The 144,179-nt window shown below is 42.3% G+C and overlaps 2 protein-coding genes across 5 annotated transcripts; one reads left to right on the top strand and one right to left on the bottom strand.

The window, feature by feature from the left end:
• The first annotated feature begins 10,626 nt into the window (after positions 1-10,626).
• On the top strand, positions 10,627-62,677 carry VAPA (VAMP associated protein A). 4 transcript variants are annotated; one of them, XM_075142096.1, is made up of 6 exons: positions 10,627-10,805; positions 31,961-32,113; positions 37,653-37,756; positions 39,780-39,860; positions 42,763-42,939; positions 43,902-46,536. In XM_075142096.1, the coding sequence occupies exons 1-6, from the start codon at positions 10,730-10,732 to the stop codon at positions 44,058-44,060; spliced, it is 750 nt and encodes a 249-aa protein (XP_074998197.1). In that variant the 5' UTR covers positions 10,627-10,729; the 3' UTR covers positions 44,061-46,536. The 4 variants fall into 4 exon arrangements, with proteins under 4 accessions (XP_074998197.1, XP_074998200.1, XP_074998198.1 ...); XM_075142099.1 differs by lacking the exon at positions 43,902-46,536 and adding an exon at positions 57,613-62,677 and having other exon boundaries at positions 10,665-10,805; XM_075142097.1 differs by lacking the exon at positions 43,902-46,536 and adding an exon at positions 51,682-51,947 and having other exon boundaries at positions 10,665-10,805.
• APCDD1 (APC down-regulated 1) lies at positions 59,147-87,413 on the bottom strand. Its single transcript, XM_075142101.1, has 5 exons — positions 87,356-87,413; positions 77,931-78,114; positions 76,036-76,567; positions 61,640-61,961; positions 59,147-59,598 (listed from the first exon to the last, which is right to left on the bottom strand). Exons 1-5 carry the CDS (start codon positions 87,411-87,413, stop codon positions 59,147-59,149), a joined length of 1,548 nt encoding a protein of 515 aa, XP_074998202.1.
• Between the last annotated feature and the right edge of the window lie 56,766 nt (positions 87,414-144,179).

A 144,179-nucleotide genomic window follows, 5' to 3' on the forward strand; every position in this document is an offset into this window, starting at 1 on the left:
CCAAGGAGCCTGTTTCGCATCACATCAGTGACAGCGAGGTGAGGATGTCTGGGAGCTACGGGTTTCAAAGCTCTGGGAAAGTTACTTAGCTAATTTGGCAAGATGACTCAGCCCATGTTTCTGGTAGTGCAAGAGAGTCTGAAGTTATGGAGGCTGCCTTCTGACAGGTCTGTTTTTGAAGAAAGCTAGCTTTTTTGGCGAAATGGTGCCAGAATCCCCATGAGAGGTCCCCATTTCCTGAGACGTTTGAGGAAAGATGTTGTGTTCCCTGTGTTTCAACCAGCATTGGAAATTTTCCTTCCACTTAGCGGGAGCTCGAAGGTGTAACTAAATTCCGGATGTTAGATAATTCCAATGTGTATTTTAAACCAGCCAGCCACAGGCAAGAAATTAGAGTTCAGGAACTTGGGATTTTCTTTTGGTATCTTCAGGTCATGCTGGAAATGTAAGCAAGCCGTGTTTCGAAGCTAGGTGGCCTACCTGATTTCATACACAACCATGTCATAGAAAGGTGTGACGAGGTGATGCAAAGATTCTCTGTCAAATTTCACAGTCATCTGCAATTTTAAACGGAACCATTTCTATAACGTCACAGTTGTCATTTACCTAACATCTTTCGTACCCAGAACTGGTCTACGAAGAGTGAGATTTTGACTGATTATGATGGAGTATAAATTGTCTCCCTTCTCCCCCCAGGGTAAATGCCTCCAGTTTAGGCATCCATCCTCTCTTCAGCTGCCATCCTTCTATGAGGCCATTGAACAAGAGCAATTTTGGGTCAGGGCTTTGAGGCCTCGAGGCTTGACGTTGTCTCCGTCTATGTTGAATTACCACACTGTCAGGCCTCCATGGCAACTCCATCACTTTCATCAGAACGAACCTCTGTATTGCCTCACACAAGAGTAGGCTTCAGGAGTGGTTTTGTGCATTTCTAAGTTTTCCTGTGAGGCAACTGCAGATATTTAATTTCCTTCTGATGTCATCTGGTATCTGCTGATGACACAGTGAAGGGAAGCGTTGAGTTTTTTTAGCTACTCAACTCACCCAAAGGCAACAAAGACAGTGAAAACTGAGAATGTGCAAAAGTCTGTTCAAGCTCATCTCTACTCTACCGTTCTAGTTTCTAGAAAACTAGTCAGATAATTGATAGATGTCGCTATGGTCATCCCATCAAGCGAATTACTTCTGCTTGAGTTTAAGAATGAATCCATCTGTGTTATCCAGGCTGAAACAATGGGAAGTCGGGTCAGTCACAATGTGGCCAGAAGCCCTCCCATCCTGTCCAGTCTTTTATAATGAGTTGTTACTGAAATTTGTTAGAATTGAGTCAGTGGCTCAAATGAGTCATTCAGAAACCTCTATCCAGTTCACCCTCTAAGAGACAAACATAAGATTTAAAACCTCATTTCACTTTTCAATAAATATGAAGGAAAAAAAACTGTGAAGAAATGCCATGCGTGATGTCACTGGAATACACAAGCTTTCCCAAATGCATGACAGTTTTTAAGGAAGAGCCTAATTCTCAGATTTGAAATGTGACTTAATAAAAATGCAATAATGCAGTTCCTTGCTTTGCTGTCCATCAAAGCTATCCAGATCAAGCCTCCTAAGATTTGCTGAAGATTACATGCCAGACTTGGAAACTCAACTTAGAATGTGAAAATTGCCTAAAGAGTGATCTTTTTGGCTTAGCCATCCCTAAGACTGAACATCCAGTATTTTAACTTGGTTAAAAGTTTTGTTACTGATGCATAAGCCAAAATACAGCTCAGCTGTTTCTGTCACAATCGTATTGTCTCTGAATAGCTAACAAGAGCGAAAGGCAATGATTTCTTTTTTGCCTTTGACATGAATGAAACTGAATTCACCTGGGGACTAGTTTCTGGATAAGAAAGCACAGTTTTTACTAAGCTACTTTGGAGAGCTGATTTTTTTCCTGTTATAATAATGAAGTGATATGAAATTCTTTCCCTTTCACTGTATGTGTGAGAGAATGTTCATCAGTGAAAGCAAAACACATTTAAATCTTCAGGGTTGAATGCTCCCAAGAGTATGACAAAAGCTGGTGGAGATACTCTTGGAGCCATTCATATTCATTCTGAACAAATATTGGTGCACAGGGGACATTTCAGATGACTGGTAAAAAGTGTACGTGGCACACTGTAAAGAATAAATGTGATGGGTTCGGATAATTACAAGCGTTACATAGACCCTGGGCAAAATACTAATAAAGACAGATATGGGAAACAAATAGAAATTAATTCATAGGTAGTAGCTTATGTAATGTCAATCAATATATTTTTAATGGAAAATAGGTGCATTCAAGCAACAAGACGAGACTAAAATGCAGTTGCTTGAGGTAGATGTATTGACTTAATACACATGGATTACTCTAAGTCATTTGATGTAGCCCTGCATGACAATCTGGTAAAAAACCCTAGTACTATACAAAATCAATTTACCTGTATCAAATGCTCTGCGAACCAATTAGCAGCTACATCAGCATGTTTCTACTCTCTTCTAATGGGTTATTTAATAGCTTCAAAGGAGCCAACACAGTTCAATGTCTTTATCAGTGATCTGGAAGAAAACATACTCTTTGCTGATAACTTTGCAAATGACACTAAAATTGCTGGAAAGGAAAGAACAAAGAGAACAAAACAACATAAGGGTATTTAACATGGTGCTTCAGATCTTAAGCCTTAAGCCAGTATTCAAGAATAGGATGAGTCTCAATGTGGAAGAGATACTATCCCCTGTCTGTCTATGGTGGGACTCTCTGAAGCCTCTGGTGCTGGCCCGGAGAGAGAGGGTGGTGAATGAATAGAAACTATTCTCTTATCCACTATAGATTCCCATTTTCCTCGTTTCTCTTATTTGCCTTACTCGGGGAAGGAAAAAATGCAAGGAATGGCCAGGCACAGGAAAAAATCATGTTCCAGGTTTGCAGTGGCTGACTCTGGTTTTCTATTAAATTGCTATTAATTTCTATTAAATTGCTTTTTCTCCTACTAGGGACAAAGGAGGAGAAAAAACACCTGCCTCATTTGAAGGTGAAAGCAGGAGAGGCTTGCTGGCCTATCTGTCTGCTAGCCAGCGGGAAGAGAGGGACAGGAGCAATGTGGATTAGGAGAGAGGGAAGGGAAAAAAACCCCAGCAAAATAGGACAGAAGTAGTTTTGGGATGATGGAGTGGGAACAGAAGGGTCTCAATGCACTGTAGTATGTTTCTCTCTGAAAAGCAGAATTGAAGCCAGGAAACCTGTGGAATTAAAAGTGATTGCACAGTTAAAGGCTGTATAAAAAGGCATGCTCACAAAATATTTACAAGCATTTAACTTTATGAATTTAAGAGTGAAACATCTATTTATGTATTTCTCTGCAACAGGTATGCAGGCACAGAACCAAAGCAGCAGGTGAGTGGATGCACTCTCCTAACCTTCCCTGTTAGTGCTTGGTGTTAGGGGAGGAAAACGGTGAATATTCATGGTTGTAGGTGGAGAGCCGTGCACAGGGCTGCAGTGTCCACAGCGTAGGTGGGACCTGCTGAAGGGCAGAAGGGACTAGGTTGCCCAAGGGGAAGGGGAGCATCAGGGAATTGTGCACAGCTTGTCAGATCGCTGGCCGATGGGCACACATGGATTGCGAGTGGAAAGGTGCGACACGGGGTAATCCAGGTCAGAGCATCTTTTGCCACATGGGGCTTTCTGCAGACCTTTTTACCCCTTGCAACTTCAAAAATGCTGTCGGGTATTCCAGCTTTGCCTCTGCAAAGTGTTTATACCTGTTTTAAGGTGACCCACCAAAGTACCACAACAAAGTCTGAAAGACATGTCCCTGGTTTTGCGCAGTGTATCAATTGCATATTGCAATCTAACAGGTCTTCATGGGGATCGTTTGTACAATTAAGCTATAAATAATTCAGTATTTGGCAAAGATTCCATCAATAATATTATGCAAACTTTTTTCTTTTTTTCTTCCCCGAATGCAAAGTAAATAAATATTTTATAAATGATCTCTCAGGTAGAGTGTTCAAGCTTGTGTGCAGACACAGAACACGTCTGCAACAAACAAACCGGAGAGGGGAGATGATTCTAGAAACCTTGTGTCTTGACTCCTAGAGATAATGAATTAATCAAGAGCAAAGATCTTTCATGTGTGTATTAGCCCCATATTAGTAACCTTAGCTTCCTGCATCTGTTAGAGGAGCATTTTGAGCACTTGCCTGTTTCCTGCCGCAACACAAGGGTAACAGAGAAAGAATTTCCAGGAGATGCGCACAACCCACGAAAGCAGAGCGGCTGCGGATGCCCACAGCAGCTCTGATTTCGCAAATCTGCAAACTCTTAACTTTATGCATATTAGTATTCCTCCAGATTGCATAAACATGTGCAAATGCAGAGGCAGAGCTTTAGCTGGCCTAAGTGCTTGTGATTTAATTGATCATTCAGAGTGGAGGAAAATCTTTATGTTATTTGGTAACAGACTACGGGGGAATGGATCTTTCCTCGTCAGTCACTATGCAACCGATTGAATCCACTGACAGCCTGAATTTCTCCATGTCTGTCCTTCTTTTGCTCTGCCCCTTTTCAGGCTCTCAGCTAATTTGATCTTTCAGCAGAGACAAACATTTCATTCTCACGTTCATGATACCTATTTATTTTTGAAGTGTTGCTAACATAGTTTTTCTTGTCTCTTTCTGTCTGGCCCTGCTTAATTGATGTAAAAAATAGCTGTCTAAAATATTCTTCCTTGAGAAAAGTTGCTGATTTTTCCCCAGAGAACTCCTTGTGTCTGTCTTCAGTCAATTCTACTCAATTTTGTAAGAAATATCCAACACTCCTTCTTCAGCGTGTGTTTACTTTCTCTTGTAACCATTGCAAACTAACGTGCCCTGGGAAAAGGAGTTGGATTCTTCTCATTTGCAAATACCATTAACAGAATTGTGGACCAAATTCCATATGCAGCTCCAAATTACACACTCAATTAGGGCCTGATCCAATGCTTATTAAAGTCACTGGAAAAATTCCCCCTGATTTTAATGGTCTGTAGCTCAGACCTCAGGGAATGGACATTTCCACTGCAAATGATCAGTTTAATCTTTGAGCACGCTGGAATTTACACAATGATAGACTCATAGGGCTGGAAAGGACTTCAGAGGTCACATCTCAAGGCAGGATCAGCTAAATTTATATCTCCCAACAGATGTCTAACCAGTTCTTAAAGGTCAGTGACTGGGACTCCATGGATTGCGCTTCCAGGCAATCTTTTTCATTAATTATCCTTACTCTTAAAAAGTTCTTCATATCTGGTCTAAATCAGTTCTTGCTCCGATCTACGCCCATTACTTTGTGTCCTATTCAAACTAAGCAAAAGCAGACTATTTTCTTTCTCTTTGCAATAGTTTTTCATGTATTTGAAGACTGTTACCCAACACGTGAGTCAATCTTGTCTTTCTGAAGCTAAACAACCTCAGTTTTTCAGTCTGTTCTCATGTTTCGATCTGTTTGCTGGACCTTAGTCATTACAGGTCCTCTCTTCTGGACTCCTTTCAATTATCCCACATCTTTCTTGAAGGATAGTGCCCAGAACTGGACACAGCACTTCAGTGCGTGTCTTATCATCGCTTAGTAGAGGGAAAGCACTCATGTGTCACGCACAGTCTCAGTTACAACGCTTGTCTTTTGATTCGACATTATTTGCTCCTATTTGCCTTGTGACCCATTAGAACTGAACCTAGGCATAATGTGAAAATATAATCTGAGGGCTTCCTGGGACTGCTCAGGAGATGTTAAGGACAGAATTAGCATTGCAGAGCTGCTATGTGTATTAACAGAGCAAAGGAAAGGGGAAATTTGAATCCCAGTTGCCAGATGAGTTCTCCAAACTGAGTCTGTGAAAGACCATGATGTTTGCAAGAATATCAGATTGGAAAAGACATGCAATGACCACAGGGCACCATCATGCTGTTTCTGCAGAATTACTTCTCAGGTTAAGACTGTTATTTAAGACAGTTTTTCTCTTCTGGAGGTGAGTTTCAACTACGTACTTAAGTTTGGATACTTAGTTATGCATACGTGATTTTTGGCTACTTTTCAGCAAAGCGTTTGTGCATTTTTAGAAATGCAACACCAGCAAACAACAATCAACACATACACATTCCGTATTTTGTGTATTGAATTGTCTCGTTACATCCCTCATGAATGTATATGAACTGTAAGAACCAGTTCTTGCAAGCGGTATTCAAAAATCCATTTCCTTAATAACTTTGTCCTGTATCAAAGGACTAATGGCTTTTAGCACATTTGAAATTGGCTCAAGAATCATTTAGTTCTTTAAATGCTACTTTAAACCACAAAGACAAGACACAATTTTTGTCTTGTTCCTACATAAGCTAATGCTGTAGGGCGTTTCTGTGTTCAGCACAACAGAATCAGGTCCAAAATATGAAAAGTACATAAAATTTTACACTACAGCTATTTATCAGAACGCCATTACGTGTTATTAGCTTCTCTCTACTTGAATGTTCAACAGCATTGTATGTTTTTATAATAATGTCACTAGGTAAAGAAATACACTATAGTTGAACAAACCTGAAGATATTCAACTAAGATTTACTTTTCCAGTCTGTGGCAACATTTGAGTAACGCCATAAATCTTCAACAATAAGTGTGGACTGCAATTTTACCTGGATTTACAAAATAAGTAGGCCTAAAATTATATATGGAACTCAAAAGCAATCAAGTAAATGATGACTAGAGCCTCCTGTATGAATAGTTTTGTATTTCAGAAAATAAACTGCAGCACCAAAAGGCCAGGAATTTCCTTAAAGAGAAATTAAAACATACTCTTACCTTTATGCCTTTGCGTTTTGCAATATTCACTGACTTAGCAGTGTGGGATGCATGAGATACTTCACTGAGTGAGATCTAGAATTTTCCCATTAACACGACAAGTAATGTGGCACTTGGTTGCTTTTTCTGACAGTCTTAGTAACACCAAGAAATTGCAAAGAAGGTCGTGATACTGGTTTATTGCAAGACATTTTCAAGTTCAGAATTGGTGGGACTGAATAAACTACCTGCATACTAAACAGTGGAAAACAGTATTACAAAACTGAGTCTACTCTGCTATTTCTCAGGTATAGAGAGAGCTTACTTAATATTTAATAGCAAACAATTTTGAAAAAAATGTCAAGCCATCTCCAAACTGAGATATTATAACAATGATACTGAATTCACAGTGTGAAAAACATTAAGATCTACAAACACATAGGACAAATGTTGACCTCAGAATAAGCAAATGTTATCCTTTTGCAAGCAGTGATGAATATACTGAAGACACTCCTGGAATGACATCATGATCTCACCAAAAGCAGTGAGAGGATTTCTACTGACTGCAAGAGATCGAAGATTTCATTCCTGAACTGTGCTATGAGGTGTTAAAGTGAAATGAATCAGATGTTGGAGAAGGTTGCCAGATATTGCTGATCAACAGCACAGGTGTTGCTTAATACAAAAAATGACATGAGTCTGGATGAAATAAAAGCATTAGATCAGAAATGATACTAAACGCAACAAAACAGGTTAATGCATTATTAAGGTCCTCAATGTGTTCAAACAACAACAAAGACTACATTAAAAAAACATGTTCATACATAATTACCATTAATCCACCCACTCAATGTTTACGTACCAACTTTGCCATTACTATAACACAAAACGAGCAGATTGAAGCTGGACAGGCGAGCACAGAGCTGGGCTGCCCCGGGGAGATCTGTGAAATCTCTGTCCTCGGAGGTTTTAACGACCCCACAAGACAAAGCCCTGAGTGACCTGGCCTGAATTCAGCTTTGACCCTGCTTTGAGTTGGAAATTGAACTGCGTCCCTCCTGGGGTCCCCTCCAGCCTCAGCGATGCTGTGGTGCTCCTTCTGTGAGTCACAGCGTACTTGCGGCTGTGCCCTGTCTTCATTCACTGCCTCTCGATATGCTGGTGATAAGGATTAACCCAGTCCTTCCCCAACCCATGCACATCCCCTGATGTCAGGTATATCTATCGCGCAACCATGTCTAACAAGGTGTTTGCACTGAAAACCATGCATGGGAAAACCTGTAAGACCTGTTGTCATATTAAGGAAGGATCTTAACTTCTGGTTCACCTTGGATTTTCTTATAAAAGAGATGAATAAAAGAATTAGAAAACAGAGGTATTTCTGTCTTCTAAACCTGCACAGAGGAAGCTTCTTTTGAATTTGTACTCTTTACTGTTATTTTTTAACCCCATTAAAAGCAGAAAAGATAGAACCTTTTGTGGCATTTAGTTGTGGCATTTTGCAGCAGTTCGCTATGTCTTGATTCTTTGCAAGCCAAGACCCAGAAGTTCTTCTGGTACATAATCACTAGGTAATTCTGGAGCTGAATTATTGTTTCTGAGAAGCGTACACCGTGGCTTAATGTTTGGTGGGTTCATGAACAGAAACAGAGAAAGAGTGGAGGTAATAGACTAAGTGTCCATGTTAACAGAAGAAGAAAAAACATACCCTAAGACAGAAAAAAACTATCTTCCAGTTTATCTTCCAGATCCCAAGGGTAAGAATGCATAAACAGAGTGGAATATTGGTTTGGCTAACAAAGCCCAGCAGACCACCAGACAATAACTTTAAATATTGCACTGTAAATAAAGGATGTAATTTAAGATGCTGTTTTATGCGCATCATAAAATAAGTCTGTAGCAGGAAAACGGCAGCCAGAATAGCTGCAGACCTCTAGCAACATTTTCACATATAGGCCACATAACTCCAGCTATTGAAGCCAATTCCAATCAGGTAAAACTGCTCTGAAGTACTTCTCTACAGCACTTCTCATATATTTCTTCTTCAGTCATTGATGGTACTAAAAGTCACATGGGTATTTGCTGTCAGCAAGAGAGGCATGGAGAAAAGTGCTGAAGTAGGCAGGCATGACAGTGGCAGGCCTGGAGGAGAGGCAGGCAGTCAAAATGGAGGGTGAAGCAAGGAGCCAAGGCAGAGCCTGAACCTAAATTACTCAGAGGGTCTCCCCTGCTGAATGGCCTTAAAATTTTCCTTCATGGTTGGGGCTGAGGTAGAGGTATTCACCAAAGAAATTACGTGATCCACAAGTCTTACTATGATGAGCTGATTTTGAAGGTAAAGCATTTAAGTAATTTCAATGTATTTCTTATCAGGATATATTTTTCAAATGGGTTATTATATATGTTCTTAGCATACCTACATCAGATTGCAAGAGAGGAAAAATAAATGTGTTAATCCTTCTGACTTCATTTCCATCACCTGTACTCCAACCTCGCATGAATACAACTTATATCCAGATTCTTCAGAATTAGATTTAGGACATAGGAATCATCAAGTTTCAGACAGATTTGGCCATTTATCTGTTTTTTCTTGTTTGGTTGTCACCCGTGTATTCAAATATCCCAAGATGCACCATCCGCTTGAAAAGGCCTACCGTGAAAACAGTGTGTCTGGCAAGAAGTGCAAGTGAGAAAGATGGCAAATACCCCATGTTCCTGCCTACTACTAAATAATGGCTCTTATTTCTCATTCGGGTTTTGCAAGAGCTCAATCTCTCTCAATATCGACTCGCTGTTAATACTCCTAAGCCTTCACCTAACGACAATTTTCCTACTCGAGGAGAGTTTTTGGCCATTTTCCAGGCCTGTTGAGAGCCACGCCCATCCACTTTGGCGCCCAGGTGCTGCCTGGCAGGGTGACAGAGCTGCCTTTAAGCCGGGCCGAAGCTGCCCCGTCGCGGGTACCCGATAGCAGCCGGGAGCTGGCTCCGACGCCTCAAGCCTCACCCGTGAGCAGCCTGGACCCAAGCCAGAGCCGCCAGCGGCCATGGGGAGTTTGAGAATATTTGCCCAATTTGCCCCTCTCCCTTTCCCAATTGCCCCTCAGGGACCCACCACCCAGGCTCGCCCTTCTTCCTCCACCGTCGAGGGAAGGCCCGGCCGAACCACCCCTGGAGCCTTGAGGGCCGCGCTTCCCCACAGCCCCAGGAGCCCCGAGGGGGGTGAGCCCGCCTCAGCGTCCCCCAAAGACTACAGCTCCCGGCACGCCCCGCGCCTGCCCCGCCCCCGCCTGCCGCGCGGCACGCCGGGAGCGGTAGTTCCCCGAGCGGCACTGCAGCTACTCGAAGCGCCGAGCCAGCGGCGCCCTTCCTCTTCCGGCGATTCGCGGCGCACGCGTGCAGCTTCCGCCGCCTCTGCCCGAGCTGTGCGTGCGGCTGGGGAGGCGGGGGGTGCCGCTTCTCCCTGCTCCGCTCCTGCGCCCCGGCGGCTCCAGCGGCGGGCGGCTGTGAGGGCCGGGCCGGGCCGGGCCGGGCCGGGCCGCGGGGTCTCGCTCCAACCGCCGCGGCGGGAGGGGGGGAAACCGCCAGGCGCGAGCTGCGCGCGGGCGCATGCGCGCAGGGGGCCCCGCCGCCTCCGCCACCCTCGTGCCCGCGGAGGGGTGGCGTTGCCCGCCGGCCGTTGAGCCAGTCGCGCGGGGAGGGCGGCGAGCGCGGCTCGGGGCGGCAGCGCCCGCCCTCGGCCCGCGCCCCGCCGGCAGCGCCCGCAGCCGCGCGGAGCCACCGCCCGCCCGCCGCGAGGGAGCGGCGCCGCCGCCCGGCCTCCGCCTCCCCCGCCCGCCCCTCCTCCTCCTCCTCCTCCCTCCCCTCACTCCTCCTCCCGCCGGAGCGAGCGAGCGAGATGGCGGCCGCCGGGGCTCTGGCAAAGCACGAGCAGATCCTGGTGCTCGATCCGCCCACCGACCTCAAATTCAAAGGTGAGGGGAAGCCGAGCGCGGGGGAGGGGGGCGGCGGGACGGCCCGGCCCGGCCCGGCGGGGTGTCCCGTTTCGCCTCGGCGCTGGGCCGCCTCCAGGGCGCCTGAGTTCCCCCACCCCGGGCCGCGGTGCCGGGTCCTGCCCGCCCGGGTCCGTCGGGGGCTGGGGGGGCGCCGCCGAGCCGGTGAACGGGCTCGGCCGCCGCCATCTTGGGATCCCGCGGGGACTCGAGAGCGTGTCCGCCGCCCCGGCAGCGCCGCGGCCCGGCCCCCGGCGGGTGCCCGCCCGCCTCCCGCTCTGCCGGGCGCGGCGCTCGGCGGCCGGCCGCCCCCCTCCCGCCCCTGCTGGTGCGCCAGTCCGCCCCCTACCCCAGCGTGTGTCCCCACTTGCCGGCGCGGCCGCTGCCGTGTCACCAGTCCTCTCGGGAGGCCCGGCCCTGGAGTAGCGGGGCTCGGGGAGGGGGAGTCGCTCTCCTGTCATTTCTGTGGCCGCGGGGGTCTGCGTGGCCGCCGGTCCCCCTCCGTGAGGTCTCCTTCTGCCTGTAGCGTGTAGCAGAGGCCCCGAAGTGGGCGATTGAAGCCTTGCCGCCGTGCGAGGGAGCGGGGAGGGGAGCAGAGGGGGCAAACTGGCTTCACGAGGCTCCCCTCGCGTCTGGCTTTTTCCCCCTCCCGCGCCCCGGCGGGCCGGCTGCGGGCGGTTGACAGAGCCCAAGCCCTGGCCCCCGCCGGTGTCCCTGCGGGGGCTGGTGCGGTTTTGCACCATCACTCTAGGGGTGTGCGAGTGGGCGATGGGCAGGCACTTGCACCCTCTCCCCGATGCAGCCTGGCCCGGCAAATGACTCCCCGCCCTTCTTCCCTCAAGTTGTCATGTTTCAGGCAGGTTCTCGTTATGTAAACAGGCAGTTCATTCCTTTCTTGGGAATGAAGGAAAGGAATGCGTGCATTTCGGAAGTTTCTGTGTGTCGGGTATTGCGTGCCGACCGCATGACTGTGACCGGCATGACATGCTTCTGTCAAAATAGGTCCGTTAGTGCTGTTATCATGTGGGGGGGGTTTCTCTCCTAATAAATCAGAGAGTTGTGAAAAGGAAGGCTCTTCCAGAGATGAGTGATCCTTGAAAGGTAAGGGCATAAAGAAAAGCGTGATAGAATAATAGTTTTCAGTAGTATCCTGTGATTATATTTTATACCCATAAGGGGCATTGAGCAAAATCTAAGAACGTTTCAGATTTAGAATCGGCAATATTAGATTTTTTTTTTTAAAAGCTGTTAATGCTAGCTGAACTTACATTTTAAATTTTGTGACTAGTGTCAGCACATGTACTTGCCTAATCCTAGAAATGTTTCTGTTTTATTTTCCATTTTTAGTAGACTCATTTTTCATTGTTTTAGAGGGACAGAGTGGAATTTATGATGTTATAAAAATCTTTAAATGGACAACTGGAACAAATTAATGTTTGTATTCAAGAAGAACACTGTATTCCCCTAAAATACCTTTGGCTGGCCTGGCTTTTAGAAATAAAGCTTACGTCTGATTTATCAAAGAGATTTTTACAAACTACACTTGTTTTATTGATCTATCAAATCAATTAAAAACCAAAATCTGTCTGATCACCCATATTAATTTCTTGATAGCTTCAATTTTTAAATTGCACACTCATAGAGTCAAAACCGTAGCGGGAACTTATCTTTTTCACTTCTGTTTTGTGTTGTTAAAGTGCTGCCAGGTCTGGCTGCACTCAGATTTCAACACACTGTATTCTTATTGCAAGAACAGGTTGGAGGAAAATGCATGATTTTTTTTTTTAAAAAAATTAAAAAGCTACTGTGTCTAATTTGAAGCTTTCAAATGTTGAGCTGTCTTCAAGCTGGAAGTAAGCCATGTTTATGTGATATGAAACAAAGTGTTGATACAGGGAATATAGAATAAATACTAGATTAGAAATTCTGTCTGTATGAAGCCATTGTCAGTCACTGATCTCTATTGTGCTGTGTGTTTATGTACTTAGAGCATGAAATGTGTATTCTTTAGGCATAAACTTTGGTTTCAGGCTAATGCATATATTAGGAAAATTTCAGTAGAGCAGACTAAGCAAAAACAAAATCTAAAGCATAATGAGACTGCAGTCTTAATACTCCATGGAAAGCACTCTCTATTACTGTATTATTACAGCAATATACTATAGAGCGAGCTATCTATTGAGAGAGTATTGAGTGCACTTTCAATAAATATTTTCTAACTGCTTATTATTCTGAGGTGTTTAAAAAGGTTTGTGGGCCACAAACTAATTCAGTTCTGAAGTACTGCATTGAAGAAAACAGTATTGGCGGAAGGGAATTCCGAGTGTTATCTTTTTAAAAGTAATTGGTTAGTAAGAGAATGTATGACTCAGAATAAGTGTAACTTAGTGTAGGAAAATCATACAACTTTGTTTAAAAAAGAAGTATATATTTTTTAGTGCAGCTGGTTATTCAAAGTTATTTTATTGGGACAATTATCCATTATTATTATTGACCTAATACTGTTGATGTGTATGTAACAGAGATCCAGTTTATGTCTAAACATCTAATTGTATTCCACACAATTCAGGAAGAGGTCTAAAGAACATGTCCCATGGTCGCTAACACATTGCATATTTCCCTTTCTAATCCAAAAGATTAGAATCCTGCTTTTATAGTACTTTGCATTCCTAGAAATTTCAGTCATTAATAGCGGTTTGGGTCATGGTTAATTCCCTCTGCTTCTATGATAGCTAGGTTTCTTTGGATTCTAGAACCATCAGGAATACCTAAGGAAAACCATGAAACAAATAAGTACTTTTCAGAGTGTTGTGCAAATGTGACACTTACTATACTTAAAAGTGATGAAACTAAGAGGCAGTTGATATGTAATATTGCTTTCAGAGGCTCAGTATGGAGCATTGAGAATTTGTCTCGTGGTTCTTGTATCCAGGTCTTCAGCCATATTACTCCTCTAGGTTAGCTTTCTTCTGTATTTTAGTCTAATGTATTTTGTTTAACTTCTGTAATCTGAAGTTGTTTGGGTTTGTTTAGGACTGGATAGGAAGAATTGAAACGTGAGACACTTAAAAGCAATTAATTTGGAAGGTGGAACATCTTCTGCTTCTTATTGGGGTCTTTTTCATGTGACTCATGCATATAATCACTGTCTGTAGTTCTAGTTCAGTGAAGATTATGGTAATCTGGAATTGGTTCCTTGTAAGTAAATACATTTTTTTAAAATAATTTTTTTAAACAGTTATGTAGCTAAATGGCAGCACTTGAAGTTTTCAGTTCAGAGATTTCTAGCATTTTTGTGTAAACTCGGTCTTTGTTAAGTCAAAGAAGCCAGTTTTGCAATTTTAAGTAGCGTGTATTTAAGTTGGTCTTGGATGATGGTGCTTTTTTAAAAACCTTCGCCAAATCTTTAAATCAGTCATAAGACATGCTTCTGCAACACCTAATTGAAAATCAACACTAGTTGATTTGATGAGCCTTGGAAGATTAGTAGACAGTGTTCAGAATTTGAATTTCATGTGATTCAGAGGTGTCTGACTAGCAATAGTCAGACATTATAAAAATGTCTGAATATTCTAAATTGATATCCTTTATTGAAGTTCTTGCTTCAAGTGTGTGAAATCCATTTATGTTACCTTTGTAAACGTCTCAAAATAATAAGGCATGGTTTTCCCTTTTTTTTTTTTTTTTTTTTTTTTGTTATTACCTTGAGGCTAGAAATAAGTCAGCAAGTAAGCAGACTAAAATCAACTTTTGGGCATGTCTGTGTGCAATAAATTTTCCCTTTGGTGGTTTGAGTTACTGGGAGAGATCAGTTTAACACATGATGCTTAATTTCTGATTATTAATCTGATTCATAATCTAGGATTGTTAGTGTATAAAATCAGCTATCAGCTGGAATCTGTTCAAATGACTCTTTCCAGGTGAGGTAGAGAGCACTTCACTTAAGTATTATGGCTCATTCTGAAATGCAGATTTCGACGACCTTTTAAGTAATACAAAAATATTGCTGTAGATTATTTTGTAATCGTTACACTGCTATTGGTAACATTGAAAGCCACAGACATGCGTTACTGCAAATCGAGAAGGTGGAATTTAAAGGTAAAAATAGCTCAACGTTAAATCCATCCCCTGCCTTCAAGGTCTGTTGCCAGAATTGGCCCAGGATATCTTTTAGTGTAGGCAGGGTTTGAAGTCCTCAAATATGATCTTGCTGCCTTAGTTGTGTGTCTTGATTATGTCAAATTTTATGCCTGTTTTCACTCTATTCAAAGTACCAGCAAATTTGTGATGTCCCAGTTTTCTAAGATAAGTTAAAAAAAAGGCGATTGGGAGGTCAATTTTCTGGTGTCTTCATTCAAGAACATTTTTGAAACTAAACAATGGGAGTGCAGAGGGGAAAAACTGGTTGTAAGTGATTACTAACACAGTCGTGGCTTTTTGATACTTTGAAATGATTCCATTTAAGTTAATATTTTTGCTGGCTAGTATTGTGTAATGACTAAGATTGAACATCCCATAGAATGACTCAGTATTTAATAAGTAGTCTTTGACTTCTTTCTTTTTTTTTTTTTTTTTTTAAAATCCAAGAAGGATTCCTGGAGTTGTTTACTATTCCTATATATCTGTACTTCTATTCATTGTTTCCTGGCTCAAATGTAATATTTGTTAGTTTTTTTTTTTTTTTTTAAATGATAGGTATTAATGAAAATTGAGACACACAATGATTGGTGGGAATGTGTTGAGGAAGGGAAAGGAAGATAATTTTTTTTTAACTGGGTGTTGCATATAAGGGGATATTATGTTAATACATACGTCTTTACCATGGTGTTAGACTGCATTTGAAACTGACTAATAAAAAGGAGTTGTATTGATCTGTGAAGTCAGGCGTATTATAGGTGTTAAATTATATTTTGGCAGATCTAGTTTGCCATTTGTTTTAAGATTCAATAATGGAAGATTTTCCTGTGATGATAGAGGTATACAGCAGTGAAAACTTGGAAGTTTTGTCCTTTACCTGCAATTTGTAGGACTCTGTTTTACTTAATATTGCATCTTCACTAAACAGAGGAACACTATCCAAACCTCAGAGTCTTGTACTTCTAGTGTAGTTATTGGTATAAAAGATTCACCTTTACATTGTAATTAGTATAAAGTGCCTACTCATTCTGCTTGCTGATAGCCTAAGCAAGTGTTGTAGATCACTGTAATACATTATTATTAATATTGTAAAAAATACTGTATTATACATGAACACTGTACCATTGTTCAAGGCCAAGTTGAAAAGTAGAAGCTTATCATGAACAAGAGGAGCTGTTTTATGCATCAGTTAATAGGTCTGAGTATTTAGTGCACCGACTGCCCATTGTGGTGTTATAAATTGTTGCTGTTTCAGCTTGACTGTGGTTTGTGAATGTTTTACTTTCTGACCAACTTTGTCTTTGAGAGATGTTTGTTAACCAGATCTTTGTGACCATCAGTCATTAAAGGGTTATTACATGCTCAGCTTCCAAGCCATAAATTCAAGTTGGAAAAGGCTGCTGGAAAGAACTTGCTGTGTGTAAAGTAGAAAAAAAATCACTGACTAATTAGATAAGTATTACATTTTCCAGAGTGAAAGGTGTCAAATTACAAGGCTTTTATTGTCAGATGAGCCAGATAAGTGTGTATAAGCTACTTTCTTAAAAAAAAATAAAAACAGCAAAATGACCCTACTAAGATAATTTCTCATGTGGTATTGTTGAAAATAAAAATGCAGAAACACAAGTTACAATTTTAGTAACTTTGTTTTCCTTAAGGTAGTAAGACTTTATCTGATGCATTGTGATCTTGGCCTCTTTAGCCAAGAGGCTTCCTAAAGGTAGTAAGACTTTATCTGATGCATAGTGATCTTGGCCTCTTTAGCCAAGAGGCTTCCTAAAAGTAGTAAGACTTTATCTGATGCATAGTGATCTTGGCCTCTTTAGCCAAGAGCCTTCTCTTGCCTTTTAGTGTTTTTTTTTGTATTGTATACAGTTATTTCATTGCATTGTAAATTATTTGGCAGTGTAGATGTCATATTTCATTTTATGGTTTGAAAGTATTTAGAAATACACGGTTATGTAAATTAAAACAAATATTTTCAGTTTATTTCTATATGAACAAGGTCTTGAGAGTTAAGATATTTTGCTAGATATTATCCTGGTGTAGGACTTTAGGCGTTTGGTTTCTAATAACATGAATAAGGAAGAAAAGAAAAAAAAATTGTTTGCCTGAATTTTAAAAAGATAGTCACATCAGAATTTTTCCCTCCTGTGTTTCTCAAAATGTGGTCTCACTTGGAGTAATTCTTAATTTGACACTTCAATGCTTGAATAGGTCTGACCTCGATAGTATGCAAAGCCTTAGAGGAAAGAATAATTAAAGACATGGAGGTAAATGGAACGTGGAATAAAATGCAGTATGAGTGTCCCGGGTAGAATGTGCCAGTCTGATCTGAGATCTCCTTCTCCCTCTATCTGTGTCTCTTTTTTTTCATCTCTTCTTTGTACATCCCCCAAACAAAGTCTGATCTTGCCACTGGATTTACCGGATGTCATTATGTTATTTCACAGAATCATAGGGTGGTTTGGGTTGGAAGGGACCTTTAAAGATTCTCTCCTATGGGCAAGGACGTCTTTCATTAGATCAGGTTGCTCCAAGCCCCATCCAACCTGACCTTGAACGTTTCCAGGGATGGGGCATCCACAGCTTCTCTGGGCAATCTGTCCCAGTGTCTCACCACCCTCATCATAAAAAATTTCTTCCTTATGTCCAATCTAAATTTACCCTCTTTTAGTTTAATTCTGTTACCCCTTGTCCTGTCACTACAGGCCCTGGTAAACAGTCTTCCTCCATCTTTCTTGTAAGCCCCCTTTATATATTGAAAGGCCACAATAAGGTCTCCCTGGAGCCTTCTCTTCTCCAGGCTGAACAACCCCAACTGTCTTAGCCTTTCTTCACAGGAGAGGTGTTCCAGCGCTCTGACCATTTTTGTGGCCCTCCTCTGGACCTCACTCTAACAGTTCCATGTCTTTCTTGTACTGGGGGTCCCAGTACAATACTCCAGGTGGGGTCTTTCATAAGAGTGGAGTGGAGAGGAAGACCTGCTGGCCCCGCTTCTGTTTGTGCAGCCCAGGATACGATTGACTTTCTGGGCTGCGAGCGTACATTGCCGGCTCATGTTCAATTTTTCATCCACCAGTATCCCCAAGTCCTTCTCTACAGGGCTGCTCTCAATCCATTCATCCCCCAGTCTGTACTGATATTGGGGGTTGCCTTGACCCAGGTGCAGGATCTTGGCCTTGTGGAACTTCGAGGTTTGCCTGGGCCCACCCTTCAAGCCTGTCAAGGTCTCTCTGAATGGCGTCCCTTCCCTCAAGCTAATCAACATCACGACTCAGCCTGGTGTCATCTGCAAACTTGCTGAGAGTGCACTCAATCCCACTATGTCATTGATGAAGACATTGGATAGTATTGGTCCCAGTACGGATCCTTGAGAGACACCACTTGTTACTGGTTTCCACTTAGACACTGAGGCATTGACTGTAACTCTTTGGACACGACCACCCAGCCAATTCCTTATCCACCTAGCAGTCCATCTGTCAAACACTTATCTCTCCAATTTAGAGGTAAGAATGTTGGGCAGGACCATATCAAAGGCCTTACAGAAGTCCAGGTAGGTGACATCCATAGCTCTTCCCTTGTCCACTCATGCAGTCACTCCGTCATAGAAGGCCGCTAGATTAGTCAGGCACGATTTGCCAGTGGTGAAGCCATGTTGGCTGTCTCTAATCACTTCCCTGTCTTCCATACGTTTCAATATATCTTCCAGGAGGGTCTGTTCAGTGATCTGAATATAGATTATTTGATACAGAGATATCTGCAAAACTAATAATTAGGTTGCAGGTAAAAGAGCTGAGTGGAAAAACATAAGGTGGAGAAGGGACAAGCTATAAAATAAACTGCAGCTATTGGGCTATTGCCAGCTTGATAAGGATATTTCTAAAGGATGGACCAGTGCTGTGTTTGAACCTAGTTTAGTATCTTCATTAATGACCTTGGTATGGGTGGGACTGTGCTGGTAGAGCTCATTGGTGATGCAAAGTTAGGAGATATGATGAATGCAAAAAAAATTCGTGCATTTGATGTGTGCTAATAATAGAACTGCTCTTTTCTCATTTTAGTTGGAAGTGATGAAGGAGTAGAACTAGAGACTAGTACTTAATCACAGGTTTATTGCGAGTCTGACAAGTCATGAAACAGGGCAAATATGAGACTGTAGTTTTGTAGTGAGGGAAGTATTAATGTCAAGGTTTATGGCATTGATGAAGCTTTATCTGAATGCATCCCTGACAACACCTAGTCAGAGAAAATGAACCCAAATGGGAATGGTGCAAAGAAAAAGTTATTAACGTAAGTGAAGTAGAATAGCTTGGCTTGTTTATCTCAGCAAAATGAAGACTGAAAGGGGATCTGATTGCTATCTATAAATATATCAGAAGAGGTAAGCAGTGGGGAAAAGAAAAGCTATGTAGGCTAAAGGGTAGGATTGGTACAAAAATGAATTGGCATCAAGTGGCTATGAATGTATTTAGATCATTAGAAACTAGTTGAATTTCAAATCTGAATCATGTCAGTCTGAAACAACCTTGCACAAATTATGTGGGCAAAAATAGCTTTAAATTCATCAACCATATTATGAAATGGTTTGTTTCATGTGGACTTTAGAAGGCTTCTCCTAGCTCATGAGGTTACAATGATCTTGAAAGTTTGGTAGGACAATAGTGGTACCTAATTATGTACCTAATCTAGAAGCCAGTATGTTATGTTATATTCCTAGATATTAGAATAGCTTGACTGAGATACGTGTTTTTTGCTTTGTAAGAAGGGATGTTCATAAATTTAAAAATCATATACATAGGGGTAGCTGCTCTGTATGTAATGTAAACTTAACAATTCGTAGGAGTATGATGTTGATTTAACATGTTAACAGTATGATGTTAATATGGCCACTAAGTCTAGTAGACCCAATGAAAGTAAAAACTTTGATTTTTAATTTTGATGTCTACTAGACATCTACTAGACATGTTCCATGTTGCAGCTCAAGTTAGAACTCTAGCTGCTGCTATGGAAGTGAGCTCACTGGTCCTGGGAAGCGTGGCTGCATTAGCTCAGCTCAGTACTGTGATGTGAAGGTAATGAGGGAATGGAGTTTGTGATCCTGTCTGAGTGACAAGACTGTGACGGAATGCAATTTTTATTTAAAGCAGGTGTTTGATTTGCTGAGTGACTGTAGGATATGCTGTACTTGGCTTTCAGAGATTTGGGAGATGGAGACCTGTAGTCTGTGCTTCCAGAGAATGAAAGGTCACCCTGAAACTGAAGTGAGCTGTTCATGTCTTTGGGAGGTAGTCCAGTATTAGCTAGACCTGTCTGTAGGAAATTTTAATGTCTGATATATAAGCCTGTTTAGACCGGACTCTGTCTTATGTGCTGAGGTTGGACACCATCTAACAGTCAAACACCTGAAACTTTGCGGTTTTTTAAAAAGAACTTTCTAGTCTTTCATCCACAGTGGGAGAAATGTGAAATTGATTTATTTTAAAGTTACTTTGTTACACTGTTGGGATACTACTTGCAATGAAACTGGTGAAAACCAGGAAAGCTCTGGTGTTCCATTTGATGTTTGAGTCTGGCTTCTGATAGCCAGTTCTTGGAGCACACTGGGAAAAGAGCTAGGTAACAGCTTTTGGTCAGGTCTTCTGTGGAAAGACTGATTTTTCTTTGTGCTACTACAGCTGTCGTCTGAGATGATTACAAGTATTCTGATTACTGCTGTAGAGTTTGAAGAGTTATCTTGTATGTTGCAATTCAGATCAGAAAGGTGTATCCAATTGGAAATCTTGTTTTTGAGGATGCATACATATTTTAAGCTGCTGAATATTTGAATATTTTAAACAGCAGATCTGGGCTTTTCAGCATCACTGAAACCTTTTGTAAGCTATAGCAGGTTAAAATACAAAGCAAGTTTAAAAGGCAAAAGAAAAGGAAAAGTTACTTGTTTGTTTAGTTCTGTTCAAATCTGCTAGTATTCTTTGAAATCTAAGACCCTCTGTAATTATCAAATTAATTAGTTATAGAATTGTAGAATCATTTAGGTTGGAAAAGAGTTTTAAGATCATCAAGTCCAACTGTTAACGTAGTACTGCCAAGTCCACAACTAAACCATTGTCCCTAAGCACCACATCTACACCTCTTTTAAATACTTCCAGGGATGGTGACTCAACCACTCCCCTGGGCGGCCTGTTCCAGTGCTTGATAACCCTTTCAGTGAAGAAATTTCTCCTAATGTCCAATCTAAACCTCCCTTGGCGCAACTTGAGGCCATTTTCTTTTGTCCTATCGCTAGTTACTTGGGAGAAGAGACCGACACCCATCTCGCGACAATCTCCTTTCAGGTGTTGTAGAGGGCGATAAGGTCTCCCCTGAGCATCCTTTTCTCCAGGCTAAACAGTCTCCCTCAGCTGCTCCTCATAGGACTTTTTCTCTAGACAATTCACCAGCTTCATTGCCCTTCTTTGGACACGCTCCTGAACACAGTATTCGAGGTGTGGCCTCACCAGTGCCGAGTACAGGGGGACAATCACTTCCCTAGTCCTGCTGGCCACACTGTTTCTGATACAAGCCAGGATGCTGTTGGCTTTCTTGGCCACCTGGGCACACTGCTGGCTTATATTCAGCTGGCTGTCGACCAGCACCCCCAGGTCCTTTTCTGCCAGGCAACTTTCCAGCCACTCTTCCCCAAGCCTGTAGCATTGCATGGGATTGTTGTGGCCGAAGTGCAGGATCTGGCACTTGGCCTTGTTGAACCTCATACAGTTGGCCTCAGCCCATCGATCCAGCCTGTCCAGGTCCCTCTGCAGAGCCTTCCTACCCTCCAGCAGATCAACACTCCCGTCCAACTTGGTGTCGTCTGCAAACTTACTGAGGGAGCACTCGATCCCCTCGTCTAGATCATTGATAAAGACTGGCCCCAACACTGAGCCCTGTGGAATACCACTTGTGACCGGCCAACTGGATTTATCTCCATGTACCACAACTCTTTGGGCCCGGCCATCCAGCCAGTTTTTTACCCAGCGAAGAGTGCACCCGTCCAAGCCATGAGCAGCCAGTTATCCTACCTTACGCAAGTAAAGAGAATAGTTGCTCCAGCAGGAAGGGTTTATAACACAGCCCTTACTGAACTAAATTGTTAATATTGCATCTGTACTGAAAGATTGCTTATCTATATTACTTAGTTGTTTCAGGACTTTGGGGATAATTTGCTGGTTTAAATGTTCATGTTTAGCAGTAGTAAAATATTTCTACTGCTCCTGTTATTTCAATGGTGAGAGCACTTTGGGATGAATAATACTTTATCATTAGATTCTTAAGACTTTATCCTAGTAGAATTATGAGCTACCAATTTTAGTATGTCCTCAGTGTGTATTTGGTGAGAATAACAATGTAACCAAATAAAGCTAAATTGCAAGTAAGGAATTGACAATAATGTGGGGGCTAAATTTAAGTAACAAACATGCCTTTGATGTTAGTAATGTGACAGTTCTTTAGTAATGGCACTCTTTCAATAGGAAAAATATCAGGAATAGACATATATGCTTGAATTGGACTCAGACTGCTAGATTCTAAAGCTTAAGCTAAATACAAGCATTAATATTTTTGGATTAAGTTATTCCATGTTATACCATCTTATTAATAGTGGGGTTTTGTTGTTGTTGAGGCTAAAGAAACTGTTGTCAATATTTAACATTAAATGCAGGACAATCTCCTTTTAGACTGTATTTTATCTAATATATAAAGTAGATACTGTTCTCTTTATCAGAATTCATGGTAATGATCTGTGGCTGTATTTTACCCTTGAGATAAATGCTTATTGCATTTTTACAGTGTTTTTTTGGCCACTAACAACATGTCAGTAGCAAGCTGGGGTGAATATGAAATTTTGATGCAGAAAGAAAACGTAAGAAAAAAACCTATTTGTTTTGTCTGCTTCGAAATGCTACTGTATTGTATTCCTGTCTTCTCTGTCAGAATGGCAGGCAAAAGGTTTTAATTCCCATTTCTTTTACACCAGCCCCCAGTAAAGCATGTATGCCAGCATCTGCAGAAGCACTTCTAGTAAGCTGTATAGCCATATATAGGCTCTGCTTGCCCCTTTGACAGAGGAAGATGAGCTCTTTTAGGATTAAAAAATGGGCATTGTCTCAGCATTTTTTAGAAGGAAAAATCTTTGACAGATACATTATCAGCATGGATGCTGACAGCATGTCATTGTGGAGAGCTCAGATAAAATCTGATATTACCCATGGTAAACAGTGCTAGCCTAGAATAAGCCTTCAGGAGCTGTGGACATAGAGGTGTGTCAGCTTTCTTATAAAGCCTTTTTTGCATTCTGACATTTACATGCAGGTTGATAATAAAACTAATAACTATTTCTCAAGTGCCAGGGTAGAATAAGAAGTGAAAGATTCTGTATTACTGCTCTAATGTACGGTGTTGTGGTTCAACCTCAGCTGGCAACTAAGCACCATAGAGCTGCTCACTCACTCCCCCCCAGTGGATGGGGAAGAGAGTTGAGAAAACTCGTGGGTTGAGATAAAGACAGTTTAATAGGGAAAGCAAAAGCCGCGCATGCAAGGAAAGCAAAACAAGGAATTAATTCACTGCTTCCCATCGGCAGGCAGGTGTTCAGCCATCTCCAGGAAAGCAGGGCTCCATCACACATAATGGTTACTTGGGAAGACAAAACACCATCACTCCGAACGTCCTCCCTTCCTTCTTCTTCCCCCAACTTTATATGCAGAGCATGACGTGATATGGTGTGGAATATCCCTTTGGTCAGTTGGGGTTAGCTGTCCCAGCTGTCTCCCCTCCCAACTTCTTGTGTACCCCCAGCCTCCTCGCTGGTGGGGTGGTGTGAGAAGCAGAAAAGGCCTTGACCCTGTGTAAGCACTGCTGAGCAATAACTAAAACATCCTGTGTTATCAATACTGTTTCCAGCACAAATCCAAAACATAGCCCCATACTAGCTATTGTGAAGAAAATGAACTCTGTCCCAGCCAAAACCAGCACATATGGATATCTACCCAAGAGCCATGGTTATTTGTAGGTATTATTAATCTTGCACCTTCATCCACTGATTATTCCTGATCATTCAGACCTATAATGTTGAAGTATTAATTCATGAAACCTAAGCTGTTATGCTTCATAGACTGTGACGAATTTTAACATAGGTGACTTGTTAGAGTCGGAATTTTTCTTCCAATTGAAGAAGGTATTTGAATGGTCATGGTTTTGGTATTTCAAGAGGAAGGAATTATGTTCATTGGCAATGCATGTTATTGATTGTCTTCAGATTGTTTTCACAGAGGTCTGAATATTAATATCTTAAAACTAATTTATGGAAATAAACAACATTCCTCTCGCTTTCTTTTGTGTCAGCTGTGTCACCTATGCTTTTTTTTCAGAAAGTACTGTAAAATTCCATTTGGAGCAATTAAGTGCTTTGTGTATATTTTAAGATTAGTTTTCTTACCTGACAGTCAAGGTAGTTTTGACTCACTACAGAACACTGATCTTTCATTTTTAGACATCTTTCCTTCAGTACCCTTGGTGGAAGATGATCAGGTCAGGGAATACTTAAATAAACTGGACATACCTAAGTCCATGGGCCCTGATGGAATGCACCCACTAGTGCTGAAGGAGCTGGTAGGTGGAGAAACAGGCTGATAGGAACCATGTGAAGTTCAACAAGGAGAAGTGCAAAGTCCTGCACCTGGGGAGGAACAAACCCCCCATGCACCAGTACAGCCTGGGGTTTGACCAGCTGGAAAGCAGCTTTGCAGAAAAGTCCTGGCGGTCCTGGTGGACACCAAGTTGACCACGAACCAGCAATGTGCCCTTGCAGCAAAGGCGGCCAATGGTATCCTGGGCTGCATTAGGAGGAGTGTTGCCAGCATGTCGAGGGAGGTGGTCCTTCCCCTCTGCTCAGCACCTTTGAGGCCACAGCTGGAGTGCTGGGTCCAGTTCTGGGCTCCCCACTACAAGAGGGACATGGACATACTGGAGAGAGGCCAGTGAAGGGCCACAAAGATGATGAAGAGACTGGAGCATCTCTCCTATGAGGAAAGGCTGAGAGAGCTAGGACTGCTCAGCCTAGAGAAGAGAAGGCTCATGGAGATCTTATCAATGTGCACCAATACCTGAAGGGAGGGTGGAAAGAGGATGGAGCCAGGCTCTTTTCAGTGGTGCCCAGTGACAGGACCAGAGGCAATGGGCACAACCTGAAACACAGGAGGTTCCCTCTGAACAGCAGGAAATACTTTTTTTACTGTGAGGTTGACTGAGCACTGGCACAGGTTGCCCGGGGAGGCTGTGGAGTCTCCATCCTTGGAGATATTCAGAAGCTGTCTGGACATGGTCCTGGGCAGGTGGCTCTGGGTGGCCCTACTTGAGCAGGGGGATTTGGCCCAGATGACCTCCAGAGGTCCCTTCCAACCTCAACAATTCTGTGATTGCTGTGTCAAATGCTGGGAAAGAAAAACAATTAAATTTTGGCCTAGTTAAAAAATTCTTTATTACATCATACGAATGTAGGTTACATGGGACTCTGTTAATTTAACTTACGCTTTCTTTATTCCATTGTTACTTCTAATTCTGGCAGAATGAGTTGTTGGAGACCTTACTCTGTTCCTGTCAGGTCTATCATAAAAGTCAGTTAACTTGTTCTAAAAAATTGCCTTGCTGGCTTTATAATAGTACTGCTCGTTTTTATCCTGCTGACTTCAACTCCTTTCTCATTCATTAGGGCTCAAATTGTCAAATGCAGTAAATGACTTTTCTTTGCCTGCCCAACCTGACTTTATTGTTAGCTGAAAGAAAACTACCCTGCCTGAGTTTGTTTTGGTAAAGATGCCTTGAAGTGTTCTGTATGTTTCAAATGCTCTTGGAATTTCAAAGGTGATGAAGCAGTTGTGAAAAAAAAGCATCCCACTTAAATCATATAACCCCAATAGTTTTTGAAGTTAACACTGTAACTTACACATTTTAAGGAGATTGGTTCCTTTTGCCAGTCTGTGTACTTTTTTATGTGTACTTGTATTGGTTTTAGATGTGGCTGAATATATCACTTTACTTGCCAGTTTACAGCTTAAATACACTTTAGTTCTGTGCATGAAATAGAGTGCTTTCTGGCAGAGTCAGCTTAGGTATTAACTTTTATAACAGCTACAGTTCAATGTCTTAAATCGAAGAGGACAATATACTTAACACTTAAGCTGTTTTGTATAAAATGTTGAATTTGTGTAATAATGCATGCTCATTTTTGTACAACTCTACAAGTTATCTGCCTTCTAATTATCAAAAATTTTATGTAATTTAATAAAATCATAATTTCTTACCCAATTTTAGGTGGAGGTGATACTCTGTGACAGGCTCTGTGTGTACATTATGACAGTCTTACTAATTTTGAATGGAGCTTCTTGATATCCAAACCTGTCTGCTTCTCAGAAGTTCTTTATGTTTGCTCTGTACTACCAACAACTAGAAATACTAACAGTGATCTCTCGCCTTTCCCAGGGGTACCACAGGCTGAGGAGGTTTGTCTAAGCTCTTCCTTCCCATTCTAGAAAGGCATATTCACATTATCATTGTTTCCCTTACGTTTGACCATCCCAGACAGTAGAAGGATGACTTTTGGAGCTGAGGAACTGAAGGAGACCTGAATTTCAAGAGAAGATGACACCGTTGATCAAAAAGAATGCTGTACAGGTCCTACCTGTCCAGTAATACATAGTATATCGGTTTTACTGCAGTGTAACTGGCAAGCTGGGAAATTTGGCACTGTGTTTCAGTAGTGGAAACTGGCTTTGCAGAATCTGTGTCATTTCTTCCTGCCCCCTAGTTGCTGTAGTCTGAGATGTGTAGTTGCCAGAGGCAACCCTGGCATTAATGTTGCAGTGGCTGCACTGTAAGGTTGCCGGAACAGAAATTCAGTACATAATAGTTTTGGAGATCTCTAGTATTTCTGAGTGATTAGGCAGGTGTCTGTCATTCCTTTCTAAGGCCCTTGTAAGTCAAAAAGACAGGAAAAGTCTCAGCATGGATTGTCATTGCTCCATTCAAAACAATTGGAATAACCTGGCACTCTCACAACTTTTATTCTAGGAAGATGCTGTAATTGATGTCTTGAATTTACACTACTAAGTAGGCTGCTGAACTCCCTGTCCCCTTGAAAGTAGCTCTGACTCCTGGAGATTGTTAGATTGAAATTACAGGCTTATAAAGCAACGATCTCTTGTCATTAGACATCATAGTTACATCAGTATAGCTGGATGATTTATGAGTTAAATTACCACAGCTTCTGAAAACCCTAGTTGCAGATCCAGAAGTCCATTGTCTTAAGTTGTACAAATACAACATAAAAGATAGTCTTAAGCAGTTTACAATGGAAGTATTGGGCAAACAACAGCAGATGAGTGCTCATGAGGTATTTTGTATGGTGGATTCAGTTAGACATGAGTCTGTCTGAGGTTTAAGTGCTCAAATAAAAACCAGCTTTGGTCTGGGTGTCATGCAAGCAGTGAGCGTGATGCTCTTTTTGAGAGTATAATGCTATCCTAGTATAGCTGTATGTTTTCTGAGGTGAAGTTGGCATGCGTTTGTCCATCTTGGTGCATGTGCAGAATGTCTGTATCCATCTTTGCCTGTTCTTTTCCTTGTTTAGATGTGGTCTGTGTGGTATGGCCTAAAACGTTTCTCCTTAGAATCATAGAATCATAAAGGTTGGCGTCCAACCGTCAACCCAACACCACCATGCCCATTAAACCATGTCCCTAAGCGCCTCATCTACACATCTTTTAAATACTTCCAGGGATGGTGACTCAACCACTTCCCTGGGCAGCCTGTTCCAAGGCCTGACCACTCTTTCAGTAAAGAAATTTTTCCTATGTCCAGTCTAAACCTCCCTTGGCGCAACTTGAGGCCATTTCCTCTCGTCCTATCGCTAGTTACTTGGGAGAAGAGACCAACACCCACCTCGCTACAACCTCCTTTCAGGTGGTTGTAGAGCGCGATGAGGTCTCCCCTCAGCCCCCTCTTCTCCAGAATAAACAGTCCCAGTTCCCTCAGCTGCTCCTCATAAGACTTGTGCTCCAGGCCCTTCACCAGCTTCATTGCCCTTTTCTGGACACGCTCCAGCACCTCCATGTCCTTCTTGTAGTGAGGGGTGCAAAACTGAACACAGTATTCGAGGTGCAGCCTCACCAGTGCCGAGTACAGGGGCACGATCACCTCCCTACTCCTGCTGGCCACACTATTTCTGATACAGGCCAGGATGCCGTTGGCCTTCTTGGTCACCTGGGCACACTGCTGGCTCATGTTCAGCCGGCTGTCAATCAGCACCCCCAGGTCCTTTCCCTCTAGGCAACTTTCCAGTCACTCTTCCCCAAGCCTGTAGCGTTGCATGGGGTTGTTGTGAGCCAAGTGCAGGACCTGGCACTTGGCCTTGTTGAACCTCATACAGTTGGCCTCAGCCCATCGATCCAGCCTGTCCAGGTCCCTCTGCAGAGCCTTCCTACCCTCCAGCAGATCAACACTCCTGCCCAACTTGGTGTCGTCTGCAAACTTACTGAGGGAGCACTCGATCCCCTCGTCCAGATCGTTGATAAAGATATTGAACAGGACCGGCCCCAGAACTGAGCCCTGGGGAACACCACTCATGACCGGCCACCAACTGGATTTATCTCCATTGACCACAACTCTCTGGGCTCAGCCATCCAGCCAGTTTTTTACCCAGCGAAGAGTGCACCTGTCTAAGCCATGAGCCGCCAGCTTCTCTAGGAGAATGCTGTGGGAGACAGTGTCAAAGGCTTTACTGAAGTCCAGGTAGACCACATCCACAGCCTTTCCCTCATCCACTAGGTTGGTCACCTGGTCACAGAAGGAGATCAGGTTGGTCAAGCAGGACCTGCCTTCCATGAACCCGTGCTGGCTGGACCTGATCCCCTGGTTGTCCCGCACATGGCTTGTGAGCGCCCTCAAGATGAACCGCTCCATGATCTTCCCCGGCACCGAGGTCAGGCTGACCGGCCTGTAGTTCCCCGGATCCTCCTTCTGGCCCTTCTTGTAGATGGGCGTCACATTGGCAAGCCTCCAGTCGTGCTTCCTGGTTCTCCTTCTCCCCCCCACTTCTCCTGCTTTTCTCAAGGAACCGTCATAATTTAGGCTTTTGCACTCAAGCTGTTAGTGCCAGCTTGTACTTTATTTCTCCACTCCCCCAAGGGTAGCGGTATTTATGTTTGTGTGAATAGGAACCTCAGAATCCTCTTATGCTGTTGCATGGTTTCTTTTTTGAAGGGTATGTCATGCTAATTTAGATAGTGTGGTTCCTCTGACTCCTAATAGATGTTTTTTTCTGATTCACTGTCCTTGTGTCTGCTCTTGCCTGTCTCCATGCTCAGGTCAGTTCTGTCTGTCGGTATGCCACTAAACTACAAAAAAAGCTGGGTTCTGCAGGAACAGTGAAATTTAGTCGACTTTTCCTTTTGTGCACCAGTTTGTTACCAGCTATTTATTAAATCTGATGGTTGTGAGTCTCGAGAGGCTTTATACAGCTTTTTTTTCTTTAAAGCTTTTATAAAGGAGGTGAAAGGTAAAGCTGTCAGAAGGGTGCTCTAGACCTTGAAAAAGATTTCAGTCCACTCTGAAAGAAATGTCTGATACTAAAAAATGTCTCTGAGCTAAAGACTCTTTTTTGGGAAGTATCCAAGAAATGCAAAGGAGGTCACTGCATTCATGTACCTGGGAAACAAAAGCAGATTTTTTTTTTTTTTTAACTTATCTGTGGTGTTAGAACTGACAGTAAATATCAGAGTAATTTGAAGAGTACTTTGAATCCTATCTCATTATTATGCACTTTGAGAAGGCAGGCATGAGGGGACCTTTCATGTCTTAAAAGAAGCAGATTTTTTTTTTTTTAAGTTTAAAAAACAGTTTATAATCAGTTTATAAATTCACTGCTTCTTTGTCTTGAAATAAGCTATTTTTGAACAGTATAGCTCCTTTTCGTGATGACTGTGCCCTTCAAAATGAGACTCTGAACTGAGCCTTTTTTCCTTTGAGCAGAATTTCTTTAGTAATAGTAGTTGAGAAGATTGAGAAGGAGAGCTCCTCAGGTTGTCTAGAGTTGCAATTAAAAAAAAGCAACCCACACCTTTGAAAGCCAGATTCAAGCTGCTGTAAGCTGCAAAGGCAATGCCTGGGTGGCTGTTAGTAAAACTCCCAGAATAACTTCCTCAAAAATGTTTGTGTAGGTCGAAAAAATAAATGTTTGGTCTTTTCTGAGTGTATCACCAGTCTTAGATTTAGAGGAGTATTCAACTGCCTGATTTTAGTTCAGCTTGTGGTATGGGCGATGGGAGTTATTTTTGGATCACACTCTGTAGGTAAATGCAACTGGATCCTGCAAGAGCCATCAAGAGGCAAGTGGCAGGAAACTTTGAGGTAGTTTCGTAAATCTTCCTCTTGGAGGCTGTGTCAAATTTGCTTGGATTGAGAGGATGACTATTTTGTCCACCATATAAAGCCAGATTAGAAATGTAGTTTCAGACAAATAATACCAATTCCTATTTTCTCAAAAGAGTCTCGTTGAATGTAAACCTAGCTCACGTGTATCTTCAACTACATCTCGGTATTCTGGTTCTCAGTAATTCCTGTTTTCATCCTTTATTGATTTGTATCTTGGTGTTTTGTGTCAAGACTCTGTTTAGCACTCTCTCAAAATCAAGGATTTGGAATGAGAGTTACAGAAACAAAGACATCGCTCAGATAGCAAGCCCTCTAGTGTAGTAACATGTTTGATAGTGGCCAGTACCATTTCCTTCAAAGCAGTCCAGACACCTCTGTGGAATAAGGTGTTCAGAAAAGAATTGACTCATGCAATTAGTGGTTTTGTTGTACCTTACCACTTGTTCATATCATGTGTATTTTTCATCCAATTTAATCTAAAGTTTGCTTTCTTTGTGGTTTTTTAATGGAAAAGTAGTTGTCATGTTTTCAATACTGATGAAAATGGGTTTGTGGTAATTTAATGTGTAATTTTTAAAGAATGATAAAGAAGGTTCGTAAAAGTTAATGTGTATATGAAATATTATTGAATAAATTTCATGTTCATATGAAAAACCATTTTCTAAGTTATATTCTTTTAGTGCCTGTGCAGTCTTGCTTTCAGATGACACAAGCATAAGGGAGATTAATAGAGCTCAGAAGACTGTGAACCTTACTTGCTTTTTGTGCTGTTACTGTATGGCATCACGTGGAGGTGACCTCTGTTGGAAGATGTGCTTTTGCAGCTTGACATTGAAATGATGCCTCTTGTCCAATCCAGTCTTGGAGGCAATTCCTATCTTGATGGTTTAACGTAAACACAGTTCAGAGAATACACTGCATTGAATACGTAAATATGGCAACTACAACTTCTTTTCTGTGGGTCAGTTGAAGTGTATGCATAGACTATAATCTCTCTTACCTATTTTGAGTTTAAAAGATGAGGTTGATGTCTGTTTCTGTCAAGCCTATAGGAGCTCAGAAGCGCAACAGAAGTCTCAAGAGCAGTTAGTATGTTTCAGTATCACAGTGTTTTCTTTCTTTAAACGTTTGAAAGAGTTCCAAAATATGTGTTATTTCTATTCCTAAAGAAAAATCCAGCAAAATTTACTTTTGCATATGACCTTCTAGGTATTTAAATACTTTCTAGGTATTCAAAATAGTAAGAATGATTTGATAAAGTTAGCATATGTATATGTGAACTTTTTGCGCCAGCAGCTTGAGTCTGTCATACTATTTAAGAGTTATTTGTTCATTGCTGTAATGTATATTATTATACCTAAGGTGATAGAGCGTGCATTGCATGTAACAGTATATGTGCTTAACAGATGTATGATTTAACCTGCTTTTAGAAGTTTGTTGCCATCAAGTTATATTTTAAGAGTAATTTCTACTGTATAAACAGATTTATTTTCCAGAGATACATGCATATTTAAAAAAAACAACCCTTTTTTCAGGTCCCTTTACAGATGTAGTAACTACAAATCTTAAACTACGAAATCCATCAGATAGAAAAGTATGCTTCAAAGTGAAGACCACAGCGCCTCGTCGATACTGTGTGAGGCCAAACAGTGGAATTATTGACCCAGGATCATCTGTAATTGTTTCAGGTAAAAACAAATGTATGCAGTTGTAGGTTAGCTGTTTTTAGACCTTTCATGAAGTTCTCTAATGCTTGATCTTAGAGGCTGTTTGAAGTATGTCAGCTTTTAAAAAAGATTTTTTAAAATGAAAACTGTTCCCCTTCATTAATGCAATGTCAACTTGATGTAGAGCTGCAATGATACATGAAAAATCCTCCATACAAAAATACTTGCCGTTTGTCACATTTATCTGCAGCTCTCTGAAAGGAGGAAAAGAAAGTTGGAAATGGGCAGTGACATTAACAGTACCTTTGCTTCAGACTGCTATATTCATGCTTATATCTTTGGGCATTGCTTGGATGCTCTGATGTGTTTAAAATTTAACATTTGACAGTTCATTGCATTTAAAAAAAAAAAATTGTTTCACAATCGTATACTACTTGTTTTGACCATAGTATTGGTCCCTGAACTATATTGTTTCATAATTCTTCCATTTATCACAGTAGTATATGTTAAGTGGCAATTATTAAATTGCTTTTAAAAAATTACATTTTCTGCTATTTTCAGTAGATGGAGCAGTTTGTAGCCCTTAAATTTTAAAAATCTAGTACGTTTCACCATAGAGACACTCTCTCTTATTCTGTTTTTGGTTTTTGGGTGAGGGGATTAAAAAAAGAATGCTTACTTTTCAGCAGAGTGTAAGCCCTGAAGCCAGACAATATTTTCTTTTTTTCTGTGAAACTCCATGTGGGTTTGGCTTACATACTTCATTCTGGCAATCTGCAGAATTTTGATAGCTGGACGTATAATGATCTAATCCTATACTGGACTGTACAGTGTCAAAAAGACCAGGTGTTAGTAATCATGGGATAGACATTCTCAAGAAAATGGGAAAAGACCAGGTATCAGTCTTCTGATTTGGTAAGTGATTTTCGTAGGTCATTCTCCCGGTCACTTTGAGGTAGGAATCTGCAGAATAAAGGGGATTCTCAAACTGGTGACTGGAAGAGGCGAGAAACTCTTTATTTCTCTGGACCTACCATATTTCCCAACTTGGAGAGAGGGGAATCCCCTTTTAATAGGCTGTGGTCTTAGAGGTTGTAGAGATCTCAGGCAATACAGGTGTGAGCTCCTAGATCTCCTAAGTCTAGAAAGCTGATTTTTGTAGAACCCTGGGAGAGCTGTAGCAAAGCAAAAGGGAAACATGGAACAATCCTCAGAGCTTTTCAGATTCACATCCTTATACTCTTTGGGAAGTTTAAAAGAGGCTGGAGAACTAGCTTCAAGTGATATGTTCAAATGTTGCAAGGAATAACTCGGGAAAACTTTATGTTTGATTAAAACCTTAGAGTAACTTTCCTGTAGGGGAGACACCAGTTTTCTAATCTAATATAATTTGTAGAATGTGACCCTTTAAAAGTTCAGTATTCTTACACAGACAGTCCAGCATCTTGTGGATGAAAGATCGTTTTACTGAGAATTGGTTCAAGATTCAAGTAGCCAAAAGCCTCCTTTATTTCTGTCTTCAACTTCGACTTACAGCCATTTTGTCTTAACTGTGTGTTTGATCTGGTATTGGGGGTCTTTCCCATGGGTAGTCACATATCATGATCAAGATATTGCTGGACTTTCTTTTCAGGGGATTGAATAGATGGAAGTATTCCATTTGCCTATTGTAAAGTGTGTTTTCATAGTTACAAATCATCCTTTTAATGCTTTGAATATTTCAGTTTTTTAAATGAGGCAATACTGGAGCTGTAAACAATATTTCAGCTTCAGGTTCACCAATAAAGGGAAACAGTATCATACTGCTCAGCTCTTCAGTTTGCATAGCAGGGAATCTTTGATATTCCTTTTTCTGTATTACTGGATTCTCCTGCAATTATTCAGCTACAGTGACCTCAAGATGCTTTCACGTGCAGTTGTTTAGTTATAGTGACTCCACAGTGCTTTTCAGAATTAAGTTCTCTTCCCCAAAGTGTCAGCTTCATCTTTTTGCTTTTAAGCATATGTTTTCTTTTGGGTCACTTTGTAAGCCAAGTGCACAGATAATTTTTCTAGTGACCCACTTCGTTCTCTCATCAATTTCTCAACTGAATATTTTCAGTGCTGACTCATCTTTCATGTAATTAAGAATAGATTTCTCTCACATCCTTATGCAGAGAGAAATCACTATAGGATACCATGGGCTGAAACTCTGTGTTCAAAACTAAATGTTGAGAATAGTGTTAGCTGTCTTCAGCCTTTATAATGCATCGTGCTGATTCAGAGTCAAGCCAATTTTTAAATTTATTGTCAGAGATGTCATTTAACAGTCATTTTAAGGAAGTCCACGGGCATTTTGTTTATCATTCAATTGTGAATACTAGGTAACTTTCTTCAGTCATGTTTATATATTTTTTCCAAAAATACTAATTTGGTAAGACCTGTTTTTCTTTACCTTGATGCCCTAAATTAACTATTTATTATCGTATCGTGTATTGCTTGTTGTTAACTTGTTAACAACAATCACTTGTTGTTGATTTTTCTTTTCAGAATATAGCGTGTTACTCTTCTTCCTTCACAGCTTGTTACTGTTGCTTGTTCCTGTTCTTCATTCTGGTTTTCAGACCGCTTTAAGATTTATTTTGTGGCGATAAAGCCCTCCTGTGCAGAAAACCTAGGCCTATTACAAGAGGCTTGCTTTCATAACTGTTTGTTACAATTCCCCTAGAAGTGATCTCTGGACTACTCAGGGATTCCAAGAACATTTTGAAAACTGGCTTCGTATATTCATGAGATTTTCCATGATTTCTTAAAACTGTGAAGAGCTTGAAGAGCTCTTTGAATTTGTGGATTGTCTTTTTCTGCTGCTTTTTAATTCAATCAGATTTTCAGCTGTTACCAAGTGGTCAAAGAACATAAAGTTATTTAATGACTTATCCAAGGATTCTGCCAGCATGTGAAGAAGTTCTGATGATGGAAGGCTGACTTTGCCATCTTTCAGTTACTCCATCTGTTCCCTTGGCTTTAGGAAACTGAAGTACTGCATGCTATTCAGTAGTCTGTTGATGGAACAATTCTTAGAGATAAATTGCTGTAGCATCCACACCTGGAAGAAGCATTTAGTTTGATCAGTTATGTTTTGGCCCACAGTGAGACCAATGATTAAGGAAACCTGACTTCTAAACTTTCCAAATAGGATTGTTTGAAAGCATGTCAAATACTGCAATTCCTTTATGTGCTTTATTTGTGAAATATATCTGATTCAGGTTATTCACTTATCCTTTGATTGTGCTGTATGTAACATTTAAGGAAAAAAAATAAATGAGAGAACCCTCCTGTAGCAAACACCTGCAACTTGTGCAGGTGTATTCAAGGCCTGAAGTTAGATACCAATGTAATTAAATTTAAAAGTAACTTTTTTCATAGGTACTAGTGAATTAGGAAAGGCCAAGTTAGTAATTTTGATACTGTACTTGGTATTTTATAAACTAATGCAGTTCAATCCTACCATAAATAATTTATGCTCTGTATGAAGGGAAGCATGTTGAACTATACATGCAATGAAGATTCAGAACTGTGGAAAATATAATTGAATTGTTCAGAACTGTAGCAGTATCGAAGTCTACAGAATTGGTTTAGAATATATGGGAAGATTGTTCAGAGCATACAATGTGTTTTTCTAGCTAAATCAGTATTTCTGCTACAGCTTTTTCATTGCTGTAAAATAGGTAAATATACAGATATCTGTTGATAGGACTACATAAATGTAATTCTTGGGGTTTTTTTTAATCTTTATCTGAAACTACTTCAGTTTCTCTTTTAATTTTGTGTAAAGATATACTGAACTGGAATTCCCATTCTGTGGAAGACAACTGTATGTACACTGTCAAATAATTTATCTCTACAGTTCACTCCAAGCCCTCATCCTCTGGTAGACCAAGTTGCAAGTGTACCCACATAAACATATTTAAATATAATTTGCGTGGTCCTGTATTCCTATCTGGAGTGAGGCAACTAATTGTCTCTGAAAGGAAACAAGGGGGCTAACATGAGAGTTTGTTTCAAGATCCATTCCAGACAGACAGTGCTGGTTGTGTATCCATCCCTCTGCTTCAGTAGTCTCCCAACACTACCATAAACAAACCTTGTGTATTCAGGTGTTTCTGCAGACCCTTATATTATGCCCCTGGATATGCAACTATATCCTATAGAAGTTCTAATCTCCTGGTCTGTATTATACACATCATGTTATTTCAGTCCCTTTGAACTAAAGAAACCACACACAAAATAGTGATGCCAGGGTGACCTGGACAACCACAATGTGGTGTCAAAACATACACTCTGCTCCTGGATGGCCTTGTACAACTTGGATGGATGAAGGTACTGTGCTTCTGGAATTAAAGCTTTCATTTAAAAGTATTGTAGTGCTGTAGAAATAATGGAGGCTATAAATACTATCAATGATGTAATTTTTTTCACTGAGCTTGTGCACACGTCAAAATAATAACTTTAGAAACATGAGTTTCTGTTCTTGACCAACAGAGTTTTCAACTTTGGAAAGCTGGAAGTACAGTAAAAAGGCTGTCTCTCAGAAAGTCTGAACCGCTTGCATACTCTATCTCTGGTACTTGTAGCGCAAACTACGTTGTGTCAGAAACGTCTGGTTTCATGCAGAAGGTTTTTTTTTAAATCTGCATTACTGAAAGCTGGAAGTGCAGTGAGAAAATACGTAAGATAAAATGCAAGGAGTGGGTATTATGAGTTTTATTTTAATGTTTCACTTAAAGCTGCCTTTACAGGGAATTTGATTTTGAATCCCGTCCCTCTTTCTTTGCTGGTAAAATGCGGTGGAGGCCCAAAACTTGCCATAGAATTAAAGTGTGTACCTGGATTTTGGAGTACTTTTGGATGAATATTAACGATTAGACTGGTCTTATGGTTAAGAATGTTAAAACCTGAGTAAAATGTGTTGTATAGTTATTACATAACTAATCACTATAAATTTTTTTTTTTTAAGAACTCAATTTCAAAGTCTTTTAAAGATGTATTACTAAAGCCCCAGGCAGCTTTACCTCCTATAATAACTGTAGTTTGAATGAAGTGTGAGTAGTTTTACTCCCAGCTTAGATTAATATACCTTTAGAAGTCAGTTGAACTTTCCCCACTGCTCGGTGGTCTACCTAATGTAGGTTGTCTCTCTCTGCACCCCCGCACCCCCTGAGTAATCATCATAATATGTGCTACAGTTCTTTAACTTTGCATTCACTTAATCATAAAATGTGTTTGCTTGGGTTTTTTTTTGTCTGTCTTACAGGATCTGTTTGTTAATACTTGTATATGAGATGTCTTTTAGCTATAGTAATTACAGAAATAATCCTGTCAGCTACACCAGACTCCGAAAAACTTTAAGATCTTTCCTCTCAGTACCTGTTGCTACAGTGTATATCTGCTCTATTTTCAGCACTGCCTTTGCATTTTAACTTTCAGTTCAGTGAGAAGCAAATCTAAAGTGGATAGCATGCTTGTTACAGTCATTAGCTGAAGAATCACAGTTTTATGCTTTATCTTTTCTTTTGAACAGTAATGCTGCAGCCTTTTGACTATGACCCAAATGAGAAAAGTAAACACAAGTTTATGGTACAAACAACCTATGCACCACCAAATATTTCAGATATGGAGGCAGTGGTAAGTAAAAATGGGGTAAAATGACTGTTGTATATTTTTTTTTCTTAAAAATTCAGGCTTAAGTGTAAATGAATCATGTTTTTGCAGTTTATTTTTGGAGAAGAATTGGGTTTTCTCTGAACAAGTATGACTTTCATACGTGATTCAGGGGTTTTAATATTAAATACAAGCTCAGTTCTTAGACCTTGCCTAATGAACTGGTTGAATGGAAATAGTAGTGAATCTAAGATAAAGTCAGTTCAGTGTTAAAATATGGGCATGTTATACCTTACATGCAGCTAATTTGAAGGGGATAAACAGATTGTATTTGAAGGAATCAAGACTATATTTAAACCACAAAGCTGAAGCTGTATGGAGTGGGTGCATTTGGTTGAAAAGTGTTTAAATGAAATGTTGAATGGGATTATATTGAATTAAAACATTTGGAAGACTAAGATATGTCTCCCTACAAGATACCAAGTGGCTAAACACAGCACAAATGATAGATTTATTTTCTCTTTTAATAGAACATGTTGTAGATTCATGTTAGGCAGTATTAGTCTGATGAAAGATCCAGAAAGAAGATATTTAGGTTTGTGCTTGTTAGTTCAGAAGTAAGGACACCTGTTTCTGATGTTACAAGCTAGCAGCAATGGGAAGGAAGCCTTCAGTTGTCAGAACATGCCCTTTAGGGTGTACGTTGACTCCCGTAAGCATGTATATTAAGGTGGAGGGGAATGATGCACAGACTTCTGTCTCTAGAGAAGGAATGCCTCAGTTTACATACGTTCAATGTTCACTCAAGGCAGAGGAGGAGAGGGGAAACAAAGGATAAAGATGAGGTTTTATAAATCACTGAAATCCACTACACCTCTGCAGGTGTAGGCTCTGTCCCTTTATATGAAGGCAAAGACTACTGTGGCATCAACTCTTCACTGGAAACAGTGGAAAACCTTTTAGATTTTGTTAAGCTTTTGAGACATGTAGCTAGAAAGTAAACATCTCTCTTCCTTGTTGGTCTGGTTTACTTTTTCTTAGTATGCTCTGATAGCTCTTGGTTATATGTGGTAAGTGAAGCGTAATTATTTGGTGAGGATACAAAAATCCACTTTAGAAATACCTTTCAAATAACTGCTTTCTTAGTGTGTTCAAGTATAGAATACTGAGAAACAGATCTTGCAGAAAATCGGTAATTGTAGTTTTAAGTTACTGTACAACTAATGCCACTGGAAAAAAGAACACACACACAAAAAAAGGAAGGATGTTATGAAAAGCCTGGATATTCTAGTCTGTAAGACCTGCAATTCTAAGGTAACTTCAGAGGACCTATTGTTGGACTTCAGATCAGTCTCTGAGCCTAAGGATTTAAGGCAACTACATGAAAGTGTATGCTTTGAAAGTTAATTGTCAGTTGAGCAAAGAGATTGCAGCATATTTCACAATTATTTAAATATATTGATAATCATTAGAATTTAAAATGTTTTTTATGAACAGCTTTGAAAAATTCTCTAGGCCCAAATTGTAATGTATTATGCAGTAGAAGGAGGAAATAGTTAAAAATCTAAAATATTAAGAACTAAAGAAGTTTACTCTGGAACTAAATATAGAGTCACTAAAAGGTGTCTTTCAATCTTTTGTTTAAAATCGATGCTTCCAAGATGGGACATAAGGAGTACATTTACCAAGGAGTGATAGGGCTAGAACTTTGTTCTTAAACTGACTCAGATGGTACTTGTTCCTCATTGTGTGTTAAAGGAACCATTGTATTGTCCTCTCCCTATCCCCTACAAACCTCTGGATCCATCCTTGCATTCAATTTACTCATTTCCATTTCCAGACTTAATTAACCATTTCTAGCTTTCATTACTTTGCAGTAGTCAAAAGTGAACAAAAAACATTGTTCAGAAGCAAGTCTGAAAATTGCAGCTAGGGTAATGACAGTATTCAGCTATATAGGAGGGAAATACTAAGAGCAAGTTTATGAACTGTTCAGATCTTTGCATGAGTCTGGCATGTTAAGTAACTGTATTAATTATTGTCTTAGTGGAAAGAAGCAAAACCTGATGAGTTAATGGACTCCAAATTAAGATGTGTGTTTGAAATGCCCAACGAAAATGATAAACTGGTAAGTAAGAAAAGAGTAAGAAACTGTCATGCACTGACTGGTAGGATCTCATGGAAATTTGTTTTGAATTTTTTACAAACCTATTTGATTTGTTGATTAAATGGATTGTAGGAATCTTTACTAAATTAGACAGGAAGGGCGTTCAGTATATAACTTTAAAGGATTCATAGAACAACCGAGCTTGAAAGGGACCTTGAAATACTATCTGGTCCAGCCTTTCGTTGGAAAGGGAGCACCCTCACCAACTGCATCTTAAAAACCTCCAGCAATGGAGAATAGTGCCAAAAATTATTATCCTTCCATTATTTTTAGTATTGATTTGCTTTAGCATTTTATTGCTGCCAGATTAAAAACAAAAAAAAGAGAACCTTCAATACTGCATACAGTGAAAAGTGAATTGCATCATTTGCTTTTTAAAGTATTAAATGCTTTTCAATTTTAAAAATTCTACTTCTAATTTAGCTGAATTAGAACAGGAAGTACTGATTAGAAATTAATGCATGCTTTGGGAATCCTAAATGCATTTTTTAAGGTAGTGGTAAAGACATAATCAGACAAAAAAAACCCCCATTACTTCCTTCATGCTCTTGCCTTCAGACAAAATCTGTTCTAATTGTGTAGGAGATGACAGTTTCATTGTATATAGACTGAAGAAGTCTGTTTTGTGTTGCCTGATCTTTGGAATAATAGTTAACTGCCAGTTACCTAGAAGTTTTGCAGAATATGTCTAAATTCTTAGGCATTAACATTTTTTTTACCTTCATACTTGAAATTCTGATTTATGGAATCTTAATACTGTATATTTTGGATTGTTTGGTTTTTTGAGGGGTTGGGGTTTTTTTTGGTGCTACTTTTAGCATTGTGAATTAGAGTGCTAAAGTAGGATTTCTGTAAACAACCTTATTCACTTTATGTCCTTGACTTTTCTTTTTCATACTGTCCAGTTTTTACAATAGTCTGTAGGGCATGTTGGGGGAGAGTAGCATGAATCGGTGCATGTAAAAACCATCTCATTATTTACATGCATAGAAGGTCTCAGTGAAGGCTGCTAGCTGGCCAGTAGCTGTCTTTGCAACCATTCTTTTATTACAGTTTTTGGAGTGTAATGTAAAGATATTTTTCAGACGTGATGTCAGTATAATGTTTTTGGTGTTTTTTTTGGGTTGGGTTTGGTTTTTGTTTTGGTTTTTTTTGTGTGTTTTTTTTTGTTTTTTTTTTTTTGGTAGAGGATAATTTATGAGATGCAGCCTTTTATTCAGGTGTAAGCTGCCTAACTGTGTGTTAAATGCTAAAACTGTAAAGGTTGAGCATTTATCATCAAGTCACTTAGTTGTCTACTTCCTGTGGTTTTTACCTTCTTATTAAATTACATCTTAGGTATTAGAAAAATTATACTTGTTTTTAATTTTATAAAATGTATAATGTAGTGAGAGAAATGTAGTGGGTTATACAAAACTACCTCCTTTTGTACTTTCTTTAATGTGATATCATCATAGTATTGACTGTACATAATATTTGTATTTTTCTGAGTAGCAGTGTAGGGTTGCAAACCCCTGCTTTAGCAGTTGATTTAGCCAATCCCTGAAAACTGCCAAGTCCTGAGGGTAAGCCTCACCTGCCACCTCAGGATATGCCTACACCAGGACACAAGTATTTCACTCCAGTCAGCCACAACTTTCTTCAAATGCCTACCAGTCATATCCAGAACATTGACATGAAGAAACCAGTCAGTGAGGTCAAACAGCAGAAGGAGGTTTGTTCCAGGGAGATAAGTCTTAGGTCTCTACTGAAGTTTCAGTGCTACTAAAGGAATTCAGTTCAGCTAGCAAACCAATCAAAGAAGCGACAGATCCCAATGTGCTTACTTATGATATAAATATGTTGGTCTCTTTAAATCCAGTTAGGAGTACCTGTGTGGAGTAGCAGGATCTTGCTCTTAGGCTACGTATGGCTGCATTGCAAACAATGTAAAATGCAAGTAGATGCTGAAGACCAAATAACTTCTACTTGCATAGCAACTAAAAAAATCCTTGCATCTTTTTTTAGTTGCTTTGTTATTACCTTTTAATAGATTTTCTTTTACATTTAGTACTTACCTTGGACTCCTTTGGTTATGAAAGATGCAGTATAGTGGTGGTCTGAATGACATAGCTGTGTAGCCAAGCAAGTAGGAGTACAGAAGCCTGAATCTGAATATGAGCTGTTTCTGAGTGTATTGCCATATGAATGCTGTGTTTTTACATATGGTAACCTGGGCTATACAGTTGAATCCATTGTATTATTAATGTCTACTGAAGATCATTGTATATTTTGAGCAGAGCTGTGGGAACTAGATTTTTAATTTTATTTTTGTTCACAGCTTTTTATGTGACTTTTCACTTGTATTCAAATTAGTAATGTGTATTTCAGAGATGCTGTGAGACTTAAATTCCATGTTTGTGCAATACTTTATTTTCCTTCGGTAAGAGGTGGTATACATGCAAAATATTTGTGCCATACATATTTCATATTAGTTTGTGACACAATCTGTTTTCTTTTTACTTTGTTTTGTTTCTTACTATTGCAGGATTACTTTCTTCCTTTTATTTTTTCTCCTCAAGTTCAAATGCTGTTTGGTGTATTTTATGCTGTCTTTTGCATGCCTGCTGGGTCAGTGTTAAGCAGCTAAAGTATTAATTTTTGTCTCAGTAGCATGTGGTACCAAATGTAAACAGTGCAATCTTCTCTTTCTTTTTAATATTTGAGCTAATCAGAATTGAACTGATAACAGAAGTCTTTGTTTAGATTACTGTAAATATAAACTTCCTTGAACTGTATTAGTAGCTGGATTGTTTCAATTTTAAGCTGTGGATGGTTTTTCTTTGAGTAAGTAAAATTCTCAAGTCATTCTTAATATTTGTAGAATGATATAGATGCAAGCAAACCCGCCCCAGTACTGAATACATCTAAGCAGGATGGACCGATGCCAAAACCACATAGTGTTTCACTTAATGATACTGAAACAAGGAAGCTAGTGGAGGAGTGCAAAAGACTTCAAGCAGAGATTATGAAGCTGACGGATGAAAATCGGCACCTGAGAGTAAGTTCTGCTTCCATGTTTATGTTGAAGTGGCTTTGCTCTTCTTGATTGAAAGGTCTGGTTTGTAATTAGGCGAATAGATGTGTATTCCAGAAAGTAGATGCAACTCTTAGAACGTCAAGATTGGTTTGTAATATGATTTTACAGTCCTGTATATTTTGAATTTCTCAGTGATTGAGACTTTGTCATGGATGAGATACTGAAGCTAGATAATTTTCTTCTTAAATGAATGAAATGGTCCTATTTAAGGTGGTCTTAGTTACTTTAAGTCTAAATCAGAGATGCCAAATTAGTAGCTTTTAATAAAAGTGCTTTATTATTCATTAAGAATGAGTAAATGAGATCCAAAGTGGTAACATTCTGTATCACAAATTGTTAGTGAACAAGAACAATTGTTTGGCCAGAGGAAGTAAGCAAACACTACTTTCCAGTACCTTTATGTAAAGGTACCATTTCTGTGACATTTAACTAGTCAAGACATGACTTTATGTGACTTTTCTATATATTTGCTGACAAATTCTGACAATTTAGTTGGCCATGGTAGCCTTTTAAAGAACCGTGAAATAATGATGTCTCCACACCTGTAATTCTGATGACATTGGAACATTTGGAGAAACACTACACAAAGCAGACGTTTCTCCTTAACAATAAGAAATTACTGCTATTTAATTCTGACACTTAGTAAGTAAAAGCAGGATTCTTCGTTGTGCCTAGCAAGAATTTCGGAATCTTTCTTAACCAGAGCATGGAGAGAAACTAGCGGATTACCTGTCCTTATTTGAAATATTACGGTTTGCTATGCTCATATTTTGGATTTTGGTGTGGTGTAATGTTTGGGGGTTTTTTAACTTTTATATAAATGTTCACCAGTAAATTTGGCCTTTGAGTTCAGTTTTTACAATTGTAAAGAAGAGGTGTTCATAAATTTTTTTCCATCTGTGTTTTTATTTTTCCCCCCTCAGGATGAAGGTTTGAGGCTCAGAAAGGTAGCGCACTCGGATAAATCTGGATCACCCACAGCTTTGGCCCTCAGAGATAATGGGTCTAATTCTCTTCCTTCACTTCTTGTTGTAATTGCAGCCATTTTCATTGGATTCTTTCTAGGGAAGTTCATCTTGTAGAAAGAATGAGTGAGAGAAGCATGCAAAATGCAGCTTCCTTTTTTTTTTTTTTTTTTCCTTGGCCAGAAAAAGATTTGTTTACCTACCACTTCATTGGTAGTATGGCCCAAGTGGCCATTTTTGTGTACAGCATCGTAACAGGCTTTGCCTTTAATGATCTCGCACGGTTAGAAAACACAGTCTGAAAAGACAAACTGTTCGGCTACTGGACAAAATTGTAAATTAAGTCATCAATAGCAGGTGTCAGTTGCACAGTCAGTCCTTTATGAAAATTCATAAATAAAGAATTGTTCTTTCTTTCTGTGGTTTTAATAAGAATTCAAAAATTGTTCAGAGTCTTGTAAATGTTATTTTAATAATCCTTTAAAATTTTATCTGTTGCTGTTACCTCTTGAAAAATGATTTATTAGATTGCTAATCCCACTCATTCAGGAATATGACAAGAGGTATTCTGGGGGAAATGGTGCCTCTTACTGTGTAAATTTTCTCCTTACCTTACTTTGCTAATATCATGGCAGAATTTCTTTCTTATCCCTTGTGAGGCATTGTTGAGAGTTCTTCATCCTTACAATCCTGTCCCATAATATTTAACATTACAAAAGAAATAAAATTGTTAACAGATTTTTCTGCTGGGTAGCCTGTTTGTGTGTGTCGTACTTCTAGAAGGGATTCCTAACAAGTTCATTGTTCATGGTAATTTGCTACTTGTAACAAATGGCTATTTTGAAGTTTATTTGCTTAAGTCTCTGGCTTAGACTGTTGTAATTGAAGGGGGGGAAGGGGGGGGTGGGGCAGGTGTCGGTTTCCATTCCATTTGTTTAAAAAAATGAACTGCTTTCTGGCTGCTTTCAGCTACAGAGAGGATGGTTATCAAACTTGTTTTGGGACAGAATAATTTGAATATCCAGCAGGTACAAATACCAGGCATGAATGTTTTCAATATATTAACAATTTGCTTGGATTGTGCTGGAGTGTAATAATCAACCTTCTGTTCCATCTTTGGATCTTCTGGGTGTCTTCCAGGAGTCAACATTATTCTTTGATTTCATAAGGTTACTTAATTCATATATACTAACTTACTCGGTTTGCAATTCTGTTTTAGCAGATATTCAAAGCTGCAATTTGAATGATTCAGACACCCATAGTGAATTCCATGATGCAGAAGAGTTGGTATTTGCTGAGTGAGCCTCAGTTGCTCACCTTTTGGAGATGAAAATAATTTTTATGCAACTCTTGGCAGATCTACCTGTGTTAACCATGTATAGCTAAGTTTTAAAGAATGCATTTTTGCGGGGTCTGAAATGCTTCCCTGCACTTAATCTTATGTCTTGCCTCATCTCTGAATATGTCATAAAAACAAACAGTAGTATTGGAAAAAAATATTATCTGTACTTCTGACTAAGCATAATCCAATACAGGGAATTATTTGTAAACTGAAAAACTGCAGAAGGGATATACTCCTGTAAGCAAAATTGTGTATGCTCTTGGACAGCTTGACTTGATGTGGTGCAGCTGAGTGTGTTAGACCTTGGTGTATGCACACCTTATGTAGCTGAGAAAAATGTTCTGGAGAAGATGTACGTTATCTTGGTTGCCTTTTATTTCTAGTGCTTTTTTTAAAAAAAGAAAACTATAATTACGTCATGTTCTGTCATTGCTCTCTGTGATAAACGTTTTTATAAAATCTTGCATATGTGCAAGGAAGATGATGAAGAAAATGCAAATACTGCTTATCTTTTCACTTAAGCATGCAAGCACAGATGTTTCCAATTACTTGTTCCAGTGTCTGCGTTTAAGTCTCCTTCCATCCCAGTGACTGGAAAAACTATGTTAAGGTCTTGATTATTTTGGTTCCGCTGGTTCAGAATGGTGTAATTCTGCCGATATTTTTTTTTTCCCCCCCTCTAACAGAACATTGCCGCATCAAACTTTCATAGCCTGTTCCAACTGTTACGTGGAAAGTTCGAAAGCAATAGCGTGCAGGATGTAGTTTGCTTCAGACAGAGCAGTCATTCCTGCATTGAAAGAAAAAAAAAAAGTCCTCTGGAAGATCTTAAATATTTGCAGCATAGTGTACGGAGGTTTTCAAGGGTAACTAGCACTTTCAGGACTTGAAAGCAGAAAAAGGAATCATTGCTCAATGCAGCTGACTCAGGTTTTGATGTCCTGCAGCAGAAATAAGGCAAAAATAATGATAAAATCAGATTGAAATAACTTCTTTCGTAAATAACAAACAGGTGGTAAAACTTGGTCATGGTTTAAGTAATGTCTTCAAAGTGAAAGTGTGCAGCGGTCTCGTAACCAGTGTACTTACTAATGGTATAAGGAGACTGTCTTGGTTTCCAGTAATCTCTTCATAGCTGTATATAAATGTAATGCTAAAACTATTTTGCTCTCAGGAGTCACTTTGGATGAGATCAACTGTATTCAGTGAATTATGTAATATGGATTAAATTGTTTGTCTTTGTTCCTGAAATGGTTAGAACTTCTTGCTTTGTCTGCCTGCTTACTTGTGTATGTAAGCACGGGGAAATACACTCTCTCCACTGCTCCTAGTGATATGATCAGACAATGATGCCCATAAAGTCGTGTGAGGCTAAACATGTGACTTCAGTTAAATATGCATTGCAGGTTGCTCTGTTGATTTCTCAAAAGAGCAAGATGGAACAAGTATACGGTATCAAAGTAGTATTTTAAAGTTTTATGAATATAGCACTTTAAAAAAGGGTTGTATGATGGTTCGGGGGGGGGGGAAAGCCTAGTTAAATAGAAGATACAACTTCTGAAGTAATTCTGGGCACCAAATTTAAGTCACTTTAAAAAAAAAAAAATATATATGAAGTTCATTTAAGAAAAAGTTATTTGTATCAATGCACAAGTTATTTGTGCACTTTTACTCATTCTCTAAAAGCTGTTGACAAACGCTATTGCCCAGGCTTGCATGTTTCTGCTGCTATGATTGAAGCCAATTTACATATGAGAAGCAACCGAACACTAGCTTGAAACTTCATTATCCTCTTGGGACGAGAGGGGGTGGAGGGAGGAGGTGGAAGGTGACATTTTGCCAAAGGGGAAAAGACAAAGTCAACGAGCAAAACTTACCTTTCAGGCCTTCTTCAAAGATATTAAAAGTTGAAGTGTTAATAAACCATTTAAAATGTAGTAGTGTCCTTTTTATTTTGGAACTTCTCCCTGAATATGTACATTCTGTAGACTGCCGATGGTGAATAGATGTACCTAGTCCACCTCGCAGGTGGTGTAACTGCCCTGCTTCTAGGTACTGCTAGTAAATAGGATGAAGCTGGCATGGATGAAGATTCAGTGTTGGAGTGAAGAGCAGGTGCCTGAATCCAGGCAACACTGAGGATGCTGATGGTTTGTCAGATTTATAATAGTCGTCATGACAAAGGGTTTTCTTTTTCCTGTTTGGAGTCCCTAGGTATTTATGCTTGAACTGACTTGTCAGGGCAAACACTGTTTCAGTCTGTGGCAAAAGATGGAATGAGGGCTACACAGTTACAGAGCAACCCTAATAAACGTTTACTATAATACTGAAATGCCCTGCTCTTCGTGTTTACAGGTGGGATGAAATTCTTTATTTCCTGTCTGAACGTCTTTCCCAGGGGCACTCCAATAATGTAACCAAGTATATGATTGAAGTTGGTCTGTTGTGTTTTTCTTTTTGAATGCAGTTGCGTATGTTTAAGAAAAATTCCTGATTCTGATAGGGCTGCGTAAGCAGAGGTAGTGATGGTGTCAGGCACCTTTATTTATTTACCCTCTAAGTGGCAAAGAGCTATGTAGAAATGAGGTCTTGTGCAAAAGCAAAACAATTGATTCTTATCTTTTATCTGGCTGTCTCATTACTGCTAGATGATAAGGTCAGTGCCTCTTCCTCTTTTCCTGGGACAAGGGTTTATGTGTTTGCATGGTGAATTGGATCTAGGAACTGGTTTGGATGAAATATAATTTGTAAGGGTTGAAAGATTTTGTTTTAACTAAATCATGGTATAAGCATCTCCCACCATGTTGAAGTGCCATTTTATTTAAAGCTTGGTACTGGTTTGTGTAGTGTTGATAACACTGCCAGCAAGGTATTGAATCCCTGTTTATACAGTAGCTACTTCTTTTGCTGGCAGTGGTGGAATGCTGCTCTTCCCCTCCCTCTTCTTTAGAAAAGATTTAAAGGGTGTTATGGTATCCAGGCACAGAGGCGTGAGACAGAGCTATTATTATAGCTAAGCAGTCTGAGCTCAGACATTTGAAATAAATGAAAAATTAGTTGAAAGGTGACTGAAACAGTTATTAATTCTGACCTTTTAAACTTGTGTATGAGAAAAAAACATTGTGAGGTGTTTTGGTTTTTTTTTTTAAGTTAGTCTGCTTATCCAAGTTCTGGGAAAAAAAAATTGCCATAGTCTGGGAATAATTATTTCGGGATGTTCTTGAAAGTTTATCTTTCTACTAATGCTGGTGCAGGTTCACGTGCATAGGTGAATTCAGAGAGATTGTCACTGATGATCAGTGTCTAGGCTGTTCTCAGAGTGGGTAGTAATTAAATAGCTATCTTTGTGAGTTTCTCAATCTGCCTTGTAAGGATGGCTTACCCTGGCTTTAGAGATGAGGAAACTAAGGCACAAGTATTGGGACAAGTGATTGGGAAGGGATGGTTTAGGCACAGCCCCTGTTCTGTAGCACACACACTTCATCCCGTTTCTCATCAAGCCTTCCTTGAGCCCTGTTCAAGTCTTTTTTTTTCTGTTGGGTTTCCAAAATGCTGCTTCATGTTGCTTGGAAATTTTTTGTAGGCTTTTAAAGCACCTTCCTAAAGACAGCTGTTGCCTTGTTGTTCCCGAAGCCGTGTTAAACAGGCAGAAAATGTGGCTGTTAGAGAGGTATTTAACAGTGGATTGTGCTCACTGGGATTATAATGCCTGACCTCTGCTAAAGACAGTAGGGGGAAAAAAAATGCTAAACATTTGGGCATGTTGTGTTTGTAGTCTTAGAACATAAAAGTGTGTCTGTGTAGCAAAAAATTTTGTGGAGCCAGTGCTGTTTGTACTTTTCAAGTTAAAGAAAGCACAGTCCTAAATCTGTACAACTACTGTGTTAGTGGTGGTATATATTGCTCTGGGAGCAGCAAAATATTTTTCCATTGCTACTTTGATAGTCCAAATACGGACATCTGTATCATGATGCTGTCTGATTTTTGGAGGCAATTCTTCAGAAGAGCCAAGGACTTCTTTTTTAAAAACTACACGTTTGACTCCTGCAAGCAAAGGTGCTCCAGCAATAATAGACTCTTACAGAGGTTAAAGCCACTGATGTGTTTTCACTCAAAATTAGTAAATGCTTTGCTGTTATTACTGCTTTTCAGACTGCAGTACACCTCTGCACTGGTATGAGGGCTGGTTTGAGGAATATTAATAATGAGAATCTAGCAATTATCTTAATTATAAAGATTGTGCTCTGTTTCTTAATGGTTGAGAGGCATTGCTTTAAATCATTATGTAAGACAGTCTATAGAAACTGTTTATAGAACCATGTTTTAGAAAGGCTTAGGAGGAAAGTCCACACAAAACAAAACTTGAACCCTAGGTCAAATAGAGAGACAGCCCTCTAGAGCTGTTACCAGAGGTACTAAAGAGTGCAGCTTTGATAATGGAGTGGTTCACAGAAGGTGGAAGCTCATGCGGTGGCTTATTTTCCGTGATTGCCTTAATCACCTCGGGTTAGTTTAAAATTTTGAAATGATAGATATGAGACACCTGTCCCACATCTCACATGGGAACTGGGGAGCGGTTGGTGTCAAGGGAAGAAAAAGGGAGTACGGTAGGGAGAGACGGTCATGGCACTTAGGGACATGGTTTAGTGGTGGACTTGGCAGTGTTAGATTAATGGTTGGACTTGATCTTAAGGCTCTTTTCCAACCAACCTAAATGATTCTATGAGAAGAGCGAGATGAACTGCTTCAGAAGTGGCTTTATTGATGGCTGTGTCTTCCTAGGGGAGCTGAGCTGTTGGAAAGGTCTGTATGTGCTGCCTTCTTCCCAGACATACGCTGGAAACTGCTGTGGCCTTCTCCAAGAACAGGGCTTTCTCCCCAGCCTCAGGATATAAAGCTTCAAACATGGTGACCGGTCTTGTAAACAGGAGAATGCCAGAATGATTTTCATTGTATTCATGCCCAGCATTGGCTAACCTCGGATTTCCAGTGCAGCCTTCAACTTCACTGCTTTCAGACTTCACTTTCTTCCGTAATGCCTTGAAATACTTTAGCCCTTGGGCCTCTCATTTCATGTCCCAGCTTCAAGAAAATCGGAACAGATTGCTTTCCTGATTAGGTGAAATTATCTCTTCATCCTGCCTCCACAGGAACCAGGTTACAATGGCAAAGGAAGGTCGGCTAATTTGTGGAAAAACGTAACTTCTTAAAGAGACAAGCATCTTTGTGCTGTTTTTCCTTGTGTGAATTTGAAATCTAATTCAAGCCACATTTGATAGAGAGGTTGATGTTTCACAGATACCAACTACCTCTAATTACAGGAAAATTAGAGCTGAGATGAAAGACATTTAAATTGGTGCTCCCATCCAGGGCAAGCCTGCACAGTGAGCTGGAAAGATACCTGTCCTGCTTGCTGCTGTTTGACCAGTTAGTGCTGGTGTGCTTGCCAAGCTGTCGGCATGGGCATAGATCAAACACCCCTGCAGCTGCCCGAGGTAGCCCAGCGCTTGTCAGCAATGTGGGTGAGAGACGAGCGTGTTACAAGGGAACAGGCTAGCAGGCATGGCGGGGGAAAACTCGAGCCGTCACCGGAGTAAGCTCATGGAGGGTGTATGGGGTGGGACGGGAGCTTGATTTACCTGGGGGCAGGAAGGAGGTGATGCAAGAAAATGCCAAATAATGGGGTGAGAAATGTTAAAAGTTGGAAGAAATACAACCCTGCATGCATGCATCCTCGCTTCTCCAACCTGCTCTGCTCAGGCACTTTGGAAGTACTAATGATTTAATGCTTGCAAATGGGTGGGAGAAGGAATCTGATCTTCAGAGGAGCTGTAACTGACCTCGAAGCTTCTCTTAGACCAGTAATTCAAAAAAATAAGCTCATTGTGGTTTTACGAGTCCACTTCTAGAGCTATGTAGAAGTTGCACTTGTGGAACTAGAGGCATAGAAATGAAGCAGCTAATCAAAAGTAAACATTTTCAGCAGCATAACCAGCAGCATATGGACAGGGGCCTCCTGACCTCCTTGGCTACTGCTCTGAAAGTGCGGTGGGGAAAGAGCAACGCGTGACCCGAGTCCTCCTGTGCATGCTCTGTGCGTGCAGCATGGCTCGTTAGGTGAGCCACACAAACACTAATTCCCTTCTGGCCAGGAATAATAATAGGGTTACGCAAAACTGTAGTGTGTGTTTGTGTACATTCATATTTACATCTGATCTGTGAACAGAAAGCTTTCTGCAGTGCCTGTATGCAAACGGGTGGTTACAGCTGACTGGGTTACTATAGGACTTTACGTTGTATCGTATGTTTGTAACTGCTTCAGTTGCCTCTACTAATCCATTTTCCTCATTTAACTGTTCCTAATTTTTGAGCTACTTTAAAATTGCTAATTTTCAGAGCAACTGGGTGCAGAAACACTTCCTTCGTTCTGGCCAAATGGGAGCCGTCTTGTCCAAAACCCTCTCCCAAATGCACTCTGACCCTCTGCGAGTATTAATTTGAGACCTTCAAAGAGAAACCCGAGGCTTAAGCAGGAGGATGCTGACATGAGGTGAATTTCCAACATCCAGAAGCATTTGCTACTGCTTTTGTGAAGTGCAAAGATCTCAGCTGTCAATGCAAAAGCATTTTTAGATTTAAAGAAATGAAGCTATTTTTTATAGGAAATCCTTCCCAGTCTCATGCCTGATGGCCACTAAGTCCTGTATGCTCCCTGTCGTGTAGCTATACATTGATAGTTACCCACTAGTCCTGGTTGGAATCGTGGAAGCTAAAGCACTTGCTCTTATAATAGAGTGAGCCAATAATAGTCTAAGATTTAAAATTAGACTGTCAAAATGAGTACTATTTTTTAGCATATATAATGTATTTGAGAGTTATGTAGCTCTTAGAACAGTTTTAGTGAATGTGTGATAGTACTCATTAAAAAATTTGGTAATTCCATGAATAAGGTACTTACATATGAGCTGTATATGTATAGTATGTTTTCCAGTTGCCATTTATATACACATTTTTGGACAGATGGCAATATGTTGAAGCAATGCAAATTTTACAGTTCGGTAATAGTATTTTTCTTCTAGTATTAATTTAAAACAAAACCTGCAGAAATGGTTGGTACAGCTTAAGCCATGCAATCATTTCCCCAATATCCCTTATGGAGTATGGAGAAAAGATTACTTTAGTGCATTTTCTATAGGTTCAAAAAGTTTTGCCCTGATCCTATGGCACTGGGCATGCGGAAGGGGCTGCAGCGAAGGCTACAGGGGCAAAGCTTCATTTTGGCGCTTCTTAACTCTTGAAAGCGTAACCTCAGATTTCTTCTGAGTGTAGTTCCTGTAATTCCTTTTATCGCTACCGCTCCCACGGATGGTGTGCTCCTCTGGTAAGGAGTGAGCATCACCTGGAATGAAATCGTAGTGTTAGTCTGGTCCTCGGGGAAAACTTGTAAAATATCTTTAAGAGATGTATGCATGTTTTGTTTTCTGTATGCTAAAACCATGGGCTCAGTAGGGAAACTGGCTGCAGGACCCATACGTGTTTCCTTTTAATTTGCCCGGTTACCCAGGCTCTGATGATCCTTTCTGTCTTTCGTGAGAGATGATGGTGTCACCCTCTTACCTTGCTGGCACTCCCCTGCCCCACAGTTACTACTCTACCCTCTCAAGGGGTCGAAATTAATTGCTGTAATCAGACCAAGGGAGAGCATGCCTGGCCTCTGTTTAACCTGAGCGCTGCTGCTGCTGCTGCTGCTCATTGTCCTCGGTAAAGGGGACTGAACCTTCAAGCTTGGCTGGCGTTGGTCTCCCCTAACCGTGTTACCGTCGCTTTTTGGGGGCAAGCTGGCCGGAGGTTCAGGTCGGGCCGGCCGCCGCCGCCAGGTGGCAATGTCGCCTCGGCCCTGGGCGCTCCCGCCCGCTCCGGCCGCCGCCGCCGCCCGCGCCCGCTGCTGCCCGGCCCGCCGGCCCGGGGGCCCGCTGGAGAGCTCCGCTGTGGAGCTCCCCTGCGTGGCAGAACGTCTGGGGGTTTGGGTTTATGGTAATGAAACTGTTAATTGTGTTGCTTAAAGATCGGCTGTTTCCAGCGATGCCTTATAGGGCACTTAATAAAGCTGATGACTATATATTGTTTTGATTATCTTCGGGGCTCTTCAGGCTACTGTTCGGTGCTAAGAGGAAAGTGATCCAGTAGTTGGGCATTGATTTAAAGAAACTCGTAATGCATGCGTCTGTCTAGCAAGTGTCTGTCCTCTGGATGAAGGTACATAGGTCTGATCCCAGGCTTTTTCTGTGGGTGGGATTGCAGAATTCGGCAGAGTTAATCTAGGAAAGCTAATTCCAAACAACTCCAAGCGTAAACTTTTTTCCCAAACTTCTTTCAATTCTTTATTCGAAGACAGCACTATCCTGCGCAGCTTGCTTTCTCATTTTCCAACGGACTGTCGTGGAAATGGCAGCGGACGAGGAACAATGTGGTTCCCATGGGAAAAGGATGTTGGGAGTCCTTGTCTGCCTGCTTTGAGGTGGCGATCACGGGCAGTTCCCGTTACTGGAAGACACGTAGGAATTAATTACTGTCCTCGGGGCTCGGTAGCACCATAACTAGAATCCATCCCCTGGACTGAGCCTATACCCCGGAGCAGACTTCTGAAGAAGAAGGGGTGGGGAGAAGGTACCTGATAAATAACTGCTCAGGCCAACAGCGCTGTTTCCTTAGCTGTTGAGAGTACTGGTGGTTTGATTCCTCACAGCCATGTTTGTTTCTGCCTGATTCAGCAGTGGAGTGGAAATCTTGTTTCTTCATTTCCTTATTATGATTTATTGCTGGCAGCAAATAGTAATTAAAAAAATCAACAGTGATTGCACTAAAGAGGAGAAGACTAGAAGGAAAAAGTTCTTGGCAAACGCTTGTAGTAAGAGGGAATATTATGGAAAATTAATGAAACTATAAAATTCAGAAATGAGTGGTGCTGGTTTTTATTACCTAGCCTTCCCTGTTGTGTAAGGAGTGAGTTATGCCACGTAGAATCTGTTTATGCCCGAATTCATCTGTACCCACCACTTTGTGTGGAAGGGAGGCCACTTCTTCACAGCCTGCGGCTACTGCATTCGGAGTGCCTTGTAATTTTGGGCATGCTTCCTGAAAATGGAGCTCATCTTTCAGGGATCTCCTGAGTCACTTCGGAAAACTCAGAAATTGGTCAACTCCAAAGCTTTCGATGGTGGTGGTGGAAGTCTCACTGACTGCATTTCACCTCCTCTTTCCTTGTGCAAGTGAGGCAGGAGTGAAACCGCACAGCACTGAGGAAAGGTGCTTTTGTTATCCTCTGGCTTTCTTTCCGTTCTCAGTTAATTTCAGATTTTTCTTCCTCTTTAAGAAAAGTGTCCTTTCTAATCCCTTCCTGCTCCCCCTCCAGGTTGTCGCCCTTAGAGCAAGTGAGATGGAATAGCAGAGCAGTGATGCTGCTTTGTTTGCTTACAGCTCATTTACAAAAAACATTTTGTTTCTGTTGAACCACACCCTTTGTCCTGACACAGCTGCTCTAACCGTACTCTCCTTGCAAGCCAATGCCGTCGTTACTCACTGGGCGCTTCCAGCCCCCATTTTATTCAGAGAACCTGAAGATGTGCTGTGAAACCCAAATCATCCCAGCTGTATCCATCAGAGCTGTTTCTAGTGACGTGTTCTCAAGCAAAAACGTTTTCTTGTGTATATAGTAAGAAATGAGTTTTTCTGTGCTCAAGTTACTCAACAGAGGGATTTTTAGTTATTGCTTTCCAAGACATCTATCATTTTTTATAGGTAGAAAGTCAACAAAACAGAAAACTAACACGTGTAGGAGGCAAAGAAATCCTTAATTTTTCAATTAGGCTTTTTTATTTCAATCAATACTTTAACAAGTGCTTAAACTTCCCTGGCAGTTTAATCTGGAACATAATTGAGAAGAAAAATATCTTCTATAACTTTACAAAAATAAAAAGTTTGTTTTTTTTTTTTTAATCCTGCACTTTAAGCAAGCACACTCCAACTCAAACAAGACAGACATTGTATCTTAAAATATGGACTTCTGTTCATAAAAATGACATTCTACCCCAGGGCAGCAGGCACGATATGTAAACGGTATAGAAACAGAGCAAGAACACTTGTTTTGATTTTTCTGATCCCTTTTGTCCTTTTCCTTAAATAGAACCTGTTAAAACAATTTGCCCAAGAACTTCTTCAGGTTACCATTTCTTCTGTCAGGTGGCTGCTTGAGTAGATATTACTGAGGGAAAAACTTGCACCTGTCCTAGCAACATTGGCAGTTATTGAAGATACCAACATTAATTGTTTCATTTTCTTAAAGCTTCTGCATTTTGGTGTGGGGCAAATCACTCAGTTTGTAGGTCTTCCACTGCTAATCCACTTGCGGCTTAACTTCTTTAGCAGCCAGGGCTGCCAGCACATGAGGTCAGGTTGGAGGAATAAAATGAATGGAATATATTGTGTCACAAATGTATATGGTGCTGTGCAGCAGTTAATTTAATGTGTGATGAAACCAAAAGATCAAGGAAACTTAGCTCCTAGTTCTGTGCCTGTAGCCTAGGAGAAGCCTTGCAGGGAACATGGATTGGCAAATAAACTGTGCATTCTGAAGAATTACTTACATCTTTGTCCAACTTGGCTTCTATTGGCTAATAGAAAAATAAAGAAAAAATATGTAGGCAGAAGGAGGGAAGCTGGTGCAGCATATGCTAAGAACCCAGATCATAAAACTATGTTTCTGGTCAACACTACAAATAAACTAGAGGAGCCCCAAATCAGATTTCTGGCAATGCATTATGAAGGCCTTTTTCAAGTGCTTCCTTTTAAAATCTCTAGGTGACAGGAAAAGAAATGCAGTTCTTGTACAATTTGTACATTGTGTCATGTTTGCATTTAGTGTAACGGTAAGCCTTGGAAAACCTAGATCTTTGCAAGTCTGTGATTCAAAACACAGTTGAGACATGAACGTGCTTTTTAGAGGTAAGAACTAGACAGGTCTTTCTCTTGAAACTGTTGTAAAATTTCTGACAGTAAGCAATTTACAGAGGAGCCACGAAGCACTAATAAACTGTAGATCATTGCCCTGATGAGTATAGAACATCGTGCTGTGGAGCAGTTCCTTTGCTCTCGGCTTCAATCCTGCATCACAAGTATGTGCAGGTCCCAGCTGGGACCAAGTTGTGTGTGGCACTTGCATAGGGAAGGAACAGGGTCTGACAACTCCTAGCCATTGCTATTTTTTCCAGAGATGAGACGACCTAACGTGGAAATGGTCGATGGTGGTGCAAGAAGCTTGTCTCATGTGATCTGAGGAACATCATGCCATACCCATCCCCATAAAGACTAACATGAATTCACTCATGCCACTGTGTCTCGAACAGAAGTCAGAAACAAAGCTAGTATTTCAAAGGACTTGTTTAACTCTCTTGTAATAGCTCAGTAACTCGGTTGGAGATATGCTGGTGTAAATCTGCTGAACAAAAACCTCACGTCCAGCTAGAGAAAATCAAACTCCTTCCTGGTTCCTAGCTCCTCTTTCAGAGGCATCGTGTCTCGTTCTTGACCCTCTAGTTAAAACTGTGCTCCTGATGCCTCCCTTCCAGAAACTGATCCAGAACTGACTCTTCAATAGGTTTGACTTGCGTGGAGCAGAAAACCATCAAGAAATGCTGATCAGAGCAACTGTTGTTCATAGAGCTCGATTCATCATGGGGAGTTGGCTTTCAGCTCCTTCCAGCAGGCTGAAGGAGGATCTGATATCAGATGGATGGATGAACACTTTCTCTGGTGACTACTGAGCCATCCTGAGCTCCGTTCCTGACTCGTAATTCTGTGACTTTTCATCTGTCTGAGGAAAAAATGTGAAAGATGTGATCTGACCTGGCAGTGAGTCTATGGTACTGTTCCTTCTCCCCTTCCTCCTGCTGTCTCAAAACCAGGCGAATCTGAGGAAATTCACGTCCAAGGCTGGTACCAGCTTGGAAAAACTGTCAAGAAGGCATGGACTTTGAGGAGGTAGAGAGCCTGAGCATAGCCATTTCCTGCTCGAATGGCTTTTTCCTGCTGTTTTTGCTAGCAAGGTCCATGCTGTCACTATCTTTTCAAGGGATGCTTTTCCTATAGCAGACAGTATGGAGACTCAGCTATGTAAAGCTGAAAGACCCTCATTCAAGACATACTTTTTCTATGATGCTGAAAATAACATATTAAAGGCTTTTTACTCCAATAGTACTGGACTGGGCAGGTAGAAGCTGCTGATACTGATGAAGAAATGCTATGACCTTACTCCTTATGTTTCTTACACAGGTTCCTGCTCCTCCTGCGAACTGACACACGTGTGTGTATCAGTAAAAGCCACAGCCCAAATGCCGCAAGGTCAAGCCATGCCCTCAGCTCTCTCCACAGTATAGCAGGGGAGCATGGTTCATCTAGGAACTTTTACCTCCTTGCTGGACTTAAACATCTCCGCTACCGCCTCCAGAGTCTGCTCTGATTCGCTCAGTGCACACAAGGATGTATTTGCCACTGGGGGAAACGCGAGGGTTTCCAGGGCAGGCTCTTGTTGAAGAATGCTCTGAGGGGCTGTGCCTACCCACCTTCCCAGCAGCGTCTCCCCAAACCAATGCCAATTTAAGCTCGGTGAAACCATAGTATGTGTTGTGTTGGGACAGTCCAGCAAGAAGAAAAGGGAGGACGTGGCTGCATTTGTGCAACTCTTGCTCTTCCCTCTGGTAAGACTGGGCCAGTCTCCCTCCATCAGATGGATGCAGGGCTGTTTCCCGCGGCTTTCTTGCTCTACTAGGGGCTCTACCACTGGTGTGCTTGCTGCTGAAACCCTTTACTTGTTCCTACATGAGGTCACACCGCTAAAAATACGCTGCTAAATAGGGCTGCAGAACATGTTAGACCCCACTTGCTTTTTTACTTTGCCCACCTGGCTGGCACAAAATCCAAGGCACAAATACTGCGGAGTACGTAAGGCCTCAGGAATATGAAAACAGAAGAAGTCCCTGCAGCCTTGTATCGGCAACTTACCTGTACGGTGTGCAGCCGACAGAAAAATGCTGCTTCTGTCTGGCTTTAAGGGGGCTTGGCTGTAACTACTCGCTAGATACAAAGGGAGGCCTCGAAGCAATTGCATAGCTAAGGAAATTGAATGAGAAAATATTAAACCACTGGTTATTTTTACAACTTAATGATTGTAAAAATAGCTTAAATTACTAGGAATATTTTTTAATTAGAAGTATCAACTGTTCAGCACTATTTGAACAGAGGGCTGTTGATTTGCTGTTTCTTTTTGTGTTACGAGCTGTGAGATAATGGCAAGATAAATCTTTGTGGGTTTCCTCCTTATATACATATCTACATCAGAGCTGTGAAGTCAGAGGGGGAAGCTGCTATCACAGTACTGGCACGACACCGAGCCCTTCCCCAGAGCTAAATTCTGATGAGAAACCGGGTGTTGGGGAGAAGAGTCCCACAACGGTAAGGTGGCAGAGACGACTGAAGCAGGATCATAACGTTCACCCCAGCAGTTAAAAAAAAAAAAAAAAAAAAGGAGACCCCCTCCCTCCCCCCAAAAGTCTGCAGTCCTAAAGTGCAATTACTTTTGTGCAGTCATGTCAGGCCAGGGATCAGACTGGATGAAGTTCAAAGCACAAACATCAAACGAGTGCCGTTCGGGATTCGAGGAGGAGGGGGGAAGTAAGGAAAAGAACAACAGTTCTCAGGCATTCAAGTGCATCAAGAAAATAAATGTCCCTTTCTTTCGGAAGAAAAACAACCCCCAGTCCGGTGGAATCCTGGCTTTGTAGTCATGAAAAATAAGTTTTTTTCACTTCTAGCTGAGAATGTCCCAATATGACACAGTACAAATAAACAACACCAAAGCAAGAGCTGGGGCGCTGGGATATTTTTCCGGTGCCCTGCTGCTATACAGCCTTATTTTATTCTCCTCTGGTGACTCTTCAGATCTGGGTACTGAGGAAGCGCACTGAATTAAAGGCATCTGGTAGGAAGTGGCTCTCTTCTCTGGTCGGTCGGGGCTGGACCCGTCGCTCGGTCTCTGGCCGTTGTACAGCAAGTACCTGCCCCCGGCATCCTGCTCCATTTTGAAGATTTCGTACTCGGTGTGAGGTAGGCGGATGCCGAGCGCGATGCAGCCGTTCGTGTGGGTGACGTCTTGCTGAACCCCAACTTGCCAGGACCCCTGTGCTCCGCACTCGTTCCCGTTGAAGACATTGAGCAGAGAGGCTGTGGATATATCCATGGGAGTGACCTTCATGTGATTTACTGCGAGAGAGGAAGAGAGGAGCTGTTAGCAGAGGGACAAAAACAAAAGCAAAGATAACGTGTGGATTGGAGTGTACCAATGAAATCAGAATTGTCTCTCCCTGTTCATTCTTACATCAATTTTTCATATTGCAGGTGTGGCCAGCGAATCTATTTGCATCATTTTATGTCTTTGACGTAATTGCTTCTCGCGCAGAACGCACACACACACAAACTCAGTTGAAGAAAACTTGATGGCCACATATCTCGGCCAGAGATTAAGCAGAGCTTTTCATAAATTCCAGACAATCCTTTACAGATAAAGCCTGCTTGGTTCTATTAGGAGATACGTAAAAGAGGAAACAATGAAACTTTACTCATGTTTTATTACCATCTGTATTAATCCATAAGTAGGGCTGTTTATAATGTATTTTTCATTATTTTTTAACATCTGTTACCCTGTAAAGCTAATGAAATAATTAGTTCCAATTGGAAAATTTGGAAAGCACCACGGCTGTGCTATCTTCCTATATTACCTGCCTTTTTTGCATGACTTATAAAGTATCGCTGAACTACAGAGAGATGCTTTTTCTCATATCTAAACAGTGGCTGCAGCTTGCCATATCAAATGTAGAAGTGCTGCAGCTTCTGCAGTTCCAAGTTGCCTGTATTTTAAAGCACCTTGAGGCAAATAAAGTTTTATTTTTCAGCCAAGTTTTAAAAGTTGGGAAAAGCCAAACTGAATGAGCCTATGGAAACTCAATAGAGGTTTTTCCTCATGTGCATTTGACACTGTATATCAAGAAAAGGGGATCTGAATGGATCGGTGCTGACCAAAACAGAAGGACATAACCAGCCCTCATGCCTCCCAACACACCAAAATCCCAAATTCTCTTGCAGGTCATTTTATAGTAAGATTTGTTGGGAGTTGTATTTTGAGGTTTTATAAACAGACATTCGACTCAATGGCTCTACAGTTCACATTATTTGCCCTACCTGGTGTAAAAGGTAATTTATAGGAATTGAACCTAAAAGTTTTACCAAAACCAAATTAGTGACCTTGATCTGTAAGGTAAGTTGGCATACCATAAACCAGAAATTCAAGCAAAAACTGGATTTCACCCCCAGAGCTGAGCTGGGACATGCTGCATGCAGCTCTAAAGAGCAAATGCTCTGACAGGCAAGGGTATCTCCTGCCTCCTATGAAAATCCCAGATTAGTACATTATTTCTTATAGTTAGATGCTTTCCTAAATTGGAGCCATGCAAGAAGCTTTATGCTTCTCACATGGTAACTGAAATAAGGAGGAGAAGAGCCCACGGAGTGCTTGGGGCTTCCAAGAGGCTCTGCTGGGGCTGGCGCCGTGGCGGGACGTCGTGTTTTGGAGATGTTTGTTTGTGTGAGTGGTTAAAGCCACTGAGCTCTTTCCAAGCAGGGTGCTACGGGGCTGTTTGCACAGGAAGGCTTCTCAGCCGCAGGGTCCCGGGTGGCGTCGCCACTGCGCCCTGCTTCCCAAAGTACTCGAGGGGTTTTGGTTAGATACATCTAGTCTTCACTGCGGTGGGATTAATCAGAGCTGTCTTTAGGGACACCCTTATTTGCTCTAGGGCCCCTTGGAATCTGATGAAAAGACACATGCTGCTACATATGTCTTTGACAGAAAATGATTTATACCACTTATGACCTGAAATGCCTTCTTGAAGGTGCTTTTTTCTCTCTACTAAAGGAGCCCTAGGACACAGATCTGATCTTAGACACTGCGCTTGGATGCTTGAAGTCTGGCCACTGGACTCCAAGACTTAGTGATGCGAAAGCTTATTTTCTTGTGCTGTACTTAAAGATCTCTGCCTCAAATGAATATTGCTTCAATGGTGTGAAATACTGTGCAGCTGTATAGTTTGGCTGGGCATTCACAGAGCGCCTGAGAACTTCCCAAGAAATGACTCACAACTCCTGCAAATGACAGAATGAAATCATCAGCAACCAAATCGTTATGAGCGAACGCTACTCTGGTCCATAACGACATGACCGCCTCCGCTCCCAGTGTAGCAAGCCACTCTACCTTTGAACACAAACTCCGTGCCACCCATCACTTTGGACGAGTGCACTCCCCGGCTGTAGCGTCCCTTGGCGTAAATGGTGAAGGTGGGGTGCTTGCAGATGGGGTCGGAGTAGTGGTAGTAGTGACCTTCCCAGGTGTTGTTGTTGTCATGGAAGATGAAGTGCCGAGTGAGGAAGAGGACCTCCGGTCGCACCTCGCAGCGCTGGCTCACCCACTCTCCGTGTAGCCCTATAGTCAGATCTGCCTTGGGGGGTAGGATGGGAGGATGGTGCTCGTCCGACCGGTAGATGATTCTGCACGCGATGCACGTGCGGTCGTGGTTCTGAAATGAAGCAGAGAGAAACCCTCGTTAGGCATTATCTGTGATAGAGGGCAATGAATCAGCCTGTCCGTTTCATGTTGAAGTGACACCAGCTCAACATTTTAAGGAATACGTTGTTATTTCTTATCTTTTTAATATTCTCCTGCAATTTCTCACCCTTCGAAGCACCTGAAACATGGCACCATTTGGTTTTGTATGTATAAGACTGCACAGCAGGAGCGGAGTTAGGAGATGAATTCCCTCATCCGCATTTCTCTGAAATGAGCATTTCAGTTCAGCTTTTTATGGGATCTAGAAAAGGCTGAGCTTATCCTTCAAATCACACAAGAAGCTGGCAGATGGTAATTTACTACGGTAGGGACTTGGCAACTCTTGTGTTAGAAATGAGTACATTTGCTGAGCTCTTATTTTGCATCTGTCTTCCTTTTAGTTGTTAACTTTGGGTACCGTAGATGGACACGGGTGTCCTAAGGACATTTTTCAGTTGGGTAGCAGCCTGGGAGAACCGTAACCAGCGATTTTAAACTTTTTCAGCTTTTCTGAGCCCTAACGCAAGGTTTTGTCTTGTTGGCAAAAGAGTTTGGCCTAGCTATTCTCTTTTCAAACTGTATTTTGCACTTTTTCAATGGCAAGAGAGACGGCAGCATTAGCATTTGTCTCTGCTCTGCTATACCTTGAAGTAAATTTTATTGACCAATAAAGGATTACAAAACTAATTTTTTAGCTTACTTCATTTATGACAAATATTTAGATCAAGAAGAATAAATGCCGCCCCACAAGATAAAAGCAGTGTTTTCTGTTTTACTAGTGCCCGTTTTGGGTTGGCGATGTGCCGTTTGTTTACACCTCGGGATCTCCAGTCGGCTGGTGATGTGCGGAGGGGCTGCGCTCCGAGCTGTAAGCAGGCTTATCCTCGGAGTGAAAGGCAAAGACCACACAGACAGCTTGCACCTTCATCTTGCAAGGACACTCAGTCCTTCCTGGAGAGAGGGGGATGCACTGGGTGGGTTACTCACATCCACCTTGTTCAAGCTGCGAGGTGTTTTCCCGAGGTGCAATTCAGAGTGCACTGAGGTAAGAGATGAAGTTCCCCACGCAGCCATCGGGCAGACAGATTTATGCAAACGCTTTTTCTTCGTGCCCCTTTCCAGTGCTCTTTACTGAGCTCTCTCTGCGCTCCCTCCATAACGTAAATGCTCATATTCATCGCTCCTACTTTAAAGTCCATGTGAGCTGCTATGGAGTCAGCATTTCTCCACTCACTGCCTTCGGCTCATGGCACACTTCAGGGGCGACATTTACACAACCTCCATTAGTGCCCTCAGTTTGTCTCATAATATGACCTCAGGTGGCTTCACCGTCAATGTACAACTCACGCAATATATCCCTTTCACACATATTAAATGGGATTTACATTTGCCTCCCTGCCCCAGACCAGATGGACACCAAAAGTCGGTGAAATCAATGAAAAGTCTGCTGTTCTACATCCCTGGGATGTAGAATAATGGTCTATGTGCAAAATAACTATAAATGATGTAGCTCAGGTTGATCTGAATCAGTGTTGGCCAACAGCCCCGCTTTAAGGAGGAGGTTGGACTTGGTTACCTCCAAAGGATCTTTCCACCCCAAAACACATGGTCTTCTGGGAACCACATGTCAGCGTGTTACTAAAGTGGGTGCAGTTCTCTCCCGCTATGGAGCTCGTTAACTCATTTTAAGGTACATTTTTCAGCCAAATTCTGCAAGCAGGTGCAAGGGCCATTAGTATCTTAGTGAAAATACAAAGAACATTTAATTGAGTAATTTAACCGCAGCTGGTGAAGTTAGCACAGATTTGTGCCATAGTAACTGACAGCAGAGGCTGGTGCAAAACATCTGGTTCTCCTGAACACTGAAAGCACAGATAACACATAAGGACTGTGAATGTGGGCTGTTTTCTGGGATTGCAAGTTTCAGTTTGCATTTTCTGATGGCCAAGAGAGGAACCAAGATCCAGTTATGTTTCCTATTTTGCTCTAGATTTCTTGTGTGGCCTTCCTGACTTAACCTCATTTCATAGAAACACAGACAATTACAGGTCTTCTGTTTGGGACAGGACTGATAGGTGGCTAAATAAAGACACTGAGCTGTCAGAATGCAGACAGAAATTTCAGGGGCCTGGATATGATAAAAAAAAAAAAAGTAGTAATAATTATAAAAAATGTGTGTAGCTCTATTCCTGGAACAAACCTTCAAATACAATCTGACGGAAGTCCAGTGTCCACCTTCCTCTTGCCTACAGTAAAATCTCACCAGTTTCATCTGCAAGTTTGTTTGGGACTTACAAAACCAGTCTGCTGAATCTCTAGCTCTCTTCAGAGGACATCAGTCTTTTTCTCCAGAAAGCGGTCTGGTTCACTGGGCGGTTTGCGGCTCAGGATTGCTGGGAGGCAGATGACTTACAAATTACTAGGAAACGAGTCGGTGCTGGGGAAAGGTGGAGACTGCTTTGGCACGTCTCGGGCAGTGGCAGAGCCGCCCCGTCTCCCTTGAGCTCCAGCCATGAACGGGGATGCCAGAAGCTGAGCATCCGCCCTGTGCCGGGCAGCGCTGCCGGTGCTGCAAGAAAACTGTCGGATGAGGTGTGCGATTCCGTTCACTCCCAACTAAAGCACCAAAAAACCACACGTTTTTGAAGTGTAATAGAAATAACACTTTTTCTTCTTGGAGATCAACATCCAAAGGATGCTGCCGCTGCCTTGCATGGACACCTGCAGTGATCCAGGCCGAGGGGTTGCTCTGTGGAAGATGCTGGTGTCTATCAGGCACTCGTTTCTCCAGCGTGGCTGTCCCGCCGTGGGGGAGGCTGGCCTCGCTGCTCCTAACACTTTAAGGGCTAATGACAGCAACTTTATTGCTGTGATTGCCCCACTCGCATAGAGTGAAGCAAGAAAGCGAGGAAAAGACAGGGTTATAAAACTAAACGTAGCCTATATAAGCTGAACTGGTCAATAGTAGGAGACAATTTCTGCTACAGTCCCCTCTCTATTGAAGTGAAGGTGAAAGCTCTTACCATCTCATAGAGGAGACCCTAGCAGAGCAGTATGATGGTTTGGTTTATATTCACATTTCCCTCTCGGGAGCCTGTCCTCCACAATCAGTTTGTGAGACAAAGCCAAGGCGATTTAACCTGGGAACCAGTGGTTTCTGTTGCCCTTGTTCAAACTCTGAAGAAAACCAAACAGAAACCCAGCCTGTTGTCGTCTCGGTCACCCTTGGCTGTTTGTGGGATTCCTCTGTTGTTTCTCAGGTCTAGTGAATGGACAAGAAGGAGATCTGGAAATCAGTCCTATTTGCAGCAATATTTTTTTTTTTACTTTTTTTGACGAGGAAGGACTATCAAGCATAAATGTTCTTTTTGCCATTTTTCTAGCAGTGATTTTAGGGTTCTTCTTTCCTCTACAACATTAAAAACCATGGGTATTACGAGTCAAGGCTCTGATGCTGGGCAGGGAGTATTAGCATTGTTTAATGTCTTGTCCACTGTACTAGGAGTGTAGAAGGTGCAGACTGGTCATACCTGCGATTGCTTAGTCCCTTGGCTGTGGCCAGCAGCAGAGTGGATAGAAAAAGGTCCACAGAGCTCCATAGTGGAAAAAAAAGACATAACTACGAGCAGCCCCTTTCTGCTTATCAGGAGTGTGTTCATGTCCTGAGGCATAAGGAGGAATTACTTCCCAAAGCTTGTAAAACTTGTGCAGTGCGACTACGCTGGCTGTCATTACACTGTGAGTGTGGGTGACTCCTTGGGCAAACTCAAGGAAAGTCCAAGTTAACTCACAGAAATACAAGTGAAGTTTAGCAGTATAAACACTTGCCTATAGCTCATCTGGCTCTTGGACCTCTGCGGTCCTGAACTGCTGTAACTCTGTGCAGCCCTTCTAATCCGAAGGCTTTGCACCAGCTCTGAAGGTCTGGCCAGTTGGGCTGCTAAGAAACATCCATCCTGCCTGCCTTCGAGTTACTGACAGTGTGCCCGGATGAAGGGGCTGGGGTGAACGGGCACCTTTTGCAACGAAAAGGGAGTGGGACAAGGAGAGGTTGGGGCGATGAGGAGGGAAGCAGGAGTATCCCTTTCACCGGCTGGCTCAGGTACCTCATACGGCCCTAGCCTGAACGCATCGCTTCCCCGAGACCAGCACTGGAACCTAAGCTTACATAAACCTTTCTTTGGCCGTGATACTATCTTTCACAGAGTTATGAACTTCTTAGTGGAAGAATATGCCACACGTAAACTCCCTCAGTACGATTTTTATCCAAGTAATGGACGAGAGAAAGATCTAGTTTTCTTATGAGGCAATTGGACTTAATTACAGAGTAATTTATGTTTAACAATTGACTGTATTTTTCACTGTTGCTTTTTCAGGTCAGCTGCTGTTGGCTCTTAATTACACTGGCTGAGGCTTTGCAAATCACTCCCTTTCCATGTGTCTCAGGGAAAGATTATTTCTAAAAACAGACACTCAAAAGAAAATAGGGAGCAGAGGCAGAGAACATTTGAGTCCAAACACAATTAAGTACTCTCTAATAAAAAGCTCACTTGGGCATGACATAAACTAAAAAGCAATAAAATGAGCAGTGGACAGGATGAACATCTGTTCTATGTTTTCATTATCTAAGGTGTACAATGCAGTACTTTTAATAGTGGGGTTTTGCTAAAAGGACCGGCCCCGAGATGGCTGCTGCCCAATGGCTGGAAGATCCCTTCCCATGAAGGTGCCTCCTGGCAGTTCTGCAATGCTGAACCCGTGGTGCCCCAACTCCTCACCCTTTACAGCCAGTTTCTGAATTAATCCATGAGGCCATGTGGGCTGAAATAAGCCTGAATCTCTGGTTGGAAACTCAGTTCTTGTACTTGGGGAGAAAGCAGTTTGTGATCTGAAAATTTCCACCAACATTTTTCCTTATCCCTCCCTCCTGCTGCCTCAGCTGAAGTGGTAACAGGGCCAGAGAGCAGGCAAGTTTCTAAAAGAAAAGCAAACAAGGATGAGGTTCCTTGATCTTCTTCCCAATTGCTGTGGATAGTCAGAAACTCTCAGCATAGTTTAATTTTCTCTTAAGTTCTACGGGATTCTATGGCTGCCTAGGACTAATTTGTCTCTAATCAATTCATAGTGTTTTTTATGGCCCAGGCTAAAAAACTATCACGCAACTGGGATGCTCTCCGAGCAATGGTGAAATGAGCTTTGAATAACATCTAGAAAGATCTTTTTGGAAGCTGTTCTAGTTTTCTTTGAACATCTTTGTGTTTTGATGCTGCTGTTACAAAATAAAACATCTATGGACCAAACACTTTTCAAAATGTACAGAAAATCTACCCTTTCCTTATGGTTCAAGCAGAAGCTGAAATCAATGCTTAATATCAAGGAGAGGACCTGCGGGATATACTGCGAGTTGTATTTAGCAACAAAACAAAGAAGCACTAATAGTAAAGACGAGGCTGAAAATATAGTTATTTTCAACTAAATACCTTGTTCAAACATATTTGTTCTCTCCCGTATCTATCTATTTATTCTTTATATCCTGAAAATGTGTCTGTATCTCAATCCAAAAATTTTAAACCACTATTTGTCTGAAACAGCTCAAATTGTAACTCAACCCTTCTCTTGTAAAGTTACAGTAGATGACTATTCTGATATTCGGCTATTTACATAATGTAAAATTAACATTATCCCAACTATAACTTACTGTTTTTTAAGCAAAGATTCATTGCCTAGACTACTTAGAGTCTGAGAGATGCAGTGCATTCTTAGCAGAACAGACTGAAAAATTAATGTGATATTTTTCATTAGATCTTATTTTAAAAAGGACAGGGGAAAATATCTCATCGAGTATACACAGTCCGGAGGAAGAGAGATACAAGGCAAAATTTTGTTTTCTGGTATGCAATTTTTCTCTGAAAAGCAAATGTTTCTCTTCAAAAAATGAGAAAAGCATTTTTAGGGGATTTTTTGGTATTTTTAATGGAGAATTTTGACCATTTTCTGGCAGGCTCTCTTTGTCATCTTTTATAGTTGCAAATAGTTGGTATTTTACCAGACCAGAGACATTAGGAAGACAAAAGCATAGAACCTAGCGATGTGTAGTAAGCTCCTAAACCATCCAAAAATATGGCAGCTCCTGTTATAGGAGGCCAGAATTTGGGGCAGACGTGGGACTGCTGCTGTTCAGAGCTGACCCAGGCTAAGGAAAAGCAGCGGACAATTCAGAGAAGTGGTGAACCCAATTAGTTTTCTCAGTAGCAGTTTGTTTTACATCTGCAAAGTCTTTAAACTTGCATGCAATTACACAGCAGTTTCCCAAAGTAATCTGGGAAATCATCTCTCCTGCTCTTTTTATCTGGAGCCACCGCACAGTGGACACATCCTTCCTATACCTTAACCTGGTTAAAAGATTCAGGTATCAGATCTGCCTCAGCAAGAGGGAAAAGCACACTCTCTTTGCAATCGGCTGGGCCGCCTTTGGACTCCTCCTCGCTCTCCTCTTCCCACCCCAGCAATGCCCAAGTCAAACCAAAACCCAACCCGAAACCCCTGGCAGGGCAGTGGCTTCCTTCTGTAACGCCTCCCTGGGGGGCTCAGGCCTTTCAACTTTCACCTTGTATTCAAACCCAGACATTCAATGTGGCTCCTCTAAGTACACCCGTCCCTCCCCGTCCCCCGCACCACTGCCAGTTGGGCCTGGTCTCTCTTCAGGTGGCCGCTGCCACCCCCCCCACTCGGTTACAATAATGCTATGCTGAAGTCACTTATTTCAAATTTCGGTAGCAACATCCTGCCTTATCAAGTCATGTACTGACATTAATAATATTTCTACCACACTCTACTTCTGCTGCCTGAGCCCCCACGTCTGTGCTGGTGGCTGTAGCGTGGGAAGCTTGTTTGGAAGAGCCAGGTTCTCAACTGATGTAAAACCACCTTTGGCCACCTCTGATTTGCACTGGTTACCGGTGCTTGGCAAGAAGCAGGTCTCGTTCATGGTTGGAAAAGGAGGACAGGTTGCATCTATACGGGGTATCATGAGAAGCAAGGGCTCGCAAAAGCTCCCTTCTGCACACTCCCATCGGTGGGGAAGATGCTCCTGACCAAGCTGTGGAGCCCACACGAGGCAGCCCAGGCTCTGGTTGTTCACAAGGTCATGTTGCTTTTGCATCGGGGGCTTCCCTTTCAGGGTGGATCCTGTGGCCAGCTTGTCTGACATTGGCTACGCAATGTCACCGGATGGGCCATGTAGCAGTGGCTGGGTCCGGCATGTTGCACCCAGCGTATCCTCGTTCAGGGAGATGCGTGGTGAGGGACCAGGCATCAGGTTTCCTCAAGTGCAGGCTCAGGCCTGAACTGTGTGTGCAGTACGGACCTAACCGGTGGCCCGGGATCTTGTAGGGTCCAACAGTCACAAAAGCTGGGGTACGAAACCCCTGCCGTGTAAATGCACATATTACCATGAGGGAAAGCACTGAAGAAGAGGGGAAAGAAAAGCTGCACTTAGCAATGATCTCTCACACCTACCCAAATACCATGTGTCATGGGCAGGACTAGATGGGACTGGCACGAGGCATGCCTGGTCAGGATGCTTTAAACCTCACCACCCGAGAAAACCAGGTGCCAGGTTTTAGTGTCAGTAGCTGAGTGCTCCCAGGATGAGTGCAAATGGAAACCCTTGGGAGAACGTCAACTCAAACAAATGCTTGAATGCTCAACAAAAAAAGTTGGATGGCTTTGCCTCACATTGCCAAGGAGCCGAGTCCACAGGAAGGACACTTTTATGAATTGCTCAGTATAGCATCAATCTCCGCTCCTCCACTGCTCTAGATAACTGCAGACCAAGACAACACTTTAACAAACGGCTACAATCTCTCTCCACCACAAAAGTGATAATTCGCAGGCTTCCCATGACCTCATATGAAGCTGAGTTGGCTAATGTGCATTAGGCTGGCTCTGGGGAGTTGACAAGCACGGTTGACACAGTTATCATTCCGCCTGCCAAACGGAATGAAGAATAACAAAGATTTAAAACTTTAATTAAAAATCCTGAAGCAAGTGAAATGCTGGAGAGAGTGGTAACTCCTTTGCAGGGTTGTCAGTTTGGGATTTCTTTTGGTGGGGAACAGAGGAGCCGCAAGCAGGAAGGAGGGTGGAGATATGTTCAGATTTATCTGCAAATGCGTACCATATATTTTAAGATATTGAGGAACGGTTTTTATTAACTGCTCCCATGAAGGGAAAGATAGTGAAGGAATCCGAAGGCACTACCATTACACAACTGTCTGATCTATGATGTTGATTCTGTTGTGCAACCCTGCATAAAACTGAAATAAACACAACCGACTTGAAATGCGAAAGTCGTCCGGTTGTTCTTTTCTGATATAAACTACTTCAGCCCGGGCAAAAGACAAGAACAAAGAGAAAACCGGCCTTTTTCTCAGGTGAATGTGCTTGCATGTAATCTATCTCATTAAAGTGATATTAATTTATGGTGACGTGAATATTTTGGGAAGTATCAACAAAAAAATTCCTGGGAAACCCGAAGGGACAGCTTGAATGTCCATCTTCAGGAACAGAGTATTCCAAAATAAAGCTGCCTTATGTGTTTATTATGCCTTTAAAAAGCAACCTATATAGCCCTCTGAACCATGTAGCAATACGACCAGCGAGTCCGCCCCCTCCTCTTACAAAAGATGAAGCAATTGTGGTTAGATGCCAAGAACAAGGAAGGTGTCAGTAGTTTAGATACATAAGTTGAGTTGATCTGAAGGCCCGTGTTTTATTTTGCTAGACTGAACAGTTCTTTTTGATCCCTGGTACTGTATTTGTGTTGGGGCAAGCTTCTACTGCAGTTGCAGAACAGACAGCGATAGTTAAGTCAACAAAGATGAATAGGGTTTTAAAAGCGACACTTAGCTTTTGAAGGTTCGCACTGAGAGTGAAAAGCAACCTTTTGCTTCAGCCTTTGCCTAGCACTACTGCTGGCGTAGGCAGTAAGCGCAGAGTGGCACCTCCAAAGGAGCACTCTTCTGCAAGGTCACGGCCAGCAGCGCTGCCGAGCACGGCAGGGACCAGGCTCAGCTAGAAGCTGTTCGCATCTCTTATCTCTGCAGGGCATCACACGCACTGTTATTGTTCATAAACCTGGAATTAACCTATTTGAACATTCTTCTGGATGTTCTTTCTTCGCTCCCCTCAATTTCCCTAACCAAGAGTCTTTTGCAAGTAATAATGAACAAAAGAAACCCTTCAAGTGTTGGCTTAATCTGGAAGTCTAGTGGCATTACTCTGGCAAACAAAGGAGTTTTGTCCTCCAAAATTACACTTTTTGGTTGAGATAATGTTTTGCATATTTCTCTGAGGCGTTTCACATGTTTAACATCTATTTATTAACTTATGCTCGCATTTTCCTGGGAGCTCCTCAAGTACACAGCATTCCCCTACAGATGAAGTCATTGAGTTTCAAAGAGATGAAGACCCAAATTTTCAAAAGCACAGAAACATTTGCATGCTTTGTTCTTTCACTGCCTGGCTAAAGCAAAGCCCAAGCACCAGTCTCCATACGTTGAATCTGTATCAGCTGCAAATGCCAGTGCTGCTGGAAATCAGCGCCCAGCAGCAAATAAACTTGTAATAGAGAATCGATCCATTGGAATTGCATTTTCAAGGGAAAATGTACTTACTGAAAGTGTGTGGCCAGCCAATGTTTGAGCATGGCCAAGGCAGAAGGACGGTTATCCTAGCACGTTTTAGGCTTCTTCTGATGTTCCAGACCACTGCAGCCTTATTCCTAAATAATGATCTAACTAGAACGACCGGTCATCACAGCCCTGCTCAGATCTTTCCTGTTACTCTGTCAGACGATAAAATAGCACGAGGAGTTCTTTGTTTACAAAGCACTATTGCTGAGGCAATTACATGTGAAATAAGTGTCCCAGTATTGCTGTTGTACACATTTCCTGTAGTTTTAGAGCAGATATCTCTGAAAAAATCTTCTGTCCTTCCGCACAGCGAGCGACTACTGCATTCAAGCCTTCCTTCATGCTACAAGTCCCTGTATGCATTCATAAATAAGGTGTGATTTTATGACCAATCAGCCAGGCTCCTTGGTGTTGTCCTAACTGGGAATATTTTGTGGAATAGGCGCGATGATGGCCGAGCAGTTCCCCCGTCCTGGCCTTTCCAACCCTGTGCTCTCTCATGCTGGCTAAAGAAGCTGCATGTGCAATAGCTTGAATCCCTTGATAAACTCACAACATCAAGAGACATCAAAGATGTTCAGCCCCGTTCATCGGCAAGTCTTAACTGATATCTTGAGCAAGGCTAGAGGACCGCTAAGATAAATCTATACAGTGACCTATTCATCAGCTGCACTCAAGAACTTCCACATATTTTACAGGAGGAATTTGTTTAAGGTATGCTCTTATCTAAGAGAATTCGTAAAGCTTAAGAGATGACATATATATTTTTAAAAGCTCCCTGATTTTATATGAACACTTGAGATACGGTAATCTGTGAATTTATTCAGATTTGTAGCTCAGCATAAAGCTGTCTGGTTTTTGGACAGCCCTTTTGATTTACCATCCTGTGGTGAAATTGCTGCAGGAATCTGGAGAAGGTCCAATTCTATTTGTTTAAAGTCCTGATCATGTGGCTTTGGCATTTCTAACATATCCAGCAATCATTTGCTTTTAATTACCATTCATTTCAACCACATAAGTAATGAATGTGGCTACCACATCCAACTTACAGACTGTGTAAACTCTTGAGTTGGGTGGAACTTTCTTCTATATAGAGGCTTAACTATAAATTTAACTCAAAATGTGAATCCTCTTAACTTATTTTAGGCAGGCCTTTATAAGTTTAAAATAAAAATAAATAAAAAGGAAATGAAAAAAGCCTTAAATGAAAGATTCCACACAATACACCTGATTCACTTCAGAAGCAATTTCCTGGCCTCCCCAACGTCTTGGTATGACTGTAGAAACCTTAAAAAAACAAGTTGATTTAATGTTTCTATTTATTCATGGTGTCCAGTTTCCAGAGGAGTCTGTGACTTGTAGTTTTAAACTCAATTTAGCATTTAAACTCATTTTCAGCTGGGTCCCAGTGGAGCAACAATTAGAAAAGGAAAAGAGTTCAAAGAAGAAGGGTTATAACCTTTCAGCGGTATGTTTGCCTGGACTTTAAAAAAAAAAAAAAAGCATCTCTCTTACTATTCTTCCTACATTTGGCGAACACCAGGTCAAACGGCCGGGTTGCAAACCTGTTGGTGTAGAGAACTTCACGTTTAGGTACAAACCAACACCCAGAAGTCTTTCATGGCAGCTGAGGCAAAGATTCACTTTTTAGGGGTACTGTTATTTGTACCATGCTGAAAGCCTAGCATCAGCAGGCCCAACTTCTCTTGAGAAAAAAGAAATCTCACAGAATATCTGAGCAAGAGGAACCTACCAAAAAACACTAAGAGGAGCTGCGCTGTTGCACACTTTAAACTTGTGTTAAACCTATGCATCTTTTGCTCTTGAAGGCTCCAGCTGAGACTGGCGTCCCAGCAATCCACATGCTGTATATATACATTGTGGGAGCCAAGCAGGCCTTGCAGGCAATGGCCGGAGGAGAAACAGAGGTATCGTAACTCTCCAGAAGTCAAAACTGGCCAAACTGGGAGTTGAGCAGTGGCCTGCAAGTCAGGACCTGGGGCCCCCATTTATTAAACTACAGCAGTTTCATCATGGAGAGCTGGAATCTGTACCTGTTTTGGGGTACTCGGAGTTAACCTCTGCTTTCTATGGTAACAGCACTTTCTGTAGCCAACAGTACTCTTATGAATGGGCTTCCAGTGTCATAAATTCAGCCTCTGCCAAGACCTGGCTACCAAAAATCTTATTTGGAAGCACTGTACTTCATGAACACCAACGGATAACTAGTTGGCTTGTTTGCTTTTCCCCTGCCCCAGTTCTTCTAAATACATGATATGGAAGCCTCCCCTGGGAGCCACACCGCAGGCTCTCCCCAGTCGGAGCGCACAGGTACCCCCGGGCAGGACCTGCCCGTCCGGACTCGTGGGACTGCGGGATAACGGCGTGCAGGGTGACCCAGGCAGGCGGGCTGAGGCTGCTCTTACCTTCCACATAGGGATGTCACCCACTCAGGTCAGAATGGATGGGATCAGCCCTGAAATAATGGACTTTGTGAATGTAAATGAGAGTTTTCAGTGCTCTCACAGTTTATTTAGCTAACCTGGCTCAAGAAAGAGACCTCTTATGCAAGATTTGATCCCTTAAATTTGAGCATTATATTTTAGAGGCATTATATTTTAGAGGGAAAAAGTGATGCTACAGTAGCAGAAGAGACAGGCAGAAAAATTGCTACCACATGTCCTAAAATTACAGCAGACCTGGACAAAACTCTTATTTTTATAAAGCTGGTTGACAGTACACCTGATCATTCTGACTGTAATGAAATTACTACATTTACTAAGTATTTGCTGTGTTATCTGTCAGCCCATAATAAGACAACTAGATTTGACCAGAAAAAATAATCAGCTAGGGTAAAATAAATCAAGATTTTGCCTCTGTTTCATGTGGTCAGAAAAAGATCTACCATATTTTCTAGAACAGATAACAGATAGCTGGTGTCAGATAATTGGTACCTACAGATACCTGCAAGGAAAAGATTTAGGAAAGAACCCTCACTCCCAAATAAGCAAAGAGAAAGCCGATGTGCTTGTTTGAATTAACTAAAGAAAAGTAAAATTTTGATGAGGAATGTGCTGTGGTTCATCCGCTGCTGCTGAAACTCTCCATTTTGGGAAGACACGTTTAAAAAGAAAACGCAAATTTGTCCCTGGTCACTTGAAGAGAGCAAAAGAATGACAGAAATGACAGCAGCTTTCATACAGAGACACAGCTGACTGTGGATTAAAATTATGCCTAGGCCAGACTATTAAAACGACTAAAGGCAGATCACGTAAGGTCCTGAACTATTGAAATCTGATGTTCACAGGAGGCAGACACAACCCAGGGTGGATGGTTTTGAATGGAAGGGAAAGCCAAGGCTTTCTCATCAAAACTCTCCCTTCCCCTGTTGTGTTTCCTGCTATTGCTGATAAGCTGTAGCTCATTTTTGAATCGGTCGCAACGAGATGATTAAAAATGGTGATAACCCATTAGCTGGAAGTGATGCCGTGGCAGCGCCCGGCTGGAGCACACCGACGGCCGCAGCAGCCGGCAATGTGGTTCCAATCGCCGCCTGCCTTTGAAATGTCACCAGGAAAGATGTATAGACAGCCCTCCTGCTACAGGCCATCAGCGTCTACTCTTCCTGTTTGATTTCTGTTTAACTTACTATGGGCTGATCAGTTCCCAATGAAGCTGAGGGCACTTTGAGGCCCCTTTGAAAACTGAATTATCAAATGGAGTTAGAGCCCCATTCAAAATTCACCTGTTTTTCATTTCACTAATGTGTGTGCCTGCGTCTGGATCCATGACCTGCACAGCCCATAAGTTTTTTTCCCTTCATGCTCCCCCTTTCATGTGTCCACCTTCCAATTTCCTCTTTTTCTCTTCAGATTATGGATCACCCAACTTCCATATGCTGATGCAATTTGATTTCCTCTCTCCCTGGCACTCCCACACCTACACACGCATCCACCGATGCCTGTTTCTCTTGCCCTTTCTCAGTCCTGTATCAAAGTTCCTCTCTTCTCAGCTGCTAGCCTACCGCCGTCGTCCCAGCCAATAACTTCCACCTCTGCATACCAGCCTCTGATTCCATCTTCAGAGTGGCCTTTATTGACCTTAGTTCATCAGACTACTTTTTGCACATTTGATGCAGTCTCATAAACCACAGAAGAGTTACTGTCCTCATGAAATACGCTCTGTGATCTTTTTTTAATTGGCTGCATCACCTGCAAGGCTGCAATCCACCTCTTATTTTAGAAGCACATCTACATTTTAGGTTACGCTAGTGCACTGATTCAGAAGAGCTGAATAACGTGGGCTTTGTCACTAGTATCTGGAAAAGAGGGCATATATACAGACACGTACCTTGGCATTTTGAAGAGGAGGTTGGTAACTAGAGGGCCGATAGTACCTCCTCTGAGTAGCATCAGTATGAATGTCTCCGAGAAATAGCTCCTCCACAAGGTGGTCCAAATTGTGGTGCAGGTACTGCTTCTCCACACGGATCAGCTGCAGTTCGTGCATGGCAAAATTCAGAGCTTTGGTGCATTCACAGCCATTCTCTTCTCTCAGCAAATCGTAGCTCACATCCTGCTCCCAGGGACTATCTTCTGGTATAAATCCAGGACACGTGTGGTTCACCAACTCACTTAATTTTTTGGCTACTGCTTCGTTGTGGCATATGATCTGTATGTTGCGTAGCTGATAATCAGCTTCAGTACCCCCTCGGATGATCCAGGATGCTTGGCGGAGACGTATTTTGCCACGTATAACTAATGTGTAGATAGGGTTTGTGCAGCGATTGCCACCGTAATAAAACTGATAGGCCTTAAATGTATTATTGTGATAGAACCTGTAAGATCTTGTGATGAACTCTGGGCCTGCTCTGACTTCGCAGCTGTGGGAAGACAGAAAGTGATGGAAACAAAATTTTAGCAAGGTGGCACATCATGTACGCTACAGGTAACACGACTGAGCAAACCCGCATGGCTCCACAGAGACACTTGGCTGCTAACGTCTCTCCAGCATGAATGGGAGTAAATAGGAACTAGGCATCTGTGGCTTGCCAATTAACCAACAATTTCCTCTGCTGTTACGCTATTATTAATATATTGCTTCATGGTGATCATATCTAACTAAAGGTAGGTTAAAATTTGTAGGTTTAAATACTTTGAGCCATGTTTTTCTTTTCCTTTCTGTCTAGGGACCACCATGGGACTTAATTCTTCTCTGAAAAAAGTAGCAGCTTATTAAACATCTATTCTTCTCTTTTGCATGGTAGATTTAGCAAAAGGACTGATAACATCAGAAAGTGAAATGCCAAACGTCCACAGACCAGTACAAAGAACTGGCTTCCAAGCTGCTGTAGAAGCTTCTCAGCAGAGCTCCGCCAGCTCTAGTCTGCAGAGGGTGTGCAGGATCCTGTCCTCAGCTTCTCCACTCAAACTTTCAACAGGGGGGGCAGTTATAATGCAAACTTCTGATCGTTAACTTCTACTTGGCTTGAATTTGGACCATGCAATATTCAGGTTTTGTGTTTTTTCTTTGTTGTTTTTTTTTTTCCCTGAAGGTGTAAATGGCAGTTAAATTCCACTTCCTGTAGAAAGTCCTTTTGTGCCTTCAAACTTGTCCCCCTTGTCACATCCACACTGCTTAACAGAAATACACTCCTTTTCTGTTAAAATACCCCAGTCTTTCCTACTACAAGTCTTTCCTACTACTTCAAATAAGCATGTGACTACTGCCTGCTGAGACACAGAAAGCAAAATAGCTCTCTGAATTACAAGTCATCATCTATAGAGAGTAACAGAACTGGTGAAATACAGCTTCCTAATTTCTTTTGCTAATAAAACCTGTGCTAGACACATGCTCTGAAAACAAGGACCCATTCAATGCATCTAATGCATGTAGTCAAAGACAGTACAATGTTATGTTTGAATAAACATCCATTTTGGCAACTTGGGCTCCTTCCTATTCGAAGAGAGATTTAAAGATATTTCACAGCATGCTGTTTAAAATCCAGACTATAAATTGATTCATCAAGACAGCTTTATAGCATGCTATTCTACTGTACATAACGCTGCTCCTTCTCCTTTTATGCATAAACATATAGAAAGCATCTGGAATTTAGAGCATCACCATATTAAAGAAAATATTTCCTCTGCTGCTTGGAGTGGGAATATTCATCCCTCCGTCTCTACCTCCTTCCCCTCTTCTCTTCCACATATATGACTCAAGCATCTTGTTTTATCTTTCCTTACCCAGTAGAGACCCAGTGTCCCTCAATATTGGGAGGCATCTGCACAGTGATCCGGGCTCCATTGTGAAGGTGTTTCAGCATATGATGACACTGTGACTCCTTGAAAGCCCTCCATGCACTCTTCTCCAAGGACCGAGGGTGGGACCTGCTGTCCGGGTGAAGAAGAGCAGAACCTTCTCCCAGCCCTGTGATAGAAAAGTGTAAATTACCATGAGACGCTGCTGAGAAGGGCTTCAACACGATAAAGGAGGTTGTGAACATCTTGTGTTGAATGACACTTGTTCGCAATGTTATTTGTCTAGGAAAGTACTGTTTACATTTCTTTTCTCATCTGAAAAAAAAAAATATGGGAAGCTCTTCCTCTCTGTCAGCCCACTAATAATCCACTAAATAAATTTGCTTTACGAAATACACTGGGGAGAAGGACTTGAACCAAAGTGTTGCGTTTCCACACGCAGGAGATGTGGCTCTAAACCTGAATTTTATAGACACCTCTGTAATCTCTGGTCAGGACAATCAAAAACCTGGACCGTGGAACTTTTAGAAAGTTGCATACAGATCCAGACATAAACTCTGTGGTTTCAGCCCACCTCTAATTTGAACGCTTCTATAATAAACTTGCAAATAAAGACTACTCTTTAAAGCCAAGGGAAAACAGATATTAAAAGCAAAGCCTCTGCACACAGGAAGCCTCTGTGATGACTGAGGTGGTCAATTAAAGGCAGATTCTACTATTTTTATTTTAAAGGGGAAAAGGAATTTCAAAAGCTAATTTTATCTCCAGCACACAGTAATTTTGGTTTCTAGTAATGCATACATACAAAACCTACCAGCGCTCTCTCTACGCAATATTAATTGAACAAAATGAATACGTAGCTTCAGAAGGAATGCGTCTTTACTCTTTTAGGCGCAGCCTGCTCTTAGATATTTTGGAAAACACGGATCAAAAGAAAAACACACATCTAGAGGTTAAGAGGTGACAAACATGAACCTTACATAATGAGTTGGAAACTGTATTACTTTGCCAGAAGGAATTTAAGAACCAGCAGGCTAGAAAACAAATACGGGGTGGGGTGGAGGGGCTGGCTGCACGCTCAGGAAGCCGGGGCGGCCGTCTCGGGAGAGGGATGTCTCGCTAACTCGTGCTCCCAGGGGCAGGGTCTGGGATTCACCCCCGTCTTTTTTGGTGCCCTCTTGGCTGACCCGGCTCAGAACTGGGCTGTTTGGGATCACCAGTGCGAGGTACAACCCTACACTGCGCCGAGCCGCCTAACGCTGGATCCTACGCTTGCTTCCCCAGGCCCCATCTAACTAACGCTTAGGCACGTGCTTGGGCAGCGCGCAGCATTGCTACAGAAATTGCAAGAAAATCAGTATTATTTGGTTTTAGGTAGACCTGTTTCAAACCTTTGCCATTTCCTATTGCAAAAAAGAAAATGGTGTCGTTTTATGTTGGCTAGGTCTTAGGTTTTCCAGAAGAAACTTGGGTAACACCTGGGAAAATGGCATTGCTAAAAATATAAATACATGTCAACCATTTAAAAATAGCTAAACAAAGGCAAGGACTTATCCAGTAGGCAGGGTAAAGAATGATCAGAAAGAATACAATAAATACTTGAATGTAAACAGTGCTCACCACTGAACGATCTCAAGATTTAATGAGATTAATGAATACAACCTCACAAAGTCTTTGTGGAAAATCCGGTAGCTTTGTTGCAGGTTACAAATAATTCTTCCACCTGAATGAGAATTTACAGCCTTACTTTCTAAAGGGTAATAAATACTAGGGACGCTTTGATATTTGAGCACGCCGTCTGAGATGCCTTAAAGGAGCCTGATTTTTAGAGGGTCAATACTTCGCCCTTTCTGGAAGTCAAGGCTTCTCAGGTATTTCTACATTGGTGAGCAGAGTGACTCACGTTAGCGCCAAACAACTCCCGTTCTGCAGCCAGAAATGGTACGGCCGCTTCAGAAATGGCACGGCCATGGCAGGGTGAGTCTCTGCTGGAGCTGACTACATCTTTGGAGAGGCAGGATTTACTAGACAGGGTCAGCGCTCCATGTGTGCGGCTGAAGCCAGCATCTCTGCACAGCAGCTCTGTGCTGTGCCCTCTCTGCAGCCCACCTCACCTGGAGCAGCACTTGACACTCTCAAAAACTTGGGCTTTTTTGGTTTATCTGAAACCTTGTGGGTATGGGGCGGATATCACAGGCCTTCACGCTGCCAGGAGAACAAGTTCAGCCAGGTACAGGTAAGCTTACCAGTGTATTTATTTTTGTCATTACAAATCACCGCTAGTGACTGAGAGCTCGCCTTCCAACACCCCTCTCCATCTCTAAGTCTCCACACGCTCAGAAAGCCCACATTACTTCAGCACCTCATTCTGAAATGGAGCGAGCGCTCCTGTCAATGGGCTCAGAGCATCTTTTGGGTCAGAAGCAACACCTCCTGCAAGGTACCCGGTAGAGGCTGTAGCCATCAGTACTAACTTTCAACAGAAACATAGCTGTCAGGATGTCTCCTGCAGACACATTATCTCACACTGAAAAAGTCTTTGAAAATTTACATTTCCACTTGAAGTTTTAAGCATTTGAAATCTGTCATCAAGAGGTTTTGAAACGGTTCAAATGACTATTTCCAAGGCATATTTATTACACTCATTTGCTTTTAAGAAGTTGTATTTTGCCTAGCTCATGTCATATGATTCATGAATACAGACGCACTTAAAAATGAATGATTTATTCATTTAAACATACTTGGGCATGTAATTTCTCCAAGCAAAAATCCTTCTGTGGGAGGATACCATCTTGTATGTGCACATATCAAAGGAGAAAATGCAGTAACCACATTATACATTCCCAATTATTCCCTGGAGGAAATAATGAAAAAAAGAGGGTTTTGAAAAGGAGTCAAACTTCATGTGGTATTATACAGTGTCTTTTCTTTGATGTAGCTCAAAAGCAATGGGGTCCCAGCTCTCCCTGTCACATGTATGTAGTTCTGTCTGCAACTTGCAAACGATAAACTGTAACCAGTGGACGGAAGGGAGATTTGCATCGATAGCTCTAAAGATCTGTACCTGCGGAGAGGGTACTTGTTTGGGACTCTATCCATCCAACTGTGACAAATGAGGGCAGGAACGTGTTTAGGTAATCAAGGCAGGCATGAGAACATAACGAAGGCTGCAGAGACAGAGGAAGGGATATAGAAAACACACACATGCCAGGCGACATCACATAAATAGGACGTGAATATCAGAATATGAATTATGGTATAAAATTAAAAGGCAGCAATGGGACCTTTACCTATGTTTGTGTTGCTGGAAATAATTTAGCACAGGCTCCTTCCTTGCCGAGAAATCATTTCAATGCTTTTATATTTACTGACATATGCCTGTACATATGATTACCATACAAAGGAGCCATAACTTCCCCTTGTACCATCTGAAGATCAAACACCAAGACCGGCGACAGGCTTCCCACATAGGGCAGTGAACTGAACACCGTCCTCCCGTGCGTTTCCAGGTGCTCAGAGGCAGCGCAGCCTCCCCCCTGCTCCACCCCTGGCAGTGCGCAACGAGGCGTTCTGCGAAACCGAGGTCCTGCAGGGATGACGTCACTAATTATAAAGGATCCATTTGGCCACGTTAAATGGGACATCGCTGGAAGGCTCAAGGTTAAAATGTGCTTTCACAAAACTGGGAAAAGAACTTCATGGCTCTTTAAAAGCCCACTTTGGAGCCTAGATGCAGTTGCAACATAGTTGGAGCCACTACTTTCATTCAAAGAGATCCAAGTCTGCTATTCTCTACAGCACAGACAGACGGTAGGTTCCAGTACCTCCACGACGAGCCATGTGAGACTCAACTGAGAGCATCTCAGACTCTCTCTGACTGACTTTTAAATTTTTGTGTGTTATGAAGGAATCTTACCCACTTGTTAAAAATAAATAAATAAATAAACGCCACCATGTTATCACTCAAAAGTGTCACAGACTTCAAGCAAAAAACATTCTTTGCATGAGACTAATAGCAATAATTCTGTGAAGCCCCTGGTTGGCTTTCACTTTAGCTACACCACAACCAGAGGTCATAAGATTGTATCACCCACCCCGTGGTGGCTGTGATGCAAAGGAGCAAGTCCAAAAGGAAACAGAAAATTCCAGAATCCATCAGAAATGCCAGCTAGAGAAACAAAGCAAAACAAATGCATTTTCTGATGAGCTGATACCCAACTTCTCTTTCATAATCAAGCCCTAGCAGCGTAGATCACAGCTTTAGCTAATTTCAAACTAATTGAAAATAGTACCAGAGGTGCTACAGCTAGCTGGGGATCCCTGCCCAGGCCCTCACAGATCACACTTGACAGGGTCAGATGCAACATCCATCTGAGTGGGAAAGTGGAGGTCTGCACAGCTGCCGCTCCAGTAAGACGTGGATAGGAGCACGCACTGCACCAGACAGAGGGCTTCAGGCTCTCAGGTTCACCTATAAACCTGTATCTGATGTGGGAACAACCAGTCAAGATAAAAATAATTGTTAAGGGAAGATAGGTTACTTTCAAGTTCTTCAAAGATTTCTCCACATAGCTGCGAGTAAAATACAAATCTTAAAAGGGCAATCTGTTGGCAGCCCGTTACCCAAACGTGTTTCAAAAATGGCTATGACAAAGCTCTCCACCAACATTTCTGCAAAAAACTGCGAGCTGCTGGAATAAATATTTCGGTTTTCTGAAAAATAGGATGCAAATAATGTACAACTGTAACACAGATAATGGTAAGTAGAGTTGTGCTTGAACACAAATTCTTATACTTTAATTCATGCCTAAACACCCTGGCCAAATTCTGTTCTCAGCTATGCCAGATTGCAAAAGTATAACACAAACAATCTTAACTCTTAAACTGTTTAGATTTAATCAGTTTAATGAACACCTCTAGCAGAATCTAAAACATGGCTTCAAACATGCCCAAGTGTAGCGCTTCAAACCAAGACTCAAAGCTATTAGGTGTTCAGCAGGTTCACCCTTTGCTAAATGGGAGAATAAATGTTACTGCAAGTAGGATTCAAACCCAGATTTAGATTGGGATTGCTCAGCAGGAACCACTTCACTTTTTCTTTCATTTATAGCAATGTAAATCCAGAAGAGCACAATTTTATTATGAATTAAAACAACCTTGAGGGATAGTACAAATTCAAAATATGTGATGGCTTCAGCTCTGATAGAAACATTTTAACATTCGTGCTTTATTTCTGGAGCAAACTTTTCAGGTTAGAACTTGTTTGAAACTTGAAAAACCTTACAACGGATAAAGAGTAATTGGCTGGATTAAGTTTATAGCTCTCCTTATCTGGGCAGTTGCCCTGCACAATTAAATAAATAGACATTTAGATTACGCTCTTTCTTGATGTGGGATAGTGTTAGATAACGCCCATGACAGGCTTTTAGCTACAGCGCAAACCTACGTAATTGCCATGGAGAATGTAATGTCCTGTTACCAAGCCGAGGTCTGTGTTTACCAGTGTTTTCCCTGCACTTGAAACTTCAAAGCGTCCTCACAGGATTGTGACCTAAATTAGCTACTACAAACAAAAGGGTTGGGAAAGGAAAGCTGGGCTTTATGGCCGTGGAAGCAGACAGGACAATGACTTCCTTTCACACGTATCTGTTGCCTTCCTTGTGCATACAGAGCTTCCAGGTACAGCTTTCAGAGAGAGGCGAAATCAATGTTTCAGAGCGTGGAAGATCCTGAAGAGAGATCTAAAGTATGTTTAGAAGGGACAGCTAAAAAGAAACTCCTCCAAGGCTGACTGGCCCAGCATTGAGGTCCTCTGTTATCCTACAGCTTGGTCCTTACTCAGTGCCCCATCTTGGAATAGGTCAGAGAACCAAGCGCCAAGCAGTTACACAGCTGATAACCTCTGCCAAGTTAAGTTGAAGTTCAGCTCTTAGTTGGGATGACCGCTGCTACCCATGCAAGGTGAGACGCCACTGCCCAGAGCCCAGTTTCTGAAGCCCCGAAGGGTTAAAGCCCACCTCCCTTCAGGGCTGCAGGACCTCTGCCACTGGCGTGAGTGGGTGCAGCACTGGGCTGTAAGTGCAATTCAGTATCGACGGTAGTTTGGTCTTGTCCTCTTTGAAGGAAACATCTGCTCTCTGTCCGAACCATCTGCCGTGTAGCCTGCAGACCTCTGCCCTGTCCTCCACCCATACCTCGCCATGAGGAACTGCCCCCAACACCGATGGGACTTGTGTCTGAGTAAAGACAACGCTAAACAAGCTCACTACGTATTATCCTGCCCTCTATCAGCCCCGCTTAAAGTGCCACGTCAGTAATAAAATACTAGCCTTGCCTTGAATAGCTGAAGGTATTTGCCTTCAGCGTGGTTGCGGCTAGTTTTGGGCTTCATCGCCTGGCAGCCCACCTCCTACAGACACCCTGCAGAGAGCAAAAATTGCCCTTGCTGCTCATGACACCTACATCGTACCACTGAGCCCATAGTCAAGCTACAGAGATGAGTGAAATCAAAAATTTACACTGACGAAATTGTAAATAAAATCGAGCCCATCTTCTAACTCTCCCTGCAAACTCTACAAGTCTTACACTAAGCAGTGGGTCTTCCCCTCTTTCTCTCTTTGTTGTCTTCCAGATTTCCAAATGCAGTATTTTACTGAGGGAACAGACCACATATGCCTCTAGTATGGAGCGCAATATTTGTCCATTTTATGGATACCGGCATTTTTATCTTCTGATACATTTACTTACTATTTTCCAGAACAGGTTTTGAAATAAAACACTTCTATGTAACTAATTTAAGCAATATTGCCAGAGAACTTCTAAAAGCATAAACAGTTTTGCTCTGAAAAGCCTAGCAGTCCTGTCTTCATCATCTTTATTAGTACTATTTCCGTGATGTTATCAACAAATTGTTCTACTTACAGTTTCTAATTCATTACTCTAACAGTAACATAATCAGAAATACGCTAAAGTTTCTTCTTAGCATATGTCTTTGTAAAAAAAAGTTTACATTTACGAAAGAAATTAGCCAAATTTGTTTTGAATCTACTTGAACGTAGCTCTTATTAATCAGGTTTTCTGGAGCTGAATGATCTTAGCATTTGACATCTGAAACTTCTGTGGCTTTTTGTCTAAGCAAAGAAAACAGTGATAATGGACAACTTCCAGCTGCGAACCGTTTTTTTTTTTTGACATTGTACAGGTTTTTATTTTGATTGATGAAGACAAGTTTTTCCAAATTTCAATTCGGTGATGTTGGAGTAGGCATTTCTTAATGTAATGAAAGCAGAAGCTTTAGCCATACAGGACATTTTAACTTGTGTTATAAAGCTTTAAGCCCTAAAAATCCTCAACCACCCACCCACACTCACTCGCTTTTAACCCTTAAATTGCCAAGTGCAATAGAAATGCAAGAGAAAACATCATGTGCTGTAAAGAGGCTCAACACTGCGATCCCCTGGGATTGCTGGTTATTCTTACATATTACCAATTCGGGCTAGCTGCTGGCCAAAGGATGTTCCTATTGACTCTATGGCACAGAGGAAAAGCTCTAGGCCAAGTTAAAGCTAACAGGGTAAATACATTTAGACGGGCTACATTTCAGTGCATTGTATGCCACTGATGTCATTTTCAAGTTTGTAAGAGGGCAGGAGTTTCCCAGCGCTTGAAGCTCAGATCCAAACTGTGCACCGCTACATTACCGAGGTGTATACCTTTATATACGAGGCGCTGAGTTTTATCTTTCTACAAGAACTTAGGTTTATGTTATTTGGTGAAATATAACTGCAGATGGAAGAAATAGATGATTTTCCTCCTTCATCCTCTTTTGGCAGCTGCTGTTTTGATCTGATCACTGGCCCTGATTTGTTTCCTGCTCCAGCCAGGGTTCAGCTCTGCTCTGTAATTCCAAGCAGATGAGCTGGGGAGTCCAACCCTGTAATTACACCTCCTCTCTTTACCCTCTAACTTCAAACCTCCCATTTCGACTTTTACATCTCAGATCACAGAGTTTTTAAAGAACACCTCTGGCATTCCGGCAGGTCTGGCTCAACTAAAGACGTTTCTGCGCTCTGCGGATTTCATAGCTGAGCTGTGAGAAGGGTATAAAACCCCCTCCTGGGGAACAAGGTCTCTTGCTCTTTCTTTCTCAAAACAAAATACACAATCAGAAGCCCATGCTCTTCATTATTTATTGAATACCATCTGCGTGCTTAGCACTTGTACAAACATAGAGAGAGACAATCCCTGCTCCACAAAATCAACCCCAGGAACAGCTTTGAAATCCTTACCCCAGCTTACAGATCTCACACTGAATCCATGTAGGTCACTTGCATTGTAACAGTTAAAATAAATTCCTCTTTTTATGAGTAAGCTTGGGGTCCTAAGAAATTTAACTGAAGAAGGCTGGATGCTACAAAGTACTTCAGAATTAGGAACACTCTTCAAAACGATGCTGTAACCGAGTAGGTTGAGTCAATCTTTCAGACTAATATCGCACCCGGATTTTTCAAATCTGGCTGCCAAATGTTAGACATACCTAAGCAGCTCATTAAACAGCCTCCTTTTCAGAAGTTGCTCTTGAAGAACACTGGCTTTCTGAAAAGATGGGTAATCTGTTTAAGTGCCTAAATATGGATTTACAAGCTGAACTTGTAACTTTAAGTTTAAATTTGCTGGCTTTCCTTACTAAACTTTTGCCTGCTGTGCAGTTTCAGAGAAATGTCAGTCCAGGGCTAAGCTGAGAGAGTGTCAAAGCAGGACCATGTGTAACGACACCCAGAATCTCTGTGTTCTGCAGCAAAGCATTTTTTGTTGGGTACACGACCTGGTGCTGGCAAACTCTGCTCCCCAGCGAATACCTCCACATCAAAAACCTCTTCTTCGCCTGCAGGTGAAACGTGGGTCCCGTGGGACATCTCGGCCAAGCTCCCCGGAGTTTGGCAGAGCCCGCCCTTTGCCCAGAGGTGCGTAAAGCATCTTTGAGCTCGGACCAGCTGCTCCATCCAAGCAGTTATAGGCATGTAACGATAACACCGCCGACACGAACTTCGGAGCGGGGCGCTTTCTGTGTGATTTCACCTACACCGGCTGGCTGCCGTTCTACGCCGCACCCACACGTTTTGCCAAGGGGTGCTGATAACAAGGGGGTTCAAGACAGAGCAAACAAGGTCTCATCTCGCTTCGGCATCTGTACAGACCTTTCCTCCGCCAGACCCTCCGGCCCGAGCAGCCGGGACCCAAAACTCCCACCCAGGACGGGCAAGCGCACCCACCCGCGACACTCTCCCCACACCAGCGATGTTATGGGACCTTCTCGCAACCCAGCCGGCTTTTCGGGCGCACCACGAGCAGTCACCCAGCGGGCGGGGACCCCCAGGCAGCCGACCCGCCCCCCCCGGCCCCGCACTCACCGTGCAGCAGCAGGGCTGGGAACAGGTATCTCATCAGGCTGCCGTACGGGGCGGACATCTCCCCGCCTGGCAGCGTCCCTTCCCCGCGCCTTCGCTCCGGCCGCCACCTCCCGCCGCGCCGCCCGCGCCTCAGCGCCGCCGCGGGCAGCCCACGGCCCGGCGCTGGGGGGCAGGCGGCTGGCGGGGCCGGGGACCGCCGGGCACCCTCCGGGGCCGGGGTCGGGGCCGGGGCCGGGGTCCGCCGCCGCTCCCGCTCCTCAGGGCTCCCGCCCCGCAGACTGCCGCCCCGGCGGGGCTCCGGCTGGACCGCCGCCGCTCGCTGCCCGAAGATGCCCGCTCAGCCGCCGCGTCCCCCGCCGTCTCCGCGGAGCGCAGCGGCGGCTCCGCTTCATATTTCCCCTTCCAGCAGGAGGAGGAGGAGGAGGGGTCGGGAGGTGGGGACTCCTCCCGGGGCGGGGAGGGGGGCGGCCCCTCCGGACACCGCTCCCACGGCGGGGGAAGGGGCTCCCGGGACCCGCCGGGCGCCCCCGCGGGGCGCGGGTGGCGGGGACGGGAGGGAGCGAGCACCGGGCTGCGGGGGGCGGCGGGCAGCGCGGGGGTTGTGAGATCGGGCGGCGGGTGGGATGTGCCCGTGGGGGGCTGGAGGACGCGTGGGAGAGGGTGCGGGGGTGGTCGGTCCTTCCTCAGCCGCGGGGAGAGCGCCCCGCGCAGGGACGGGAGGTGCCGACAGGGCTGCGGCTCCCGGTGCCCGAATCCCGCTTCCCAAGGGGCGCGAAGCGGGTGTTCCCCCCTGCGTCCGTAAGCGGGAGAGAAAGAAAGCCGGCGTGCGCCCGTGCCTCGAAAAGAACCCTTGGTGCGGTTGCGGCTTTCCACGTAAATCGGGTGTTTTAAAAGCTAAAAATAGATGCCCAGGTTGCCTTCTTTGGTGCTGCACTCTCCTGCACGTTTTCCCCCATGTCTGGTGTTGATTAGTTTTGCTTTTTATTCTAGTCTTAGCCCTTGGTCATGCAAACACTTTACGCATGCGCTTAATGGTGTACGTGTGAGTGACTCATGTGCCTGAGTTTAAGCATGGGGCTTTCATTTGTAATGTCCTCTGGACAGGGACATCATGTTTTCTAGCTTGTGTTTGGGCTTGTGGGCTCAGCGTAGGGCCTCATAGCAAAGAATGTGTAACAAATTGGAGGAAATTTTGAGAAAATTGACGTAACTGAGTTTTGAACAGCTTAACTGAGCTGAAATATTTACACGCTGCATGCTTAAAAAGAAATACAAGCAATGATGATTCCTTCCAACTCCCTTGAGAAGGAAGAATAAATTTAATCTTCCTCACTTATTTAGGGAGGAAACTGAGACAGAAACAAGTAAGTGGTGAGTCAGAATTAGAGCTCCAGTGCTTTGGATTCTCAGGGTTACACTTGCACCTTCACACAAACGTTTTGCAAGCCATAAAGGATGGTTTCCAGAGCACTTGGTGGCGGTCTCTACAAGCCTGTAGTGGTCAGATATCCTCTCGGTGACCTGGAGAGAGATGCACAGAGAAAAGCAACATCCTTCGAGAAACAGGTGTCCATGAACGTGAGCAAGTAACACTGGATAAGGCTGTAAAAATACCCTTACCCAACGTTGCTTGCTCATCTTCAACCCATTCTGTAGTTGCCACAGAAGTGTTTGTCAGGCATGTGTGTGAAGGGAGGTGATTCTTGCCATAGATGCAGTGCATTTGGAAAAAGCCTTGTGTATCCGCTTGGCTGTTTTCAGGACTAATCCAGGGCAAATATCTGATTTTGCCACTTGTAACAATCCCACAGTGGCAGAGGCACCCAAATAGTTTTTCTTTACCTGCAGGTTCAGTAAGTGAAACAGATCCAGTGAGCAAGGAAAACAACAATGTTCGCTTAAATACAGTACAAGCGTCTGCATTTCTGAGTCCTGGGGATCCGTGATGTACTTCAGATCTCTGTGTGACGGTTGCCTCTCCCAAGAGAAGTTCCTGCCAGGGTGATCAGTGAGATAATTCTGGGCGTGCAAACGGGTGACATAAGGAGAAGTGAAAGGCAGCGTACGTGGGAAAGCGAATTGTCCTGTTGTTGGCCATGAGCACCAGATTATTACGAAGGGGTCCTGCCTGGTGGAAGAAGCCAGCTTGAAGAGTCTCATGTGTTTGGCAGGCGTACAGATAATACGGTGTGTAGGAAGGCTCTTAATGTAAGTCACCTGCTATTTACCTGAGTGTAAAAGGTAGGCCAGCATCACCGTGAGCAGTAATGAAGGACTAGCAGTTTTGAAGTTGAATTGCATAAAAGCAGCAACATCCAGAAGGAGAGGCTTTTTCTATAGACACAACCTGCTTTACTGTCCCCAGATCGAGCAACATAATTATCTGCAAAAAGATGAGACTGAGGATCGCCTGCAATTTATCCCAAAAGTCAATTATCCCAGAAGCTCACGGTTTCTCCCTCGGGAAGTGACAGCCCCCCACGGCAGCATCACTGACAGCTTTTCGGAAGAGGAAAGGGGAATGACTTTACTGCTCCATTGGCCAACTTGGTAAATGAGGCTCCACTTGTGATTTACTATCAGTGCAGCTTCAGATGTGGTAATGAAATACAAGGAAATTAATACCCAATGGGTTCAGACACAGGAGAACTTGCCAAAACCAACACAGACTATACTTTGTCTTTTACTCATCTGTTTTATTTGGTGTTATTTTCAGGATATGGGTTTTTTCAGCCTGATGCACAATTTTTTTTTTAAATATACCCGGTCCTACTTGTTTCATTACTGTGCCCCTGTTCAGAATGTGCTGTAATGGGAAGCAGTGACAAATAACAGCTCTCTGCACTTTGATCTAAGCAGCATGTCACATCAGCGCTCATTAAAAATTGTATTAACCAACCCAACCATGACTTTCTGAACTTGGGCTCCTGGGGCAGGGTATATACCTAATGTAGGTATAATGTAAAATCATTTACAAAGGCATCTCTCAGCCATAGTCTCAAAAATCTCATAGTGGTCAAAGCGTTTCAAAAAGGAAGTTGTCAGCAGAAGTTTGCACAGAAAGGAGCTGTTTTGAAAAAAAAAAACTGATGGGAAATGTACTTTGTGGCTGGGGCCCTCTGCAAAAAGTATTAAAATAGGAAGAAAACTAACTTGTTGGACTTGTTGTGTGACACTTCAAAGATCTAGGCATATCAGCATAGCACTTGTCTAGCTAAAGTGCCGGCTGGTTGGCTGGCCGCCAATGCCAATCTGGTGGTGAAAGATACTGAAAAGAGAGAGAGGATGGGAAAGAATGGAGGCTGCGAGTATGTGGGACGCTTTATGCTATGGAGAAGAATGGGATGGGGCAGTGCTCTTTGACTCGCTAATGCTTTGACAGAGCCACAACTATGATTTGCTAATGGCTATATTATGTTTTTAAAAAGACAATATGTTCTCTTGAGTAAGTCAAAGGAGCGGGACGTAAAGATTTATTAGAAAGGAGTGGAGTGACTAATTCGCAAAGAATCAAATGCCTGTCAGATTTCTATTTGTGAATTGTCCATGACAAATTCATCAAAATAAGTGAAGATTTGGAGAGAAGTTTTCCTACATGTCCGGCTTGAGTTAGAATCTGCAAGACGAGCCTGAAGCCTATCTGATACATAGAAATATATGCTGTGTGACTTCTTATTTTGGCTTCAGCTGTTTGAGGGAGAAGTTAAACTGTTTCATAATGTAAAACAAATGGCAATCGGTTTGTTTCTCCTTTCAATTTGGACTGAAAATGCTATAGTTTATGGGGTATAGCAGGGTTTATCAGTTACTGCATCTATCATTTTTATACTTTTAGAATAAGGTGTTTAAGCTGCTGATTTTTGTCTTATTCTTTCTTAAAAAAAGTAACTGGCTATATTTTCTGGATGTTCGGCTCCCAAATTGTGCAGAATATTTCACCTTTCCCTAACAGAGACTTGATCTTCAGTGCAGCCATTGAAGCCAGTAGAATTTTATGATTATTTTAAGGGATGCTGAATCTGGGTTTAGTTTTCTCAAGCATGTACCTGTGGTTACTCACCTGCAAACTGGCTCTGAGATGGTGCAGGTTACCACAGAGGTCTATCCTTTATTGCACTGCCTTGTTTAGGTAGAAAACTAATCTGAGAAGTATATTTTGGAAGCGGTATTTTTTATATTTATTTTAGTCATCTAAGATACAATGCACATGTTGAAGCTCTGCTACCTGGTAACAGGCATAGAAAATATAGACCAAACATAGTAAAAATGAGGGTCTTGTGGCTATTGCCAAGATAGACTCTTTTCCCTCTATTTTTTTCAGATACACGCAGAATACAGAATACATGTTTTCAGATACATGCACATACACACACAGAGCCCATCTGCTAGAATAGACTTGCTGGTTTCACAAAAAGGTAGTTATCTGAAGTAGGTTTTTTAGTTTTCCTACAACAGTTTGAAAAGTAGGTGGGAATAAAGGTATAAAACAACATGAAGAGTAGATCCTGCAGAGCTCGGGCCATCCCAGACAAAGAAATCAAAGAAGGACGTAAAGAGCTCAAACAAAGCAAATGGCTTTCCATAAAGTAAGCTCTCTCCTTCTTGTTCCTCCACTTGTTTCTGGCATTTAAAATGTGCTTGTGATTTGATTGCTCAGAGCCAAAGAGGAACTTCTCTGTGTAGAATTACTTTAGTAGGAGCACGGACAATTTCACGGTGCTGTTGCTGCAACCAGAGCTTTAGGGCCGGGTCCAGCTCCCGGCGAGCTCGGCGGGAGTCTTGCCATTGAGTGTAGCGAGGGCCGGATCGGGCCCTGGATCAGGCTGTTGGAAAGGCCAGCTGGAACAGCGAGCGCTTGTTGTACGCTGACGGCATTCATCTGGAAGCACGGCAAACGGGGGCCAAAGGTATTTCTTCATCCAGCGTACGTACGAGCAGCCATCCTAACCCTCTCCAGCGCTGCTGATCTCATTCATTCATGGCACTCACATACTCAAAATGAGTGTGGTAAAAATGCCTTCCTAAGTGTTGTTTATGCCTTCTATTGTTTGCACAGTGGCTTTCTGATGTTGTGACTTAAAAAAAACCACCCAACCCCACACAGCCAAACCAACAGCTTGAAAATCTGTTGCAGTCTGGGCAAAAAGGCCCTCCATAGATCTTCTTGCTCTGCAGCATTGTGCAACTGGTCGGAGTAATGACGGTTTCCATTGCTGTAGACAAAAGAAAACTTCTGGAAAAATTTAAACACATGTATGGTGTTGTACATTGCTGCTTATATTTTCTCAGAGTGAAATGAAACTTTGATTTTGATTAATTTCTCAGAGAAAATGGTAGTTCTGGCAATTTTTTATAAACTGTCTGAAGAAGCAGATTTCATTTCCAAACTGAAAAATGGATTAATGTGACTTGACAAGCTTCTGTGAGAGTCTCAAATAGCAGCTGATGCACCTGGGAGCTACTTTCTTAGTATATATTCTTCTTGTAGTCCCTTTGGGGCCAGTGCTTCTCCAGGTTAATAACATCCTCGGGGAAATGGGATTTTCATCCCTTGCAGAGCACTGCCCGTGGCCTTCATTTCTGGCAAACTTCTGCAGCAGGGGAAATACTCAGGGGAGAGACAGAGTGGGAAACGGAACCTATTCCAGGCAGCCCTGTTAAACAGGGAGCTGTTCCTCAGCGAGGAGAGGAGGAAGCCCTGCTGCCCTTCTGCCCATAGCTGACCCGAGTGGTCAGCTGGACTGGGTGGACCCTGAGTGTTGCCTTGAGGGAGCAGTGGGAAATTTTCTTTCAGTGTTTTGTTCAGTGTTTGTATTCAGTGATGGGTCTCTTGTAATGTTCCTTAGATACACAAATGGCCAAGCACAAGCTGAAAGTATGACCCTGTCTCACAGTGCCCCTGGGTTTTTGTAGTGGCCCTTTGGCCAGCTTGTATCCAGTCTCATTCTTGTGCTAAGGTTGGTTATTTCTCAGTGTGATATTACAGCAGCCACTTGCAATCTTGATCTCGAACCGCAGGTATCACAGTCTTGGAGGTCTGCAGATAATTCAAACATACTCGCGTGCAGACATTTTTTCTTTGTTCATTACAAAGCTGACTCTTGTTCAAAACATTCACTGAATTTTAGGATCAGGGTCCTGGCCCTCAAAAACACTTGTACGTTCGAGCACAAGTGCATTTTATCAAAGCTCCTTCCCAAAGGGGTTTAACCAGCATCTTTCAGCAAAAAAATAGCACTTCCACGCACTTTCAAGTAATGACATAATCACAGTGTCATCAGGGCCACTGAGGCTACAATTGGCTCCAAGAAAATATAGAAGCATCTGTTTTCCCCAGTAGTTTGAAAATAAGGAGGAGGAAAAAAATTAAGCAACAAGAAGTCTTGGAGAGTTACCATTTCTAGTCTTGGCAGCCAGGGTGGAACGGAGGCCAGGGGCAAGCCCTGCTCTGGCTTGTTGTGCAAGGCTGGTACACATCACTTGATTTCTCAGGGCCTCAGTTTTCCCAACAGTGGGAAAAAAGGTACAAATCTGTGGATAACTTCGTGCATTAAAAGCAATCCATGTACAGTATGAATGGTAACTTAGGGTGGGGGTTCACCCACAGATAGAATGGCATTAATATGGCTTTAAATAAGATATGCCACAGAATCACAGAATGATTGAGGTTGGAAGGGACCTCTGGAGGTCATCTGGTCCAACCACCTCCGCTCAAGCAGGGCCGCCCAGAGCCAGTTGCCCAAGACTGTGTCCAGGTGGGTTTTGAATATGTCCAAGGTGGGAGACTTCACAGCCTGTACAGGGCAACTGTATATACATCATCTCGGGGTATTCCCAATCAACTGCAGTACGGTTTGAATTCCTTCCATCATTTCCATCTATTTACCAATGTAAAACGTATGTTATATACATATATTTGTATAGGTGGTGTATGTACATATACAGTATGTATATATGTATAAAATATGTCTATTTTCTATATGCATAAAGTCTTTGAAACATCTGTATAGTGCATTATCCAAGCACATGCTTTTCAAGTCCATACGCAACCAGCCAGCTTGCTGACTGCCTGAATTAAACTGCAATCTTCCCAGACAATTCTGTCTGCAGCTGTAAGGTGTTCTCTAGGCTACTTAAAAGCTGCCAGATTCTGTAGGAAAACTGCTTATCTGCTGAGAAAATATTACCCACAGCTTCTTGGAGAGAAGCTCCAAGTTTCTCAGAGCAATGGCTAAATTACAGTTGTAGGTAATAAAAAGAGAAGAGAAGAAGGAAAGAAAAGACACCAACCAGCTGAATTCTGGCTCGTTTCTTTCCTCTCCCATTTCTATGCTTGGAACAAGAAGTAGGAGTATAACAGCAGGGGTGGTGTAAGACATCTCTGTGTTTTCTGGGGCCGATGCTATTTAGGCTCCAGAAAATAGCTAGTGAGTAACCATCCAGAGTTAGGGAGAGCTGCTCTGTCCCCTCTTGCATCTTTGTCTATTATAGACAACTGCGCTGAGCAGTCGCATGGTCTCTGTGTCAGGGGGATACCTCACTCCTTCACTTGCCTTTTATTTTTGGTCTGGACAAAATTACAATTAACTTGTGTCAAACAGCACGTAGGGGTACCTTCTCTTTCTGCTGTAGGAGGAATCAACAGCAGCGCAGAAGCCCTTTATCCCTATCCCATCCACCGGCCGTGACCCCGGGAGCTCCGGCAGCCCCTTCCCCAGCCCTCCCCTCAGCCCCTTCCCTTTGCAGCGCTGCCTGGCCTCACACCAGCAAGGGACACGTTCCTGTGGAGGATTATAACAAACACCTGGCCAAAGGGACATACTCGCACCTCCCTTGCCTTGCGTGGTAAGGGGCTGCGCGTGTGGGATGCTCGAGGAGGAACAGGGAGAGCAGAGGTGTGCACCATGGAGAAGGCAGCCAGGGTGTGCTGACCCTCGCACCTCTCTTCCTCTGTGGGACACAGGCACACACATAAACACCCCGCGTACGGGCGACCCGTGGAACTGTTTTTCCTATCGGAATAATCGCAGCTCCTCCAATTATAACCACACGTGTGTGTGGCTTGCTCCTGGCAGATCATTCAGTGATCTCAAAGCTATCAAGTTACTAAAAATATCCCCTTCAGCCCGCTCTTTAATTACTGAACTCTTCCCCATCACGATACAGAAAGAAAAAGTACATTTGGTAGTAATTGTCTGACGTGAAAGAGTTCACACACAGAGCTCTCTGCTCATCATGCAAGTCTGGTAAACTCCCTGAGATATTTTTAAAGGAGCATTTTGCAGAGGTTGCCTCCATTGTGAATGAAGGAGCAGACAGCTGCTGCTGCTTTCACTTTGGTCTCTACTCTCCCAGATCTGGAGGAAGCTGATGTGGTCAGAGCGAGCGGCCGGTCGGTGACTCTGCATTGACGCACATGTGGGGAGCAGAGTTTTCTTCTGAGCATCGTTGTGTGTGAATTGGGAGCAAGCTGCCTGTGATGAATGGAGCTGTTTGGAAGGAAAAGGAAGGGGTGAAGTTCAAATTCCTCAGGTCATACCAGATATGCCCCATGGATTTTCATTTTTCCAGGGGGGGCACAGAGAGACCCAAGCGGTGGATAGGAGCTAACATTTCACTCACAGAGTGTAAAACAGAGTGCCTTTCTGTAGCTATTGTCTATTTTTATCACGGTATGTTATGAGTATAGACAGTAGCACAGCTACTAAGTCTTTCGATGGTGCCACCACAACAGGGTCCACAGGCCAGAGTAGCCTATGGGCTAGCACCTCCGAGGAATACGGGGAAGAGAAAGAGGGACGGCTGGGTGTAAAGGGCCCTCTGCAACACGCTCCACCGCGCACAGACTGTCTCATCCCTTGAACATCAAGATTGGGAAATCAAGAACATGAGAGAAGTGTGATTTAATTGCTCACATGCTTTCATGATCGGCCATTACCAAACTGTTATTACTCATCTCATTCCTGTCTGACATGAGTCTGTAGCTATTTACGAGCTCTTCAAACTTATTTTTACTTGCTTATACTTGGTTTTGGGCACCTTAACAATACAGAAGTGTGCTCTGAAAGCTATGTATTCCTTATTTGCTGGTGAAACGTCCTAGGTGTAAGCACTGGGAATGCTTTACGGCATGATAGGCAGGATAATTTGTATCCCAGGAACAAAGAGATGCACAGCGGTCCTTAAACAAAGGATGGCAATTAGCCTGCTTTTTACCAACCCTGATGATGATGGTGATGAAAATATTTATCCCTTTACTTGCTTTTTCAATTTGCAAGCACACCTCTATCACCAAGTACGTCGTTCCAGGTTTTGTCCAGCTTTATACAGTTCATTAGTGTCCTATTGCAGTCAGTGGGAGTCTCACCTTTGGTTTCAACAGAAGTGGGATAGGTTGTAGGGCTAGTGACAAATCCTTTATAGTTCAGTCTGAAAGCAAGTGCAAACAACTAAAAGAAATGTCTTAATAAAGACAATTTGCATGTTGAAACTTACATTGCATAAATGTGCCATTAATATCATTAATATCTTCCTGGAGATAAGATGCAATGAACTTCTTTGAAGATGAATTGCTCAACTCACCCCTGGCATGACTTCAGTGGAATCTCACCCACTTCTGACAGTGATTTATTTCGTCTGGAGCACTTTCCTCTGGGAGTCCAAGATGTCTATCTTTTCAAATCCATACAATCTAACATCAGAGAACTCAGAAGCAGGACTCTCAAGTTCCAGTACTAGCTCAGCCATGAACTAGCATTATGCTGGTTATCTCATTTAATTTCTGTGGGCATTGGCTTAATCATAAATCTCAGAGGCATACTTACTTCTTGCAAAACTTTCCAGAATCTCACTTTGAAAGGTGTACTCATGAAAAATTTAAATTACCACAAATTAAATGCTTCTAAAATAATTTGCGAGCAGAGAAGGAAATTCATTCCCACTAAAAGGAAAGGAGGAGATGTTCCCTGAGGCTGTTGTAGAAATTGTTGATTGTGCCTAATATGGTGGAATAGCAAAGAAATATTCTTGGGGTGTGTGTTTGCAACAGAAAGAGGCCCTGTCCTCAACTTTCTCTGTTGTTGTATTGGTATTTGTGCGTTCAAAAGTTAAAATTGTTCACTTCTATTGTAGGAGAAGTGGCAATGGTTCAGGCTTGAGCATGAGTTGGGATGGGCTGCATTTAAAATTTATCACGTTTGACATGGAACAAAAAATTGTCTGTACAAATTCTAGTTTAAGAAAAAAATGCCAACATTTTCATCCTTTATATTAAGTGAACAGTTGCGTTTCTTTAACCCACTTTTGTGCCTCCTTGATCTTGGCTAGAAGCTGTTTTGGGTCTGAATTGGCTTTAAGTATTCATTTTCAAAGTCCTAGGTTTTAATGTATGCTTTGCATCTTGCCTCCAAGCAGGTATGAATAATAAGAGTGGGAATGGAGGCACATTTCCACAGTCTAAGTTTCAAGGAAATTTGCCTGTATTGCAGCAATGCAACACGGACTTTAAAAGTGCATGGAGCCCTTATTGGTCCTCTGCTTTCGTACCTCCACTCTTTTTTATACCTTCATAACTTGAATTTATGTTATAAGAAAAGGTTAGGGTCCTTTTTCTCTCTCGAAGAGAGGGCTTGTGATGATAACACCGAGGGACCCCTGAGGTCTAGCCTGACCTCTTGCGTAACAGAAGGCTTTTAATTAATAGTGCAGTCACTTGTTGCTGAAGTTTGAAGAAACCACGATTTAGCTAAACAGTCTCAGACACTTGGACAGAGCAGAGACAATTCAAAACACGCATAGGCAAAAAAAAAAATTATTATAATCATATAGGGGAGTAACACCCTCAGAGATATGGTGACAGTTAACACTTAGAGAGATGTACTAACAAGTAAAGTTTTATAAGCTTTTTTGTAAAGAAGTATTTATCTGCTGCTGAAGGACACTTGGTAAATAGTTGCAGCTGGAGAAACACTAAGCAGAATGGGGTACAGTTTATCATACCAACTACATTATATTCTCCTGTTACTATATCTCTTCTGCATATGAACATTAGTGTTAAAATACTTAAGCTACATCTTAAGTATATGTCTGTTCGTATGTGTGTTTGTATATATATATACATACACACACATACACACATATATATATCAATGCCAAATCCTTTTATGTCTAAACTGTAGATTGTGTCACAAGATTAAACAGCATGGTTTTGTAAAAGTAAAATAAAACATCTGTTTGGAAAGGCCCTGGCATTGTAAGAAATTTTTGCAGGCTGTATCTGCATTCAATGAACATTAGCGCACATAAGTTTTTATAATTATTTCAACTCAAATAATCTCATCACGTACATTCAGAAACTGAAGCGGAAGGATCTGTTGAACTTAAGTAAATGCTTCTCCTGAATTGCAGTTGTTAAGTTTGCATAATGTTCTCTCTGGTAATCTGTTGTTTTCACTGGCTCGTAATTTTCTGAGCTGTCTTAGCTGGGTCCCTACTTTAAGGTGAAAGATGTGTTTTAAAGACTTCAGCAAGAAATATTAATTTTTCACCACTTCTATGAAAGGCACCTTACCTGTCAGAAAATGCCCTCTGTGAACCTAGTGAAGAGGCCTGGGACTAAAACAGGGGATCTGGGGATCAGAGTCCTTCTTGTACAAGGGAACTATGCATCTTTAAAAAACATTTATTAAACATACAGAAAAAGATGACTCCATCTGAGGCATCCAAAATTAGTGGGCATTTAAAAAATAATCGACATGATCAGACCTTGCAGTCAGGTCTTGGTACCCAGCTTTCTGAGATGCACGGCACCGTTTTGTCTACAAGACATCATTGCTTCTCAGAAGGAAACGGTTCCAGATTCTGTTCAGTTCTGTTTCCCGGTGAGCAGAGGATATATTTATCCATCCGGGACAATCACTTTGTGATCTACCAGGGAAAACCACTTTGTAATTGCCATACTTTTCTTACTGCTGTTGATACAGATAGGCTGCCTGATGCACTGATCAGCAGTAATTGAACAGTGCAGGGGGTGGAGGTCTGCTTCTCCTCTGGAAATCAGATCACTTCATGTTACACCATAATTTCTCAGTCCTTTCTGAATTCCCCTCAGATAAGATAGCTCAAATTTGAACGCTTGTTCTGAGAGCAGGATGAGGGGACAGACAAAACCGTTGTCTTTTCATCAACATACCAAAATCTGTGTCAGAGCAAAGAAATGTGGGCTCTGAAAAAGAAAGTTTTTTCACTCTATCTGCCTGTCTAAAAATGAAAGCAGGAAAACAGCAAATTGCAGTTGTGAAAAATTTCACATTTTTCCAGCTATAATTGTCCCATAGTAAAACGCACAAACTGGGAAGTGTGATGGATCCAGTTCTGTGGGAATTTCAGAGTCGCGCAGGCCGGGTGGCGATGCTGTGTGCCTTTTGCCTTTTGCAAATAGGCTCCGTCAGGCTGAGGGACTCTCGTAGCTATTTCCACTCAGTGCGAGTCATTTTGCACACTCTTTGCTGCACCCTACCTTTGGGCTTTGGAGAGATGATAATTTATAAGCAGCTCCAAGCTCTTAGCGAAGCTTCTAGGAGTAAGGCTATTCAGTCTTCCACACAAGGCTCTGGATACAATGACATTGGACCAGGTCCTGGACTGTTTAGATGTACAGATATGGAGGAAACAAAAATGGATAGAAGCTTTTAGAAGAGTAGAGGCCTAAATGTGTACCATATTGGTCTACCTGCGCAGGTGGGGTCCTTTAACATCATTATATCATCATTATACATCCAAATAATTGCACTAGGCTTCCAATTCTATCAGAAATAGTGTGGCCAGCAGGAGTAGGGAGGTGATTGTGCCCCCGTACTCGGCACTGGTGAGGCCGCTCCTGGAATACTGTGGTCAGTTTTGGACCCCTCACTACAAGAAGGACATTGAGGTGCTGGAGTGTGTCCAGAGAAGGGCAACGAAGCTGGTGAAGGGCCTGGAGCACAAGTCTTATGAGGAGCGGCTGAGGGAACTGGGACTGTTCAGCCTGAAGAAGAGGAGGCTGAGGGGAGACCTCATTGCGCTCTACAACTACCTGAAAGGAGGTTGTAGCGAGGTGGGTGTTGGTCTCTTCTGCCAAGTAACTAGCGATGGGACAGGAGGAAATGGCCTCAAGTTGCACCAAGGGAGGTTTAGATTGGACATTAGGAGAAATTTCTTTACTGAAAGAGTGGTCAGGCCTTGGAACAGGCTGCCCAGGGAAGTGGTTGAGTCTCCATCCCTGGAAGTATTTAAAAGATGTGTAGATGAGGCGCTTAGGGACATGGTTTAGTGGGCATGGTGGTGTTGGGTTGACGGTTGGACTCGATGATCTTAGAGGTCTTTTCCAACCTTAATGATTCTATGATTCTATGATTCTTGCCTTCTTATCCCTACGTTCATGTCCCCTCAAGCATGCAGACTAAACAATCAAAGTACAGAATTGCTGTTTTTTAGTTTTAGGCCCCGTTCTTTCCCATATGCTTCGTGTTTTGGTTAGGCAACTGGCTAAGACTTTAGAGACTGCTTATTAGTATCCATGTGGATGTAATTTAACTGTCTTTTATTCCAGTCATGCTTTTATTTGAAATTTTAAAAGATAGTGGTACAATACTAAAAAGAAACAAAGAAAAAAAATTTAACACGATTCCTTTCAGAATCATATATTCTATGAAATGGTGGACCACTGTGCAAAATAATAAATCAGGCTATTAAAGAATAAGAATTAAAAAGGAGAACCAATAAATAATAACAAGTATCAGTGTCCAGCAAATACTAATGTACTGGCTAGGCACCGCAGACAAAGTTTAGTCTCCATTCTTGCATGTGCTTATGTTCTTGAATAATCGTATATATGTGGGGAGAGTCTATACCTGTGTCTGGAGGACATGACTCTGTGTGAACAACCCTGCTATGTGGAATGAACTGACGCATCCATTTCACTGGCAGAGCTGGAGGTAAGTGGCACTAAAGCATTGAATTAAATTCAGTCAGATTAAAACATTCTCGTAATAACCTCAAGGAGTAGGTAAGCATTATCACATACGTACAGGAAGAGATGAGGCACAGCGTATATTCTCATGCGTTTACTCTGTAGGTCAGGCAGCTAAATTAATTTTGACTGAGGACTATTTCCTGTCTTTGTTAAGTGTATTGGATCCAGCAGTGTAATATACGTGCTTTTTATGCGGAATGAAGCAAGATCCCATATCCACATAGTTTATTTCTGACGAAATCTCATCTTATATATTTGTAAACATTGCTATTTCCTTTCTGGAAGCTCCTAACATTGTGCAATATTTCATCAATTTCTAGCATAACCATTTCTGACATAATGCGTATTCAGGCATGCAGCACACGCACACGGAGCAGAGGCCAACATCAGATGTGCTTTCACAGAAGGGTGGGTTTGCCTTTACTTACAGGGCTTTTGGGCTACGGGGGGGCCAGCACGCTATGCAATGGAGGAAGGAGCAGAGCTGTGCCTGCCCGCAGGGGACGGGCACCTTTTTGGGGAGCCCTGCTGCGGGCTGCCTGTCCCCCTTGTGCAGCTGCTGGCATCCCTGGGGCCAGGACCAACCTGCCCTCGCGGTAGGAGCCGGGAAGTTCAGCCCAACTTTCCTGGAGACGGGATCTGTAATTTAACAAACAGGCACTGAAAGAACCGAGCTGGATTTTCTGCTTTTGGATGCTTGTTCCCGTCTGGGAGAGCAGTTGCTTCTTCTGGCCAGCACGAGCTGCTCTCTGGTCACCCGGTGACCCTGAGCAGGCAACTGATCTACCCAAAAAATAACCACTGCTCAGCCCAGTCACTTTTTAGCACGAGGAGATCACGCCTACGCCAGTGCCAGGAGCGTTAGGAAGGACTGGCCAAGGTGGTTAGGTGGTATCCCAAGAGGCACACCCCTTGGAAACAGGTACGAGGGATGCAGAGCACCATGAGTCCAGGACTGCGGGGAGGCCCAGGTGAAAGGGACTTACAGCCAAGGCCAGGGTTGTTGTTTGACTGTTTCTGCTCTAGGACATTGTATGTATGATGGGTGAAGTGAGACAGATTTAGGTTCAGTAATTTGCTTATTTAAATGGAAAAAAATCGCATCATTTAAGTTGCATTTTAAACAATTTTTGGTTGACATCTTCGTTGTCTCATCAGTTTTCCAGAGTTGAGTATGAAAAGATAAAAATGTCAATTGGATTTTTTATCTCTTTTTATGACCTTTTTCTTTCTAGTGCAAAGAAAAACTTTAAGAAAGATAACAGAGAGAGGATCAGGAGTTTTCTTGTGCTTTTTAAGTAGCAAATGTCAAAGCTTTTGAAAAATAATAAAAAAAGAAGTCAGTTGGGATTGTTTAAAAAACACAAACATCAAAACTCTATGTTTACAAAAATCACATTTTTTAATAGAAGAAACCCCTCTTTAATTGAAAAAATGCCTCCATCCCACTGACAGAATTATACAATGATTTGGTGACAGTTCCAGAAATGAAACCCAGAAAATTTAGTACTTCATGTCAAGCAGGCCGCATTGCCCCATTCTTTTTCCAAGCAGAGCCAATTCTTAGTGCAGGATGTCTCACTAGCGTGAAAGGCCTATTTTGAGAGACTTCTGAAAAGTTGAAGTTTGGGATGAGTCCAGGATAAGTGTTACCGACCCTTTTTAGACTGAATATTTATTAAGCAAGCCCAGAGGATTTTTAGCTTGACCCTGTCAAATTTAGCAACCAGGATTGTTGTTGGATGTTCTGTTGTTGCTGCATTAGTGTTTATGCTTTCAGTGTGTATAAATAAATTAAAAAATATCTATTTTGAACAAATGGGAGAATGTTAGCATGTAAGTAAACAAGACAAAAAGTTCACAGGCCCTGAATTTTTAATTAGAGTTAGACAAGCTTGAAAACATCATAGTTCATCTTGACAATCAAATATATTTACCCACTTCCTCCGTAACATCTGAAGTTTTCTTTGTAAGAAGTTTTTTTTTTTTAAATTACTTTTCTTTACCCTGGAAGACAAGATAATCCAATGTAGCTCTTGAAATATCATACAGGCATTTATACAGGACATCAGTGAAGCAGGATTATTTTCTGTTTGTTTTTTTTTTTTTAATTGAAATATTTCTCTTTAGCTTTAAACTTACAGGTCGGGTTCAGCCCAACCTATCCTTTGGTCATTCTGCTCTGATACCTCATACCGATTAAGTGCCCAAAGCATGGGGAATCAAGTATTCTGTGGATTAATTTATCCATTTTTTACACACCTTCTGTACATTGCAGTGTAAATACCAAAGACTGTTTGTCATCAAGCGTGTGCAGTTCCCCTTGAACTTCAATATGGGTGCGGTTCCTTATCAATGGCTGGGACGTTCCTCAGATGACTCCAAGACTTATCTCCAGAAAGATCCTATTCTGTGGTAAAGATGAAGGACAAAAATGTTGGAGGAAGGGTGTCTAAAGCAAGCTGTTGTTCTTTCTCACAAGAAGGGTGTTGGAAGGTAAGTTGGATATGAGATGGTTGAGATGCTAGCAAAAATCTGTCACTAAAAGTAGTTTTCAGCATCAGAGATAGAAAATACGAAGGTAGGAATGGCAGTGCTGGTCAGACCAGGCACCCATCTAACCTAGGGTGCTCTCTCTAATGTTGGCGAGCCATGGATGTCTAGGTAAAAGAAGAACAGGGGTTAGTGCTTAGTGAGTGGTATTTGCCTGGTATGCTCTCCTGCCAGCCAGCGATTCGGAGCTCAAACCGCCCCTGAGCTGGAAGTTGCATCTGTAAAATGCAGCAGTCCCCTGCGAACCTTTGCTTTGTGAATTGGTCTGGTTGCTTTTTGAAACCGCTGGTCTCCACAACATCCCGAGGCAAAGTACTCCAGAGCTTAATAACACGTTGTGTGAAGAGCCGCTGCCTTTCCCTTGTTTTCAACCTGCCACCTTCTCCCTTCACGCTATGCCCCCGGTTCCTGCCTGGAGGGGACAGTGCTCCCATTGTGCCCAGCTTGCTCCCTCCGTGACACACGTGTGTGATTTATGGACCTCTGTCATATCCCCGCTCGGTCATTTCGTTTCCAGCCTATTCTGTTTAGTGATTCCTGGTTGGGAAGCCGTTCCACACCTTTGATCATCCTTGTGACCTTTCCCTGAACCTTCCCCAGTTCAAATATATCCTTTCTGAGGACGGAGGAGCAAAACTGCATAGGGTATTCAAGGTGCAGGCACATGAGAAATACACGCAGTGGCGTAATAACAACTTGTTTTGATCTTTTCTTTAAAAGCCCCACTCTTTGATTTTCCTTACCGATGGCTTCTTGATACCAAACCTGTATTTATGTGAAAATATCTACACAAAGGATTGTACTCTAGAGGGATAATCGGCTTAGAGGCCACCATTTTACACTAGACCAGCCTAGCTGAACAGTGCTAATACAAAGAAAAGTTGTTGTTTGTTTTAAGAAAAACAGGATGATTTTTTAAAAAACCCAGAATGAAAATAAATGTTTTTAGGGCAATTCACCCAAATTTTCTTTTCACACTTTTGTTTGAAGAAGTTTTGTGTGAAAGTTTTCTTTATGTTCCTTCCTTTATTTTTTTAAGAAATATTGTATTGGTTTAGAGATGATTCAGGAAGTTTCAGGCCACGAATCTTACATTCAAATCTTGCAAAAGACTTTGAACTAATGAAATAAAATGACTCTGGAAGATCATAACGGTTCTTTGCAGTGGGAGATTGTGCTGGGCGAATTCTTGGACTTCTTTGAGTATGTCAATGAAGTGATCGGTGGATAAAGAAAAATGAGTTGGTGAAATTTATTTGGACTTTGAAAGACCTTTGACAGCAGCTATTAAAAAATTAAGTAGTCACTAGCTAAACGTCAAAGAGTTGTTATTACTGGAAAAGCGGGAAGGAATCAATTTCCATGAGTGATCAGTTTTCATTATTGCAAAATCCTAAGGCAGGGTCTGACAAGTTTCCATATTAGGGCCACTGTTTAGTGCACACACTAATAATTTGGAAATGACAACAAGTCCAGAGGCAGTAAGTCAGCAGATGGCCCCCAAATAATTCAGGTTAGTCAAGGTGAAAGAAGTAGGTAGGAAGACAAAGACTGGGAAAAATTTGGTGAACCTTAAGAAATCTAGATAAATTAAATACTCGTAGCAAATGAAGTTCAGTATTGCTAAATGCAATTTATAAATGTGGTAATAGTTATAAAAACAATGGATAAATGCAGTGCAAATGTACAGAAGTGCTCTGTACACTGTAGACAGTTCTATTTTACAGGAATTCAAGAAAAAAAGTGAAAAATCTCTACTCGGCATGCAACTACTAAGCTGCTACAAGTAACATATGCAGTAGGGAAAGTCCTACCCACACAAGAAATAGAAACTATTCAGGTAGTCAAATCACTCCTTTTTAATTTAAGAAGTCCCTGAACCACACAGGTTTGAAAGACAAAACATTCATAAAGCACATAATTTTGAAGATGCTGCTTCCCTTTGCAAAATTATAGCCTTGGTAGCTGCTAGAAAAGTGTTCTGACTGGCCAAAACCCCCACTTTGACTAAATTAGGTTAATTATCATTGTAAGTTGTTTGAAGATTATAAAGATAACTATCTTTTGGTGTACCGATACTACCAGTAAGTTTGAGAAAGTTCTCACATCACAGGCTTAGTTTACTTAAGACTCATGGAATTGTTTCTGTTTTGTGACTGACCAATGTAGTAATATAATCCTGCTTCTTGTAGAGTTAGGGAATAAAGCACATTTAAAATTTGTTTTTCCTCAATATGCAACCTTGTGTATTTCTGCCTTCTACAAACATTGGAGCTAGTAAAACCCGATACCATAAATATCCAGAAAAAGCAAATACAAAAGAGCAAAAAACAGCTGGGAAACATTTGTTTAGAAAGTTGATCAAATACTTGCAACTTTTTTTTCTCTTTTTTTTTTCCCCCAGTAATCACTCTCCTATGTAGGCACAGAGGTAGCTTTACTTCTTTATGTAGGCAATACTTTTCACCTAGCGACTTCCAATCCCTTCTACAAACAATGAGCGATAAATAAACTTCATTTCAGTATTACATTTCTGTCATCTGAACTGCACTTGCCCATGGTGTGAAGTAGGCAGGCCAATTCGAAGCAACCTCCCTTAGTTTTGACAGTGTGCCAATATTGTATCAAAGGGGCAAAATAAATGGTAGAAATGGAATTTGACCAGCAGACTTGAATCAACAGTTTCATTGCAATGAAGAACATCCTGGGTCTTTTCGTGACTGCAAATGGCAAGGGGCAGCATTGCAGCCAGACCCTCTGAGTGATTTACTGGGTCAGGGAGGGGATGGGGAGAAGGTGCAGAGGGCTGCAGCATTTGGATCAGAAGTTGGTCAGAAGTCGGTCAGAAGTCCTGCAGTATCGTACAGAGCCCTTCCAGCTGCTTTTAATGCGGGAGGAGGCGTGTAAGGCATCAGAGAGCAGTCACCGTGGATCGTGCACGGGGCGCTCAGTGAACTGTCTCTCTTTTCTTTCTTTCTTTTTCTTTCTTCTACTCAGGTAGATTTGCCGCAGCTTGAATCAAATGGATTCCATTTGTCAGTTTTCAGGGTTGATGCAGTATCTTGCCTTACATCTTGATTGACTTTTCACTCTGTGCTTTTTGCTCTGCAGCTGCTCACAATTCTTTACTGTAAGTTGTCACAGATGTAGACTTTGACTCAGATGCTTGCAAAGTGAATCAGTGGCAACATCTGTTCCCCCAGAGGGATGGGTGCACCAGCCTCAAACCACCCACAGCGGCAGTGCCTATGGAAGTTGGTATTTCCTGGCTTGCATTCTGGCAAGCATGTTTGTTAAGGGGGAGAAAAAAAATCAATCCATGCTTCTGTGCTTTTGTGCATAGGTGTCAAGATCTCCCCTATATTCAAAAAGACAGGCTCAGATGGAAGGAGTCACATGGCATTACTACTAACATGCATCTGAAAGTTCCAGTTCAATCCAGGGTTCCCTATATAGTTATTGCAGTCAGAGGATGGCATTTTTTGTGTGTGGCAGATGTTCCAACATCCTGTTGGAATTGTTTGTTACTAAAACAAAAACAATTTTGTAGGACGCATTTTTACCTGTGTTGCTTTAGTGAACTTGCGCGCACGTACCTGAAGCTGACCTGTATGGCTAGTCCATGCAGAACTGAACGTGGATCCTGGTGGGGTTCTACCAATCTGCAGTGGCATCTGCAGTCTGACAAATGAAACATAGTGGGATTTTGGGCAGTTCAGAAGAGGAGAGCATGTGCGAGGCTGATTAGGCATCAGCTTCAGTCCTAAATCATGACCCAAGTCTATGGTTCTTCTGCGATTAGTTGTGTGTTCTCCTTTAAAGACTGCCTCTGAAAAAGATCATACAATTGAAAAATCTCCCACTTCAATGGTAAAATGGAGGGAAGCCAGAGATGAACGGCCACAGAGTCAGGAGCAGAGGAACTGATTTATAAGGAAGGATTAAAAATGAAGGGAGATTTACCAGGGTAGCTTAGTTTCCCCTACCCACTATTAGTGACACAAGGAACATTACGCATTGTGGATGAAGTGATTGTGAAAGAGTCGTGGCAAGGTGTGGTTTCACAATCTCTTTGTGGTCGCTCTCAGCCCTGCAGCATCCTACGTGGAGGTCCGGGGGGTCAGCAGAAATGTCCTCTTGATTCTGAGCAATCATGGGCCATGGATGCAGGCTGGCCAGGGGGGGACTGTGTGGGCGTCTTGGCCCACATGTATTTTGAGGATTTAAACATCTTATTTCTATAGTTTTAGGACAGGGGTGCATAATGTCAGGACCATTATTCTCCCAGGCAAAATCTTGGGTGGAAATATCTTCGTCCCTGGCGTGAGCAAATACAGTATATGAGCAGGCAGCCTGAGATCTCCATGGTTTGCGGGCAGCAGCTGTGCTGGGGGAATCACAGGGGAGTTACCTCCTTTAACAGACCCTTAGGACATCGGTTTACAAACAAGAGGTCATGGTACTTAAGACGTGGCTTGATGGGAACTTGACTGCAGGAGTAGGGCTTGCAATCAGAAGTGGGGTCATGAGCCTGGAAGTGCACTGGGAAGTGAGGTCATGAGTGGAAAAAATTGAGAAACTGCTCTAAGAGCAGTGTTTAGTGTACAATCGCCCTTGGCCTCTCTTACATGCTCCCATTGCTGCATCCTTAACGCTTCTACAGAGGATTAAAAACCCCTTCCTGATCCATGAGAATATCCACTTGAATCCCATTTCTTTGGTACAGTTCAAAACACTTGCCAGCAAGCTAACAACAATCTCCTTTGTCAATGTGAGGAAAAACCTGGGAACTCTGTGATCAAGGACTATTTCTCATTTTCATGAAAGCAACAGGAAAGGGTTGAGCCACAGGGGAGACATTTAGAGTCAAAGAATAGAACTTGCCTCAGCAAAGCTATAATGCATATACACACACCAACCAGCAGAGCTTAGAAATCACAAAGTCTTGTAGCACCAGACCAGCTTCTCTGTGAGAATGATCATGCATAAGAAATGAGACTTAATAGCTATTTGTAATTAAAAAAGGCTATTTGTTTATATGTGCCGTTCTCATGAATCCAGAAGGCGGCTAGTTTTTCTCAGTCTAAATAAAGAGAAAATCAAATAATCTCTCACATTTTCCTAGGAGAAAATATGTTAGAGAAACTAACGTAAAGCATGTAAAAAAGGTGGTTTAATTAATATTAAAGCATTAGAAAGGGAGATGGTGCATCGTTCTATGCAAGCAATATAATAATTTTATATGATAGTCAGTCATTCTACTGCACAATATTTATGGCCATATAGTTTATATTTTATTAGGAACATTTTCCTGAATGTGCAATAAGATCCTTAGCTGTACATATTAACAATGTCCTCTTATAAGGAAACCTTAGGGAGGGTTTCGTGATTTTCAGGAGAGGCAAGTGAGATGCAGGATTTCCTTAGAACTGCATTTGATCTATAAACAAAGTTCCTCTCCGTATCTCTGAAAGATTAAATGCCACCTCTTAAGCAAGAAACAATAGGAGTATCTCAGAGTTTGCCAGTTTGGAATAATTATTTTAATTGAAAGTATTGGGTTGTGTTCCCATTTCTACATCGAAATGTCTTGCAGGCACAGAGAAGAGGAATTATTTGTGGAATGCAGCATCAGCCAAGTCTCAACACACACGCGGGGAGGAATTGGCATAGGCTCACCTGGTTTTGCGTGCAGGGGAGTGTTGAAGTGTAGGAGTTTGGACTAGTTTTTCTTTTTAATTCTTTTCATTAATATTAAAGAACAGTAGATCCAAATTGCCCATTACTTGCTTGTTTTTCACATTTCTCTAAGTCAGAGTAACTGTGGCTGTCAATGGGACTTACCTTGTTGCAGACAGCATTGAACAATTTCCTCCTCTTCTCTTCTCTTCTCTTCTCTTCTCTTCTCTTCTCTTCTCTTCTCTTCTCTTCTCTTCTCTTCTCTTCTCTTCTCTTCTCTTCTCTTCTCTTCTCTTCTCTTCTCTTCTCTTCTCTTCTCTTCTCTTCTCTTCTCTTCTCTTCTCTTCTCTTCTCTTCTCTTCTCTTCTCTTCTCTTCTTTCTCTTCTCTTCTCTTCTCTTCTCTTCTCTTCTCTTCTCTTCTCTTCTCTTCTCTTCTCTTCTCTTCTCTTCTCTTCTCTTCTCTTCTCTTCTCTTCTCCCCTGTTTTCCCTTTCCCTTTTTCACCTGTCTTACAATAATCATACTGTCTTCTACTTAGACGTGCTTGGCACACCTTTCCTTGTTGCAGCAATTTGTTTTTGTAGCCTGGAGTTCTTACAGCAGCTGAGCAAGTGAGATCTAGCAATTGCAATTGATTGAATGTATCATTAAGGCTATGTGAAGAATTGATTTTTTTTCTCTGGTGACTGGCTTAAAAAAAATCAAGGATTTGGCTTGGGTTAAAATGAATCTAGACTTTTTTTTCCATTTTTTTTCTCTCCAAGGATGAATGAAAACTCCCCAAATTACATTTTATGTTGAATGAAACATTGTGTTCAACCCAAAATGAAACATTTCATTTTCCAAGCGTTTGCAAGAAAAGCAAAGGAAATGAAGGGATAGATTCACAAAACTGGAAAACGAAAAGGAGGAGTCAGACACTTTTAACCTATTGCCAGAGAACTCTTCTGTTTTGTCACTTTTCAACTTTGTATAAATATTTATTGGAACACAGAAACGAGCCCAGAGGAGTGTTCCAACTTGCAGGCTACCTACGCCTTCTCCTGTATCTATTTCCCTTGAAGGTTTTAAAAAATATCTAACAAAAAGTAGACCAGAAGGCAGCACCTTCACTCCAATCCCTGTTCTGGTAAAGACGAAGGGTGAGTTTACGCACGCCTTCTTTGCACGGCGTAGTCTTTAACCACTTCTGACATGTACAGCTCAATTTTCCTGTGCTACCAAGCCCCTGAAGCAGAAAGCAGCGGATTTTAAGGCAGATCTCTGTAGTAAACACTCAAACTGTCAGGTTTTAGAGGTGCTCCCTCCGTCACTTCTATTGAAGCTCTTCTACCCTGTACGGGATTTTTAGAAACAGACAACTAGAGCAAATGAATAGGACTCCCTACCCCGATGGGTAGGATGCGTAACTGAAAGGTGGGAAACTTGCAGTTTAGTCGTTTCTTAAGTTCTTTAATTACTAATGAAAGTAGTTAACAGGGCAGATTGAGACAGATGCCCTGCCCTACATATGAAAAGGGTTGATATTACAGGTGAACTTCTGGGAGGTGAGGGCTATTGGTTACATCTCCTTTGGCAGAGGAAGGAAACTGGGTTTTTCTCACATCCACCTGAGTTCTCAGTCTGCTATAATACTAGTTAAAAGAATACCACAACTAATGCTTTCCTGAGTCTGGCTTTTTTAACTTTTCTTCAACCCAAAATGATTTGGTGAACTTGACCAGTCTGCCCTTTGCTACATATATTACATGGCAGATATTCCACCAAATAAAAAATGTCCTTGAACATGTGTGAATTTACAGTACGAGTCCAGAGTAAACAGTGGGCTGAATGAAGCCTTTAAGGTGAAATTCACCTTTTCTTTCAGAAAGCTCTAGAAATCAAGACTATACATGGCATTTCTCTCAACACAAACAGAGCTATAGCAGTGTGGTCTACAGGCAGCAAAGGACTTTGAATTGTAGATTTTATAGGGTAGATACCATATCCGCTTGGTACAGTTTTGTACTTGGTCGAAGACCTTGGCTGAATAAGCTATGTTGAAGTTGCTTTTGGCATTTGTGTGTCTGTGGAGAGAGTATTAAAGAAGAATAAGAGGAAAGAGCCACTTCAAACTACTTTACCGATGAGGATGAGCTGAGAGAGGCCTGGTTTAGGATTGAATGGATTTTCCAGAATTGTACCTCTCTGTGGCAGCATCTTCATGAACATGGAAACTTCCCATGTTTTCCTGATGCAGGCAAGGAAAAAGGCTGAGACCTAGCCAATTGCTCTGCATGGGAGTATGTTACTCATCCTTTAAACTGTGGAGGCTTGCAAGCTATTTCCAATTCAGTTTTAAGAGTTCATTCTTGAGAACAACTCTTAGCGCGTTTTTATGGAAAATGGTACTCGTATGTGTGTTTTTATATATGCAGATGGAGAATTTCTGTTGCAAACCTCAACTTATGCTCAGAAAGTCTAATGTAAGTTGAGCAAACTGCATTAATAACAGTCAAGTACTAGCTTTCATAGCTTAAGGGTAAGCAAAGGGAGAGAGTGAGAAATGAGATTTTTTCATTCCATTTTTTTGCTAGAGCTAGAAGATGAGAAGTAATTTTGGAAAAGTGAAGATGTTTCATTTTTTCCATAAAAATTCAGAAAATTTACACAAAAGTGAAAAGGGAGAAGCAAGCCCTGACCCAAGTGTTCCATACAAGGTCTCCACTGAATTTTCAGTTTGGTAGCTGAATTGAGGACACTGGAATAATCTCTTCCTATAGTGGTGACCCTAAGTGAAAATTTTTTCCTGTTTTGCAGGGACTCAACAACAGGACTTTCTTGTGGCATTAAAATACAAAATTTCAGTATATTTCAGAACAGGTAAAGAAGAAAATGTTCTTCTCCACACTTTACCACTGTGGCTGAGTAAGTAGATACACATAATTTACTTTATGTTTGATAGAACTGCATATGTTTAAAAAATATTAATTTCATGCTAAAAGCCACATACCCATATACTATAGAACCAAAAATAATTTAAGCTTGATCAAAACCTTTAATTTGACTCAAAGTCGAATATTCAGTTTCCTTTGTGGGATTTTAAACTCTTTTAAAAACTCTTAAAAGTAATTGGACAATTTTAAAGTAAAAAATACCATTTTGAAACAAGAAAGGGAAAGAATACTGAAAATATCAAATGAAACACTTTGCCCTGTCATTCATCTTTCTGAGATCTCACTGACAAAACTATTAATTGAATTTAACCTATCCTTCTCCTGCACCCTTGCAGAAAGTGTTTTTCAGCAAGTAAAATACTCACTGAGAATAAATAACCTAATCTACCCTAGAGTCCTTTCTCTAGTTCACACGTTGTATTTGCTATTATTTGCATGCTCAAATAATTGCCCTGATACTCACTTACCCATTGAGTTGTGCATAGAAATGTGCAAGACATACTCTTCAAAAGTTTAAAGAGAAAAATCTAAGATAAAAATATATGACTGCTGCAGAATCTGAACAGCTGTCCTGATAAATTTCCAAAAGTGCAGTGAGCAACGTTAATTTAACTGCTGATAATGCCATGCTATCCTGCCTTCAGTGACCTGCCTCCGATGGGTCCTTCTTTTCTGCCTGCTCATGGACAACCACGCTGGTTCTGCTGGTTCTGCTAAACTTCAAGTTTAGGTCTGCGTGCTTGCAGAGGAAATTGGATTATTTTTTGCACATTTGTTTTGTTTTCTTCTGTCAAAAACATTTTTACCTGAGAAAGAAGGAGTTAATAAAAATAGGCTTTCTGCTCTTGAAATGTCAGCCACAGCTTCTCATCACCCCATGAAAAGCCCTCTTGTTTCCTTGCTCAGCTCCTCCTGAACTTCAAACAGTCCCATAATCCCTTTGACCTTAGAAGGTCAAAGATATATAAAAAGTATCATTCTTTGTGTAAAAGCACATTAATCATTCTTACCTAGACCTTTATTCTCTTTTGAGGGCCCTGTGATATTTTAATTCAAGAACCACCTTCTAGTATTAACATATATAATTTCAACTCTTTTCTTAAGCAGCTAAAAGAGGAGAAATCCTTTCTGTACCTGCTTTTGCTGACTCCCTGAGTACAGGCATCTGATTTATTTTCATAATTCATTTAATTGCATAATTTAAAATATTAATAGTCACTCAAAATATACATACGTATGTCCAATTGTACTATAAATATTGTTTAATTAAAATACTTTAATGAATGGAGGTAGATTTTTAAGCATGCTGCTCTCTATTTCTACAAATTTGGCAGGACTTGAAAGTCCTAGGACTAAATTCTGATGTCAATGCAAATCTGGAGTTTAATTTAGGTCAATGAAAAAAACCTCTGGACTTTCACCTGAAGACAGAATTCATCTCCCTTGAAGAGCTGTACCCTGCAGTGGAAGGGGAAAGGGAATAGGCAAAATGAAAACCCTGCTAGAAATGAAGCAACTTACAGCCAAACTTAATTAACTGTGTGGAGCCTGTCAAAGGTCAGGGCGAGATCACCGCAGGACCTGCAAGTGCAAGACTGAAACAACACTGGCAGCAGGAGAGCGAAGGCAAAGGCAGAAATGAGCCTTTCAGGCAGGCACGGCTTCGTGCAGGAGAGCCAAGCCAGCCCGCCGGTGAGGCTAGCGTGCCTGCGCGGGAAGAGGTCCTGTCTCCTTAGGTCCTGCCTGGGACAAGCAACCCAACGTGTATTGCTGCCGATGGGCAGTAACCACACTTCTCACGAAGCACGTGCTCAGTGCGCTGCTGCATCAGGCCCTAAATTCAGAGCAGGTGGTGGAAGGAGCTGCACCAAGGAAGTCGGTGAGAACCGGGCAGGCACTGAAGTTGTTTTGAGCCTGACTCGTGCTTTCTCAGCTACCCAAACTTGATGCTTTTGGAGGAGTAGCTTTTTCTGAACTGAAATACCTGTTCACTGGTACTCTGGTTTTCTTTTTTTTTCTTGTTTTTAAATAGGATTGTTTGCCAGTGGGTTGGCAGGATGGTTTTTAACTTTAAGTTCATGAACAACGTTGAGACTAGTATGTCTGATTGCGTATTTGAAGGATGTTTGTGACGAGATGCTTGGAAAGGGAGTGTGCAGAAGCCTTTCTGAACGGTGTGGTTCGAAGGAAAACCACAGGCTGCAGAACTGCATCAAAGTGTCACAGCTGGGGAAAAAACCCCAAGGTGATTTATTCTACCTTTTGTATTGATGTTATTTTTTCTGTATAAACAGCCTTGCACTAAAAGAGTATAAGTAGTGACCCGTTGCTGTGTTGATGTGCCAGAGAGGTTATACTGATGTGTCCAGACCTGTCCACCTTTTTCTGTCCCTGCTCTTTTAGGACTGGAAACCAGTTCTGGGGACACACGGGGGCAACAACACTGCCCTGAAATTTGGGTATCTGACACGGCTGTTCTCAGCTTCCTTCAGCCTTCCCGGCGTTATTCCAAACCCAGCATAAAGCACTCACTGATCTCCTTATATCTTTGGAGCAGGACAGTGAGATGATGAGAGAAAGACCACTCAAAAGATATGAAAAATCCAGGGGAAAATGTCCATTTTTAATGTGTTCTCTTTCCCCAGCGGGGGAGGCAAAATGCCTCTCACTGATTGTTGTCTCCTGCTGGCTACGGAAAGGCTGTTTCTGACAGTTGTACGGTTCCTCGGTATTTTTATTTTCCCTTCTCTCTTCCCCTTGCCAGGAAGCAATGGCAAGGATGAAGAATGCCAGGAAGCAAGGGGAGCTGCAGCAGCTCTGACTTTTCACCAGTAAATTCTGTACGCTGAAAATGAACCAAAATCATAGACTGATGCCAGGAGGGCTAGGGTGCACTGCAGACGAATTGTTATCTCGGCTGATAGCACGAACTGACAAGCCATTGGGCTGTTTGAGCCGGGGGAGAGCACGTTGTAAGCCAGAAGACTGGACAGAGAACAGGAGGAAATATTCTTGTACCTACAAGAGAGTTACATGACTCTGAAATTCTTCTGCTCCTTAACATAGGATCCTGATGTCAAATTTATCTCAGACCATCAGCCCACGAACCTGTCATACACTTGTCTTCTCAGTCCTTTGGCTCTGCCACCCTTGCAGCATGGCAGCTTTCTTGAGCTGTTAGTGATCGGTGTCCTAAGCTCAGACCCATGGCTCCCTTTCCTCCTGAGCTTCTCTGCTAGCCCTTTCTTCCCCGTAGTGTGGTGAGGCCCAGCCTCCTTCCTGCAGCAACAGCATCTTCTCTTTTCCCAGTATCAAAACTCAAAATTCCCACCACCGCCACCCACCGGGATAAATACCACAAAGGGCTCTTTCCCTGGGTCCTCAGAAGGGTGCAGCGCTGTGCCCCTGGGCTGTCTCTATGGGTATTTTTATCTTCTTTCTTCTGAAGCTTCAGCTACTTTTGTCCCGAAAGAGTTCAGGTATCTCTCTGCCCCCCAGGGATGTGATCCATTTTAACCTCCTACTTTTTGCACTGGCTTTTATCTACACCCCTGTTACGCACTATTTTGGCCACTGGGCCAACTGACTGTACAGCAGGGGCTTTTCCCAGTCCTTTTCTCATGTATGAGGACTCAAAATCACACCATGGGAGCTGTGTATTTACTGTTCTTGGTCAACAGCTATTCCTTTGTCCAAGCCACGAGTGGCTTGGTGTCCTAATCCTGCAAAAGGTACCATTTGAGCTGGCCCAACCATTATGAATCCCCACCTGACTCAGACACCTGATATTGGGCATGAATTTCTCTAACTTACCTCCCAGCATTTGAAAGAGGTGGGTCAATAGTTCGAGCCTGATTTGTGATCCCAGCCCAGCTTGGAAAACCATTGAAATCAAACCCTCCCTTAAGGTAGAGAGGACAGAACTCTCCTCCAGAGACTTGTTGAGAAAAGTATGTAGTTGCCTGCAGGTTTATTGGAGGGGAAAAAAAGCATAAAAATTAACCTGGGAACTGTCGGGCCAGGTGCTTTACCCGGTGTTATGGGTTTCAGGGTATTGGCAAGCTCCGATGTTGTTAATGGACGTCCCAGGTTTCCTGCTGGGACACAGAGAATCGGGGCATTTATATTTTAGTGAAGAGCATTTCCAGATACATGTGTGAAGGAAAGAATTGAAATTGCAAAGGCTTGCGTGAAAGTTAAAGAATGTCTTGTTTATATCTTTGGGAACACTGCACAGTTTATTCTGGGCACTTTGATGTGCAGGAAGGGTCCTGTCTAAGCCCCCTTGCTTCGGTGGAAGCTCTGACACACTGCCTGCCTTCTCCTTGCTCAAATCCTTCCCAAATCCAAGAAGCATGAACACAGGCTGAGACGTGTGCCACATACCGAGCTCCTACCTGTTTCTGGTGAATACGAGGAGGAGTTCAAGGGAAGGATTTGAGGCACGCTCCTCATTCAACCCCTTTGCTTTCTTTTCACTCCCCTGGAGTGGAGCTGGAGCAAAGCTAATAAGCCTGCCTATGAGAAAGGCTTTTCATGTGTTACAAAAAAGCTGGCTGGAGGAAGTTGACAGTTCATTGGTATCCAGGAAGAGGTCGATTTCCTTCTTTATAAACATCTCAGAATAAGGCTATAGAAGTAATAAAATATTAAACCTCCACCTATTTAGTTTCTTGTGCAGTCTGTCAGGACAGAAGTGAGGGAGAAAGTCAAAGAATCATCAGTATGCCAGTGCATACAGATTGGATTGTTTCCCCAGAAAGGAAAGAAAAAAATCAGTCTGTGAATACCTTTTAGGGGTAAGGAGGAAAACCACACAACTTCTTGCTGCTAGATTCATGAACATCCACCCAGCCCTACTTCCTTTACTGGAGAGGCCAACAACTTTCTGGATCACACTGCTTCGCAGATAGTAGGAGATGATTAAAGGAAGGATCGAGTACAGGCTCTAGAACTTACTAAAAGTTGCCTGCGACTTTGAGAAGGCATACCTTTGTGCAGCCTGACGAAGAATCTGTGCATAGCATCTGTGCATATGTTCTTATTGGGTTTCCTAATATTAGTCAGAATGATTTTACACCTATTTTTGAGTACCCTGTGTATGGGAAACTTACTCTGAATAGTCAGGACTTTACCAAGAGCAGCTAAAGCTAATTTTGCTTGAGTAGCTTTGAGCTGATTCTGAGTTTGGTGATATGGAAGAGGACAATGCTTTTCCACCAGTCCCATCCCCAGTTTACAGTGTTGTCTAATTTAAGCTGTTCGGGTGTGTGGTAGAATCCAGACTTCCAAAGAGCTTGGGCATGCAGACAGGAAGCATCCCACCTTCTCCACCCGATGCCACTGGAAAGAGCCAGCAGATCCAACCAGCGTGTGGACAGGGGAACCGCATTCGCCAGTGGGGTTGGGCTTCTCTGGCTCATAAAGGAGTGGTTCAAGTGGAAAAGAGGCACCTTCAGTTCAGGAGAGGCAGATGAAAGGAAGTGCAATGCCCTTGTAGCTGCTTGGTGTCCAGCCACTCTGTGATATTGCCAAATATTCAGCTGTGTGACAGGGACCGTATGCTGTGCAAGATGGGACCAATAACCCCATAAGAATCCTCTCTTGGTCAACACACTTGTTGGACTATGAAGATCAGGATGGAAGTGGGAAGGAGAGGTAAGGTAACACAGGAGAGTATTACAAAAGAGATGAGACTGGAAGGGTGACATGGGACTTGGACGTTTGAACGGTTAGCGCTGCCTTGGGCTGATGCTGTGCATTGGCAGAGTGGGAAATGCTTTTTGTTACATAACGTAGAAAAAGACTTATTTTACTTGGAGTGTGCAAGGTAGGTCCAGGATATCTACTGATAGTTCAGGGCCTCCACTGGATTCAAATGCTTAAGTACAGGAAGGTAAAAAGAAATACAAACAATTTCAGCCCAAAAAATCTTTCCAAAAGGGGGAAAATTTTTGATGTGGAAGAGATGGGGTGGCTTAGCAATGAATGTAGGCTGGATATTAGTAGTCATCACAGATGACTCAGGAGCTACTCTGCCATGTTCCTCTGCCCCGGGAGGTAAAACACACACTGTAGGGTATGGGTAATCAGGCCCCCTGACAACAGTCAAACTGGAATCAAGTTTGGAGATAGGTTGAAGGTACTGCAATCAATTAGAATCTGGGAAATAGGCTGCACTTAGACAGAAGGTCTGGTCAAGAAGGTCCTCAGAGGATTAACCACAAGATTAGGGACTATAAACTGCAGAGCAGATTCTGGGACAGCAGGTGAGATAAGGTTTAAGCAATGTAAGACAAGCAGGTCAGGATTAGGAGGAAGAAAATTAGCAAAGGTCAAATCAGAAGTCTGTGAAGAAGGGTCAAGAGCTAAGTCGTGAATTACAAGTGAAGTTCAAAGGCCAAAGCAAAGACTGAGCAGATAAGGAGCATTGTATGCTGAAAACATACATATCCCCCATGGCAGAGTCTACCTGTACTGGATTAACTAGGACAAGAAACTCTGAATTTGTGCCGGATTTCAAATTCTTACAGGGACCAAACTTGGAGACTGCACTTGTCTTTCTTCAAAGAAAAGAGATTTATTTTATCACAGACAGAATCCTCTGAGATTCTCCTTTTTGTAGACTCTATGAAGATAACTAGCTTTAAAAAGAAAAAGACCTGAGGCACATGATGGTAGTTCTTTCTCCTTGCTTGAGGCAAATATTCAAAATAATTTCCAGTGTCCAAACCCTTCTAATCTAGACCTTCCAAGTCACCCAAGGGCTGTGGCCTGACTGCAGGAATTGCTGCATGGCTTCTGTGGTCTGCATGCCATAGGCCGTGATCACAACAACTTATCAGCAAGTGTCAGGATGCTTTGGAGAATGTCACACCTTGTAAAACCCGCAAGGGCTCCTTACCCGTTGCCGTTGCTTATTCTAGTTAGTCTTCTCTTTCATCTGGCTTAAAAGCTGGCAAGCAGAGGAAAGTGGGTAAAGTCATTGCCATTTTTCTTGGCCTCAACAGGCTACAGACCCATATTATCGACTGCAATAAAACAATGCTGGAAAGGAATTGAATATTTTGGTGCAGAGTACTTGAATGAGCTTCAAAATCTTGTGTGTTCCAGCTGAAAGTTCAACATCATTTTGGTTTGAAAATGCTGACGCTGCTCTGGAGGGCTGCTGCCGTTGTGACTTCATTAGCGTGGCACAGATTCTTGTCTCCCCCACCCTGGTTTTACGCTGAAGTAGCTCTGTCAGCTCACTGGAGGTACATCTGACTTAACTCAATATAGCTGAGAGGAGAATCAGGCCACAAATGTCCTAGGCCTAACTCTTTCAGACAGGAAGGAACTTCTGGTTTGGATCCCTTTGGGTTAAGAGAAAAAAAAAAAAAGAAAAAAATGCTTTTAAAACCTCAAAAACAAACATAACCTTTCTTTCCCCTCAGCAGCAGGTTTTGCTTATGAAGTGATAGTATATGATTCTATTTAGCGTGCTGGAACTGCCCCACAATGATACAGTACGTTTTCTATTTTCCTTCTGGGAAAGAGCCGGCTCCCCAGCAATGATGTGTGGACACAGTTCGGTTAGCTGTTGAACCAGGGAACAGTGGGTTTGCAGAGCTGACGCACTGTGGCTACCTCTGCCATCTTCCATCCTCTGATGGCATAGACAAAGTTCATCAAGGCAGACGTGACCTAGAAGGATGTTTATGCAATAAAACAATGAAGTATTTGTTTCAGGCAGCTCTGATTACACTGAAATGATATCACTAGAAAAGCATCTTTTCCGATGGTAATTGCAGCCTACTGCTAGATGTAGATCTTGACAGAATTTTATTAGTCTTACTGCCTACATGACCCAATGTGGGTGTAGTGCAAAACATCAAGCTAAAGCAGAGACGATGAGAATGGCAGAGCATTGACATGGCGTGGGTAAGGTCCCACCGCAGAGCAATGGCGGAGCTGGGAGTTTGTTCTGGGTTTCCTAAGTCACAGCATCTGAGGTCTCCGTTGTACGTGAAACTGTGACTACAGTGTAGAGGTCCAATGGTTTGCCAGAGGAAGACAGAATATATCACTTCTTCTCCAGTGCGATCTCTCTGCTTGTGCGTGCAGCTGAAGATGTTGATACAGGTTTCTGTGCGACACAGAGGCTGACACAAAGGCTATTAGGCTCAAGGATTTTTGATTCCTTACACAGGTTGGAGGAAGACCTTTTGAACTGCTATTTGTCTTGCCAAGACAAGTGAGATGAGTGGATTGTTAGTATAAACAGTGGATTATTAGTATTAATCGATTACGATCAACTAATGGTAGATCTACTAATTGTAGTTCCCAACCAATTCTTCTTGAGGAAAACTGCTGTATCTGCAACTTTTCATCCCCATTGATCCAGGAGCATTTGAGGCTACTGATCTTCATGAGACGGTACAAGGCTCAAGTCACTCCCAGACTTCTGATGAATGGGAGTTGTTCCCTGGATGTTGGTTTTATTCAGTAGTTTGGTTTAAATGTATCTATGACATTGTCTATACATGCTCAGAGGCTATAGTAGTAGAGGCATCTACAAACCAGTCAGTATACTACTTGGCAGCTTGTGCTATAGCTTGGCAAGCCAGCACAATAGGCTGGATTCATCAATGTGATAGCAGGGTCAAAAGGGTAGAGTTGCCAAGACATAACTCACTGTAGTTTAGAGGTAATTTTAGTTTTATTTCCTTTTTGATTAATGTTTAAACTTTGATTAAGAGTTTCCAGGGGAGAACAATGGAGCTGTGGGATAGATGTTTAAGTCCAAACCGATAATGCAAAACAATTAAAAAAAAAGGTCCCCCTAAACGTCTCAGCAGAACTTTTTCCAAGAGAAGTCTGTCATGTCAAAACTAAACAGGCTGTTCCTCTTCCATCTCTGTTGTTCTGTGAATAAGGACTGTCTGTAAATAAAACTAACATGTTGCCCATCTGTTATGCACAGCTAAAGGAAATCTAAAGACAGTATTACTAGAACTCCCAAAGATGCCATCTAACCCTGTAAATAATTTATTTTCACAGCTCAGATCAAAGAGCTCATGGATATTGGACTCAGTCCATCGGTGGCATGTCCTTTGGAAGAAACTCCTACAGTCATGTGGTTGTTTTGCCACTGCCCTCTGAAAAAGTCCTCAGGCTCAGACATTCCCTTTGCTCCATTTCCCGCTCCTGTCCCCTGGCTTATGTTTCACATCACTCATGTTGTGGCCATTCACACCATCCTGTCTAGATGAACAGGGGTTTTACTTTTCCTGGATGGTGCTGAGATCTCCTGTTGCCCCGAGGAGGGTGTTGGGTCACAGTGTGAGCGGTGGACTGTCAGAAACAGCTCAAACTTGAAGAAGGAGTTTTTCACCCCAAAGCGAGGCTGTGTTTCTTGCCTTTAGTCTTATAGAACTGACTGCTGATCTGTATGTAACGCTGCTGAGACAGCTTGCCAGTAACCTTATCTTAGGTCTACCAGCTTTGGGAGACTTTATGAAAATACTGGTGCCATTCATGCTTCTAGATAAAGTGAGGAGGGCTTAGGCTTTCTCTTTGGACCATGCCATGGCCCTGGTGATCAGCTCTTGTGTAGTGGATTAGGTGTGACGGCACGATGTTATCACAGATGGGAGACTTGCACCTGCTACAATGTTTTTAAAACTGGCCAGAGCATACAGGGTTATGTGTTACGTTGGGTTATGTGTCAGGTACGTCATGGAAAAGAGGCTGCATGGAGGGGCAGACAAGCGTCAGCTCAGACATACTCATGATGGTCCAAGGTCACTGCAGTATGAGCAACCAAGAAATTGGTTTTCCAGTGGTAACTGGGAGCTCTGTGGCTGCTCTATATAGATGGACAACTTAGGGTTCACAACCAGATGCAGATTAATGCAGAGGAGCCACAGAGTCTTCTCCTTTCTGGTTAAATGGTCACTACTGGTTTTCCTCATGAAATGAGGAATATTGCTTCATCTATATGGCAACCATGTATAACGGCTGTCATACTGCTCCCAGGGAGTACTTTTGGGAAACTGGTCCTTTAAATTTGGCAGAGCAAAACGCCTGTGGTTCTAACGCAGGCATTTTGTGACTTGATCTTCCTCTCAGCTGGTAAGCTTTCTTAAGTCCTTTTTTCCCCCCCTTCTTTTTCTTTAAAACATCGCTGAGAAAACTTTATGGTTTTAATACACTGCTTGTGATAAACGTGATAAAATAATCTCTGTAGCAGTCTTGAGTCCTCTGAGAAGCAGATTGCACACCCACCGCAGACAGCTTGCAGAGCTCTGACAACAGGAACGTGTGGCCGTGGCCTGAGATGTATGATAAAACAAGCCATGTTTCGTGTAGCCTGTTAAAGCAGGAGAGGTTGAGAACGGCCACACTCAGATATATTTTGGCAGCTACTTAAGTTTCCCTGTTCTTAGCCACTTTTAATCCTCTGGGGATTGAGAACTTGATTTGGTGGACTGGGAAAATCTGTTTTGAATTGCCATACAATGTCTGTATGTCTAAGCAGTGAGATGAACAGTAGGGCTGTTTGCAGTACAGATCAGCATACGTTATGTTAGGTCTCAAAATGTCAGGAATGAGACTACTTATTTTTGAAAAAGCTCTGCTATACCCTCATCTACATCCTAATTATTTGCACACATACAGGAACAGAGCAATTTCTTAACATTATATGCTTAAGGCAGTAGCTAAGTATATAAAGATCTCATTACTTTAAAATTCTTACTGCTTTAATTTACCTGCTTTAGTTTATTTACTGTGTTAAATCTGTATCTTTTAAAAGGGCAAAAGGTGATATGAGTAATTATAGAGCAGCAACATCTGTGTCGAGTGATTCTTCTTGGTTAAAAAGAACATTGAAAGTGAAATAAAAAATTAAGACTATCATGATATACTTGAATGTAACTGGCACAGCTTTTGCAGTCTATTAATAAACTTAAATTGGGTCATAATAAAATAACAGATAAAGGAACGTCAGTTGATACTTTTAATTTAATTGTTCATCTTGGTAAAAAGCCTCCACAAAATGTTTAGACAGTCATGGTGTGAGAAACAATGTGTTTTGACAAAACAGGAATGTCAACATCCCTACCCACCCTGCCAAAACCCAAGAATATTATAACAAAATATTTACAAAAAGGGAGCTGAATTCATATCCTGGGATAGAAGTTACCTTATTTGCTAATGATATGCAAAAAGAGATGAAAAAAAGCCATGTAATAGCACAAAATTATTTCAATGAATGTGACTGGGGAGAACATCAGATGGACTTAACTGACTTGAGTGAATGACAGATAAAATTCAAGGAAAGCTATAAAGTAATGTGCTTTTGGAAGAAACATCTGGAACTCTGAATTAACCCCATCACCACAGAAGATGTCTTAAACTAAAGCCAACCAACAGCGATACGGAAGATCTCCAGCATGGGAGGACAGAAGATCATCTCAGTTACTTGCTGTGTGTGTCTTCCACTGAATCACCTAGACATTGTTGGAAACAGAACTGTGGACTGAGACTTTGACTCTTACCCAGTATGGCAGTTTTTATATCCTGAAAATCAGTATTTGGATGTCATTGTGAAAGCTTTGCGTTCAGCATATAAAAAAAGAACTCAAAATCAAACTTACTGGTCAAATGCCTAAGAGAGAGGATGTCAAACAATTAAATGCTCTGATGTCTTCATGGTGGTGTGGCCCTATCAAAAATACTGTGTTCAGTTCAGTCATCTGATCTTAAGACCAGTTTTAGAGTTTATTCTAGAAAGGAGATTAATGCCTCTGGAGATGCTGATATGGACAGGTCTTGAAGATAAGGCCATGGACGAGCTGGGGTGATTCCTCTGATTTGGTTCAACACTGGTGTGTTTCCTTTGCCTCTCGGATGTTAAATATTTAGGCAATGACTGTTTCATTTCCTGAACTTGCATTCATCTTGTTTAAAGATGCACTTAACTGATGTTTAATAAAATATCATGGATAGTTCTGAATTTAATGAGTTGCCATGTCAGATTTCATTTAAATCCTTTGATTTTTGTCTTAGCTTTATAGCCTAAAGCTCTGTGTTTCATTTTGACCAGAATTATTGCTCTAGCTATTGGCACTGGATTGCCTGTATTTACATACCTACAAAATAAAGATTGAGCCAAACTAAATTAAAACTTAATAATAATAAAAGCCCCTCAGAAAACGAAAACAACAACTGAGCTCCATACTTCACCTCCTCAGAAATCCTAAACCACAACACATCAGCAAAAAGTACCTTTTTTGCTTTATTACTCAAGGCATGTTTATGTATTTTGGGCCTGAAATGAATGGGCCCTTCTTAAATACGACATCTGTGTATTTTAAAGCACACTAAACCTTTCTGTGGGGATTATGCTAAATTGACACCCACGGAGATTACAGACTCGTCTTTTCATGTGGAGAGGATGTCACCCCACATGTTTGTTTTTATATGCGTGTGTAACCCATGCTCCTGCAGTGCCTAAAATAGCTGGTTTGCTGGGGTGGATTCAGGGATAATGCAGCCCGTGTTGCTGGAGTTCCAAGTCTGCTGGTATTTACATGCATGCCTTTGCACGTAAGCAGTCATGGATATATGCGCATGTTACACACCATATGTATATGGTGTGTATATGTAGTGTTTTCGTCAGTCCTGCTGGTCAAAGAGAAGGGGTTTGAAAGGGCCAGTTGAATCTGGCGAGTTAACAAATGATTACGGGACTGGTGCCACAGCCAGGGGTTTGGCTACTTAGACCATGGGACTTGCTTTGAGAAACCTGGTCTATGAGGGGCCGATGTGGTCCATCTGTCAGAGAAAGGGAAGAGCATCTTCGGGCATAGGCTTGCCAAGCTGGTGAAGTGGGCTTTAAACTAAAGTTACCGGGGAGGGGAACCTCAATCCATCCCACTCCTACCAGTTTGATGCCAGGGCCAGCAACAGATGCCCAGAGTCTGGAGGAGGGTGACAGGTCAGCAGGAGAGCGGCTGAAGAGCGGCACAAAGGAACCCCAGCCAGTAAGACAGCTTCATCGGGGGCCCAACTTAAATGCCTCTATGCAAACACGCATACCATGGGGAATAAACAAGAGGAGTTAGAGACGTGCGCATGCCTGCAGGGCTACGATCTTATTGGCATCATGGAGATGCGGTGGGATGGCTCCTATGATTGGAGTGTTGGGATAGAGGGATACAGACTCTTTAGGAAGGACAGGCAGGGGACACTATGTCAGTGACCAGCTGGAGTGCATGATGCTCCGCCTGGGGATGGATGCGGAGCCAACCGAGAGTTTATGGGTTAGGATTAAAGGGAGGGCAGGGACAGGTGACATTATGGTGGGGGTCTGCTACAGGCCACCCGACCAGGAAGACTGATTGGATGAGGCCCTCTATAGACAGATAGGAGCAGCCTCACCTTCACAAGCCCTGGTCCTCATGGGGGACTTCAACCACCCCGATATCTGTTGGAGGGACAACACAGCAGGGCATAAGCAATCCAAGAGGTTCCTGGAATGCGTCGATGATAACTTCCTTCTCCAAGTGGTAGAGGAGCCAATGAGGAGAGGTGCTATGCTGGACCTTGTTCTCACCAACAAGGAGGGGCTGGTGAAGAATGTGAAGCTCAAGGGCAGCCTTGGCTGCAGTGACCATGAAATGGTGGAGTTCAAGATCCTTAGGGCACCGAGGAGGGCGCACAGCAAGCTCACTACCCTGGACTTCAGGAGAGCCGATCTTGGCCTCTTCAGGGATCTGCTTGGCAGAGTGCCATGGGACAAAGCCCTGGAGGGAAGAGGGGCCCAAGAAAGCTGGTTAATATTCAAGGATCACCTCCTCCAAGATCAGGAGTGATGCATCCCCACAAAGAGGAAATGGGGCAAAAACACCAGGAGGCCTGCATGGATGAACAAGGAGCTCCTGGACACACTCAAACACAAAAAGGAAGCCTACAGAGGGTGCATGCAAGGACAGGTAGCCTGGGAGGAATACAGAGAAATTGTCCGAGCGGCCAGGGATCAGGTTAGGAAAGCTAAAGCCCTGATAGAATTAAATCTGGCCAGGGACATCAAGGACAATAAGAAAAGCTTCTGTAGGTACGTTGGGGATAAAAGGAAGACTAGGGGAAATGTGGGCCCTCTCTGGAACGAAATGGGAGACCTGGTTACCCAGGACACAGAGAAGGCAGAGGTACTCAATGCCTTTTTTGCCTTGGTCTTCACTGGCAAGTGCTCAAGCCTCACTGCCCAAGCTGCAGCAGGCAAAGGCAGGGACTGGGAAAATGAAGAGCAGCCCATTGTAGGAGAAGATCAGATTCGAGACCATCTAAGGAACCTGAAGATGCACAAGTCCATGGGACCCGATGAGATCCATCTGCAGGTCCTGAAGGATCTGTGGATGAAGTTGCTAAGCCACTATCTATCGTATTTGAGAAGTCATGGCAGTCCAGTGAAGTTCCTGCTGACTGGAAAAGGGGAAACATAACCACCATTTTTAAAAAGGGAAAAAAAGGAAGACCCAGGTGACTACAGGACAGTCAGTCTCGCCTCTATGCCTGGGAAGATCATGGAACAGATAGATCCTCCTGGAAGCTATGCTAAGGCACATAGAATCATAGAATCATAGAATCATTAAGGTTGGAAAAGACCTCTAAGATCATTGAGTCCAACCGTTAACCCAACACCACCATGCCCACTACACCATGTCCCTAAGTGCCTCATCTACACGTCTTTTAAGTACTTCCAGGGATGTTGACTCAACCACTTCCCTGGGCAGCCTGTTCCAATGTTTGACCATTCTTTCAGTAAAGAAATCTTTCCTAATGTCCAATCTAAACATCTCTTGGTGCAACTTGAGGCCATTTCCTCCTGTCCTATCACTAGTTACTTGGCAGAAGAGACCAACACCCACCTCGCTACAACCTCCTTTCAGGTAGTCGTTGAGCGTGATGAGGTCTCCCCTCAGCCTCCTGTTCTCCAGGTTGAACAGTCCCAGTTCCCTCAGCCGCTCCTCATAAGACTTGCGCTCCGGACCCTTCACGAGCTTTGTTGCCCTTCTCTGGACACGCTCCAGCACCTCAATGTCCTTCTTGTAGTGAGGGGCCCAAAACTGACCACAGTATTCCAGGTGCGGCCTCACCAGTGCCGAGTACAGGGGCACGATCACTTCCCTAGTCCTGCTGGCCACACTATTTCTGATACAGGCCAGGATGCCGTTGGCCTTCTTGGCCACCTGAGCACACTGCCGGCTCATGTTCAGCCGGCTGTCAACCAGCACCCCCAGGTCCTTTTCCTCTGGGCAGCTTTCCAGCCACTCTTCCCCAAGCCTGTAGCATTGCATGGGGTTGTTGTGGCCGAAGTGCAGGACCCGGCACTTGGCCTTGTTGAACCTCATACAGTTGGCCTCGGCCCATCGATCCAGCCTGTCCAGGTCCCTCTGCAGAGCCTTCCTACTCTCGAGCAGATCAACACTCCCACCCAACTTGGTGTCGTCTGCAAACTTACTGAGGGAGCACTCGATGCCCTCGTCCAGATCATTGATAAAGATATTGAACAGGACCGGCCCCAGTACTGAGCCCTGGGGAACACCGCTCGTGACCGGCCGCCAACTGGATTTATCTCCATTGACCACAACTCTCTGGGCTCGGCCGTCCAGCCAGTTTTTTACCCAGCGAAGAGTGCACCTGTCCAAGACGTGAGCCGCCAGCTTCTCTAGGAGAATGCTGTGGAAGACAGTGTCAAAGGCCTTACTGAAGTCCAGGTAGACCACATCCACAACCTTTCCCTCATCCACTAGGTGGGTCACCTGGTCATAGAAGGAGATCAGGTTGGTCAAGCAGGACCTGCCTTCCATGAACCTGTGCTGGCTGGACCTGATCTCCTGGTTGTCCCGCACATGGCTCGTGAGCGCCCTCAAAACGAACCGCTCCATAATCTTCCCTGGCACTGAGGTCAGGCTGACCGGCCTGTAGTTCCCCAGATCCTGCTTCTGGCCCTTCTTGTAGATGGGCGTCACACTGGAAAGCCTTCAGTCATCCGGGACCTCCCCTGTTAACCAGGACTGCTGATAAATGATGGAGAGTGGCTTGGTAAGCTCCTCCACCAGCTTCCTCAGTACTCTCATGTGGATCCCATCCGGCCCCATAGACTTGTGAGCGTCCAGGTGGCGTAGCAGGTCATTAACTGCTTCCTCTTGAATTATGGGGGGTTTATCCTGCTCGCTGTCCCTGTCTTCCAGCTCAGGGGACTGAATACCCTGAGGATAACTGGTCTGACTATTAAAGACTGAGGCAAAGAAGGCATTAAATACCACATCGAGGACAGGGAGGTGGTCTGAGATAGCCAGCATGGCTTCGTCAAGGGCAAGTCCTGCCTGACCAACCTAGTGGCCTTCTATGATGGAGTGACTATATCAGTGGACATGGAAAGAGCTACAGATGTCATCTATCTGGACCTCTGTAAGGCCTTTGACACGGTCCCCCACAACATCCTTCTCTCTAAATTGGAGAGGTATGGATTTGATGAGTGGACTGTCTGGTGGGTGAGGAATTGGTTGGATGGTCGCATCCAGAGGGTAGTGGTCAATGGCTCAATGTCCAGATGGAGATCGGTGACGAGTGGTGTCCCTCAGGGGTCTGTATTGGGACCAATACTGTTTAATATCCTCAGCAATGACATAGACAGTGGGATCGAGTGCATGTTGAGCAAGTTTGCAGATGACACCAAGCTGAGTGGTGTGGTCGACATGCCTGAGAGACGGGATGCCATCCAGAGGGTCCTGGACAAGCTTGAGAAGTGGGCCCCTGTGAACCTCATGAGGTTCAACAAGGCCAAGTGCAAGGTCCTGCCCCTGGGTCGGGGCAACCCCCGGTATCAATACAGGCTGGGGAACAAAGGGATTGAGAGGAGCCCTGGCGAGAAGGATTTGGGGGTATTGGTGGACAGAAAGCTGGACATGAGCCAGCAATGTGCACTCGCAGCCCCGAAGGCCAACCGTATCCTGGGCTGCATCAAAAGAAGCGAGGGAGGCGATTCTGCCCCTCTACTCTGCTCTGGTGAGACTCCACTTGGAGCACTGCGTCCAGCTCTGGAGCCCTCAGCACAGGAAAGACAGGGACCCATTGGAGTGCCCAGAGGAGGACCATAAAAATGATCACGGGGGTGGAACGCCTCTCCTATGAAGAAAGACTGAGAGAGTTGGGATTGTTCAGCCTGGAGAAGAGAGGGCTTCGGGGAGATCTTATTGCGGCTTTTCAGTACTTAAAGGGGGCTTATAAGAAAGATGGGGACAAACTTTTTAGCAGGGCCTGTTGTGACAGGACAAGGGGTAATGGTTTTAAATTAAAAGAGGGTAGATTTAGACTAGATCTAAGGAAGACATTTTTTACGACAAGGGTGGTGAAACACTGGCACAGGTTGCCCAGAGAGGTGGTAGATGCTCCATCCCTGGAAACGTTCAAGGTCAGGCTGGATGGGGCTCTGAGCAACTTGATCTAGTTGAAGATGTCCCTGCCCACGGCAGGGGGTTTGGACTAGATGACCTCTAAAGGTCCCTTCTAACCCAAACTATTCTATGATTCTATGATTCTATGTGGCCCTGTTGTCCTGATGTGTGGCTGCAAGTATCCCATCGCTACATCCACATGTGAACTGGAGTGCCATACCTGTGCATATAAAAAGCAAGCACAGGGCTATGTTACTCCACTAGAAGCCATGAGGCCTTTTGATAAGACAGAGCAAAACAGAAGGAGGTATCTGCCCCCCTTGCTGCTAAAGGATCGGTCACAGAATAAAACGTCTCTTTTTCTATGTGACTGTCATTTTCTTTTAAAAACCATTTCTGCTTGAATAGAATTTTTGCAACTAAGTTTTCAAAAATGCTTGAAGTGATTATTTTTTTCTTCACTAGAGAAATTCTTGGATGTGTTGTAGTGTTTCAGATTTCCAGGGCAGAGAAACTTGCGGTTCTGACCTTTGAATTACACTTTTTTTTCTGTTTGGTAATGTCCTTATTTTGCAGCTCTGTATACACAGGTATGTAAACAGAGTGGTCACCAGTACACACGCAGAACAGCACAGATGAGCAGAAACTCCAGAGTTCACAATGTGAAATTCCAGTCCCCAAGACCGCTCTTCATTTTATGTTGTACTGTGTTATCTGAGAAACAGAAGCATGCATGTCATTAGATATAGCTGTGACAAAGAAGAGCAACCCATGCAAGAAAGCCTTGTGGAGACTAAGCTTTGGCATTTCAAATTCTCATATTTGTCCTTACCCTTAAATCATAAACCTGGATCTTCTCCTAAATTAAATTTTTAATGAGAAAGGTGTTTACAAGCTTGATGCTGATTTAACAAAGTAATTTTGTGAGTGTATTTTTGGTCCCCTGTGTGAGACCTTTTAAAGTACTGTTTGACAGGCAAACAGCAGCTACTGCAATGATATTCTGAAGCAGATGCTCAGGTGTGCTCTGGTCAGATAGAAGCAGCCTGTGAAGTTAATTGGTGTGTGTATCTATTCATGCCATATTCATTGTAAGATGTATTAGCTGCTCTTTTCTTTTCCTTTGATGTAATCCCTTGAGAAAAAAGATCTGCTGGAGGGAATGGCACTACAAATTCTCCTGGCTAAATCAAGAGCCGTGTTAAAGTTGTAATCAAGCTTTTCCCCCCGCCCCAGACTCTGTTTAACTAAGTAGCTCATGGGAGAAGTTTATACCCCTTTTATAGTGAGTTCAAGTGGGACAAAGGATTTCTGTGGTAAAGGATTAAGAGGAGAAGACCAAGGTAGTCTTTCTAGCATTGCGTCCCTCTCTAAACCGAAAACCAAAATGATATATAAAATACTCCCTTCTTGCACTTCAATAAATCACAAAGTTATTTCCCCAGTTTTCCTTTATCTCAACATAGAGAATTTTACTTTCAAGGTAGAAAACTTTATTTATATACTTCTATATTTCCCTGCTTTCCTTTAAAGTTTTTCCAGGGATTACAAAATAAGCAAACCCTCCAAAAGTTGTTTGAGAAAGTGCACTAAACTTCCCCTTGTTAATGAAGGAGAGGTGATTGAAATGAAACATAGATGTGTCTGGGGCTTACTCTTTCAGGACTGATAATGAGATTAAAAAAAAAAAAAAAAGTAAGTAAATGCTCCTTAATTAGGCACCTGTTATGTTCCATCGTGATCAGGGCTGTATGGGACAAAAATGCCACATGACAGTGACATTTTGCAGTTTCGAAGAGACACCATTTCTCCTCACCCTTTGCTTAAGAAACACAATGAGGCTGGCTTTGGTTTACTAATAGATATTTTTAAATCAGTTTGGGAAAAGTTATTCCATGAGGTAAAGATCCTGTTTGAAGTTGAAGCTGTTCATCTGAAGAAGCATCTGTCACAAGACATGAAAAGAATGATTTCTTTGTGACTGGGAAATCAATGAGACATCTGTTTTAATGTACAGCCCAGAAATAATGCAGCTAGTTCAAAAGGGAATGATAAAGAAGGCTGCGTTTTGTCTCTTCTCTCCAGAGTGTTTGGGATGGGATTCAGCAAGGTATTTTGCATGAGCAGGACTTCTTGAGTTTGTGTCCTTAACTATGTGGTTGAGGTGGATCTTTTGAGGACGCTGACTTTAAGGGCTAGATGAGCTATGGGGATTCGTGTTTACTGGCCTCATAAAAGAACCCCATTTGGGGCTGGATTTTGCCAGGCACAGATTGCTTGAGCAGGTGATCCTGCCCCATTCTCGGAGGGGAGCAGGAGCTGGAGGCTGTGCAGCCGCTGGGATGCCTGGCAGGACGTCGAAGCACCGGTTCACCGCAGGCTTGCTCTTCCTGGAAATACTGTGCCTGGGCTGTAGGCTTCCCATCCAGAGAGGCAGCGGAGCATGTGCGGACATCTCTGCACATGGTATGATTGTGTCTGTTTGTCCCGCTTGCTTCCTTTCTCTCCTCTGGAGCCCCTGGAAACCTTGCTGGGTCCCTATCTCTTGTCTTCCAAGCGATATGCAATGAATTTAGGTTTTCCCTTGCAGGCTGTTCTTTGCAGTCTCTTTAGCTTTCCTGAACGGTAACGGTGTGGGAAACAGCAGAAAGAGGTTTAAGAACAGTATACATCTCCTTATACTGGAAGGACCGTCCCTACAAAACCTAGATACCCTGAAGGAGACTTAACCCCTTATTTGTAAGGTTTTTTGAGGACAAGAAGAAACTAAACATCGAGGACTGAATTACCTCAAAGCACATTGGACTGGTAGTGTTTTATAGCTCCCTAGTGCATATGCACTGTATAAGATACAAGAACAAGAGGAACCCCCAGGCATTAGGTAACAGGCTTGTTAGAACCCCACTGGTGTGTGTAGTATGGAGTCTCCTTACGGCAAAATTGGGCTCGCAAATTTTTTTTCCAAAAGGAGGAGAGAATAGCAAGAGGATACGCAGCTCTGGCAATGTTTGAAATCTGAGATCAATGGTCGCCCTGGAAACAGCATGTTGAAAGTCTGAAAAACCTCCTGGCAGCGTGTGGGTGGAGTAAAAACAATCCTTGGGATTGTGTGTGCAATTCCAACAAGTTGTGCTCGGCAGGAGGGAAGACAGCTACTGAGGGGACACACGCACGCGTTCTCTGGGGAGCCATCTTATCGCCCCTTCATACAGAAAGCTGCTGAAAATGATTTTGTTTAGGACATGCTTTCCCTTGGGAAGTGTCAGTGAAATGAATGCATTTTTGTTCCTGTCAGCACGGTCCCATGGAAAAGTCTGCGGAGAGATGCACAGAACAATAAAAGAAATAGTCAAAGGTGGGAGAGCTGTGCCCTACCAAAGGCAGCGAAACCCCCTTGCTGTTCCCACTGAATAAGATGTTGGCATTGTAAATTCCAGCCTGACTGGTGACAGAACAGGGTCCCAAACCACCCTATGCCCTGATGTCATATTTCCTGTATTGGGGAATGTTGCAATCTGACGTTTATGGATTGACTGTTGAAGCAAATCCATGGGAGACCGTGAGCAAGAGCCGTACAGCCGTTCCTCATGTACACATAGCTCAGTGGTCTGACTCCAGTGCTAGCTGCTACCCACCGGACAGCTTGCAATGGTACTTCCCTGGTGCACTGTTCAAGCTTCAGTGAGGTGTAGTTCAGGGGTTTCCTGAGTCAGCGATAGGTGTCTTGACATCTGACAGCTCATGAAAGACTTTTCTTCCATGAATTGGTCTAATTATGTCTTTTAACAACGTAAACTTTGGCACCCACAATACTGTCTGACAATGACACCCCAGTTTAAGCATACAATGCTTTAAAAGATAACCTCCCTTTCTCTAGTTTGAAACTACCACCCGATAACTTCTTTTGATGCCTTTATTTCCTATATTATAGGATATAATGAGGTCTTTGCTCATATCCTCCTTTCCATTTGTAATTTCATCATTTGTCTCTTTTCTGAGATGAACAGTCCTAGTCTTTTAAATCACTTTTTGTACAGACGTTGCCTCATGCTTTTTGTTATCCTTATTGGCTTTTTGTGGGCCTTTTCTGGCTTTGTTGTGTCCGTTTTGTGATGGTGGGATGAAAACTGTATTCAGTATTCAACATGTAGTTGCACATAGACTCGTGCAATTGTATAACAATATGTTTTGCTTTGATGTCTACTCTTTACCTAACAAATCCTGGCATTTGATTTGCTTTTTTTGATGGCTATGGAGTAGTCAGGTGAATGGAATTATCTAGTATGATCCTAAAACCTTGTCCCTAAGTGGCAATAGTAACGGTTAAGTTAGGATTTGTTTTGCCCATGTGCATTTGTTTACACTGAATTTCATTTGCAGTTCTGTCACTCAGCCAGTTTTATGAAACCCTTGTGCAGCTCCTCACTGTCAGCCTCATCTTCGCTCTGAATATCTTTGAAATTGTAGTAGTCTCATCCCCTTTTACAGGGGCATGAATATGCTGGTGGATATGCTGAACAGCATAGACAGAGCCTCTGTCAAAACTCTACAAAATTAAAAACGGTTACTGTTTCTTGTTTCACTATTTCCATACCCTGTGATTATTAAAAAGTAGCATCTTGCCTTGATTTGCCATCTTTCTGGGAAGGACACTGAGAAACTGATAGTTTATTCCTACCTTGTGCTTCCTGCCTTTGAATCAGTTACTTCTCCATGGGAGTACATCTTTTCTTACCTTACTTATCCAGTCTAGGTGATCAATTTTTTTAGGAGCCTTTGGTGAGAGACTTTTTGGAAATCCGAAATGACCAGATCCATTTGATCTCCCCTGGTCCACACTTGTTGAGTCCTTCCAGGAGCTACATCAGCATAGTGATGTGACTTCCTTCTACAAAAGCTGCGTGGACTCTTCCCAGCATATTGCGTTTATTTCTGTGCCCCCCTAATTCTATTATTTAGAATAATTTTTACCAATCTGCATGTGCAGCTGTGCAAAGGAAGTCCCACAGCATCAAAATTTAGTGACTTTCCTTTCAAGCACTGCTAACAGGAAGCTCTATGGATGACATAGGGGAAACCACATTATTATGCAAAGGAAGCCGGTGTATTTCTATATGTGTAAAGCAAATCACATTTTTCCACTTTTTAGTCTTCATTCACCATAGATATTAGATAGGGTATGGGTGGACAATACTATGATATTCCTGTTTTTGCTGTATTGGTTCTTCAGCAGTCTTGCTGGAGTGAAGAACTAAAGCACTGAAGACTGGAGTCCTGTGTTACTTGTGAATACATCCCATCAAGACTTTCTTTTTCTTTTTTTTTTTTTGGTGAAACATGTGAATAGTCTTTAGGCTTTAACAGAAGTAAAGACTGGTAATGAGGCCAGTGCTGAAATATTAGCTGAGAAATGCAAGACTTGAGGGGAGATTTAAGTCTTGCAGAACGAACTTGCAATTTCTAATGTTTGCTGCGCTGTTTCCTGCAGAGACTTCTTAAAGAAATAGAAAAAACTCTACAAAATTAAAAACGGTTACTGTTTCTTGTTTCACTATTTCCATACCCTGTGATGATTAAAAAGTAGCATCTTGCCTTGATTTGCCATCTTTCTGGGGAAAAAAAAAAGTTTAACCAAAGTAAATAGAATTTCCCCAGACTCATCGACTCCCTTAAAACATAATCTTTATTTGGCTTTGCTTTTTCTGTGGACCTGGGTAAAATATAGACTACACTAAGAAGAGTCTGTTTATTTGATACCTCAGAGACTTCCTTGACGTGTGTGAAAATGGTCTCTGTGCCAAGGATGCACAAGCCTATGTGGAGATGAAATAAGCAGAAAAAAAAGTAAGCTGAGTGCTTTAAACTGCTGAGAAAGAATCATGTGCATAGGGACATTAGCACTGTATTTGATATATCAACTTGTGCTCTGAACGTTACAGATAGATAGGTGCGATGCAATTTATTTTCCTGCTAATGGTCCTTCATTGCTTGGTGAATCTGTCAGCTAGGAAAGATAGAATAAATCTGATACTAAATTTACAACACACGGAAAACACCCTGCTTTCACACTTTATGGAAATATACGTATCAAGCCTTTCTTTTATTTATGCATAAAACTAATCCCACTGAATTCAAAATGCCTCATGTGAGTAAAGATATATATACGTACGTACATTTGCAGAATCCAGACTTAAGTGCTGACTTTGTTCTATGGAACCTAATATTTTTGTATGTGTCCTGTTTGTGTTGTTTCTTTTTTTTAACAAATCATAATCTATGATTTATATTCTGCGAGAGACTATATTTGCATTCCCCCACAGCACATTTTATTGACTGCAGGGATTGCTTTAAGGAAAGCGTATGTTCCCTTACTTTTCAGCGGAATTTGGCTTAGATGGAGCATATGGTTTTCAGTGAAGCCATTTTCGTACCTAGTTTTCCAGCTGAGCTGACCGAGGTGTAAGAAAGTTAAAAGTTGGGCGCAATGGGTCAGAGGCTCAAAGAGGATTAAAGCTGTGGGCCTTTTCACCCAGGAGGTCTTTGCTTAAGCCTTAGCTGGCAAAATGTATCTGAAACCCTTCAAACTGAGGGGAATCTGAAGTACAGATTTGAGCATAGGTCTGGGTGACTTCGATTAGCTCTCTCTAACAGTCTCTAAGCCAGTAGATTTTGCTCCCTGCTGTGAATGAGGGTGACTTATCTGTATCTAGTTCAAACATACCACTTCGGCAACCACTGGGTTTTACTTTACAACTAAAACACCCATGGGAAAAAGTAAACGTAAACTTTAGCTTGCCTTTTCTCAGGGCTTCTTGGCCCTAGAGAATTGTTCTCACCTGCCTCCCTACTTTATAGGGTTAATAGGTTGTATTAACTCTTTGTGGAGGGTATGAGATCTTCATATTTGCTAATGGGGTGTTTTACTAGGATAATGTTGGTATTCTCTTACATGGCAAAACTAGAACTCTTTATTCAATAGGAAAGATCTAGAGAAAGAAATAGCAGTTAAACTAGTAGGATTCTGCTGAATGTTTTTTTTTTCATTTAAATGTAGAAAAAAGTGAAACCCTCCCCCCAACTGTAAAAAAAACCCAAAGACATGAAAACAACTTACAGTAAGAATGACTTTCTGGTTTAATCTTCATAGGCTTTTAGAGTCATTAAGCATCCTTTACTTTTTAGTAGTAGAAATTCAATTTTCTGATATAATCTGTGGAAGTGTATGCAACTTCTTAGTTTTGAAACCTGAATGTTTCAGTTGAACACTTATAGAATCATAAAATCATAGAATGGTTTGGTTCGGAAGGGACCTTTAAAGACCGCCTGGTCCAACCCTACTGCCATGGGCAGGAACATCTTTCACTAGAATAGGTTGCTCAAAGCCTCATCCAACCTGTCCTTGAACACTTCCAGGGATGGGGCATCTGTAGCTTCTCTGGGCAACCTGTTCCAGGGTCTCACCAACCTCACAGTAAAGAATTTCTTCCAAATATCTAATCCAAATCTCCCCTTTTTAAGTTTAAAACCATTATCCCTTGTCCTATCATTACAGGCCCTGGTGAAAAGTCCTTCTCCATCTTTCTTATAAACCCTTTAAGTAATGAAAGGCTGCAATAGTTGGTTCCTCTCTAGTCATATCCAAACTTCCCACAGGCACTTACAATCTATCTTTGCCTCTGTGGTAGTAGCTGTTTTCCCTGCTGCAGACTTTGCTGTCACAAATGCTATATAAGCAATGAGGTATGGTGCCATGTGCTCCATAAACACTACAAAAGCAATAAGGTACATTGCCTTCCACTAGCTGTCATCTCTTGTTGGATGCCAGCGCGTATACATAACATGACAGCACTTTCCAAGTTCTCAAATGAACCCTTGTATATGGGTTCATTTTCAGCCCACGTGTTTATTTGTAGGAGTGGGGCCTCCTAAGGAGCTTGCTAGTAATTCCTTTTGGCCTTTGTTGAATAGGAAAACATTTGCAACAAATGAACTTTTATTCTTGGAAAACATATACTTTGCCATCTTCAGTCTGTCCTATTCTTGCATTGTACACCCCTCTGACTCTATAGGGAAGATGTCTTTTGGGTTGGTGGAAAAGAATATTAATAAACGAATGATCTATAAATAAACAAATAGAGACCGCTGAAAGAGGAGTGAAGTTGTTTAAATGAATAGGACACCAAAGTAGGATAATTGTTTCCGGGAATAATCCCCTATTACAAAACACTTAACTTTTTCCACATTTCAACTTCTGGATACAATTGTCCTTTAACACAAATTTTAGTTCAGAATACAGCATGAACTCATGTGGCTTCATCTAAAGTGCTGTGGAATTCGACTGCTTCATGATTTTTCTTTTCGCAAATTGTTATTTATTACCATGTGGACACTATAGAAGTGCACTTTAAATTTATTTATTCAAACTGAAGTTAAAAAGTGGAAAATTCCTCCTAGCACAGCCTAGCACTGGGGCTTCACAGAGAGAGTCTTGATCATGTTGAATCAATATGTCTTGTGGATTTTTTTAAAATAAATTCAGGTGGCTGACCTAGTACGCATCTAATTCTGACTGAAGTTAGTCACTTTGAAAGATTAGTGATTGTATAGTCGAGCCTGAAATTCTTAAGTCAAGAAAAATTCTTGGCAAGAAACGCATAAAACCAGCTTTATAGATTACATGTCTCCCTTACACATACTGTACCACATAAGAAAAAATCAATTCTGTTCATATTAATTTGGCCTGAGGTAGGCCTCAGTTTGGCAGTTTACTCGATCTAATTTGCCAACTTTATAACATACTGGGTTTACTTATCTTTTTCTCAGTGCGTAAGAGGCTAGGATGCCTATTTATTAGGAAGAATACAAAAGTACTGGACTAAAATGGACTTCCTGAGTTGCTGAGTGCATCTTGCAATGAATTATTATAGTTTTGAGCCTGGAGTCAGAATACTGTTTCTCTATTTTTTAGAAAAATACTTCTAATTTACAGTTTAGGTGCATTCATGATTATTTGATACCTTTTGCTCTTATGCTGATCTTGTCTTGCAGCTGAAGTAACTTTTATCAGTATCTGCATTTGATGTTCCCTGCTGTTTTTTATAGATAGCATTTACATCTCCTTTCAACCTCCTTATTGTAGCGTGTATAAGTCAAATTGTCTTAGGCTCATCCAGCCTAGCAATCCACACCTGTTCCAGTACATGTTTTCATGCATGACTGGGACTGTATGATTTTACAGAGGTGGTTTCATAGAAGTATTGTATAATGAAATCTGTACTCCTGCTGGATAGGGAAAAAAATTTGCCTCCGTATATATCAGGACCACATTTTTCTTTCACAGTGACATCATAGGTGTGGTTCTTGCTCCTCCTGTTACTGATTGACTCATTCTTTTTTCTGCTCCTCATCAAACTAATGAAATCCCAGCCTATGACAAAAAATCTTAGGGATTTTTAACTGCCTGGCCTTATGCTGGGCACTGCTGAATGCTAACTGACTTCCAGAGCTCCATGCCTCAAGGTCATCTGGTTCTTCTCAACGTCCAGACAGAGAAACTAGAAATTGCCTCGTCCCTGTCCCCTGCCACCAAAAAGGGCCAGCAGCTTCAGTAGTACTGATGGATATCCAGTGGACCTGCCATTACAGTCATTGGCAGCTTCTAGCAGCATGCCAAGCCACACATTATCTGCTTAAATATGTATATCGCAGGTGGTGCACAATACACATTTTTTAGGTACCCCACTCTTTGACACTCTGGATGTCCTCTTGATTAATAGGTCCATCCTTCTGACATTGCTTTTTAAGCCAGAGGCATGAACAAAAATATATAGTTTCTTGAAGAACTCCAAGACAACCTCCCCCCAGACCAATTGTTTTGCTGTCAGCACATCCTTCCCTGTAGTTAGTTTCTTACCATCTTACAATTGTTGAATTCAATTCTCATTTTCTACAGCATAGTCTTTTCCCATATGACACTGTAGAAGGAACTTTAATGAAGTCCAGATATATGAAAACTGGTTCATTTCTCTCGTTTGAAAATCTATTATTCTGAAAAGTTCAACCTTTGGTAAACCCATCTTACTTTATACCACCAATTTTCCACTTTCTTCCATGTCTTTAATTTCTTTCTTTCCTTGAAAGTGTGTGCTAAAACCATGGATGAAGTTTTGCAGTTAAAAGGCCTTTAATTGTCCAAATAATTTTCCCCTTTTCGTATAGACAAGGTTTTCTGTCTGGTATTTGCCAAAAAAATAGATGTAGTGTGTCTTATTTTGAATTAGATGGCAAATAGAATAAAAGAGCAAAATAATCACAGAATCAGAAAGCAGAATAATGCCCCAGTCCAGGAACCAGGAATAGATAAGCTCATTCTGGTCTTAGGAGGGGACTTAGAGAGGCTCACATCATCAAATATTCCTATAATAATCAATATGCACACACATACTTATTAAATTAAGGCCTAACAACTATCTAAATCTGTGCAAACCTCATATGATAAAGAAAACAAAGACTGAGTAGGAAGACATTGATTGTGGAGCCTGGGAGATGACATCCTTCAGCAAACTTCTTGCTGATATCAATGCAGTTGACGTTGCCGCAGCTCAGAAAGCACTCATCAAACCCAAGTAACTGTTATCCACATAGTCCGGAGATCTGTATGTCCTCTTGTATGTTCCCTTAATATTCCAACCCTCTTTTGAACCCGTTGGCCAGTTTCAACCAAACTTGAAAAGTCAGTAATAATCAGAAAGCTTTTACATCTCTGCAAGTTTGGACAGATAGAGGAGAGAGAAATGTTAACATTGACACTTAGGGAGAGGCCAGAATATAAGCACTGGTACCATAGGTAAAGATGTCTTGAAATCCCCAATGATGAGAAGAGTTTCAAGTGGACTTTGCATCTGTATTGGATAATAAGGACTCAAAAGATGAGGTTGTGTATCACTAGACTTTCTCCCTGTGAAACAGCTAGTTTAAAACTGCTGATGGGGCCTGACTTTTGCTTTTAGCTTCGGGCATTCCCTATACTGCACAGATACCTCCTGTCAAGTGACCACATTTGAGAAAGGCCCTATTCAAAGTCATGGGATTGCAGGCTTTTGCCCAGCAAGTGTCTCAAGGTTTTCTGACATGGCCGATAGTACCACAAGGTTTTCCAGATGGCAGCTGAGCTATGATAAAAAAAAGATCCTCTTATGGCTTTCAGATCTTAGGTTCCTCTGTCTTTGTTTGACATTGTCCAGAACATTCGTCTGGATAATTTAATTCTGCTGTTCCTCCATGCACAGCTATGCAGTAGAACAGTTGTCTCAGGAATAAACAAAATAATGCATGTGTTCGTCTTTATCAGCTGCCAGGTTATTCTTCCATGCTTGAGTGGTCATATTGACAAGAGGTTATAGGGTTAAATTGTCTGATTTTTATCGCTTCATGGTTAGAATATGCAAGACATATAGAAAAAAACCTTTTTCTTCATTGTAATCCGGAGATGGGATTTTTCTCTTCTTATCCTGGGGAGTGACAGATTTTCCACCCCTGTTGTCTGTGCCTATGGCACTTATTCTTCAGCATTTAATATCTTGTTTCCTTACCTAGCATGCCATGTTTCATGTTATCAGACATTTGGCAGGAGCGTGAGTCTGTGAAAAAGGCCAGCTACCCGTAAGTTTCTTATCTTCCTTCTCATTCATTTCTCTTCATTTGTTTTTGCTTAAATTTTTCCTTATTGTAGTCAGAAACTCCATAATAACTGTGATTTGTGGCTAGGAGATCTCTGCCATTACTTTTGAATGAATAAGCCTGTAGAACTCTTTTTCTGATTGGAGATAGGAACGTAAAGGAGTGATTGGGTTAACTGAGGGCATGCTTGGAGAATGGTCTTAGAGAAATGGCCTGAGGGAATGGGATTGAATTCATTAGCTTCGAATTCAGTAGTATAGTAGTAGTTGTTATTATAAATCCGGGGTAGTATAGTTAAGCAAGAGCTACACAAACAGAGTAAGAACAACTGGTTAGATAGCAGTTCTTGCAGAAAAGTATTTAAGGGTTGTTTTGTGTCACAATTTGAATAAAAAGTCATGATTGCCATGTTTTTTCAAAAAAGACGGACTTCATACTTTGGTTTGTAAACTAGTTTTTGCCTGCAAGATGTGTGAAGAAAGTTCCTGCTCTGTTCCAAAATGGTTGGGATTCAGCTGGAGTACTGTGTCTGGTTTTGGGCATTTCACCTAGACAAAAATGACAGGGGTTCAGAAAAAAAGGAAAAAAATGAGAAAGGAATAACTCTTTCTCCAGATCTCTGGTGAATAGGGGCGAGGTACAAAGGGTTTAAAACTGGAGCAACAAAGGTGCAGGCTAGGTATTAGAAAAACTTTCTAACAGAAAGGAGAGTGAAGTACTAGAATTAATTGCCTGGGGAGCACTAGAATAAAGTCTGGAGCAAGACTAGCTCAAACAAACGTCAGTCAGGAATGGCACCGAGAGGGTCTCAGGGACAGAAGGTGAACCCGATTATCTCCTGAGGTCCCTTTTGGGACTGTTTTCTCAGTCATTGTGGCTCTGCTGTCTTATAAATCATTACTAGCTTTTAACATAGCCCTCTTTTACTGCACTGAAATATCTATTGCTGGAGTTAAATAGGTATTTTAAGAACACAGCTGGTTTAGTTAAATACGCATCAATTCTAGCTTAAAAGTTGTTGGAGTTCAGAGAAAGAGTATAATCTTGAAAAGCATGACATGAGCCGAGTACAAAATGCGTTTTGATGTTGAAGCACGCATAAGAATTGTGTGGCATCTTCTGACTGATCTGCACATGACATACAGTATTTGCGATTTGGTTACAGATGAAGGCATTGTTTTTGGCTTTTTGAGCAGCTGAAGAAAACCCTGGTGAATACCACTTCTGGTTCCCCTGAGACTGCAAGCAGGGTTTGAGGGCTGGCAATACTTTGATTGATGATTGATGTGTTAAACAATAGAGATGACAGACGAATCCTCTAATATTTGCCTTTTATTCAGGGACTTCTGACTAGCTCAAGATTTAATATCAACACTCAGGAAAATATTTTGTTCCTTCTCCAGATATGGGGATATTGCAGAAGAAAAAACCAGCAGACTCTAGCTTTGACCTTGAGATCCAGATGAAGTTTCTCTCTCCGATACCTTTGGTCTGTCCCAATTAGGTTTGCGTTTAGAGAATCACTGCTATACTCGTCGTCTTTATTTTAAGAGTCATCAGGCATAATTGCTTATATTGCTTCTATCTGATGGATGTGGCTCCAATTTTACATCTATTAACAGAATCAATAAATACTGTAGGGCAGCTACATGAATGTAGTACTGTTCCTACACGGCAGAAAGATCAGCTTTTAGTAGCTTAAAAAGCACTGCTCTTGCTGTGTTAGATTTCCAGTGCCTGTAGATATTTTCTCCCTGTTGTGAGAACCGCCATTGTCCTGCGTGCGAACAAAAGTCTCTGGGCTTCAGTCAGCTCTGACTCGCCCTGGGGTAGGCGAAACTGATTTCAGTTCGCAAAATGAAGTTGAAAGGGGATAGGCAAAGCACCACTGCTCGCTTCTGAATATGAGTAACTTTTCGGAGCTCACATGCCATTTGACAGTGTACAATTGTTGGAAGGGAGGGTGTGTTAGCGGATGGCTTGTTTATATGGGTTTTAGTGGAAAAGCATTTGTTTACAGCAGCCTCACTATAAACTCTGAAGGAACTTTGGCTGTAGCAATCAACCAGACCCAACAGCGGGTTGCCAGGTCGTGGTAGAACAATTTCACAAAGCTGGCTAGTAGGAGAATGATCCTTTCCATCTTCCTGTTCCCTACCCGTGCACTGATATATGGTATTTCTCTCCTAGTCCCTTAAGGATTTGTTTCACACTTTCTGGGTTATTTCTGTGCCGAGGGGCATTGCAGGCACTGCCAGCACCTCTGTGAGTTATTTGCTTCCTATTGTGCTCTCTTCTTAACATCTCACGACACATTCATTCAGTAAATCCTTTGATTCCCTTTCACCCTCCCTTTATAGTGATATATCTATTAAGACTTCCTAATGGTCTTTTTTCCCTAGTAAAAAAGACCATAACCTCTTTTATAATGGAGTCAGCAGTTTCATTTCCATAGAGCTGAAACAGTCTGCACATGGTGCAGGCGCATCTGGAGGGACATGCTGTGAACTGCCTAA

Source organism: Calonectris borealis, chromosome 2, assembly GCF_964195595.1.
Source record: "Calonectris borealis chromosome 2, bCalBor7.hap1.2, whole genome shotgun sequence".
NCBI lineage: Eukaryota > Metazoa > Chordata > Aves > Procellariiformes > Procellariidae > Calonectris > Calonectris borealis.

Excerpts from the sequence above, each read along its gene's own strand:
- VAPA (XM_075142096.1), top strand. The coding sequence starts at position 10,730 with ATGGCGGCCGCCGGGGCTCTGGCAAAGCACGAGCAGATCCTGGTGCTC. Across the intron at positions 32,114-37,652 it reads ATCATCTGTAATTGTTTCAG|TAATGCTGCAGCCTTTTGAC; the intron begins GTAAAAACAAAT and ends TCTTTTGAACAG. Across the intron at positions 39,861-42,762 it reads CCAACGAAAATGATAAACTG|AATGATATAGATGCAAGCAA; the intron begins GTAAGTAAGAAA and ends TAATATTTGTAG.
- APCDD1 (XM_075142101.1), bottom strand. The coding sequence starts at position 87,413 with ATGTCCGCCCCGTACGGCAGCCTGATGAGATACCTGTTCCCAGCCCTG. Across the intron at positions 76,568-77,930 it reads GGACACTGGGTCTCTACTGG|CTGCGAAGTCAGAGCAGGCC; the intron begins GTAAGGAAAGAT and ends GTCTTCCCACAG. Across the intron at positions 61,962-76,035 it reads CTCCTCTTCAAAATGCCAAG|AACCACGACCGCACGTGCAT; the intron begins GTACGTGTCTGT and ends GCTTCATTTCAG.